Source organism: Lolium rigidum, chromosome 5 (genome assembly GCF_022539505.1).
Source record: "Lolium rigidum isolate FL_2022 chromosome 5, APGP_CSIRO_Lrig_0.1, whole genome shotgun sequence".
In the NCBI taxonomy this organism is placed as follows: domain Eukaryota; kingdom Viridiplantae; phylum Streptophyta; class Magnoliopsida; order Poales; family Poaceae; genus Lolium; species Lolium rigidum.
This window is the reverse complement of record NC_061512.1, coordinates 259326946-259471124: the sequence shown is the minus strand read 5'-3', so window position 1 is coordinate 259471124 and position 144179 is coordinate 259326946. Positions and strand designations below refer to the sequence as shown.

General features: G+C 45.2%; 1 protein-coding gene across 1 annotated transcript; it reads left to right on the top strand.

Moving 5' to 3' along the window:
* The first annotated feature begins 131768 nt into the window (after nucleotides 1-131768).
* Nucleotides 131769-136156, top strand: LOC124657733 (nitrate regulatory gene2 protein-like). The gene is made up of 4 exons (XM_047196250.1): nucleotides 131769-133767; nucleotides 133869-134014; nucleotides 134610-134833; nucleotides 135318-136156. The coding sequence occupies exons 1-4, from the start codon at nucleotides 131985-131987 to the stop codon at nucleotides 136072-136074; spliced, it is 2910 nt and encodes a 969-aa protein (XP_047052206.1). The 5' UTR covers nucleotides 131769-131984; the 3' UTR covers nucleotides 136075-136156.
* The last annotated feature ends 8023 nt before the right edge of the window (nucleotides 136157-144179 follow it).

The following is a 144179-nucleotide window of genomic DNA, read 5'->3' as shown; positions in this document are numbered from 1 at the left end:
GGAGGGCTAGAGGTGGAGATGCCAAAGTGGCCGGCATGGTGTGGTGTTGCATAGTTTAGGGTTTTTCCTTGGCTTTAATCGACCATGCAAGTACTGGGCTAGAGGCAGGGGGTGTAGAACTAGCTCATGATCACATTTGCAAAGGGGTTTAGGGAAGAAACTGCTGGACAAATGCATGTAACACATTTCTGAAATTGTGCCTGCCAGGTGTTCGACACAATGGCCGCATGAAGAAAATTTTCAAATTTTGGAAATCTTTTTGGTGAATCTCTTTTATATAATTATAGTGATGTATTGGTGGTGGTGGCACTCAATTTGGAAAAGAATTGCAAAGTTTCAAATTTGAGATGATCTTCTTTTTCTTCTCAGATCCTGTTTTGGCAATTAAATTCTGGTCAACCTAGTCAACTCTGGACATGGTGGTCAACATGAAAAGTGTTCACCTTGACATGATCTTGGATGACATGGCTTTGGTTGACAAAGTTTAGTTTAGGTTTTAAGAAATACAGGGGTGCAAAGTGGTGAAGAAAATATTTTTCACCCAAGTGACCATTATCATATGTATGATGAGTTCTTGATTTCTCTTGCTTTGATTCATGATCCAATGATGCAATTGTGTTAGTTTATTATATTGAAACATTTTAGAAGCAAGGAAGCAAGCAATTATGGCCTTGGTGGTGATTTTGCATTTTTGCATATGGTGTATGTGGGTGATTAAGGGATTTTTCTTATTTTCTTTATTTCTCCTCCATTTAGGGTTTTATGATCTTGGTTAGTGTTCACATAGCAATAGATGAATAATGCTAACACTCATCATGGTAATAGCACAAAAGAAAATCACTTAGATGCACAACACTATATGTGGCACTATATGCATAGAAAAGTTTTTGTTAGTTGTGAATTTTGAGTAATTGAAATCTCACTTGCTTTATTATTTGTTGAAAACTTGGGATGTTACAGTTAATTTGCATTGTCAATTTTTCTTGATGAAATTATATGAAAATAAGTCATCATCATTAATAGTTAAGCCAAATTAAACGGTTAAAATTGTTACCTTGGTCCGTATTTCTTCCTAACCGTTACTTATGCAGAATCAAAATATCAAACTATTTAGACTTCTACTGTCTTCATTGTAAAACTTTGACCATTAGTTTTTATACCAATATGATTGAATAAATTAATATAAATAAAATTAACACTATTTTAGTACTATTAATTTAATTTTTGACGGATCCACTAACTTGTTTGTATGCCGGTACTGTAAGTTAGAGATGTATGAACCTGCGAGTATTTTATAATACCATCTATTTTTATATATTTTTATTTTTATTTATCTTTTAATATATTTCCATGTTATCTCAATTTCAATTGATGGTTTGTACAGAATTTTATTTATTGAGTGAGTGAAATGATTTGTGCTCTTCTGTTGACTCAGTAAATCATAGAAAATTAAGACTGAAAAATATTATGAGGATTTATAATCATTTTAGCATGTTCGTAATATTTTAGATATAAGTGTGCTGACATATTATACATTGGAATATATATTAAGCTTGCATACACCTTTTTTCTTAAATAATCTAAGTTGTTCCTATGGACCGAGCTAGTTATCTGCAAGTTATTTTCCCTGAACGGACTCCAACGTATTTCTTTTTTGTTCTGATTGGGGCTAGCTACCTAGTTATCGGACCTTTATTTTGTTTATTGTTTTCTAGCATACGTTAATTTTGTAAATGGACCCGATTAGCTGCTGCCGTATTTTCTTTCTCAATGAACCAAGTTAGCTAGCATACGTTTTTAATGGATCTAGCATGGAAGTACTTTTTTAAACGGAGTCCACAATCTGCACGGGACATGCTCACGAAAAAGTTAGGAGAGTCCACTCGGAAATTCAATTCGGCTCCCGGGTGCATATGCTCCCTCTATCAAAAAGTTATATTTCGAAATGTCAAAAAATTTGACAAAAAATTCTACATGTACGTTTCCACAATATACGTACGTTCGTCAAGTTTCACAAAGAATCAATATGTTTTAAGGTCTGTATAAAAAAGAGAAAATTTATCTCCTAAAAAGCCTTATTTTTAGCATTGAATTTTGTCTTTTTCACGCACGTCACACGACAAGTCGGATTTTTATGAAACGACTTTGTGAGCGTGTAGCACGTGAAGATGTACGTGCGAATTTTTCGTTTCAATTTTTTTAAATTTTAAAATGTATGTAACATGTATTTCAAAATAAAGGGAGCATATGCTCCCATGTGCCAAAACACCATTCCCGAGTCCACTCCTTTAAAAAAAACATAGTCACGTCTCTCTTTTGCTATATATAAACGTGTCAAGCGGAACTACACTGTTACGTAATTAATAAGATTTTATTAAATCATAGCCACTAATTTTATATCTAACCGTTAAAATAATTTAGGTGATGTGGATTAACGTGGTGTCTTTAGTTTAGACCTCTATATTCTGATTTTAATATATAATAGATTAAAATGTTACTTTTTAATTGTGGAAGTTTCAACATCAGAGTTTAAATCCAAGGTTTGGTACTTCGGCGTTTCATAAATACAGAAATTTTGTTCAGTGAAAGGCGACGTTTCCATCGATAACGATGTGTTGCATCTGTAGTGTATTTTGCTCTCGTCCAATCTCGCATGCTCGAAAATTTAACCGCGCGCTCCAGCAATCCTGAGACCGATTGGGTCCAATCAGCCGGTCTCCAATTTTCTTCGGTTGCAGCCTTAGTTTGCATTGGCTAAATTCTCCTCTTTTCTTTCTTTTCTTTTTCTCTTAAAAAGGAATGGACCCTGTGGGCTTTTTCTATTCTAGTGGATCGGCGGAAATGATTCGTGGTCACGTGATGGATGTAAGGGAAGGGAATGTTCCCTTGCTTAGGTTCGTTGGGTCGGAAATGATTTGACCTAATCTGATGTATCCATGCAATTGCCTGTAGTATACTCGTGCTGAACTGAATGGAACGCAGAGCGAACGGCGTTCATGTTATCTACTCCACCGACGTTCGTCCTCGACGACCAGTTCTACATACGGCAGGTAAAACTAGCCCGAAATTAATCGGACACCGGTATCACTACGATCATAAACAGCATTCAGTGCGCGCGTGTGCGCTGGTCGCGGGTGTCCTGAAAAGACTGAGATCTCATCTCATCTCCCGGCTACCGATCCATGGTAAATAAACCGGGGTCCACCTGCAGATCTGCTCATTGTCATGGTCATGGTCATGGTCATGGTCATGGTCATGGTCATGGTCATGGTCAGTGAGTGCAGCTTGCTGCTTCCCGTTTACCGCGCTTGCCTCAGCGTTCACTGACTGAACTGAACTGAAACCCACCAGGGTGTGTAATATGTCATCTGAGTTGGGCTTTTTTTTTGAACACAGGGAGGGGTCTAGAAGACCCGAGAGATTCATCCATTAAAGTGGCAGGTACAAGATTTTACAAAATGCCCCTTATACAACACTAGCACTATGAACATAATATTTAAAGCACTACTAGAAAAACAGGCTTCCGGTGAGCCCCATAAGTCGCGAAGGTAAAGGAACCGCGACTAATGGTACCTTTAGTCGCGGTTCGGGAGGCGAACCGCGACCAAAGGCCTGGGCCCGGGCGCTCGGTGGCCAGCCGTTGCACGTGGGGGCTTTAGCCGCGGTTGGCCGGACCAACCGCGACTAAAGGTGCCCGAAGGCCTTTAGTCGCGGTTGGCCTGGCCAACCGCGGCTAAAGCCGCCCCCCCTATATATACCCACCCAGCAGCCAACACTTAGCCATTTGGTGCCATTTTCTTCACAAGCTTCACAAGTGGGTGTTAGGTTTGCTTTTGGTTCCTCTTATGCACATAAGGTGTTTGATGAAATGCCCCAAGAGCATGAAACAAACATGATATGAAGTGTTGGAGCCACACTTGAGCTTTCTCATTTATTTTTTCCTCCTCGATCGCGGTTAGCAACTTGAACCTTTGATGTGTCGTTGATAAAATGTGCATGTGTGTGTAGTTCATTGTTTAATTTATATTGTTTGTAGCTAGTTAGTTTAACAAATGCATGATGGTTAATTATATATTTTATATTATAATAATGCGGATGAATCGACAATGGATGTACGGTAACCGACTCTCCGGCGAGTTCGGTACGGGTTTGAATGATTTCCTCGTAGTGGCTAATGCGAACAAGCAGGGGGTTTTGTTATCTGTCCATGTGTTAAATGTAAGAATCGGAAGGGTTACTCTTCCTCAAGAGATGTTCAGCTGCACCTGCTTCGGCACGGTTTCATGCCAAGCTATAATTGTTGGACCAAGCATGGAGAAAGAGGGGTTATAATGGAAGAAGATGAAGAAGGGGATGATTTCATCGATGAAAGCTATCTTGCTCATTTCGGTGATACTTTCATGGAGGATGCTTGAAGGTGAAGGGGAAGGTGAAGGGGAAGGTGAAGAAGAGGCACGTGATGATCCCGTTGATGATCTTGGTCGGACCATTGCTTGATGCACGGAGTCGCTGCGAAACTGAAAAAGAGAGGGAGAATTTGGATCGCATGTTAGAGGATCACGGGAAGGCGCTGTACCCCGGATGCGATGATGGTCCGAAAAAGCTGGGCTGCTACTCTGGATTTGCTGAAATGGAAGGCACGGGCAGGTGTAGCTGACTCGGCATTTGAAGACTTGCTGAAAATGTTGAAGAATATGTTTCCAAAGAATAACGAGTTGCCCGCCGGTACGTACGAAGCAAAGAAGGTTGTCCGCCCTCTAGGTTTAGAGGTTACGAAGATACATGCATGCATCAACGACTGCATCCTCTACCGCGGTGAATACGAGAATTTGAATGAATGCCCGGTATGCATCGCATTGCGTTATAAGATCGAGGCGATGACCCTGGTGACGATGTTGAGGGCCGAAACCCAGGAAGAAGGTTCCCGCCAAGGTAATGTGGTATGCTCCTATAATACCACGGTTGAAACGTACTGTTCGAGGAACAAAGAGCATGCCAAGTTGTTGCGATGGCACAAAGAGGACCGTAAGTCGGACGGGGAGTTGAGACACCCCGCAGATGGAACGCAATGGAGAAAGATCGACAGAGAGTTCAAAGATTTTGCAGCTGACGCAAGGAACATAAGATTTGGTCTAAGTACGGATGGCATGAATCCTTTTGGCGAGCGAGCTCCAGCCATAGCACCTGGCCCGTGACTCTATGCATCTACAACCTTCCTCCTTGGTTGTGCATGAAGCGGAAGTTCATTATGATGCCGGTGCTCATCCAAGGTCCGAAGCAACCCGGCAACGACATCGATGTGTACCTAAGGCCATTAGTTGATGAGCTTTTACAGGCTGTGGGGCAGACCTGGTGTCCGTGTGTGGGATGAGCACAAAGAAGAGGAATTTGACCTACGAGCGTTGCTTTTCGTAACCATCAACGACTGGCCTGCTCTTAGTAACCTTTCGGGACTCGTCAAATAAGGGATACAATGCATGCACGCACTTGCTTACATGAGACTCAAAGTGTACATTTGCCAAATTGTAAGAAGAACGTGTACCTTGGGCATCGTCGATTTCTTCCGAAAGGTCATCCGATAAGAAAGAAAGGCAAGCATTACAACGGCAAGGCTGATCACCGGCCGAAGCACTGCGGAACACACTCGAGTGCTTGAGGTATTTGATATGGTCAAGGATTTGAAAGTCATCTTTGGAAAGGGTCTCGGCGGACAATCGGTTCCGAAGGGAGGCGACGGGCACGTAGCCATGTGGAAGAAGAAATCTATATTCGGGAGCTAGAATATTGGAAAGTCCTAGAAGTCCGCTCCGCAATCGACGTGATGCACGTTACGAAGAATATTTGCGTGAACATCCTAAGCTTCTTGGGTGTGTATGGGAAGTCAAATGATACAAAGGAAGCACGACAGGGACTAGCAAAGTTTGAAAGACCACGATGACCTGTATCCGGAACGGTTTCAAGGTCGTGCCGGCTACGCTCGACCAAAGAAGAGAAGGTCATCTTTTTTGAATGCCGAGCGAGTATGAAGGTCCCGTCGGGATTCTCGTCCAATATAAAGGGAATAATAAACATGGCGGAGAAAAAGTTCCAAAACCCGAAGTCTCACGACGCGCCACGTGATTATGACGCAATTGCTTCCGATTGCTTTGAGGGGCTCTACTGGGAAAATGTTCGAGTAGCCATTGTGAAGCTATGTGCATTCCTCAATGCAATCTCTCGGAAGGTAATCAATCCAGAAGTTCTACCACGGTTACGGAACAATGTGGTCCAATGTCTTGTCGGTTTCGAGTTGGTGTTCCCGCCATCCTTCTTCAATATTATGACGCACCTCCTGGTTCACCTAGTCGATGAGATTTCCATTCTCGGTCCTGTATTTCTACACAATATGTTCCCCTTCGAGAGGTTCATGGGAGTATTAAAGAAATATGTTCGTAACCGTGTTAGGCCGAAGGAAGCATCGCCAAGGGCTATGGAAATGAGGAGGTAATTGAGTTTTGTGTTGACTTTGTTCTCGACCTTAAGCCGATTGGTCTTCCTCAATCGCGGCACGAGGGGAGACTAAGTGGAAAAGGCACGATCGGAAGGAAATCAACGATATGTATGGACGGCCATTCTCGATCGAAGCACACCACACGGTTCGACCAATTCCAGCTTGGTGGCTCCGTACTTTGAGAAACACAAGAATATTTTACGCTCGGACAACCACAGGAAGCCTGAATCCTGGATTAGGAAGGCCCACATGGAGACTTTCGGCGGTTGGTTGAGAAAACATTTAATGAGTGACAATAAGGTTGTAGATCAGTTGTACATGTTGGCCAAGACACCATCTTCGACTATAACGACTTTCCAAGGGTACGAGATAAATGGGAATACATTTTACACGATCGCCCAAGATAAAAAGAGCACCAACCAAAACGGTGGTGTCCGCTTTGATGCGAGCAACCGAGAATGGGCAAAAGGTCACATATTATGGTTACATAGAGGAGATATGGGAACTTGACTATGGACCCTCCTTTAGGGTCCCTTTGTTCCGGTGCAAATGGTTCAAGCTAACAGGAGGTGGGGTAACGGTGGACCAGCAATATGGAATGACAATGGTGGATTTCAACAATCTTGGTTACCTTGACGAACCATTCGTCCTAGCGAAAGATGTCGCTCAGGTTTTCTATGTGAAGGACATGAGTAGCAAACCGAGGAAACGGAAAGATAAGAAAACGATCGAGTACATCATGCGATGATCCAAAGCGCCACATTGTTCTTTCGGGGAAAAGAAACATCGTGGGAGTGGAGGACAAGACAGACATGTCGAGAAGATTATAATATGTTTGCTTGAAATTCCGCCCTTCAAAGTGAACACCGACCCAAGCATTAAGTTAAATGATGAGGATGCTCCATGGATACGGCACAATCGTAAGCAAGCAGGGACACAAGGGAAGAAATGATGTGTAATAATTTATTATTGTACCAAACTTTGTTGAATGAATCATGTGAATTATATTACCCGTGATGTGTTTGGTGTCCATTTTCGAATGATTCAATTGACTCGAGATAGCACTGATGATACATGAAATTTGGAGTGACTAAGTCATACTCCTGCATACATGAAAATTGGAGTGACTAAGTCATACTCCTGCATACATGAAATTTGGAGTGATTTAGTCATACTCCTGCCTAGGCGTATAATATGCATACTCGTAGTCTTCATAGCCGCCGCCGTTGTACTGGTAGTCGTCGCCTTCTAAGTTGCCGGCGTCGTCGTCGGCTCTTCTTGTCGTCGGCTGTCGTCGGGCGGCGCTCGTGGCTCGAAGCGAGGGTAGCGCAGGGCGGGGGATATCGCCGGCCATGATGTAGTCCATGACGCTCTGCGGAGTCCGGCCGTACCACCATAGGCCGACGGCCGGCCTCGTGGAAGTTTCCGGGAGGCGAGACCGTCCTCCTCATACACGGCGAGCGCCCTCTCATGCCGATTGATGAAGAAGGCGTCCCAAGTATGCTTGGTTATCGGGATGCCGGCGGGGATTCATCCGCTGCTCCGGCGTGAGGTCGAGGTAGTAGTGGTTCGTGATGGCCGCCGGCGCGCGGTACCACGAGGGACGGGAGGGACCGGCACGCCGCCGGCGCTTAGGCTCCGGCCGGCAGGGACGCGGTAGCCCGGTGGGCAAGGGTAGTTCGAGGCGCAAAGCTCCTCCACCTGCCGGTAGGTTAGAGTGGGTGCGGTGGAAGCCATGAGAGAGTGATGAGAGATTGTAGAGATGTGATAATGCTGGCCAAGCCGGGCTACATATATGTAGTGAGAAATGGCGGGGAAAATGGGAGCGGGAAGACAGGAGGCGGGAAGAAAGTGGCGGGAAGAAAGAGGCGGGAAGACAGGGAAGAAATGGCGGGAAGACGAGGCGGGAAGAGGGGGTCGGCGGAAAGAAAGAGGCGGGAAGAGGGGGCCAACGAGAAGACAGAGGCGGCCGGGAAGAACTGGTGGGAAGAGGGAAGATTTTTAAATGAATTAGTTTTATTTTTCTGAATTTTTTGATATATTATTTGAATTTTTAAAAAATTTAAATGAATTAGTTTTATTTTACTGAATTTTTTGATATATTACTTGTATTTTTAAGATTTTTAAATGAATTAGTTTTATTTTTCTGAATTTTTTGATATATTATTTGTATTTTTAAGATTTTTAAATGAATTAGTTTTATTTTTCTGAATTTTTTGATATATTATTTGTATTTTTAGCATTTAGAAATGAATTAGTTTTATTTTCTTGAATTGTTTGATATATTATTTGTATTTTTAACATTTAGAAATAAATTAGTTTTATTTTTCTGAATTTTTTGATATATTATTTGTATTATTAATATTTTGGAATAAATTAGTTTTATTTTCCTGAATTTTTTGATATATTTTTTGTATTTTTAAGAATTTTGAAAATGATAAGTATTATGAAAAAGACCTTTAGTCGCGGTTGGCCTCGCCAACCGCGACTAAAGGGTATTCCGCGGGAAATCTCGAAACCGCCGAAAAATGAGCTTTAGTCGCGGTTGGGCTCACCAACCGCGACTAAAGGCTACCCTTTAGTCGCGGTTGGTGACCCCAACCGCGACTAAAGCCCTGACGCTATAAATTGCGCGCGCCGCGGACGGCGGTTCAGTCTTCGTCTTCCGCGATCTTCTTCACGCGTCGCCGCCCTCGCTCGCCTGCTCGCCGACGCCGTCAGGCTGCCCCCGCGCCCTCCGTCGCCGCCCTCGCACGACCTCGCCGCCATCAACGACCGCAGCCGCCGCCGCCCTCGAGCGACCTCGCTGCCCGGCGCCCCCCGTACGTGTCGTCGTCTCTCGACTCGCCGCCGCCGCCGCCGCGCAGTACACGCCGCCGCCGCCGCGCAGTACACGCCGTCGCCGCGCGAGCACACGCGGCCACCGTGCGCGCGCGCCGCGGCCGCCTCGAACCGCCGCCGCCCACCGCCCGGCGCGCGGGAGATCGAGGGCGCGCCGCGCGCCAGTACGTACGGCGGCCCCGTTCTCATTTTTTTTGTTTTTTTGTTTTTGCTAATTAAAATTGTAAACTAATAAAATTTGACTTAAAAAGATTTTGTAAAAAAAACTAAAAATTGACTTAAACGAGTTAACTTGTTGTTAATTAAAATTGTAATAAAATAATATGTGACTAAAATAACTTAACCAAAATAACTTAAGAAAAAAATAACTTAACCAAAATAACTTAAGAAAAAAATAACTTAAAAAATAACTTAAGAAAAAAAATAACTTAACCAAAATAACTTAAGAAAAAAATAACTTAAGAAAAAAATAACTTAACCGAGTATAACTTAAGAAAAAAATAACTCTTGTGCCACAAAAAATAACTATTTAAAATATGTGTGTACTAAAATTTCACTTAAAAAGGAACTAATTAAAATTTGACTTAAAAAACTAAATAATTGATACTTAAAATTTACTAAATAATTGTGAGACTTAAAATTTTTGAGACTTAAAATTTTGAGACTTAAAATTTGAGACTTAAGAGGCGCCACACACGCACACATGCAATAGCTAGGGCGGCGCTCTTCCGCGACACCCTCTCGCACCCCTTCCAGCTCGCCGGCCCCTCCTTTGGCACCGCCCTTTCGCCACCGCCACCGCCCCCCTTCAATTCGCACTTAATTAATTAATTTGTTTTGACTACATGTTTTCGGGATCGACATATGGCGGACGATAGAGCTGACCCGATTCTGGACAACTATGATACGGACGTTGAAGACCATATATTCGGCATCATAAAAGGCGATATTCCATATGTGCCGAGCCGGACAAGAAGAAGATGATATCTCTTCTTATCCGAACCTTGACGGTGAAGATGAAGGGCGCCGTCAGCAAGATGATGCCGAAGAAACGTCGGTAAACGACGATCTTCAATTGGAAGTAGCAACCACCTCCGGCGCCGAGGTATATATATACATTGAGCCTCTGGTGATATACAAACTAACTAATTTGAATAAATATGTGTGTACTAACGCGCGCGACTCTCTTTCTTATTTTAGCCCTCGGCCGGATCGTCGAAAAAATCGAGTACGTCGTCGTCAAAGCGTGGCGCAACCAAGACGATGAAACCAAACGAAACATGCACCATCGAGGTTGTCGACGAAGCAACCGGCGGGCCGCTGGAGCCCAGCAAGAACGCCACCAAGTTTATCGGCCAATGCGGAGCCGTTGTTAGAGAGAACGTCTCGATCACCGTCCAGGAGTGGAATGAGCCAAAGAAGGCACGTCTTGGTTTCACTTTCGTCGATAAGAGAACAAAAAAGATTGCTTCAAGAAGCTTATAGAACATTTCGTTCTACCTCCGGAATACCGCAGATACGATGAGGCGGGTAACAAGATTGAGGAAAACAAGGAGAGGTGCAAGCTAGTCAAACGAGTTCGCTCTTTCTAAGATGGCCGACGCATTCGGAAATACAAGCAAAATCTAGCCCATGACTTTGTCAAGCAGGACAAGACTCCGGATTTCAAAGGACAATATGAGAAACTGCAACATGATTGGCCGGAATTTGTGAAGCAAAAGAAATCGGAGCGAGTTCCTTGAAATGTCGAAAAAAAATAAGAAGAATGCGGCCAAGAAGGAGTACAATCATATTATGGGGCCAGGAGGGTATCGCTTTTGGCAGCCTAGGTGGGAGAAGATGGAGAACGAGCCGAGGGCGCGAGGAATCCGTCCGGTACGGAGGGATGGGACCCAAGGGCCAAAAGGCTGGTGAGTACGGGCATGGGGGATCGCTGAACCCGGAGACAGGGGAGTGTGTTTATCGGGGCAAAATAATTAAACCCACCCAAAAGCTTATTGAGGCAATGAGGGATGCTCAAGAGGGGAGGATCAAGTTCAACGGAGAGAACGACGCCTACGACAAAAGCCCTCGGGAATCCCGAACACGGAGGACGTGTACGAGGCATGCCCGGGGACATTCCGTGGAAAGTAGGGTTCCCCAGAACGATGACCCGTACGGTTACGAAGCCGTAAGAGAAAGATGGATCGGGATGCGGATGTTGTGGCGAAGCTAGTAACGGAAATGGATGTGATGAAGAAAACCGTGAGTGTACTAGTAGCCGAAAGAGATGCAGCTCGGGCGCGAGCATGAAGATCATCCAATGGATCTCGGAAGCCGGCGAGAGAAGAAGCAGCGTGGCTTCCACGGAGGCCTCACCGGCTGGTGCACCGACGATCGAAATTACTGCACCGGAGCATCCGGTGGTCGAGGTTACTGCACCGGAGCCTCCTCGCTACCCCGTGGACGATATAAAGGAGATGAAAGCATGTCATCTGTATTATCCTATCGGGAACATGTCCATGAAGGTAGCCACCGGCGGTGCTTTACCACCTGGAGCACTCCACCACAACAACCCCATTCCGGATGGCTATGCTCGTGTCACGGTGGAGGAGATAGTCCAAGGGTTTGAGGACACTGGACATTGACATTGCTACACCTGAAGGGGCGACAAGACTTGGAGATGTCAAGCGCCGGTTCATTACGTGGCGGAAGAAGTTTATCAAGTTTCCGGGCGAGGCGCCAAGGCAAACAAGTCCACCCCCTCCGGTGGTGGTGGTGGTGGTGGCTCACCTACACCTCCGGCGGGTAAGCCGACGCCGCCCCCAATTCACCTCCGGCGGGTAAGCAGACGCCGCCCCCCAGTCCTCGTCCGGCGGGTGATCAGACGCCGCCCCCCAATCCACCTCCGGCGAAGAAGCAGAAGCAGTCCTGGGTTATTAACCCGGACCCTTACGTACCTGCAACCACAAAGATACCGGAGCCATCACTTAAGCCTCTCCCCAAGAGGTCTTGGGAATGTAGTGCCGAGGAAGTCGAGGCGGGCGCGGCTGCTGATTTAGAGAAATGGAAGGCGAGCTGCAAGAAGAAAATAGAGGGCGAGCCCAAGCCGGTATTTTCCGATGAGCAAAAGAAGTGGGCTAAGACATTTTTGAACACACCGTCCCAAGCCGCGAAGAATCTCCACGACGACTATGAACGTGAACTTCGTGTGCAAGCACTCACGTTCGGAGGAAGCAGGAGGAGGCGGAGAAGCAGGAGAAGAAAGCCTTGGAGGAGGCCCGGAAAAAATTAGAAAGGGGAAACAACAAGTTGCCCAGCTCGGGGAACAAAGTAAACGGTCGATCCCCCGCTCATAGTGAAAGCCGCGAGTCCGGAGGACGAAGCCCCGATGTCATAGCAGCTGCGGCAGCACGAGGGATTGAGCGTAGCGAAAGCCAAAGAACAAGCGGCAGCCTTAGGTATGACTCTTCGTGTAGCATTAGGCCTTGATGACGTGGCAATGAAGGACGTAGTATTTGGATATGTGAAGGATGGTCCTCTCGTCGAGCTCGCGCGAGAAGAGGATCTACCTCGACAAATTAAAGGTCTCGCTAAATTGGTACAAGGGTTACATAAAACTTAAAAACGCCCAGAGAATATATTTATGCGGAAGTTAGACATGAGCATCACTTCAAACATTACTATATAACAATTCATCGGAGTGAATTGTTCCAGCTGTTCAATCTGCGCGAGCTCGACAAATCTATCATCAGCTGCTATGTTCTGTAAGTGATTTATTAATTTCTACCCCACCATCTCGTTCATTGCCTGCACTATAAATATATATATTGTCCTAACTATCTTGTTGTGTACGCTATTATGCAGATTGAAGAAGCGGGAAATGCGAATAAGGCACACCCATGATGTTGGGTTCATTGACCCACAAATCGTTAATTCATATGTGTTACAACACCACCCCAGAGACGTGGAGGATGACCTGTGGATGTTTCTTACAAAACAAGAACTCAAAAGTGATATTCTATTTCCTTACCATTTTGGGTGAGTGTTTCTGTCTTGAGCACATTCTCTTTTGTTTACTCCATGCATGGTATGTGGCTAATCGATGAGTTATGCATGACTGTGCATGTATCGTGTCCGCGAGGTTCCACTGGATTCTCGCTAGTAATTCAAATTCAGAACTCCACAGTTATCGTCCACGACTCTCTGAATATGGATACGAAGCTTTGGGGCAACATGAGAAAAATGATGCAAAAGTAACTACTTTCATTCGTTTGCGCTCTATATCGATCGGCCTATTACATTCATCATTTCCTAATATCAAGTAACTAATTAATAACTCTCTTGTTCATTTAATTTTCCTTGCCTCGTAGGGTTTGGAGACGGTTCGTAGATCAAAAGGTCGGTGAATTCAAAAAAGAGCTACATTTTAAAATGGCAAAGGCTGCGACCGGGGACATTCAGCCACCGGGGACCAATCTATGTGGATATTATGTTTGTGAGAGGATCCGGAGATACACCACCGAGCGGCGGCCGTCTGAGAACAACACCAGGAGGAATAACCTCCGGGCGACGCTTACTCCAGAAGCTCGCTTCCGACCACTTCAAGAGGAACTAGCTGGATGGTTGGCGAACCAAGTCATCGATCCTAGAGGAGAACACTATGTAGAGGACGTAGAACTTTATATGCACTAAATATATGTATGGAAACTTGTTCAAAATTGTATATGGTCATCCGATATTGAATATATATTTTATATTCCTCTTGAATTCTTTTTGGTTCTAATTTCAAATTTGTTTGAAATTGTACATTCACATGCATGTATACCGTAGAATATGTGAAACTCCTTCAAAATTAAAATAAAACACAAAAGAAATAAAACAATACAACTTAAAAAGTAACCGGGGGTTAGGGGAACCAGGTTAGGGGGGGCTAAAACCCTAAACCTGCGGCGGCCTTTAGTCGCGGTTGGCGAGCAGAACCGCGACTAAAGGTCCTCCTCCCTGGCGCTCGCCTGCCGCCCACGTGGACGGGCCTTTAGTCGCGGTTCGTAAGGAACCGCGACTAAAGGGGGGGGCCTTTAGTCGCGAATAATAGGTCGCGGTTGCGCAACCGCGACTAATGGCAGTTGCGCACCGCGACCGAAGGCCATTTTTCCACCAGTGAAGAAAGGGGCTTGCACTTTAAAAAAACACCCTAAAAAGATCTTGAAAAACGGAATCAGCGACCAGGATGTCTCTGCTACCGTCCGCCGGCGTCCTCTAGGCGTCGCCGCCGAGAAACAAGAGCAAGGAGCTCGTAGGCTCTCTTCCGGCGCATATCTTCTACCAACGGCCGCCGTCAAGCCACCGGGGACGAGACCACTTGGTAGCCTAGCGTCGTAGAGCTTCCGTAGCAGAAGAGAGAGAGAGGCATCCACGATGGAGGTTGAGGCCGGGCCGCCATTTCAACCAAAGATCACAGCGCTAATCAAGGACGCCATCTATTCCATACAAAGGATCAACGTCGATCCATAGCACCCAGCAGGCAGGCAGAGCCTCAAGAGTCACCACGAGATTGTCTAATCCCTCCTCGCCACCATGGCAGGGGAAGACAGCAGGAGGCGGGTGCTCAAGCAGGCGCATCAACAGCAGGAGAGGCAAGATCTCCCTTCTAGATCCAAAAACAGCCCATCCTCCCTCACCACCTCCTCGCCACCACTGCCGGCCAGGGGAGAAGAAGCACAAAGCCATGCTGAAGGAGGATTCGGCTCTCCCATGCCACCACGGCCGGTCGAGAGCTCATCCATCTTGCAGCAGATTCCGAGGAGAGAAGACCTTGAGGTCACATTTTTATTCATGGAGACGGTGTTGCCGCTTCCCACGCCAGGCTTCAACCAGAGAAGCACCAGCATGATCCGCAACAACCCTAGAAGCGCCATGGATTCGGCAACCTAGATCCAGAGCTCCGCCTCCACTACGGGCAACACGCCCAAAACATCGGCAGAGGCCGGAACAACAAGGAAAACTACAGATCTAGGCCCTAAACTACTCCGGCGCCCAACCTAAACCAACTTCGGCCAGCTAATCCGGCAGAGTGGCTGTCGGCGGCCCGATCAAGGTGGAGAGACCCTCAAGGCTACTGTAGCGAGGTTAGAGCAGGGGAGGGAGAAAGTGTGTTTGTGTGCTGAGTTGGGCTAGGAAGAGGCTATGTTTGCACTACGGCCAAGGCTTGACCGTCACTCTCCCCCCGAGGTGTAATACTAAGGGCATCTCCAGCGGCATGAGCATGACGCAAACAGACGGTCCGCGTCCGTCTACAACCGCGTGGTCGAAATATACGTCTGCACCCAGACACAACGGCGCGACGCATAGTGACCGAGTCGTCCGCGGAGACTTAAACATGACCCAATATGCACCAAGTTTGCGTCTGACCGGACGCTTCGAGTCGCGCCGCGCAACTTCTTAGCCGGCGCGACTTTAAGCACAACAACTGTCGGGAAAGGTAACCGCCGGAGTGGCGACCGCGTCGATCGACGGGCGAACCGCCGGAATGAAGCGCGAAATCATAAGCCTCCGCGGAAGAGTAACCGCGGCCCTCTTCGATTTCTACACCACCATTCATCCCCTCTCGAGGAAGAGGAGGAGGAGGATGCCGTCGCCGGCGACCGCCAGGATGAGGAGGAGGAAGAGTCCATGTGGACACGGCTGGAGGCGTAGGCGGCGGCCGAGGAGGCAGCGGAGGAGGCGGCGGTGGGAAATAAGGAGGCAAGGTCCAGGCGAAGGTGGACGCGCCGCCGGCATGCACCAACAACAAGGAAGATACCAAGGACGACATGTCGGAGGGGGGACACAAGCTCGTCAGACGCGACGAGCTCTTCCGAAGAGGTGACGAGAAGGAAGCACCTTGCTAGCGTGTAGAAGCTTCCTTGTGACGGTACAACACACGTCCGTTGGGAACCCCAAGAGGAAGGTATGATGAGCACAGCAGTAAGTTTTCCCTCAGTAAGAAACCAAGGTTTATCGAACCAGTAGGAGATGAAGGCCACGTAAAGGTTATTGGTGGAGGAGTGTAGTGCGGCGCAACACCAGTGATTCCGGCGCCAACGTGGAACCTGCACAACACAATCAAAATACTTTGCCCCAACTTAACAGTGAGGTTGTCAATCTCACCGGCTTGCTGAAAACAAAGGATTAAACGTATGGTGTGGAGAATGATGTTTGTTTGCGAAGAACAACAAAGAACAGAGATTGCAGTAAATTGTATTTCAGATGTAAAAGAATGGACCGGGGTCCACAGTTCACTAGTGGTGTCCCTCCAATAAGATAAATAGCATGCTTGGGTGAACAAATTACAAGTGGGCAATTGACAAATAAAGATTCATATACATATCATGATGATCACTATGAGATTTAATCGGGGCATTACGACAAAGAACATAGACCGCCATCCGAGCATGCATCTATGCCTAAAAAGTCCACCTTCGAGTTAGCATCCGCACCCCCTCCGGTATTAAGTTGCAAACAACGAGACAATTGCATTAAGTATGGTGCGTAATGTAATCAACACAAATATCCTTAGACAAAGCATCAATGTTTTATCCCTAGTGGCAACAGCACATCCACAACCTTAGAACTTTCTGTCACTGTCCCAGATTCAATGGAGGCATGAAACCACTATCGAGCATAAATACTCCCTCTTGGAGTTACAAGTATCAACTTGGCCAGAGCCTCTACTAGCAACGGAGAGCATGCAAGAACATAAACAACACATATATGATATATCAATAATCAACTTGACATAGTATTCCATAATCATCGGATCCCACCAAACACGACATGTAGCATTACAAATAGATGATCCTGATCATGATAGGCAGCTCACAAGATCTAAACATGATAGCACAAGAGGAGAAGACAACCATCTAGCTACTACTATGGACCCATAGTCCAAGGATGAACTACTCACACATCAGTCCGGAGGCGGGTATGGTGATGTAGAGCCCTCCGGTGATGATTCCCCTCTCCGGCAGGGTGCCGGAGGCGATCTCCTGAATCCCACGAGATGGGATTGGCGGTGGCGGTGGCGGCGTTGATACGTCTCCAACGTATCGATAATTTCTTATGTTCCATGCTACATTATTGATGATATCTACATGTTTTATGCATACTTTATGTCATATTTATGCGTTTTCCGGAACTAACCTATTGACGAGATGCCGAAGTGCCAGTTCCTGTTTTCTGCTGTTTTTGGTTTCAGAAATCCTAGTAAGGAAATATTCTCGGAATCAGACGAAATCAACGCCCAGCATCTTAGAATCCCCAGGAGCTTCTAGAACACCCGAGAGCCGCCAGAGAGGGGCCACATGGGGCCCACACATGGTGGCGGCGCGGCCCAGGAGGGGGGCGCGCCGCCCTAGTGTCTGGTGGCCCCAGACCCCCTCTGACCTTGCCCTTTCGCCTATATAAGGTCCCTGACCTAAAACCCCGAGACGAATAAGCCACGGTACGCGAAACCTTCCAGAGCCGCCGCCATCGCGAAGCCAAGATCTGGGGGACAGGAGTCTCTGTTCCGGCACGCCGCCGGGACGGGGAAGTGCCCCCGGAAGGCTTCTCCATCGACACCGCTGCCATCTTTATCGCCATCTTCATCAACGCTGCTGCTCCCATGAAGAGGGAGTAGTTCTCCATCGAGGCTCGTGTCTGTACCGGTAGCTATGTGGTTCATCTCTCTCCTATGTACTTCAATACAATAATCTCATGAGCTGCCTTACATGATTGAGATTCATATGATGATGCTTGTAATCTAGATGTCATTATGCTAGTCAAGTGGGTTTTACTTATGTGATCTCCGGAGACTCCTTGTCCCACGTGTGTAAAGGTGACAGTGTGTGCACCGTGTGGGTCTCTTAGGCTATATTTCACAGAATACTTATTCACTGTTATGAATGGCATAGTGAAGTGCTTATTTATATCCCTTTATGATTGCAATGTGTTTTGTATCACTATTTATCTATGTGCTACTCATGTGATGTTATTAAAGTAGTCTATTCCTCCTGCATGGTGTAATGGTGACAGTGTGTGCATCGTGTAGTTCTTGTCGTAGGCTATGATCATGATCTCTTGTAGATTGTGGAGTTAATTGTCATTATGATAGTATTGATGCGATTTATGCCTCCTTCGTAGTGTGATGGTGACAGTGTGCATGCTATGTTAGTACTTGGTTTATTTTGCAAAGATCTATTATACTCTAAGGTTACTTAAACATGAATATCGAATGTTGTGGAGCTTGTTAACTCCGGCATTGAGGGTTCGTGTAATCCTACACAATTAGTGGTGTTCATTATCAAACAAGAGTATATGTAGCACAAAGGAAAGAGAACTTATTTATTATGTGATCAATGTTGAGAGTGTCCACTAGTGAAAGTATGATCCCTAGGCCTTGTTCCTAAATACCGTTATCGTTGCTTGTTTCTTGTTCTACTCGCATGTTTACTTCCCGCAATATTACTACCATCAACCGCACGCCAGCCAAGCTATTTTACGGCGCCGTACTACTCGCTCATACTTATTCATACCACCTGTATTTCACTATCTCTTCGCCGAACTAGTGCACCTATTAGGTGTGTTGGGGACACAAGAGACTTCTTGCTTTGTGGTTGCGGGGTTGCTTGAGAGGGATATCTTTGACCTCTTCCTCCCTGAGTTCGATAAACCTTGGGTGATCCACTTAAGGGAAACTTGCTGCTGTTCTACAAACCTCTGCTCTTGGAGGCCCAACACTGTCTACAAGAATAGAAGCACCCGTAGACATTAAACTATTTTCTGGCGCCGTTGCCGGGGAGGAAAGGTAAAAGGTATTCACGCTCCGGATCTCGGCTACTAAGCTATTTTCCGGCGCCGTTGTAAGTACTCGAAGCTATTTCCTTTAGATCCTGCAATTGCATCTTTTTGTTTCTTGTTCACTAGTAAGGCTTAATGGAAGACAACAACAAAATGAGAGAACTTTATGAACTTTATCTTGAATTAGGACATGATGTGTTTGAAGAGAAAATTAAAAAACCCATGGAACTTATGAATGCTAATGGGAATGCTATTAGTATGAATGCTTTGAACACCATGGTTGCTAATGCTATGGAAGAATTTAAGCTTGGGGAGGTCGGTTTTGATGAAAATGATCTCTTTAGTCCTCCGGGTATTGAGGAGAAAGTTTATGTTGATTATGATATGCCTCCTATTTATGATGATTACAATGATAGTGGTCTTTTGGTGCCGCCTACTATGGAGAGTAAATTTTATTATGATTATACTATGCCTCCTACACTTGATGAGAATAATAATGATAGCTACTTTGTTGAATTTGCTCCCACTACAACTAATAAAATTGATTATGCTTATGTGGAGAGTAATAATTTTATGCATGAGACTCATGATAAGAATGCTTTATGTGATAGTTATATTGTTGAGTTTGCTCATGATGCTACTGAAAGTTATTATGAGAGAGGAAAATATGGTTGTAGAAATTTTCATGTTACTAAAACACCTCTCGATATGCTGAAATTTTTGAAGCTACACTTGTTTTGTCTTCCTATGCTTGCCACTATACTCTTCATGAACTTGTTTATTTACAAGATTCCTATGCATAGAAAGCATGTTAGACTTAAATGTGTTTTGAATTTGCCTCTTGATGCTCTCTTTTGCTTCAAATACTATTTCATGCGAGTGCATCATTAAAACTGCGGAGCCCATCTTAATGGCTATAAAGAAAGAACTTCTTGGGAGATAACCCATGTGTTTATTTTACTACAGCAATTTTTGTTTTGTTGAGTCTTGGAAGTTGTTTACTACTGTAGCAACCTCTCCTTATCATGTTTTTGTGCCAAGTAAAGTTTCTATGTTAAAGTTGATGTTATATTTGGGATCGCTGTGCAGAAACAACATTGCTGTCTGTCACGAATTCTGGCATAAGTCTCTGTAAAAAAATCTAAAAAATCTGCAAAATTACGAGCGTGATCCTCAGATATGTACGCAACTTTTATTAGTTTTGAGTTTTTCCGTTTGAGAAAGTTAAGTGCCCCTTTCAGGTTCGTCTTTACGGACTGTTCTGTTTTTGACAGATTCTGCCTTTTATTTCGCATTACCGCTTTTGTTAAGTTGAATGGGTTTCTTTGTTCCATTAACTTTCAGAAGTTTTGTGCAATGTCCAGAAGTGTTAAGAATGATTGTGTCACCTCTGAACATGTGAATTTTGATTATGCACTAACCCTCTAATGAGTTTGCTTGAAGTTTGGTGTGGCAGAAGTTTTCAAGGGTCAATAGAAGAGGGTGATATAATGTGACCGAGAAGAGTGGAAGGTCTAAGCTTGGAGATGCCCCGGTGGTTCATCCCTGCATGTTTTAAGAAGACTCAAGCATCTAAGCTTGGGGATGCCCAAGGCATCCCCTTCTTCATCGACAACTTATCAGGTTTCTTCTAGTGAAACTATATTTTTATTCAGTCACATCTTATGTACTTTACTTGGAGCGTCTGTGTGCTTTTATTTTTGTTTTTGTTTTGTTATCTTAGTTCTCTGAATAAGTTCATCCTTGTGTGGGAGAGAGACACGCTCCGCTGGTTCATATGAACACATTTGTTCTTAGCTTTTAATGTTCATGGCGAAGGTTGAAACTGCTTCGTTAATTGTTATATGGTTTGAAACAGAAAATGCTACATGTAGTAATTGGTAAAATGTCTTGGATAATGTGATACTTGGCAATTGTTGTGCTCATATTTAAGCTCTTGCATCATATACTTTGCACCTATTAATGAAGAAATACATAGAGCTTGCTAAAATTTGGTTTGCATAATTGGTCTCTCTAAGGTCTAGATAATTTCTAGTAAAGAGTTTAAACAACAAGGAAGACGGTGTAGAGTCTTATAATGTTTACAATATGTCTTTTATGTGAGTTTTGCTGCACCGTTTCATCCTTGTGTTTGTTTCAAATAACCTTGCTAGCCTAAGCCTTGTATCGAGAGGGAATACTTCTCATGCATCCAAATCCTTGAGCCAACCAATATGCCATTTGTGTCCACCATACCTACCTACTACATGGTATTTCTCCGCCATTCCAAAGTAAATTGCTTGAGTGCTACCTTTAAATTTCCATCATTCGCCTTTGCAATATATAGCTCATGGGACAAAATAGCCTTAAAAACTATCGTGGTATTGAATATGTACTTATGCACTTTATCTCTTATTAAGTTGCTTTTTGTGCGATAACCATGCTTCTGGGGACGCCATCAACTATTCTTTGTTGAATATCATGTGAGTTGCTATGCATGTCCGTTTTGTCTGAAGTAAGAGAGATCTACCACCTTAATGGTTGGAGCATGCATATTGTTAGAGAAGAACATTGGGCCGCTAACTAAAGCCATGAATCATGGTGGAAGTTTCAGTTTTGGACAAATATCCTCAATCTCATATGAGAATATTAACTGTTGCCACATGCTTATGCATTAAAGAGGAGTCCATTATCTGTTGTCCATGTTGTCCCGGTATGGATGTCTAAGTTGAGAATAATCAAAAGCGAGAAATCCAAAATGCGAGCTTTCTCCTTAGACCTTTGTACAGGCGGCATGGAGGTACCCCATTGTGACACTTGGTTAAAACATGTGTATTGCGATGATCCGGTAGTCCAAGCTGATTAGGACAAGGTGCGGGCACTATTAGTATACTATGCATGAGGCTTGCAACTTATAAGATATAATTTACATAACTCATATGCTTTATTACTACCGTTGACAAAATTGTTTCATGTTTTCAAAATAAAAGCTCTAGCACAAATATAGCAATCGATGCTTTCCTCTGCGAAGGGCCTATCTTTTACTTTTATGTTGAGTCAGTTTACCTATCTCTCTCCACCTCAAGAAGCGAACACTTGTGTGAACTGTGCATTGATTCCTACATACTTGCATATTGCACCTGTTATATTACTTTACATTGACACTATCCATGAGATATACATGTTATAAGTTGAAAGCAACCGCTGAAACTTAATCTTCCTTTGTGTTGCTTCAATACCTCTACTTTGAATTATTTCTTTACGAGCTAACTCTTATGCAAGACTTATTGATGCTTGTCTTGAAAGTACTATTCATGAAAAGTCTTTGCTTTATGATTCATTTGTTTACTCATGTCATTACCATTGTTTTGATCGCTGCATTCATTACATATGTTTACAATAGTATGATCAAGGTTATGATGGCATGTCACTCCAAAAATTATCCTTGTTATCGTTTACCTGCTCGGGACGAGCAGAACTAAGCTTGGGGATGCTGATACGTCTCCAACGTATCGATAATTTCTTATGTTCCATGCTACATTATTGATGATATCTACATGTTTTATGCATACTTTATGTCATATTTATGCGTTTTCCGGAACTAACCTATTGACGAGATGCCGAAGTGCCAGTTCCTGTTTTCTGCTGTTTTTGGTTTCAGAAATCCTAGTAAGGAAATATTCTCAGAATCGGACGAAATCAACGCCCAGCATCTTAGAATCCCCGGGAGCTTCCAGAACATCCGAGGGCCGCCAGAGAGGGGCCACAGGGGGCCCACACATGGTGGCGGCGCGGCCTAGGAGGGGGGCGCGCCGCCCTAGTGTCTGGTGGCCCCAGACCCCCTCTGACCTTGCCCTTTCGCCTATATAAGGTCCCTGACCTAAAACCCCGAGACGAATAAGCCACGGTACGCGAAACCTTCCAGAGCCGCCGCCATCGCGAAGCCAAGATCTGGGGGACAGGAGTCTCTGTTCCGGCACGCCGCCGGCACGGGGAAGTGCCCCCGGAAGGCTTCTCTATCGACACCGCTGCCATCTTCACCGCCATCTTCATCAACGCTGCTGCTCCCATGAAGAGGGAGTAGTTCTCCATCGAGGCTCGGGGCTGTACCGGTAGCTATGTGGTTCATCTCTCTCCTATGTACTTCAATACAATAATCTCATGAGCTGCCTTACATGATTGAGATTCATATGATGATGCTTGTAATCTAGATGTCATTATGCTAGTCAAGTGGGTTTTACTTATGTGATCTCCGGAGACTCCTTGTCCCACGTGTGTAAAGGTGACGGTGTGTGCACCGTGTGGGTCTCTTAGGCTATATTTCACGAGAATACTTATTCACCGTTATGAATGGCATAGTGAAGTGCTTATTTATATCCCTTTATGATTGCAATGTGTTTTGTATCACTATTTATCTATGTGCTACTCATGTGATGTTATTAAAGTAGTCTATTCCTCCTGCATGGTGTAATGGTGACAGTGTGTGCATCATGTAGTTCTTGTCGTAGGCTATGATCATGATCTCTTGTAGATTGTGGAGTTAGTTGTCATTATGATAGTATTGATGCGATTTATGCCTCCTTCGTAGTGTGATGGTGACAGTGTGCATGCTATGTTAGTACTGGGTTTATTTTGCAAAGATCTATTATACTCTAAGGTTACTTAAACATGAATATCGAATGTTGTGGAGCTTGTTAACTCCGGTATTGAGGGTTCGTGTAATCCTACACAATTAGTGGTGTTCATTATCAAACAAGAGTATATGTAGCACAAAGGAAAGAGAACTTATTTATTATGTGATCAATGTTGAGAGTGTCCACTAGTGAAAGTATGATCCCTAGGCCTTGTTCCTAAATACCGTTATCGCTGCTTGTTTACTTGTTCTACTGCATGTTTACTTCCCGCAATATTACTACCATCAACCGCACGCCAGACAAGCTATTTTCCGGCGCCGTACTACTTGCTCATACTTATTCATACCACCTGTATTTCACTATCTCTTCGCCGAACTAGTGCACCTATTAGGTGTGTTGGGGACACAAGAGACTTCTTGCTTTGTGGTTGCGGGGTTGCTTGAGAGGGATATCTTTGACCTCTTCCTCCCTGAGTTCGATAAACCTTGGGTGATCCACTTAAGGGAAACTTGCTGCTGTTCTACAAACCTCTGCTCTTGGAGGCCCAACACTGTCTACAAGAATAGAAGCACCCGTAGACATCAGGCGTCTGTGGAACTTTTTCCGTATCGTGGCTCTCGGTATTAGGGTTTTCGCGACGGAGGGATTATATAGGCGAAAGGGCAGAGTCGGAGGGCGCTCGAGGGGCCCACCCCATAGGGGGGCGCGCCCTGCCCCTTGGTCGCGCCGCCTTGTGGGGTGGGGCCCCCTTGGCCCCTCTCCGTCTCTCCTTTGGTGCTCTAGAACCTTCCGCGGAAAATAAGACCGTGGGCTTTTGTTTCGTCCAATTCCGAGAATATTTCCTGTGTAGGATTTCTGAAACCAAAAACAGCAGAAAACAGCAACTGGCGCTTCGGCATCTTGTTAATAGGTTAGTGCCGGAAAATGAATCAAAATATCATAATGTGTGAACAAAACATGTAGGTATTGTCATAAAAATAGCATGGAACATAAGAAATTATAGATACGTTGGAGACGTATCAAGCATCCCCAAGCTTAGTTCCTACTCGCCCTCGAGTAGGTAAACGATAGAAACAATAATTTCTGAAGTGACATGCTACCATCATAATCTTGATCAACATTATTGTAAAGCATATGAGATGAATGAAGTGATTCGAAGCAATAGATTGCTAACAAAAAGATAATGACTAAACAACTGAATCATATAGCAAAAACTTTTCATGAATAGTACTTTCAAGACAAGTATCAAAAAGACTTGCATAAGAGCTAACTCATAAAGCAATAGATTCAAAGTAAGAGGTTTCGAAGCAACACATAGGATGATTAAGTTTCAGCAATTGCTTTCAACTTGTAATATGTATATCTCATGGATAATTGTCAACATAAAGTAATATAACAAGTGCAATAAGTAAACATGTAAGAATCAGTGCACACAGTTGACACAAGTGTTTGCTTCTAGGATAGAAAGAAGTAGGTAAACTGACTCAACATAAAGTAAAAGAAAGGCCCTTCGCAGAGGGAAGCATGGATTACTCATGTGCTAGAGCTTTTTTATTTTGAAAACATAGAAACAATTTTGTCAACGGTAGTAATAATTCATATGTGTTATGCATAAAACTTCCTACAAGTTGCAAGCCTCATGCATCGAATACCAATAGTGTTCGCACCTTGTCCTAATTAGCTCGGATTTCCATGGATTATCATTGCATTACATATGTTTCAACCAAGTGTCACAAAGGGGTACCTTTATGCCTCCTGTACAAAGGTTCAAGGAGATAGATCGCATTTGATTTCTCAGTTTTGATAAATCTCAACTTGTGGACATCCATACCGGGACAACATAGAAAATAGATAATGGACTCCTCTTTAATGTTTAATGCTTAAGCATTCAACAACAGATAATATTCTCATAAGAGATTGAGGATTAATGTCCAAACTGAAAACTTCCACCATGATACATGGCTTTGGTTGGCGGGCCAATGTTCTTCTCTAACAATATGCATACTCAAACCATTTAATCATGATAAATCACCCTTACTTCAGACAAGACAAACATGCATAGCAACTCACATGATATTCAACAAAGGTGTAAAAAGTAGATGGCGTCCCCAGAAACATGGTTACCGCTCAACAAGCAACTTATAAGAACTAAGATACATAGCGACATATTCATCACCACAATAGCTTTTAAACTATTTTCCTATGAGCTATGTATTGTAAAGACAAAGGAATGAAATTTTAAAGGTAGCACGCAAGCAATTTACTTTGGAATGGCAGAAAAATACCACATATAGGTAGTTATGGTGGACACAAATGGCATGGGTTTTGGCTCAAGGTGTTTGGATGCACGAGAAGCATTTCCTCTCAGTACAAGGCTTTGGCTAGCAAGGTTGTTTGAAGCAAACACAAGTATGAACAGGTACAGCAAAAAATTACACAAGAACATATTGCAAGCATTATAAGACTCTACACTGTCTTCCTTGTTGCTCAAACACTTTTACCAGAAAATATCTAGACCTTAGAGAGATCAATCATGCAAACCAAATTTCAACAAGCTCTACGGTAGTTCTCCACTAATAGATTTAAACTACATGATGCAAGAGCTTAAACATGATCTATGAGAGCTCAAAACAATTGCCAAGTATCAAATTATTCAAGACCATATGAAGCATTTTCTCGATTCCAACCAAATAGCAATCAACGAAGCAGTTTTCAGCCTTCGCCATGAACATTAAAGCAAAACTAAGAACACAAGTGTTCAAATGAAAAAGCGGAGCGTGTCTATCTCCAATACAAGGATTGCTGGGATCCGAATTTATTCAAACATAAACAAAAATAAAAACAAACAGACGCTCCAAGTAAAGAACATAGGATGTGGCGGAATAAAAATATAGTTTCACTAGAAGTGACCTGATAAGTTGTCGATGAAGAAGGGGATGCCTTGGGCATCCCCAAGCTTAGATGCTTGAGTCTTCTTGAAATATGCAGGGATGAACCACGGGGGCATCCCCAAGCTTAGACTTTTCACTCTTCTTGATCATATTATATCATCCTCTTCTCTTGACCCTTGAAAACTTCCTCCACACCAAACTTAAAGCAAACTCATTAGAGGGTTAGTGCATAATCAAAATTCACATATTCAGAGAGGATACAATCATTTTTAACACTTCTAGATATTACCCAAGGCTACTGAAAGTTAATGGAACAAAGAAATCCATTCAACACAGTAAAAGAGGCAATGCAAAATAAAAAGGCAGAATCTGTCAAAACAGAACAGTCCGTAAAGACGAATTTTTCTGAGGCACTTAACTTGCTCATATGGAAAAACTCAAAACTAATGAAAGTTGCGTACATATCTGAGGATCATGCATGATTTTTCGCTGATTTTTTTGATTCTTCTACAGAGAGAAAAACGCGAATTCATGACAGACAGCAAATCTGTTTCTGCGCAGAAATCCAAATCTAGTATCAACCTTCTATCATAGACTTTACTTGGCACAATAACATGATAAGGAGAGGTTGCTACAGTAGTAACAACTTCAAAGACTCAACATAACAGTAGTAAAAACAAATACAACATGGGTTATCTCTCAAGAAGTGCTTTTCTTTAACGCCTTTCAGCTAGGCGCAGAAAATGAAGCAAAAGAAGTATCAAGAAGCAAATCCGAAACACATTTAAGTCTAACCCGCTTCCTATGCATAAGAATCTTGTAACCAAATAAATTCAAAAAGAACAAAGTGACAAGCATAGTAACATAAAACAGAGTAACTTCCTGTCACTGTCCCAGATTCAATGGAGGCATGAACCCACTATCGAGCATAAATACTCCCTCTTGGAGTTACAAGTATCAACGTGGCCAGAGCCTCTACTAGCAACGGAGATCATGCAAGAACATAAACAACACATATATGATAGATCAATAATCAACTTGACATAGTATTCCATATTCATCGGATCCCATCACACAACATGTAGCATTACAAATAGATGATCCTGATCATGATAGGCAGCTCACAAGATCTAAACATGATAGCACAAGAGGAGAAGACAACCATCTAGCTACTGCTATGGACCCATAGTCCAAGGATGAACTACTCACGCATCAGTCCGAAGGCGGGCATGGTGATGTAGAGCCCTCCGGTGATGATTCCCCTCTCCGGCAGGGTGTCGGAGGCGATCTCCTGAATCCCCCGAGATGGGATTGGCGGTGGCGGCGTCTCTGGAACTTTTTCCGTATCGTGGCTCTCGGTACTAGGGTTTTCGCGACGAAGGGATTATATAGGCGAAAGGGCAGAGTCGGAGGGCGCTCGAGGGGCCCACCCCATAGGGGGCGCGCCCTGCCCCTTGGCCGCGCCGCCTTGTGGGTTGGGGCCCCTTGGCCCCTCTCCGTCTCTCCTTCGGTGCTCTGGAACCTTCCGCGGAAAATAAGACCGTGGGCTTTTGTTTCGTCCAATTCCGAGAATTTTTCCTGTGTAGGATTTCTGAAACCAAAAACAGCAGAAAACAGAAACTGGCGCTTCGTCATCTTGTTAATAGGTTAGTGCCGGAAAATGCATCAAAACATCATAAAGTGTGAACAAAACATGTAGGTATTGTCATAAACTAGCATGGAACATAAGAAATTATAGATACGTTGGAGACGTATCACACCTCGGTGAGGATGACGAGGCGGGGCCTTGTTAAAAGAAGTAGCTTGTTTATGTAATTAATTTAAAAATTAGTTTGAGCATCTTTTTTCACGGTTTCTATGTTAAAGTTTAAAAATATTGCACTACTTTATTTTTTAGATGAGTTTGAATATAGCACATGGCCAGCCTCGCCGGACAAACTACGTCGGGTTGCTGGGGCTACCCAGACGCAAACAAACAAGTTGGCCTGGCGACCATTTCAGTATCCGCGGGCCGAGGCAAACGGGCAGCCGGTCAATTTTGACGCCCGATTTGCGTCGTTCTATTGGAGATGCCGTAAAGTCATCTTTAGCGGCGCGATCCAAATCTGCTTTTGTCCGTTTGGATCTAGTCCGTCTTTCCATGACACTGCCTTTTGGTGGTGCGGCCTATGCGGTCTGCGATGACTATTTTGGCCTGTTGAGCCAAGACAACAAATAAAAAAATTCACATAAAAAAGGAGGGAAATGTTGAATTTTTTTCACTCATTCAAACATAATTTACATAGGTCATGAAAAGGAAGCCCTCGCCACGGCTTCTGCCCTATGCGAGCGTCGACGGCGTCGCCGCCTACTCTTCTTCCTCATCCTCGGTGAGGTCGATGAGCATGGGCATTGCCCACGGCCCCTTTTGCTGCAACACTTGCTGCGGCAGAGGTGAGCCGAACAATGTCGTCCAGCCTAACCCACACCCACTTCGCCTTCTCCTCCGCCTTGGACTTTTCTATGAATCAGAGATGGCCGGGGCCTCGACGTAATCCCCCAGCACCAGCGCCTCCTCCTTCACCGCAGTTTGAGGTGAGGTCATCGTAGTCCTCGCCGAGCTGGAACTCTCCGATCTCCCTAGTCGCCCGTCGCGTGCTTCCAGGCGAGGAAGGCCCCCTAGAAGTCCAACATATATGCGCGATTGTACCGCATCGCATGCGGCAGTGACGCATCTCCGCTTCGAGTGCCGACCCGTTAGCCATCGCAGCAGCACCGGCACCCTACTACCCTAGGTAGGTTAAGGTGCCAGTCGTGGGGCAGCGACACATCCCGGTGCAGGCACGGGTCCGCATGCGCCCACCGCCGCTAGCAATCCACGGAACTGGGACGTAATGGCGGTTGCGCTCACATGGTTTGGACGGTTCATGGCTCGCCGCCGCTGTAGTGGCTTGCGGCTTGAGAAAATCTGGGACACACGTGGAGGTGAGCATCGTGGCGGTGACGACCAGCGATGGCGGTGCGTCGAGGAGCCGGTCTCATGGTCGTCAACTGTCTTCTTCAGCCAGGACAACCTCTTCATCGACAGGCGGTGTGCCGTGGTGGTTTGCTGACCGCGAGTGGGGAGAAGAGACGGGCGCAGGGCCATCAATGTCTACGCAGCTTCTAGAGCCATTGGTATCAGTGCCGGCGGAGAAGTTGAAACGGTGGTAGCAGCGAGACGGCGATTTTGATGGCCATGATAATCCGACTTGCGCGGATTGGTTTGGACACATGACACGACTACCCGTTTGTACCGTCTGGACATCTCTACCATCACGATCCAAACGCTGGAAACAAACGGGTATCCACTCCGGGGCCCAAATCCCCAATGTGCAGATGGGTTTGCGTTTTTCCAGGAAGGTACGTGCAACTTGTGAAAACACCATAGTGAATTTACATACACGCACGCACGTACCATGTCTCTCCAATTATTCGTTTGTTTATTGTACTTACGGAGTATTATTCCTTTCAAATTTCAAAGCCGCTTGCCTGCTGGATCCGTCGCGAGCTATATGAGCTCCAGCACTTCACCCCGAAGGATTGCTTCCCCGTAGCGAGATTTGAGCGGATTCGGCAAACTCCCAAGTTCTTCAGTTTTGCACGCGACGGGTGGGGCGGAGGAGGCCAACGCCCTACGTTTGTGGAGATCCTCCGCCACAAATCAATGGCTGATGGCGGCCGACAGGGAGAGGGACGCTATCGTCAACAGGCTCGGAGGCCTCCTCAGCAACCTCCTGCTCGAGCCGCGGGTGCGGGTGCGCAGAGGCCCCCTCCGCCTCGGCCTGCGCCTCGCCCTCGCCAAAACTCCAACACCTCTGCTCCGACAGCGGCGACATCTTCTTCGGCAGCTGCAGTTGCTGCACTTCCTCATATGCCACCAGAACAAGTCCTTGACCCCAGGTATAAGGATCTCGTGTGCTTCAACTGCGGTGATCCCGGACACTTCGTTGGCAACTGTATCAAGCCGAAACTATGCTTCATCTGTCATCAGGATCATAATGTAAACAATTGTCCTGCTTGGGTTGCCCCACATCCGATGGCCACATACTTTGGTAGCGCTGCTCAGGGCCTTGGTTTCTTTCATATTGCTGTTCCTGATGCTTCTGAGACAGCCTGGTTGAATTTTAGCAACTGTGGGATTATTAATATCAGGTCTGGGAGTATTTCGTTGGCTGTTCTGGAAGCCAAGTTATCTGAATTTTTCTGCAAGGTTAAGAAATGGCCTTGGCAAATTAGAGAGATTGTTGAGAAAAACTTTCTAGTCAGATTTCCTCCTTGGAAACAAGCTTCTGAACTTACAGAGTTACCTCCTCTTGCACTGGAAGATGAAGGAGTTACGCTGAAGTTTCTGAAATGGGATGGTGCTCTGGACGCTTTTGGAGAACTAATTAAAGCCTGGGTGCAGGTAGAGGGGATCCCACCCAAGATGTGTGGTTGGTCTGTTTTTGCTCAGGTGGCCTCATGTTTTGGGATTCTGGCAGATGTTGATTGGGCTGGTCTCTTGAAAAGCTTTTATGCAAAAGTTCGCATCAAGATTGCATGCAGGGATCCTTCCAAGATCCCCATGGAGAGAATGTTAGAAATGAAAAGGAAGCTATATCTTCTGCAGTTCCTGGTTGAAGGGTATGTTCAAACTATCCGTGGCTATGATGACGATGATGATGATGATGATGACATGCTGGATGACGACGAGGATTATGATGGTCTGGGTGATGATATGAATGTTGCTGGCCCTGAGGCTTCTCCTACATCTCACCACGCTGTTGGTGGCTCTACAACTACTGAGAAAGATGGATCTGGTGGTGGTCGATCAACTAATTCAAAGCAGGCAAAAGATACCAGTATGAATGATCAGATGGAACTCCTCGTGATAGGCTCTGTTGGTGTGCCCATTGATGTGCCAGTTATTTCTGAATCTGAGTTTGACAAAATTTTGAATATTTCAACCACTGTTGACAATGGTTCTCTTCTCGTGGTCTGCCCATCTGCTGAAGATAATGAGGCTGAAGATGCTCAGATGGTTTCAGTTCAGGAGAAAAAAGATGTGGAGGTACAGGAGAAGGATGTTTTTATGTCAGAAATGGATTTCACCAAATACCTGAGTACTCCTACTGTTGGTAGTAGCTCTGCTCAAAAAGAATATTGTTCTCAGTTGCTTAGGAATATTGAGCAGGATTCGGATGAAGATGTTGCTGATGAGACCCTGGATACAACTCATTCTATTGGTACTCGTCTAGCTTCCCAGTTGGAGACTGATTCAATTAGAAGGAATTTGTTCTCTAACACTGTCTCGGTGACATCACGTGGCTTGGTGGATGCTTCTCCAACGCTGGTCCCTGGTTCTCCCCCTCCTCCAACTCCTCCTGCGCCATATCAACCAAGAAATGCTAAGAGGAAAAATTGGGGGCCTGTTCAGGCTGCCAGGCAGAGTAAGCGGAATATTGGTAAAGGGGATATTATGGAGAGGGCTAGACAATACAAGATGAAACAAAATCTGGAGATTCCTAAAGCCTTTAAAGGTAATTCTTTCGCTGTCCTTGATACTTGCACTTTATCTGATACTAGCAATATGGTTGATGTGATTATTGGTAATAACGTAGATGAGGAAAAAATGATCATTGCTGATCTGGTTAATAAGGAACATGAACGATCTTTTATATTTGCTAAACAAAATCCTGAGGTAGTCCTTCCTGACAATATTGACATTAATGCTAGTGAGTTTCATTGTCCTAAAAATGATAAGAGTAATTGTGATGTAAGTGTTCCTACTGACCAGTTGGGTTGGACCACTGTCGGTAGAAGTAATAAAAATTCTAACCATCCTTTATGATTGGTTGTTTTTGGAATCCAAGGGGCTTTGGTAAGCCTGGTAGATCTAAAAGTATTGGCGACGTCTTGCAAAACAACAAAATTGATTTTGTTGGTTTTCAAGAAACAAAAAAAGAAAAAATCTCCAACAGTTTTCTTAAGGCCATTTCTGGTCCGTACAATTTTGAATGGAATTATCTTCCTGCCAAAGGTACCGCTGGTGGTATCTTGGTAGGTTTTAAAACAGACTTATTTGAAGTGCTTAGTTATACTTTACATAGTTATTGTGTTACTACAGTAGTGAAAAATATTTGTGATGGTTTTATATGGCAGCTAGTTGTTGTGTATGGGTCTGCCTATGCAGAACACAAACTTGATTTCCTTGCTGAACTTCATCTTGTTATGGAACAATGTAGATATCCATCTTTAATAGGAGGAGACTTTAACTTAGTTCTTAATGAAGCTGAGAAAAGCTCTGGGAATATTAATCACCAACTAACTTTCTTGTTCAATGATTGGAAGAATAAGTGGGCTTTGCTTGATCTTCCCATTTCTAATCGAAGTTTTACGTGGGCTAATAATCAAGAGAATCTCATTCATGCTACTCTTGATCATATTTTTGCCTCGACTGATTGGGATAGTAAATTTCCTCTCTCCTTAGTGAGAGCAATCGCAAAATCTGGTAGTGATCATACACCATTGCTTATTGAATTTGGGAGTAGTTCTCCCCCAGTTCAAAAGTTGTTTAGGTTTGAAAAATGGTGGTTGGGGGAGTCGGAGTTTGTTCCTTTTGTTACCAAAAGTTGGACAACTCCCATCCCTCCTTCAATCACTTCCTCTATTGATGTTTGGCAGTTTAAGAATAAGAGATTGAGGAAACACCTTAGAGGTTGGAATTCTAATGTGGAAGCGGCTCTAAAGAAACGTAAAAAAGATTTGTTACAAGAGTATGATATTCTTGATGTTTTCTCCGAACAAAATAGATTGGATCAGGCAGATAGAGATAGAATGTCGCAAATTAGGGCTGATTTAGATCTTATTTGGAAAACGGAGGAGACTAAGGCGTTTCAGCGGTCGAGAGAAAAGGATATCCTTGAGGGGGATCGCAATACAGCTTATTTCCACGCGGTGGCTAACCAACGTCGGCGGAAAAAACAGCTAGCTGTATTGGAAGGTCCCTCTGGTCCTGTGACTACTACATCTGAAATGCTTTTAGTTGCATCTGATTTTTATAAAAATCTTTTTGGTTTTGAAGCCAAACCAAATGTTCATCTTGGCATGAATTTCTGGGAGCCTGATGATCTGGTGACTGATGAAGAGAATGATCTCTTAGAAAAACCTTTTTCGGAGGAGGAGATAAAAGCTGCAATTTTTGGGTCTTATGCCAATGGGGCGCCTGGTCCTGATGGCCTATCGTTTCTCTTTTATCAAACCTTCTGGGAGGTGATTAAAAACGATTTTATGGCTTTGGCGGCGGATTTCTGGGCTGGTTCCTTAGATGTGTTTAGACTAAATTTTTCCATAATCACTCTTATTCCAAAAGAACCTGATGCCAAGGAGATGAAAAAATTCCGACCTATTAGTCTTGGTAATTGCTCTTTAAAAGTTTTTACTAAACTCATGACTAATAGGTTGGGTCCAATTGCTGATAGACTGATTTCACTAAGTCAATCGGCTTTTATTAAAGGTAGATTCATTTTGGAGAGTGTCGTGTCTGCACACGAAATCATCCATGAACTTCACAGAGTGCACTCCCCTGGCCTAGTTTTGAAGCTAGACTATGAGAAAGCCTACGACCGTGTGAACTGGGAGTTCTTGGATGAAATGTTACTCTCAAGAGGTTTTGGCTCGAAGTTCCGAGGATGGGTTTCTAAGGTTTTGATAAATGGTTCCTTCTGTGTTAGAATTAATGATCAAAACAGTCAATACTTTGTTGCTGGAAAAGGCTTAAAACAGGGTGACCCACTTTCACCCATTCTTTTCAATTGTATAGCAGAGGTTTTCACAAAGATGCTTCACAAAGCAGCTCAGCGAAATTTGATCAGGGGATTACTCCCAAATGTGGTTCCTGGAGGTGTCATTAGTCTCCAATACGCTGATGACACTATCTTATTCCTTGAACCTGATTCTCACATGGCTCGTTTGCTTAAATGGATTTTGACATGTTTTGAATGCCTTTCTGGGCTAAAAATCAACTATCACAAAAGCGATCTGATGACGCTTAATTTGCCTGAAGGTGTTGCAAATGAATTTGCTCAAATTTTTTGTTGTAACTTGGGATCTTTTCCCTTCAGATATCTAGGGGTTCCCTTGCATTTTGCAAAACTAAGAAGAGAGGACTTACAACCCATTGTTGATCTTGTTATCAAGAAAATTTCGGGTTGGAGAGGAAAATTAATTTCTTATGAGGGCAAACTCATTTTAATCAGAGCTTGCCTTGCTAGTATCCCCACATATTTGTTGTCTGTTATCAAGTTTCCGAAATGGGCTATTAATGCTATTTATTCTCAGATGGCGAATTTTTTTTGGGGGGATATGGATGACCAACATAAGTATCACCTAGCTGATTGGGGGCTTATCACCAGAAAGAAAGAATTTGGTGGTTTGGGTGTTCCTAACCTTAGGGATATGAATTTATGCCTACTAGGATCTTGGTTTAAACGGTTCTTCTCTACAGAAGATAAAATTTTCAGGAAAATCATTGAGTATAAATACAATACCTCTCCCAATATTTTGTGGATTAATCCCATTGCTTCTTCTTCCCCTTTTTGGAAAGGGTTAACTTGGGCTGCCCCTTCCATTCGTTCTTGTTACACTTGGAAAGTTGGTAATGGTAAGACAGTCCTTTTTTGGCTTGATACTTGGCTGGCTGGAGGTGCACTGAAAACAATTTTTTGGGACTTGTTTTCTATCTGTGATGAACCTGCAGCTAGAGTTTCGGATGTTTTAGTCGGGGATGAGATTCACTTGTCTTTCCGCCGGTGTTTTGATTCAATCATGATGGGTAGATGGCAAGATTTGTGCTCTTTGCTACATTCTGTGTCTCTTTCCCAGGATAGAGATACTCCGGTTTGGAGCTTGGTGGCTTCAGGCGAATACTCTGTTAACTCTTTCTACAAAAGGATTAATGATGGTGGTGTTAGAATACCACATTTGACCTCTATTTGGAATATTCAAATTCCTGGGCGGGTGCATGTGTTTCTGTGGCTTTTCGCTCAGAATCGCTTACTGACCCGTGATAATTTAGCGAAACGTCGCACAGTTCATGATGTTTCTTGTCTCTTTTGTGCCGAAAATGAATCTATTGATCATTTATTCTTTGAATGTGTGGTTGCTAAGCAAATATGGCTAATGATCAGTGAGATTTTTGATGGAAGATGTGTATCTAGCATTGATGCTATGTTTCATATTTGGCTTGGAAACAACCCCATCTACAGTATAACTTCTGCTGCCTTCCTTTGGTCCTTATGGAAAATCCGGAATGGTATGTGTTTTCAGGAAAAACAATGGTCAAGTTTACTGGTGGTTTGGGATCATGCAACAGCAATGCTGAGAAGATGGCGACCATTGCTCAAAGAACGGCATTCGCGGTTGATGGACAGGAACCTGCAGTTGTTGAACTTCAAAAGGGGAGAATTACTGCGGATTGCTTGGCTGGATTGAAGACTGATGCAGAGCGCCGGCAGTTTTTCATCGACAACACTGACTGGTTCTTGAGTTAGCTTCTGTTTATGCTGGCGTGGTTGTAATGAGGTAGAACTTTAATTCTGGAAGTGTAATAAGTAGTGCACAAAACATAGCTGGGAGTTTGACACTCTTTCTCCTTGCATGCTACAATGTGGATCCCTGGCTTCGTTTTAATAAAAAATGGGGCCTGGGGGGGTTTCGGCCCCCCTGTTTTTCTAAAAAAAAGCCGCTTGCCTGCTGCTACTGGTGGTGCTCGTACCAATCAGTCCATGCGGTGCATATTTTCGCCAACCGGCCAGCGGATTCGTTGGGTGTAGTAGGAAGCGGAGCGGTTGGACCAACGGTCGGTACGTACAGTCAACCACTTCTTTTATTCTTTCGCCATGCCGACACGTACAGTCAACTTCGGGAGAGTGATAGATGTCAACGGAAACAAATACTACTAGTTGCTTCGACAGTGTGAGAGGGCTTATTAAAAGCTGCACCAAGCACAACTTTGGAGGGGGAAGCTGATGTCCGATGCAGCTAAACTGTGGTTAGTCGGGAGTGTTCTTACTAGCATTCTCATTCATTTGCTTAGTGTAATTAGGTTCTTAAATATGGGTAATAGCCAACATAAACTGAATCTATTTTAGGAGATGTTTTTCTCAAGAACTAATTAGTAATGACTGAATGGTATGAAGATCTTCAAATTGCTCAATCCTTACACTTTAGTGATGAGGGTGATTCTATTTAGTGGAAATCTGAATCTAAGGGTGTGGATAGTGTAAGCTACATGTATGCTGTGATAACTGTAGACGTCATGTGGATGTTGTTTGGAAAATTCATGAACATCCGCGTGTTCTTTATTTTTTTTCCTTTGGTTGGTCTCTCACAATAAAATTATCACTAGAGATAATTTGAGTAAGAGACAAACTATAGATGATCAATCATGCTTATTGTGCTCTGAACAAGAAAGTTGTAGCCACCTTCTCTTTGAATGTGTGGTTGCACGACAACTATGATCAGAGATTAGTTTTAAAACTGATGTTCATCTAAATCATGTCTCATATGTTAAGATGGCTCGCCACTTCTACCTGGATGATGCAGACCTCGCTGCCCTCTACACGACGGAGGCGTTCGATGAGGAGCAGCTCGTCGCGGACGCCCGTCAGGCCGAGCAGCTGGACGTGGAGGCGGTGGCGGAGGCGGAGGCGGCATGGCGCGAGTTCACATTGACGCTGAAGCATCAGGGACAGCGTCAGCGGCTGGCGGCGGCCATGGCAGGACTGCAGGCAGAGCTCACGGCGGCGCGGCCGGAGGATGAGGAGAAGAAGGAGAAGGCCGGAGGTGGAGGTGGAGGCCCGACGTGGAGGAGGTCACCGGAGGAGGAGGAGGAGGAGGAGGAGGAGAAGGCCCTCGGTGAGGATTACAAGGAGAAGAGGAGGAGGGAAAGAGAAGAAGGGGGAGAAGTGAGGAAGGAGAAGAGGGAGGTGGGCCGGCTTGAATATATAGTCTAGGTTACTGTCGGTGCACCTAATACGGCGGTGCGCTGGGGGTAATTTTTTACCTAAATTTAAAAGCTCAAAAAACTCATGTTTGTGTTTTGAATTTGATGAATCCATTTTTTGTCCAAACGACCGTAGGTGGTTGAATTTGGATAGAAAATTTCGCCTAGATAGATTTTGATATAAAAAAGTTTTTCATCGAAGGTCGTATGCAACCAGAAATCCCGTTTTACCGAAACATGACGCTATTTTGCATAATATATCGAAATTCATATTTTTAAATTTTCATTAAAACTAGATGGCATAATACATGGGCATCTCGAAGGATTAATTTTTTTGAAATTTCTATCATTTTCTTTTATTTTTTTCAAAAATAGAAAAGGCGTTCGGGGGTGGTGTGGAGAGAAAATATGTGCTCCCCTTACCGCCGGCGCACCTCTATGGTGGTGCGCCTGTGGTAAACAATGTAACACCGGGGGTAAGGGAGTTCCATTGTTTAATCTGGCCCCGACCTCTTCTACTTTTATCCCCAACGCACTAAACTTTTGCTGCACCGACGGCATTGGGCCATGACCGGCACAGTCGAAACATGGTGCGCCGGGAGTAGCGCTGGCAGCTATAGGTTTTCCTAGTAGTGTTCGGCATCGGTCTTGACCGAATAGTATGGTCGATGTTGTCAACACAAAACTTTGACAATAGTTTGTCAAAAAATGGCAGCATTTTAGCTTAAACTTAGACTTTTTTTGCAATGCATATATTGTTATTAATTGGCAAAAATAAATGTTCACGAGTATTAAAGAAAATTCATGACATAGATGTTTGATTGACATAAAACAATACCACAATTCACGTACATCACACAATTCTGGAGTTTGGGGTGGTCACTATTCGGTTATTAGGAACTAATGATCAAATTGATTGATCTAAATTCGGTCTTAAAAAATTTCTACCCAATTTGTTGTTCGGTCTTTTCGATCTCGGTCTATCCAGGTTTTGTCTCGGTTTTCTTGGTTTTCATTTCGGTTTCGATTTTATGTCCGATAACTAAAAACCAAAACCAAGAAGCTCGCCTCGTACACCTTATTTGGCGAGGGGTAGTCCTCCACCGGTCGTCGTCGCTGCCGCTCTTCCTCACTGTCGGAGGACGAGGCAACCTCGGAGGAGGAGGAGGCACCGCCCGCGAAGCACTTTGAGGATGGTGACTACGTCCACAACAACGGCGAGGAGGCAGCCTTGATCGATGCGGCGCGCATAATCACTGAGGTGGAGGCGGCCGCACGGTGGAGGCGCGAGGAGGGCGTCGATGCTGTCCGCCAAGTACGCGCCTTCGAGGCCGCCCAGAAGGAGGCCTAGGTCCGCCTCGTCAAAATCGAGCTTTTCATCCTCGACGACTACTAGATTGTCAACACCCGGATTTTTAAGTCCAGATGCCTATTATGCCATTCCTCGCAATCCCAGGAATATTGTTTTTGCGAGACATAATAGCTTGATATCACAACACATCATTTATTACAACACATAATCGTCTTACAACAAAGGATCACATGATCCGGTCTTAATACAACATAGTGGATCTAGAGATCCTATTACAAAACACATAGCGGAAGCGAAGTAACGGTCGTGGTCCATCTGTTTCACAGGCAACTGTTGACGTCAGGAGTGGTCCTAGTTGTCGTAGACGTTCTGCTGTCCATCTTCCTCGTACAACTGTTCACCTTCATAGTCTGGCCATTTGAATAGCCAGGGACAAAGCCATGAGTACTTGTAAAGTACTCGCAAACTAATACTAGTGTAAGCACTATTATTTGCGGTAAGGGGATACTAAGCTCTAGGTTTATTTGCATAAAGCCAAGTTTAGTTCATAAACATTTAGTAAAGATGCTTGAATCGCTAGACTAACTCAAGTGGGAACATTAGTGTCATTCCCACAACTCAGTTGTGATCCAATCACCATTCAACTTGCAACAGCAAGTCACCCTTCATATGTCACTTTTTTTGAAAATGGTCTGATGACGGAACAGTATGGCCTTTCCAATCGTACGTAACCGTGGACACGGCTATTCGAATAGTTCTACACTCTGCAGAGGTCGTACACTTGTGCCACAATATTTGCAATAATCCGTCAGGGTTAACTGGCCCTGATTTATCATACTCCGTATGCGGACTACCAACCATAACCTTTCACTTATATACTCTAGTACAAGCACCTCTCCCCATGAGCTTGGCCTCCCGGTGAGAACCAACTGTTAACCCGGGAACTGCACAGGGCTTGGGCCGGACAATTCACCTCATTCAAGTCATATCACATCACTTCTGTAGAGGCAGCCTTCAGCCTAACCCCGATGACGCTTGTTTAGAGGGAACCCATACTAAAGCACATAAATTTCTAGTTACGCCCTTACCCATTTTGGGTATTGTGGGGGTACTTTCAAAATTGGAATGGTGTCGCATCCGAACCCAACCATCAGTGTTATATCAAAAATCACTATCTTCTCTTGGTAATATTTACCTTCAAAGTCATTCAATGGAATGAACCATTATTCCAAGGTTTCAACTTCATTCTTAAAGTCACATGTTCCCATCTAGAGTAGTCTCAATTTTAATTGATTAGCGATAGCCACTATATGAGGGGTGCTATCTAGCTTTGAGTGGTGTCAATCTAAGTCAAGTATTGTTCTACTCTAGACCAATTGAATCATGAATCAAAAAGTAAACCTTGATAAACCAAAAGCATTAAAGGCTGATAAAGTAAAATCTTGGGATAGGATCATAAAGTAAAATGTAATGATGCCTTGCTCTGGTAGAGCTTTGCACTTAGTTTCAGCAAGGGTTAGCTTGCAAGAGCATTATCTTGCTTGTAGGGGTAATGTTAATATCAACTTGCCTTGATTGGTGAAGTGATCAAAGTATTCTTCTTCTTCCTCTTGGTAGAATACCTCCTCCTCTTGACAGTCTCCGGTACTAGCGTCTATAAACGAATACGAGGATACAATCACCAAACAATACTTAAGTACTCTTAATTAGCCTTAGTGGCTCACACAATGATCTAGCATCACTACTTAACATTTATTATAATATTCTGTTAGGGTTTCCTTATTTAATAATAGGAAAATAATTTCCTCTCATTGAAAATGAAGTTAGGGTTTCTCTTAAGTATGTGAGAATTTAATTTCCTCGCATTGAATCTTCTTAGGATTTAATTTCTCTTATGAATAAGATATGACCTAGGTTGACTAAAGTCAACCTCTTCATACTTATCATTTGGGAAAAGGATTTAAATGAGGTTCCATACCTCATGCAATTTAATATTAACATGTTAGTGGTTTAATGCCACCAAATAATTTAATATGAGGTTACTTAGACCAGGATCACTACCTCATATTGAATTACTTGAGAACAAGATTTAAATGAGAGGAATATCTCTCAGATGATTTAACATATAGTTGTAACTAATTTAAAGGGCTATTATTGAGATGTTTTAATATTCTCAAATAACCAGGGATGATCCCATGTTAACCAAGGTCAACACTTCACACTTAGTATTTGAGCAAAGTGAGTTAAATGAGATTCATTATCTCAGGTGATTTAATTAATCTTTGGAATATATAAATATTATTTAGATTTAAGATTATAAGTGCAAGTATGAGCCTAGAAAATTAATGGTCACTACCTTACTTCATTTTATTTGGGAAAGATGATTTAAATGAGGTGGGTACCTCATATTATTTTAATAACACCTTGCAATGGTTTAATATTATTAATTAATTTAATGTGGGTTTTAATTGACCATGGTATCTACCTCATATTACTATGGTGGAGGCAAAATTTAAATGAGACCAAGTCTATTATATGATTTAATAAATAGTTTTGAAGTATCTAAATACTAATTAGGAGTATGATTAAATATTTTCAAATATAAACCTATGGGTCATTAATTATGTGTTATTAATTCTTATTGAACTATTTGGACTAATGGTTTATGTGAGAGGCTATCCTCATATAAGTTAAACTATCATCTAAATGATTTAAAATCTCTTAGTAACTAAGCATGAGACTTATTTGATCAAGGTCAGTACCTTTATTTGAATTACTTAAGATCACAATTTAAATGAGAGAGAAGCCCTCATACTATTTAATAATTAATTCAAAATAGTTTAAATGAACTAGAAATGGCCACCTAGCCATTATTTAATTCTAGTCCATGATCATGCAAAACAAATACACTATATTTTTGCATAAACAATTAGAGGGTATCAAATGTGATTTATAGGAGGTGGAATTAACTTAAAATCGTTTATAGATAATTTTTAATATTTATTTGAAGTTGGAAAAGGCTCTGCCTTGTTATTTTTATCATTTAAATTCTGCACATAATTTGGAAGTGAGGCTAGTGGCATTGTTTAGATAATTTCCTAAGCTTTCCAAAGATATAAAATTTACTAAATTTGGTTCAGTGGATTTTGTTGTATTTAAATTTGAAAAAGCATCTGCAAGCATAATCGAATTAAACAGAAAACTAGAATTTGAAAATAAATGGGCTTGGCGGGAAGGCTAGATGGGCTACACGGTGAAAAAGGACTTGGGCCGGCCCAGCAGCGTGTCGCCCACGCGCGGGCCGCCTGACATGGTGGGCTCCACCAGTCAGTCTCTCATAAAACCCGAAACGGTATGGATGAATGGGGTGCGTTGGATCAGAACGCGATCGTGCGGTGCACGATCGTCGTCTTCTCCGGCGAGAGGCCGAGTGTCTGGCGGCGAGCCTAGGGGGTCGGAGGGCGTACCAGTGCTCCCGCGAGGTTCTGGAGGGTGCGAGGCGGTGTTGTTGACGGTGAGGAAGCGCCTGGTAGCAGTGGCGAGGCTCGGGGCGGCGTGAATCGACGACGGCGATCTGCGGGCTCCGGCGGCTTCAAGTTCCAAATTCCGGCGGCTCCGGCGACGATTGGATGTATGGTTTGGTCGAGGCGAAGCAGTGAGGTGAGGCGATCATGGTGGTGTGAAGGAGAAGGCCGCGGGAGGTCTCTATTTATAGAGAGGAGGGGGTGCTGTGGGTGTCGTGGGTGGTCGTCGACGACGTGGCCTCTCCGGCGCTCCAAAGGGCAAGCAGAGGACAGCACTCGATTGGTGACAGCATGGCGAGGCTCTGGGTGCAGCGGACGCGTCCAGGGGACGATGGGACGGCTCAGGCGCTTGATGATCGTGCCGCAGTACCCGCGGCATGGTTCCGACGATGGCGACGGCGACAGGGCGGCCGGTGGTGCTCGAGTGTGTCTAGCAGCTAGGGGTGATGGTGGCGATGCTCGACGTAGGGGGTAGGCTTGCAGGCGAGGACGACGGCGACAGTGCGACGCCATGCTCTGGCGCGGCCAGTGCGCGCTCACCGCGTGCCTGGCATGCCACGGCATGGTACTGGGCGCGCATGGGCGCGGCTGGTTCAGCCAATGCTGGACCTTGGCGAGCTCGGGCCATGCTGGGTGATGATCACCGAGTGCACAGTGCGTGCTCCTAGACATGGTGAGGGGGAATGGATCGAGCCAGAGAGAGAGAGGGCATGGTGGCCGGCATGAGCTTGCCATTGGTGGGTTTTGGGTTTCTCCATGCCTCCACTTGCTTGGGCCAGTACTAGGAATGATGTAGGGGTACAAGGGAAGCAATGATCAACAATATTCACCAAAGGTTCGAGTGGAAAAACTGTTGGATATTGCAATGTTTGCTCAAATCTATTTTGTGCACCGCCAAGTGTTCGACAGAATGGCCGCAAGAGAAAAATATTGGAATTTTTGAAATATTTTTGGTGGAGCTCATTGATATAATAAATGTGATCTAATGATGGGGTGGTGGTCATTTTAGTGATGGTTTGCAAAGTTTCAAAAAGTGGATCATCTTCCCTTTAATTCAAAGTCTCCACTTGGCAATTCTCTACTGGTCAACCTGGTCAACTTTAGCAGGGATGGTCAACATGGAAGTTGTTGACCTTGACATGGTCTTGGATGACATGGTCATAGTTGACCAAGTTTAGTTTAAGAATAGAGAAAAACAGAGGGGCAAAGTAGGGAAGATTTTATAAATGGGTCAAATGACCATTATCATATGTAAGATGAATTTGAGATTTCCTTGTGTTTGATTTTTGATCCAAGGACGCAAAAGTGTTAGTTTATCATCTCTAAGTATTTTACAAGCAAGGGGGCAAGCAATTATGGCCTAGGGTGAAGATTTGGATTTTGGCATAATGTGTATGTGAGTGAAATTTGGGAATTTTCTCCCTATTTGATTTCTCTTTATTTGATTTGACTTTGGTTGACTCTAATATGGTTCTTATGAGTTTAGAAACATTTTAAGAGCATTGAAACCAATTCAAATGGTCTTGTTCAAAGATTTGCCAATTTGGCCTTATTACATAAGAGATGAGGTGTTAAATTTTAATAAACTTGCAAAGGGTTGATCTTGCTTCACTTGGACATGTGTTAGGGTTCATTTAGTGTTATATTGGGTTTATAGATGGTTTCACACCATTTGGTCAAGGTTTAGGGACATAGGTCAAGGTTTAGTGAAATGGCTATGTGTCACATAGGCTTTTATGCATAGGTGGTATTTTATTTTTAATTTGACTTGGTTTGATTCACAATGGTGTTGTGAATTGTTGAAATGATATATGGAGGTGATCCAACCATTCACACAAGTCCTAGGGTTAGTTTTCTTAAATTCCCTTGTTTATTATTTTACTCTCATATGCCTCTATGGCATTTTTAGTTTTCTTTTTATTCTTTTTGGTTTCAACCTAGAAATGATTTAAGAAGTACTATATAAGGTTTATAAAGCTTTTCCAATCCTTTAAGTAAAGTGAAAAGGTCTAGGGTAAATATTTATAATTGTAGCCATAGGCACATATGCCTTTTTCCTGTTCAATTTCCTTTTATTTTATTTTCACTAGAATGATGAGAAGAGGGGTGAGTCTTTAGGGTTTATGATTATTTCAAAAACTCATAACAAGCAATCATGGCAATAGCACAAGAATTAAGCAATATTACTATGTACCAAACTTAATTTAATAAAAGTTTTTGTTGGTTCCAAAAATTTGGAACTAGGGAACTTTGTTTGTTTTGTGTTGTATTTTCTGGGATGTTACAAACCCTTCCCCCTTAAACAAATCTCGTCCCGAGATTTTAAGAGGAGTTAGGTTCCTAAGAGAGATTGGGCATTTTGATTTAACAGGAAGGCATACTTGTCAGGGTCGGGGGTGCTTCCTGAGCTTCAGTGGCGGTCAGGTGATAGAAACGGCCGTTGTTGTTGTTCTGGTTCCTTCTTCCTACAAAGCGGCGCTGTTGCTGGGCAGGTGTAGCGGTGTTGGCGGCAATCTTGGCAAGCTTCTTGGGGCATTCTTTGGAAAAGTGGCCTACAACTCCACATTCGTAGCAGTTTACTGTTGATTTGTCCTTCGGGGTGACGGGGATAGCATTGCTTCCAGTTCTCGGGCCAGTGTTGGTGTTGTTCCCATTGTTGCTGTGGTTGTTGGGGTTGCGGTTGTTATGGCTGTTGCCTCGGGCTTCAGGGGTCCTCCGTTGTTGTTGCTGTAGTTAGGGCGATAAGTCTGAGCAGGTGGCCTGTTGTTTCTGGGGGTGAATCCTCCAGAGGAGTTATTGCGGTGCTTCTGGGTATGGTGGGGTCCATTCTGGTTCATCATTCTGCGCTTGCGGTTCTCATTGGCCTGATGCAGCTTTCCTTCCATCTGTATGGCTGAGTCTACTAGGGATTCGAGGTCAGCGAACGGAATATTCACTAACACAGTCTGCATCTCGTCGTGCAGTCCGTTCAAAAAGCTTTCCTTCCTCTTCTCATTTGTGTCGGTCTCGTCCGGGGCGTACCTTGACAGAGTGAGAAACCTGTCGCGGTATTCCACCACCGACATTCTTCCTTGCTTGAGTTCACGGAACTCGTCTCTCATTTTCTTGATTAATCCTTGGGGCACATGATACTTACTGAACTTCAGCTTGAAGTCTTCCCATGTCATCATTTGTCCCGCATTCATTGCACGGGCACTAGTCCACCAGGCTCTTGCAGGTCCTGACAGGTAGTGGGTGGCAAACAGTACTTTTTCTGCGGCTTCAACTCCCGCAACTTCAAGGTTGTTCTCTATTGTCTGGAGCCAGTCATCAGCATCGAGGGGCTCTTCGGTTTTGCTGAACATTGGAGGGTTGGTGTTCTGGAAATTCTTCAGCTTTGACCCAGGGTGATCGTGGTTTCCATGGCCTTGATTGTTCTGAGCTATCTGTTGCAGTGCAGCAAGGTTTGCTTGGCGTTCAGCTCTTTCCGCTTCCCGGTCTGCCATCATTGTTTGCAGTAGTTGCATCATGGCATCCTGGGTGGCGTTGCGGTTTGGTGGGGCCATCTGATTATGTAGATATATCACGAGGTAAGAGGGAATTTTTCTATGGCTTATTTTGAGTTAAGTTTAAACTTAAACTTAAGATATTTTCAGGATGAATATAACACCCATTTTATTTATTCACAACAAACATCACACATTACAAGCTAAAGCTCTAAGGGTTTTAAGAACCCTTCTTCCACAATCTACGATAAATGGTGCGGGATACAACTCACACCTACGTAAGTGAAGCTAGTGAAACTATTCCTCAAGGTCTTCATCCACATCGATGGGAATGATCCCATCCTCTGCAGCCTCCAGAAACTCGTAGTCCTCCTCATCAGTGAACTCGTCATCCTCAAAGTCGTTGTCATCACTCAGGAAGTCATCGCCTCCTTGGATGTCTTCTCCATCTTCTTCCATCTCCTGGATCTGGTCTCGCTCGTGTCCGGACGAGTCACCTCTAAGGTGCGAATCTTCTCGCGAAGACGGTTGATAGTAGCGACATTCTTGGCGCGCTGCGAGCGAAGTGACCAGGCGGTCCTTGGCGAGTAGCCTGATGGCGTCAGCATGATGAGCCAAAGCCATCTGGGCACGGTGGGAGTGGACACGTGTCAGCTCCAGATCCTTCCGGGTCTCATGAAGCATAAAGTCCAAATGCTGCACATGAATCTTGAGCACTGGGTGCGAAGAGAGGGCCATGGGTTCCCCCATGGTGGCGTGCCTCGCGAAGTGGGCGAAGCGGCTTCCCCGGAGTGCGGCGATGTTCTGTCCACACACCCGAGCAAGTCCCTCCTGAAGGGCGTGAGCAAGACCGTCCACCCAGCTGTAAGCTTTGAAGGAGAAAAGGATCCTCTCCGAGATGGGAGGTTCCGAGCTTCCCTTCAAGTCAGCGGTGATCATCCACTCGTTGCTCCCCGGCGGGGGTGTTGTGGATCCGGACTCCGTGGAAGCTGGGGAGGTGGGCGTTCGAGCTTCTCGGATACTAGGTACAAGTCGCGCTCAAACACCAGACTTCCTCCGTTTTCCAGATCGTAGGTCTCCGTCTGGACGTAGGGCTCCATCTGAAAGTGAAATGGATGAGTAAGTTAGAGATGTGAACAAGTGTGGCAAAATTTTAAATGGATTTATAAGGAGATGTATGGCTTATTATTTTTAAGAAGATCTGGTAGAGAAGGAAATGAATAAGTTTTTTCACAAATACTTCCTTCATTTGTTTTAGAAACTAATATTTTCCGAACGTCCATTCTAACTAGGGTCTCCTAAGGTCAAACAATGGCTCTGATACCAACTTGTCAACACCCGGATTTTTAAGTCCAGATGCCTATTATGCCATTCCTCGCAATCCCGGGAATATTGTTTTTGCGAGACATAATAGCTTGATATCACAACACATCATTTATTACAACACATAATCGTCTTACAACAAAGGATCACATGATCCAGTCTTAATACAACATAGTGGATCTAGAGATCCTATTACAAAACACATAGCGGAAGCGAAGTAACGGTCGTGGTCCATCTGTTTCACAGGCAACTGTTGACGTCAGGAGTGGTCCTAGTTGTCGTAGACGTTCTGCTGTCCATCTTCCTCGTACAACTGTTCACCTTCATAGTCTGGCCATTTGAATAGCCAGGGACAAAGCCATGAGTACTTGTAAAGTACTCGCAAACTAATACTAGTGTAAGCACTATTATTTGCGGTAAGGGGATACTAAGCTCTAGGTTTATTTGCAGAAAGCCAAGTTTAGTTCATAAACATTTAGTAAAGATGCTTGAATCGCTAGACTAACTCAAGTGGGACCATTAGTGTCATTCCCACAACTCAGTTGTGATCCAATCACCATTCAACTTGCAACAGCAAGTCACCCTTCATATGTCACTTTTTTTGAAAATGGTCTGATGACGGAACAGTATGGCCTTTCCAATCGTCCGTAACCGTGGACACGGCTATTCGAATAGTTCTACACTCTGCAGAGGTCGTACACTTGTGCCACAATATTTGCAATAATCCGTCGTGAGTTAACCGGCCTCGATTTATCATACTCCGTATGCGGACTACCAACCATAACCTTTCACTTATATACTCTAGTACGAGCACCTCTCCCCATGAGCTTGGCCTCCCGGTGAGAACCAACCGTTAACCCGGGAACTGCACAGGGCTTGGGCCGGACAATTCACCTCATTCAAGTCATATCACATCACTTCTGTAGAGGCAGCCTTCAGCCTAACCCCGATGACGCTTGTTTAGAGGGAACCCATACTAAAGCACATAAATTTCTAGTTACGCCCTTACCCATTTTGGGTATTGTGGGGGTACTTTCAAAATTGGAATGGTGTCGCATCCGAACCCAACCATCAGTGTTATATCAAAAATCACTATCTTCTCTTGGTAATATTTACCTTCAAAGTCATTCAATGGAATGAACCATTATTCCAAGGTTTCAACTTCATTCTTAAAGTCACATGTTCCCATCTAGAGTAGTCTCAATTTTAATTGATTAGCGATAGTCACTATATGAGGGGTGCTATCTAGCTTTGAGTGGTGTCAATCTAAGTCAAGTATTGTTCTACTCTAGACCAATTGAATCATGAATCAAAAAGTAAACCTTGATAAACCAAAAGCATTAAAGCTGATAAAGTAAAATCTTGGGATAGGATCATAAAGTAAAATGTAATGATGCCTTGCTCTGGTAGAGCTTTGCACTTAGTTTCAGCAAGGGTTAGCTTGCAAGAGCATTATCTTGCTTGTAGGGGTAATGTTAATATCAACTTGCGTTGATTGGTGAAGTGATCAAAGTATTCTTCTTCTTCCTCTTGGTAGAATACCTCCTCCTCTTGACAGTCTCCGTACTAGCGTCTATAAACGAATACGAGGATACAATCACCAAACAATACTTAAGTACTCTTAATTAGCCTTAGTGGCTCACACAATGATCTAGCATCACTACTTAACATTTATTATAATATTCTGTTAGGGTTTCCTTATTTAATAATAGGAAAATAATTTCCTCTCATTGAAAATGGAGTTAGGGTTTCTCTTAAGTATGTGAGAATTTAATTTCCTCGCATTGAATCTTCTTAGGATTTAATTTCTCTTATGAATAAGATATGACCTAGGTTGACTAAAGTCAACCTCTTCATACTTATCATTTGGGAAAAGGATTTAAATGAGGTTCCATACCTCATGCAATTTAATATTAACATGTTAGTGGTTTAATGCCACCAAATAATTTAATATGAGGTTACTTAGACCAGGATCACTACCTCATATTGAATTACTTGAGAACAAGATTTAAATGAGAGGAATATCTCTCAGATGATTTAACATATAGTTGTAACTAATTTAAAGGGCTATTATTGAGATGTTTTAATATTCTCAAATAACCAGGGATGATCCCATGTTAACCAAGGTCAACACTTCACACTTAGTATTTGAGCAAAGTGAGTTAAATGAGATTCATTATCTCAGTGTGATTTAATTAATCTTTGGAATATATAAATATTATTTAGATTTAAGATTATAAGTGCAAGTATGAGCCTAGAAAATTAATGGTCACTACCTTACTTCATTTTATTTGGGAAAGATGATTTAAATGAGGTGGGTACCTCATATTATTTTAATAACACCTTGCAATGGTTTAATATTATTAATTAATTTAATGTGGGTTTTAATTGACCATGGTATCTACCTCATATTACTATGGTGGAGGCAAAATTTAAATGAGACCAAGTCTATTATATGATTTAATAAATAGTTTTGAAGTATCTAAATACTAATTAGGAGTATGATTAAATATTTTCAAATATAAACCTATGGGTCATTAATTATGTGTTATTAATTCTTATTGAACTATTTGGACTAATGGTTTATGTGAGAGGCTATCCTCATATAAGTTAAACTATCATCTAAATGATTTAAAATCTCTTAGTAACTAAGCATGAGACTTATTTGATCAAGGTCAGTACCTTTATTTGAATTACTTAAGATCACAATTTAAATGAGAGAGAAGCCCTCATACTATTTAATAATTAATTCAAAATAGTTTAAATGAACTAGAAATGGCCACCTAGCCATTATTTAATTCTAGTCCATGATCATGCAAAACAAATACACTATATTTTTGCATAAACAATTAGAGGGTATCAAATGTGATTTATAGGAGGTGGAATTAACTTAAAATCGTTTATAGATAATTTTTAATATTTATTTGAAGTTGGAAAAGGCTCTGCCTTGTTATTTTTATCATTTAAATTCTGCACATAATTTGGAAGTGAGGCTAGTGGCATTGTTTAGATAATTTCCTAAGCTTTCCAAAGATATAAAATTTACTAAATTTGGTTCAGTGGATTTTGTTGTATTTAAATTTGAAAAAGCATCTCGCAAGCATAATCGAATTAAACAGAAAACTAGAATTTGAAAATAAATGGGCTTGGCGGGAAGGCTAGATGGGCTACACGGTGAAAAAGGACTTGGGCCGGCCCAGCAGCGTGTCGCCCACGCGCGGGCCGCCTGACGTGGTGGGCTCCACCAGTCAGTCTCTCATAAAACCCGAAACGGTATGGATGAATGGGGTGCGTTGGATCAGAACGCGATCGTGCGGTGCACGATCGTCGTCTTCTCCGGCGAGAGGCCGAGTGTCTGGCGGCGAGCCTAGGGGGTCGGAGGGTGTACCAGTGCTCCCGCGAGGTTCTGGAGGGTGCGAGGCGGTGTTGTTGACGGTGAGGAAGCGCCTGGTAGCAGTGGCGAGGCTCGGGGCGGCGTGAATCGACGACGGTGATCTGCGGGCTCCGGCGGCTTCAAGTTCCAAATTCCGGCGGCTCCGGCGACGATTGGATGTATGGTTTGGTCGAGGCGAAGCAGTGAGGTGAGGCGATCGTGATGGTGTGAAGGAGAAGGCCGCGGGAGGTCTCTATTTATAGAGAGGAGGGGGTGCTGTGGGTGTCGTGGGTGGTCGTCGACGACGTGGCCTCTTCGGCGCTCCAAAGGGCAAGCAGAGGACAGCACTCGATTGCTGACGGCATGGCGAGGCTCTGGGTGCAGCGGACGCGTCCAGGGGACGATGGGACGGCTCGGGCGCTTGATGATCGTGCCGCAGTACCCGCGGCATGGTTCCGACGATGGCGACGGCGACAGGGCGGCCGGCGGTGCTCGAGTGTGTCTAGCAGCTAGGGGTGATGGTGGCGATGCTCGACGTAGGGGTAGGCTTGCGAGGCGAGGACGACGGCGACAGGTGCGACGCCATGCTGCGGCGCGGCCGGTGCGCGCTCACCGCGTGCCTGGCATGCCACGGCATGGTACTGGGCGCGCATGGGCGCGGCTGGTTCAGCCAATGCTGGACCTTGGTGAGCTCGGGCCATGCTGGGTGATGATCACCAGGTACAGTGCGTGCTCCTAGACATGGTGAGGGGGAATGGATCGAGCCAGAGAGAGAGAGGGCATGGTGGCCGGCATGAGCTTGCCATTGGTGGGTTTTGGGTTTCTCCATGCCTCCACTTGCTTGGGCCAGTACTAGGAATGATGTAGGGGTACAAGGGAAGCAATGATCAACAATATTCACCAAAGGTTCAGTGGAAAAACTGTTGGATATTGCAATGTTTGCTCAAATCTATTTTGTGCCTCCCAAGTGTTCGACAGAATGGCCGCAAGAGAAAAATATTGGAATTTTTGAAATATTTTTGGTGGAGCTCATTGATATAATAAATGTGATCTAATGATGGGGTGGTGGTCATTTTAGTGATGGTTTGCAAAGTTTCAAAAAGTGGATCATCTTCCCTTTAATTTAAAGTCTCCACTTGGCAATTCTCTACTGGTCAACCTGGTCAACTTTAGCAGGGATGGTTGATACGTCCAATTTGCATCACTATTTTGTATCATAATTTGCTGTTATTCATTGATATATTTCATATTGGGACACAATACTTATGTTATTCCATCTATTTTGCATGTTTCATCATCATTGGAGGATCAAGCACCGGAGCCAGGATTCTGCTGGAAAAAGCACCGTCAGAACGCAATATTTCGGAAGATCAACCGTGGAAGGGAATTTCACGTAAATTCCTATTTTTCCAGATGACGGAGGGAGCCGGAAGGGGAAGAAGAGAGGAGCCATCGTGGGCCCGAGACCATAGGGCGGCGCGGCCCATGGCCCGGCCGCGCCACCCTATGCTGCGGGGGCCCCACAGCCTCTTTCGCCTCCTTTTCTTCGCGTACTCCTTCGTCCCGAAAACCTAAGCCACGGAGAGGACCTCACGGAGGGTTACGGCCGCCTCGCGGGGCGGAGAACACCGGAGAGAAAAGAGCTCTCCGGCGGGCGAGGAATCCGCCGGGGAAATTCCCTCCCGGAGGGGGAAATCGACGCCATCGCCATCGTCATCGAGCGGGACATCATCTCCATCATCATCATCATCATCTCCACCATCTACACCGCCATCACCACCGCTGCACCTCGTCACCGCTGTAACAATTCGGGTTAAATCTTGATTGTTTGATAGGGGAAACTCTCCCGGTGTTATTCTATACTTGTTGTAGATGCTATTGAGTGAAACCATTGAACCAAGGTTTATGTTCAGATTGTTATTCATCATCATATCACCTCTGATTGTATTCCATATGATGTCTCGTGAGTAGTTCGTTTAGTTCTTGAGGACATGGGTGAAGTCTAAATGCTAGTAGTGAATTATGGTTGAGTAATATTCAATGTTATGATATTTAAGTTGTGGTGTCATTCTTCTAGTGGTGTCGTGTGAACGTCGACTACACGACACTTCACCATTTATGGGCCTAGGGGAGTGCATCTTGTATTCGGTTGCTAATTGCGGGGTTGCCGGAGTGACGAAACACTGAGCCCCGTTAGTATATCGATGCGGGAGGGATCGCGAGGATCTCGAGTTTAAGGCTGTGGTTAGATTTATCTTAATTACTTTCTTGTAGTTGCGGATGCTTGCAAGGGGTATAATCACAAGTATGTATTAGTCCTAGGAAGGGCGGTGCATTAGCATAGGTTCACCCACACAACACTTATCAAAACAATGAAGATTATTTAGCTACATGAAGCGAAAGCACTAGACTAAAATCCCCGTGTGTCCTCAGGAACGTTTGGTCATTATAAGTAAACAAACCGGCTTGTCCTTTGTGCTAAAAAGGATTGGGCCACTCGCTGCAATTATTTCTCTAGCATTTTATTTACTTGTACTTTATTTATCTGCAATATCAAAACCCCCGAATACTTGTACGTGAGCATTTACGGTGAATCCTTCATCGAAACTGCTGCCAACACCTTCGCTCCTCGTTGGGATCGACATTCTTACTTATCGAAGATACTACGATACACCCCCTATACTTGTGGGTCATCAAGACTATTTTCTGGCGCCGTTGCCGGGGAGTGAAGCGCTATTGGTAAGTGGAATTGGTAAGGAAAACCTTTACTGTTTGTGCTGATTTTATTTCTGCCTGCTGCTATAAGTCATTATGGAGAGATCTTCTCTTCAATTTCTATTTGGGAAATCTACTACTACTGCAACGGTAGTGGATGAAGCGCCAGGTGAGGAAGTAGTACCATATAAAATACCTATGAAAATTATTGAACGTGTTATGGATAACCGCTATGAAGGGGATGGAACTGTCCATCCTGGTGATCATTTATTATTTTTGCATGAATTATGCGGGTTATTCAAATGTGCAGTATTTCTATGAATGAAGTTAGGAAGAAACTATTCACTATATCGTCTGTCCGGTAAAGCGGCGCATTCGGTATAAATTGCTCGAAGAATGGTGATTCTATTGACTCGGGAGGACATTGTGCCTTTATTTTATTCCAAATTTTATCCTCCAAGTGAAATTCACAAAGATCGGAACCGCATATATAATTTCTGGCCTCATGATGGAGAGAGTATTGCCCAAGCTTGGGGGAGATTGAAGTCTTTAATGCTCAAATGCCCCATTCATGAGCTTCCTGGTAATGTTACTATTGATAATTTCTATGCAAGACTTTCTTTTCAAGACAAGACCTTGCTGGATACTTCTTGTTCTGGATCATTTACACGCAAGAATGAAGAGTTTAAAAGGGACCTTCTTGATCGGATCCAAGAAAATACTGAAGGATGGGAGAACGACAAAGATAGAGAATCAGGTATAATTTATGATTATAAATGCATTGAAGCTTTTATGGATACTGATAAATTTCGTAATATGAGTGCTACATATGGTCTTGATTCCCAAGTTGTTGCAAATCTTTATAAAGCTTTTGCCTCTCATTATGAACTGCCTAAGAAGAATTTTGATAAGTATCATGAACCGTATAAGGATAAAGTTGATTCATCTGTAAACAAATGTGTAGTGATTGAGACTGCTGATAATGTTATTCCTGAAGCTTATATTGAAAAAACTCCTTTCCCTGCTAAAATGAAGGAGTACTCTGTCATATCTAGCGCAGTTAATAAAAGTGAAAAGAAACCTAAAGAACCTGAAGAACAAATTAAAATTGAACTCTGCTTGTTGCAATAGTTAAAGATCTTGTGATCGAAAATGTGGAGGATGGTCATATTATTTTCTCGTGAAGATGCTTCTAATATTGTTTCACATCCTAATAAATCCAAACAAGTTAGTGTTCCTATGCTATCTGTTAGAATTGGTGATCATTGCTATTATGGTTTATGTGATATTGGTGCAAGTGTTAGTGCTATTCCTTATGAGCTTTACACGGAGATTATGCACGAAATTGGTTCTTGTGAACTTGAAGATATTGATGTGGTTATTCATCCGGCTAATAGAGAAACTATTTCTCCAATTGGTATTGTTCGAGATGTGGAAGTTCTATGTGGTAAGATTAAATATCCTGCTGACTTTTTGGTACTTGGTTCTGCTGCTAGTGATCATTGTCCTATCATTTTTGGTAGACCTTTTCTAAATACTTGTGGAGCTATTATAGATTGTAAGAAAGAGAAAATTTTGACTAGATTTGCTGGTGAACCTTATGAATTTAACTTTTCTAAATTTACATAAACTCCTTATAAAGTTGACTTGCCTAGTAATGATTTTAAAATGGAGCAGTGTGCATCTATTGTTCTTGTTCCTAATAATCCTTTGCAGCAACATTTGGAGAATAGTGAAAGTGAAGCTTTTAGGAAAGAAAGAGATGAGCTTGAGGAAATTTTTCTTCGCCAACCTATTCTCAAGCATGATTTACCAGTAGAAGATTTGGGTACAACACCGCCACCAAAGGAAGATCCTGTTTTCGATTTAAAGCCTTTACCTGATAATCTTAAATATGCTCATATTGATGATAAGAAAATATATCCTGTTATTATTAGTTCTAAGCTTTCAGAGATTGAGGAAGAAAGGTTATTGGAAATATTGAAGAAACACCGAGGAGCTATTGGCTATACTCTTGATGATTTGAAAGGGATTTCTCCTTCTATTTGCCAACATGCTATTAATATGGAAGAAGATGCAAAGCTTGTTGTTGAACATCAACGTCGTCTAATTCCGAAGATGAAAGAAGTGGTAAGAAACGAGGTATTAAAACTTCTTGAAGCTGGTATTATATATCCTATTGCTGGATAGTAGATGGGTTAGTCCCGTGCATTGTGTTCCTAAGAAAGGAGGAATGACTCATTGTGCCTAATGATAATGATGAGCTTATTCCTCAAAGAATAGTTGTAGGGTATAGAATGTGCATTGATTTTCGAAAAGTTAATAAAGTTACTAAGAAAGATCATTACCCTTTACCCTTTATTGATCAAATGCTAGAAAGGTTATCTAAAAATACTCATTTTTGCTTTCTTGATGGTTATTCTGGGTTTTCACAAATTGATGTTAAAGCTAAAGATCAAGAGAAAACCACATTTACTTGTCCTTATGGAACTTATGCTTATAGGCGTATGCCTTTTGGTTTATGTAATGCTCCTGCTACTTTTCAAAGATGCATGTCCGCTATTTTTCATGGTTTTTGCGAAAGTATTGTAGAGGTGTTCATGGATGATTTTTCTGTCTATGGGAATTCTTTTGATAATTGCCTGCGAAACCTCGATAAAGTTTTGCAGAGATGTGAAGAAACTAACCTTGTTCTTAATTGGGAGAAATGCCACTTTATGGTTAATGAAGGAATTGTATTGGGACATAAAATTTCCGAGAGAGGTATTGAAGTTGATAGAGCTAAAGTTGAAGCAATTGAGAAGATGCCCTATCCGAGGGATGTTAAAGGTATTCGTAGTGTTCTTGGTCATGCTAGGTTTTATAGGAGATTTATTAAAGATTTCTCTAAAATTTCAAAGCCTCTTACTAATCTTCTTCAAAAAGATGTACCTTTTGTTTTTGATGATGATTGTAAGGAAGCTTTTGAAACTCTAAAGAAAGCCTTAACAAGCTGCTCCTATAGTCGAACCTCCTGATTGGAATTTGCCTTTTGAAATTATGTGTGATGCTAGTGATTTTGCTTGTAGGCGCTGTTCTTGGACAGCGGGTAGATAAAAAATTAAATCTTATTCATTATGCTAGTAAGACTCTTGATGCTCGCTCAAAGAAATTATGCTACAACCGAAAAGGAATTGTTAGTCTGTAGTCTTTGCTTGTGATAAGTTTAGACCCTATATTGTTGATTCGAAAGTTACAATTCATACTGATCATGCTTGCAATTAGATACCTTATGACAAAGAAAGATGCTAAGCCAAGGCTTATTAGATGGGTACTTCAGTTGCAAGAATTTGATTTACATATTATAGATAGGAAAGGTGCTTGATAATCCCGTTCTTCGATAATTTGTCTAGATTGGAAAATATTGCTTATGATCCTGTTCCTGTTTATGATAGTTTTCCAAATGAACAATTGGCTGTAATAAAGGTGAGCTCGCGAGAGAGCCCTTGGTATGCGGATTATGCTAACTTTATTGTTTCGAAGTATTTGCCTCCAACCTTTTCAGCTCAGCAAAGGAGGAAATTCTTTTATGACTTGAGGCATTATTTTTGGGATGACCCACACTTATATAAAGAAGGAGTGGATGGTATTATGCGAAGATGTGTTCCCGAATATGAACAACAGGAGATATTGAATAAATGTCATGGAAGTGTTTATGGAGGACATCACGCTGGAGATAGAACCGCGCAAAAGGTTCTACAATCAGGTTTTTATTGGCCAACACTCTTCAAAGATGCAAGGAAGTTTATCTTATCCTGTGATGAATGCCAAAGAGTTGGTAATATCTCTAGACGCAATGAAATGCCTATGAATTATACTCTTGTTATTGAACCATTCGATTGTTGGGGATTCGACTTCATGGGTCCTTTCCCTTCTTCAGATGGTAACACTCACATACTTGTCGCTGTTGATTATGTTACTAAATGGGTAGAAGCTATACCTACAAAAAGTGCTGATGGTGAGACCTCTATAAAAATGCTTGTAGATATTATATTTCCTAGATTTGGAGTACCTAGATATATTATGACTGATGGAGGTTCTCATTTTATTCATGGAGGTTTTAGAAAAACTCTTGCTAAGTATGGTATTAATCATAGAATTGCTTACGCTTATCACCCTCAAACTAGTGGTCAGGTAGAATTATCAAATAGAGAGATTAAAGCTATCTTGGGTAAGACTGTTAATAAATCTAGAAAGAATTGGGCTAGCAAATTGAAAGAAGCACTATGGGCTTATAGAACTGCTTATAAAAATCCTATGGGAATGTCACCTTATAAAATGGTTTATGGAAAAGCTTGTCATTTACCTTTAGAACTAGAGCACAAAGCTTATTGGGCCGTTAGAGAACTAAATAAAGATCCTAAATTAGCCGGTAATAAGAGGTTGTTGCAATTAAGTTCTCTAGATGAATGGAGAAGTGAAGCTTATGAAAATGCTAAACTCTTTAAAGAAAAAGTTAAGAAATGGCATGATAGAATGATCATCAAAAGAGAATTTAATGTTGGAGACAAAGTCCTATTGTATCGGTCTCGTCTCAGATTCTTTGCAGGGAAATTACTCTCGAAGTGGGAAGGACCATATGTTGTTGAGGAGGTGTATCGTTCAGGAGCAATTAAAATTAGCTCTCTCCAAGGCAATGCCACACAAGTGGTGAATGGACAAAGACTCAAGCATTATATCTCGGATGATTCTTATAATGTTGATGTTGATATTATTCAAGTGGAAACACCGGAGGCTTTCATCAAAGAACAAATTGACAGTCCGCCAGAACTGGACTTTGAATAGGTAACAGTACAGGTAATAAAAAGTCCGCGTTTACCTTTCCGAACATTATTTCTGCTGTTTTTAGAAAATATGAAAAATTATGAGTTCGAAACGGAGTGGAAAGGACGCACGAGGGCGTGCCACCATAGGCCAGCGCGGCCTGACCTGGGCCCGCGCCGACCTATGGTCTGGCCGCCTCGTTGCCCCTTTCCGACTCGTTTTCGACCTGGAACCTTCCTTTTGTCGTAAAAATATTTTCTATATAATCCCCCGGACCCCTGGAGGTCAGTAATATTGTTTTCTCGTCGTGTTTTGTTTCGAGCTGTTTTCACGCGCATTTGTTTTGATCTAGAAGCACCATGGTCTCCAACAACAAAGACAAGGGGCCTTGGAGGGAAGAGATGGATGAAAGGATCAATAAGGAGAAGGAGAAGATAGCATCGAGCAAAAGGAGAGTGGGAAACTACGAAGAGTAAGCCAATCTTGGTGGGATCGGTTAACACCGGGCGTTCTTTTTCTCATAACTTGCGGGAGCTCTTCCGCCCGCTTCTGGACCTCGACTCTTTCCCTTGTGTGGAGGAAGCAATACGGGTTGCTGATGAGTTTTGTGATCAATATCGTGCTCTCAAAAGGGAAGTGGAGATACTTCAGGAGGAGAACCAGCGACTTCGCAGAATGCTGGAATATTACTCAAATCCCAGCACAAGGTCGTCACCGCCACACTCGGGTAATAATGAGTCTCTTCAAGTCTTGATGCAGAATTACAAAATTGAGAAGCTGAAGCTGAAGGAGATCCTTATGAAGCGCGAGAGGAATCCATCACTATCATCACCGAAGGAGTAATTCATCATCGGTATTGGCATCCCCTTGGTTTGTTCCAAGCTTGGGGGAGTGCCGCGGTATCACATCATCATCACCTTTATCTTTTACTATCAAGTAGTGTCATATCATGAGTAGGGAAGTTATCATATGGAATAGTATGCAATGTGGAAGTATCTCTCTTAGTTAGTTATCTATGTATCCGTTGGTGTGAGTTATCGTTATGGAATATTAATGAGAAGTCTTATCATTTACTTTTTGCACATCTTATTTTAGTTTGCAATCTCCATTATATGATTACTCTTGACATGAGTATGGATATCACTTTGGGAGCATCAAGTAAATTTATTTGGTTTTGGCAAACTTAGCATTGGTCAATAGCAACAACATCTTGATGTTTAATAAAGAGAGAAATACACTTAGATACATTACTCTATTATCTCTATGCTTAGTATTCTAAAGTTAAAATTGCTTGTGCTTATGAGAAAGATGCATGATTGTTTCTATCATATGTATATTTGTTTGTTTCCCTCAACCTTTATGCTTGCTATCAAACCTTGCTAGCCAAAGACCTGTATCGAGAGGAGATGCTTCTCATACATCCATAACCTTAGACCAAACCTATGCCATTTGTGTCCACCATACCTACCTACTACATGGTATTTTCTGCCATTCCAAGTAAAAACTTCATGTGCTACCTTTAAATAATTCAAACTACTACTCCTAATTTGTGTTAATGTTTCATAGCTCATGAGGAAGTATGTGGTGTTTATCTTTCAATCTTGTCATTTACTCCGGACGGACTTTCACCAATGGACTAGTGGCTTCATCCGCTTATCCAATAACTTTGCATAAAGAGCCGGCAAAGGGGTTCCCAGCCCCAATTAATTAACTTCATTAATAATTCTCTTCACATGTGTTGCTCTGATTTATCGAGTAAGCAACTTAATTTTGCAAATAGACACTCCTCCATGGTATGTGAAAAGTTGGTAGGCACCCGATGGAATCGGTTAGCCATGGCTTGAGAAAGCAAAGGTGGGGAGGAGTGTCATCATAATAAAAATAAAATAAAAAGGCACTCCTTCATGGTATGAGATTGTTGGCGAGGCACCCGATGGAATCGGTTAGCCATGGTTTGTGAAAGAAAGGTTGGAAGGAGTGCCACCCCACTAAAATACATGTGTAAACAAAAGAGAAGAGGGATGATCTACCACGGTGGTAGAAATAACGTCCTTCATGGGAGCCGCTCTTGAAAGTCTGGTTGATAAGGTAGTTAGAGTACCCATTACCAGTCGTTGACAACAACAAACACCCCTCAAAACTTTACTTTTATGCTCTATATATGATTTCAAAACCTGAAAAGCTCTAGCACATGATTTAATCCCTGCTTCCCTCTGCGAAGGGCCTGTCTTTTACTTTTATGTTGAGTCGGTAAACCTATTTCTCTCTATCTCAAGCAAGCAATTGAGTTGTTGTGAACCAATCATTTATGCTATGATTCGAGTTAATCATGTCTTTTATACTTTCTTGTTTAGTACCAATTTTATCTGAATGAATATGACTTTGAAGTTATCAATGATTATGAGGAGATTGTTATGCTTGAATATGAAGGCTCAGCTATAAAATCTAATATGAAAGCTTTGCTTAGAAGTACAATCCGTTAGTAGTTCTCTGACCAAGAACAAAGTTTGCCATCACCAATTATGATTTCTTATGCACCTTTACTTGTGATTTCTCTTTACCTATTTCAAGATGAGTTATATGAGGAAGTTGTTTACTAGAATGTCTTGTGTGAATGAATATGATGCTTCTTGTCCGTATTTTATTTATCGACTCTTCACTCCATAAACATGTGGTCTTGTTTATCGAGCTCAGGTTCGCTTGGGGACAAGCGAGGTCTAAGCTTGGGGGGAGTTGATACGTCCAATTTGCATCACTATTTTGTATCATAATTTGCTGTTATTCATTGATATATTTCATATTGGGACACAATACTTATGTTATTCCATCTATTTTGCATGTTTCATCATCATTGGAGGATCAAGCACCGGAGCCGAGATTCTGCTGGAAAAAGCACCGTCGAACGCAATATTTCGGAAGATCAACCGTGGAAGGGAATTTCACGTAAATTCCTATTTTTCCGGATGACGGAGGGAGCCGGAAGGGGAAGAAGAGAGGAGCCATCGTGGGCCCGGACCATAGGGCGGCGCGGCCCATGGCTCGGCTGCGCCACCCTATGCTCGGGGGCCCCACGGCCTCTTTCGCCTCCTTTTCTTCGCGTACTCCTTCGTCCCGAAAACCTAAGCCACAGAGAGGACCTCACGGAGGGTTACAGCCCGCCTCGCGGGGCGGAGAACACCGAGAGAGAAAAGAGCTCTCCGGCGGGCAGGAATCCGCCGGGGAAATTCCCTCCCGGAGGGGGAAATCGACGCCATCGCCATCGTCATCGAGCGGGACATCATCTCCATCATCATCATCATCATCTCCACCATCTACACCGCCATCACCACCGCTGCACCTCGTCACCGCTGTAACAATTCGGGTTAAATCTTGATTGTTTGATAGGGGAAACTCTCCGGTGTTATTCTATACTTGTTGTAGATGCTATTGAGTGAAACCATTGAACCAAGGTTTATGTTCAGATTGTTATTCATCATCATATCACCTCTGATTGTATTCCATATGATGTCTCGTGAGTAGTTCGTTTAGTTCTTGAGGACATGGGTGAAGTCTAAATGCTAGTAGTGAATTATGGTTGAGTAATATTCAATGTTATGATATTTAAGTTGTGGTGTCATTCTTCTAGTGGTGTCGTGTGAACGTCGACTACACGACACTTCACCATTTATGGGCCTAGGGGAGTGCATCTTGTATTCGGTTGCTAATTGCGGGGTTGCCGGAGTGACGAAACCCGAGCCCCCGTTAGTATATCGATGCAGGAGGGATCGCAGGATCTCGCAGTTTAAGGTCGTGGTTAGATTTATCTTAATTACTTTCTTGTAGTTGCGGATGCTTGCAAGGGGTATAATCACAAGTATGTATTAGTCCTAGGAAGGGCGGTGCATTAGCATAGGTTCACCCACACAACACTTATCAAAACAATGAAGATTATTTAGCTACATGAAGCGAAAGCACTAGACTAAAATCCCCGTGTGTCCTCAGGAACGTTTGGTCATTATAAGTAAACAAACCGGCTTGTCCTTTGTGCTAAAAAGGATTGGGCCACTCGCTGCAATTATTTCTCTAGCATTTTATTTACTTGTACTTTATTTATCTGCAATATCAAAACCCCCGAATACTTGTCCGTGAGCATTTACGGTGAATCCTTCATCGAAACTGCTGCCAACACCTTCTGCTCCTCGTTGGGATCGACATTCTTACTTATCGAAGATACTACGATACACCCCCTATACTTGTGGGTCATCAATGGTCAACATGGAAGTTGTTGACCTTGACATGGTCTTGGATGACATGGTCATAGTTGACCAAGTTTAGTTTAAGAATAGAGAAAAACAGAGGGACAAAGTAGTGAAGATTTTATAAATGGGTCAAATGACCATTATCATATGTAAGATGAATTTGAGATTTCCTTGTGTTTGATTTTTGATCCAAGGACGCAAAAGTGTTAGTTTATCATCTCTAAGTATTTTACAAGCAAGGGGCAAGCAATTATGGCCTAGGGTGAAGATTTGGATTTTGGCATAATGTGTATGTGAGTGAAATTTGGGAATTTTCTCCCTATTTGATTTCTCTTTATTTGATTTGACTTTGGTTGACTCTAATATGGTTCTTATGAGTTTAGAAACATTTTAAGAGCATTGAAACCAATTCAAATGGTCTTGTTCAAAGATTTGCCAATTTGGCCTTATTACATAAGAGATGAGGTGTTAAATTTTAATAAACTTGCAAAGGGTTGATCTTGCTTCACTTGGACATGTGTTAGGGTTCATTTAGTGTTATATTGGGTTTATAGATGGTTTCACACCATTTGGTCAAGGTTTAGGGACATAGGTCAAGGTTTAGTGAAATGGCTATGTGTCACATAGGCTTTTATGCATAGGTGGTATTTTATTTTTAATTTGACTTGGTTTGATTCACAATGGTGTTGTGAATTGTTGAAATGATATATGGAGGTGATCCAACCATTCACACAAGTCCTAGGGTTAGTTTTCTTAAATTCCCTTGTTTATTATTTTACTCTCATATGCCTCTATGGCATTTTTAGTTTTCTTTTTATTCTTTTTGGTTTCAACCTAGAAATGATTTAAGAAGTACTATATAAGGTTTATAAAGCTTTTCCAATCCTTTAAGTAAAGTGAAAAGGTCTAGGGTACATATTTATAATTGTAGCCATAGGCACATATGCCTTTTTCCTATTTAAATTCCTTTTATTTTATTTTCACTAGAATGATGAGAAGAGGGGTGAGTTTTTAGGGTTTATGATTATTTCAAATACTCATAACAAGCAATCATGGCAATAGCACAAGAATTAAGCAAGATTACTATGTACCAAACTTAATTTAATAAAAGTTTTTGTTGGTTCCAAATTTTGGAACTAGGGAACTTTGTTTGTTTTGTGTTGTATTTTCTGGGATGTTACATAGATCTTGCCTTCCACCGCGCCTACAAGCCCCGGTGAGTATCCTAGGGCCCATTTTTGGTACAACAATTAGGTTAGCGGCTGATACGTCTCCAATGTATCAATAATTTCTTATGTTCCATGCTACTTTTATGACAATATTCACGTGTTTTATACATACTTTACATCATTATTATGCATTTTCCGGAACTAACCTATTAACAAGATGCCGAAGCGTCAATTCCTGTTTTCTGCTGTTTTTGGTTCTAGAGATCCTACAAAGGAAATATTCTCGGAATTGGACGAAATCAACGCCCAGTATCTTATTTTTTCCGGAAGCTTCCAGAGCACCGAAGAGGGACCAGAGGGGAGCCAGGGGCCCCACCCCACAAGGCGGCGCGGCCAAGGGGGGGGGCGCCCCCCTATGGTGTGGCTCCACGAGGACTCCCCCGAGGCTGCCCTTCCGCCTATATAAAGTCTCCGCCTCGAAAACCCTAAAAAGATAAGCCACGATACGAGAAAAGTTCCAGTGCCGCCGCCATCGCGAAGCCAAGATTCGGGGGACGAAGTCTCCGTTCCGGCACGCCGCCGGGACGGGGAATTGCCCCGGAAGGCATCTCCATCGACACCACCGCCATCTCCATCAACGCTGCTGTCTCCCATGATGAGGAGGGAGTAGTTCTCCCTCGAGGCTAAGGGCTGTACCGGTAGCTATGTGGTTAATCTCTCTCTCATGTACCTCAATACAATGATCTCATGAACTGCTTTGCATGATTGAGATCCATATGATGAGCTTTGTATCGCTATTAGTCTATGTGTTACTCTAGTGATGTTATTAAAGTAGTCTATTCCTTCTTCATGATGTAACGGTGACAGTGTATGCATCATGTAGTACTTGGCATAGGTTATGATTATGATCTCTTGTAGATTATGGAGTTAACTATTACTACGATAGTATTGATGTGATCTTTTCCCCCTTTCATAGTGTAATGGTGACAAGTGTGTATGCTATGTTAGTACTCGGTCTAAATTGCAAAGATCTATTATGCTCTAAAGGTTACTTAAATATGAATGCCGAATGTTGTGGCGCTTGTTAACTCCGGCTTGAGGGAGCTCTTGTAGCCCTACACAATGAATGGTGTTTGTTATCCAACAAGAGAGTGTATGTAGCACAAATGAGGAGAAGTTGTTTATTTATTATGTGATCAATGTTGAGAGTGTCCACTAGTGAAAGTATGATCCCTAGGCCTTGTTTCCAAATACTGCAAACATCGCTTGTTTACTGTTTTACTGCATCTTTACTTCCTGCAATATTTCCACTATCTATACCACCTGCGTTTTACTATCTCTTCGCCGAACTAGTGCGCCTATACATCTGACAAGTGTATTAGGTGTGTTGGGGACAGAAGGGACTTCTTGTATCTTAATTGCAAGGTTGCTTTAGAGGACTATCTTTGACCTCTACCTTCCTGAGTTCGATAAACCTTGGGTGATTCACTTAAGGGATACTTGCTGCTGTTCTACAAACCTCTGCTCTTGGAGCCCAACACTGTCTACAAGAATAGAAGCACACGTAGAATTAGGCTTCACCGTGCTGCTTTTGTAAAACTGTTGATTTGTATAGTTGAATTTCCCCGATAAACTCGTACGTGTATAAATTCTCCTGAGAAATTTGATTTCAAATTTACGGCTCGTATATAAGGGATCTGATCTGCGTGAGCTGGCAACACGAACGAAACTGACTTTACCGTTCCCTGTACTCGTGACTACGGGCCAAATTTTAAAAGATCTGGTAGAGTTGCTCTTAGAAAACAAAAATTCCTTAAAATTCTAGCCAAGTGTACTTTCCTGAAGCCTCAGTCCTTAGCAAATGCATGTGTCTTATTCACGTGCTCATCGATGGAATTTGAATGCTCTAGGTAGCGACAACGTACGTACGTACGACGTCGAACTCTCGTTTCTACTTTCTCATGTCACGCCTGCTACTTTTCTGCCACTTGACGCCTGGTCGTGTGTCCCTGTCCCTGCCATGTCATCGCCGTCGTCGTCGTCTGGAAGACTTGAAACACTCCCAAGAAATGTAAGGTCGAAAACTGAAGATAGGAAAATAGCGAGTAATCACCAAACCGCTTGTCCCGTTGACAAAAGGTATGATCAAAAGTATGCGATAAGTCGCTCTCATTCCATCCAAAAGCGGATAAATAGGCTTTAAAAGGTGAATAATAAACCATCATTTTCGAGTTTTCTAGGCAAAGCAGGTGGAGTAGATGAACCACTGCAAAGGGGAAAATAGAAAGAAAAGAAAACACGACGTCGTTCCTGTGTTGAAGCTAAGTGTAGAAAAGAAGTAGTTTCAAACAAAAGTGTAGAAGAGAAGCCATGCAGAGATTCAAATAGGTGTTGCCCTGTCTTTCTCGCCCGTCAACTTAGCTACTCCCGGACATAAACGTAAGATCACAGCGCCCTAACCTGTCGCTTCCATTAGTGAAAAGATCGACAAGATGTCAAGATGTGTAGCTGCCCACCAATTTTCAGCAATCTAGCTAGCTTGACCAGTTCGCAGAATATGTTCGGTAGTACTATGCTTTCCTTTTGTTGAAAAGTTGTTCTTAAGTATGTCCCTGAGTAGTGATGTAACGAAACGAAGTGTCTTTCCTCACCTACTAGGGCCTTGCACTGATGCATGCCCCGGCCAACGGGAAGATATCTGAAGCGCTGCTGTTAACACACAATATAGTGTGTGGCATTTTCCTGTTTGTTTAGTGTTCTCTTTTAACTTGCAAATTGAGGCAGTCCCACCGGATCCACCCGAAAACTTTTTGGGTGTGTCATCGTGAAAAACAAAAACGTAAGATCATAGTGCCCTAACCTGACACTTCCATTACCGCAAGATCTCACCATTACCCACTCCACGTGTGGACAAGACATACAAGACCTCATCTTCTAATGATGTGTTTGCTGATCGACCACCAATTCTTAGCGATCTAGCTGACTAGCTCGAGATCAGTTTGTAGCAGAGCAATGTGATGTTGAAGTTATGTTTCTTTTTTCCTGGAAAGTTGTTCCCAAGTGTGTTTCTTAGTGTTGGGGATTCTGGAAATGCATGCTTTCCCTCACCTACTGGGAGTTGCTTTGATGCCCCGGCCAACGGGAAAATGTCTCAAACGCTACTGTTAACAAACTCTATATAAAATGCGGTTCCACACTTGTTTAGCGCCCTTTTTAAGGTGCTAATTGAGGTAGTCCTACCAGATCCACCCGAAAACTTTTGCGTGTGTGATTGCGAAGTTAAAATTTTCTATACCTAATTTAATTATTTGTTCAGAGTGGAGATCATTAGATACTTAAGTAGTCGTGTGCATGGGTATTGCATCATCCATGGGTACGACGTCAATTGTGATTTCATTCAGAGTACCTCCTCTGCGCTCGATCTAATCAAGAGACCTTTAGCAGTGATTTAAAAGCTTGCATGCGCTTAAAAGCAACTCTAGTACACTTATTTCTGGACATCACACATGTTTTATGAAAATTAGAAAAACAAATCTAGATATAGCCAATGATATATGCTGCACGCATGCCAAATCGCAGCGCTAAATTCTTTAAACTGTGGATTTTTCAAAATGATGGGATAACTACTTTATACGGAAAGCACAACCCATCTCGCCAAATTATTACATTCAGGTACTGCATATGTCCCACAGTTCTTTCGTCATTGATAAAGCAAACGGAAAAGGAAGATCCTTAGCATGAAGAGCCACAATTAAGGGTGAAAGTGCCGAGACACCAAGTACCTTTGGGAGATTTGTACGGTGCTGTAGGAGTATAGTAGGTACAGTATAAGAAAGTGAACGTAGTTCAACGTACGTGTACATTATGGAAGCTACAAAACACGACGGTATGGCAGAGTCAAGAAAGCGAGGGGATCACGCGTCTCTAGACAAACAAAGCGGCCTCGTAACCGGATACGTGCACCGGCAAAGCAAAAGACCTGACGAAAAGTACATCTCATTACGGCCATCCGTGCATGATAATCCAACGGCTAGGATTGCTTCTTCTTCTTCAACGAGCAGCGTGTACAAGAGAGAAGAGGAAATGGACCATGTTCAAGGAGGGAGAGCGGCCCCCTGGTTCTTCAATCATCCGTCACAAATGCATTCTGCTGCAGGTGAGTGCAGTTAGGGCATCTCCAACCGGGCGACCCATCCCGCGCCCGCGCGTCCGGATGGGTCGAAACGGACAAAAACGCGGCCCAACGCGGGGACGCACCGCAAAAACGGACGGCCGCGGCGTCGGGAACGACGCAAACCCGGCCCAAATGCTGGGCCGGGTTTGCGTGGCCGCGGATGGCACGCGGCGTCCTCGCGTGTCCGCCCTGTCCGCGTAGCCGGCCCACTGTCGGTGCCCCGGTCCTATTAAATGTGGGCCGGGGAAGGGAGCTGTCCCTATCCGGTCCCCACTTTCCACTCCGGCCGCACGCGCGAGCTCGAAGCTTCCGCGCCGCCATGGCCCCGAAGCGCGAGTTCGAGCCGTCCGCCAACGACCACGAGGCCGGCGGCGGCCGGCAAGTCGCGCCGCCGGCGTTCGCAATGGGGCCGCCGGCGCCTCCCGAACGCGAGCGGATCTACGTCACCGTTGCGGTGGCCCGGATGTTCCGGGACGCCGGCGTCCCAATGCCGTGGGGGACGTGCACCTCCCCACGGGCGGCACTCGAGCCCGGATCGGGTTCCGGTGCCGCCCATCCCGAGCTCCGGCCGCGCCCGCTTCGCCGAGATCCGGAGGCGCCGCGCTCGGCGCCGGCGGACCTCCAGCGAGGACCCCGCGTGCGGCGACGCAAGTCCCAGCCGGGACTTGTGGTTCGAGGTGGAGCACGATGCGCGCCGGCGCACGTGCTTCACATCCGCGACGGCGCGGCCTCGCGCGCGGCCGCGCACACACCGCCGGGCGGGCTGGCCGCCGCCCGGCGGGCTCTACATCAACGAGCCCGCGCCCCGGCCACGGCGCAGCCGCGGCCGCGGCCCCGGGAGGAGGACGACCCGGAGGCTGCGGGCGGCGCTCGCGGCGTCCGCGAGCAGCGAGGATCTCGACGAGCTGGCCAAATGGCCGGACCTCGCCGAGGCGGCTGCGCACCTCGCGGCCGGAGGAGGCGGCCGGGAAGGCCCGGGGAGGACGCGGAGGCGTGGGCCTTCCTCGAGCGGCGCGCCGCCGGGAGGAGGCTACGCGTCGGGCGGCGCTCCGGGAGGAGGAGCGCCGGGCCGCGCGCCGGCGGAGAGGAGCGCCGGCGGAGGAGGAGCGCTGGCGGAGGAGGAGCAGCTCCGGCGGGAGTCGGCGCGCGAGGCACGGGCTGCGCGGAGCCGGCGAGCCCGCCGAACCCGCGCTCCGCTCGGGAAAGGGCGCAGTGGGAGCCCCGGCCGGAGTCCCCGAGTGCCCTCCGGCGTGTCGAGCCGGAACGGCGCGTCGCCGCCGGGGGCGTCGTCGTCATCGACGCCGACGGACGACGAGTACTGCTCGGGGTAGTACTCGCCGGCGGCCACCGTGCTCGCAAACCCTGTCTAGGGTTTTCTTTTTTTTTAGTTTAAAGCCCATATAGGGCTTTCTTTTGTGTAAAAATTGCCCAAAATAGGGCTAAGTTTAATTAACCGAGTAGTTTATATTTATTTGTTGTTGTTTTTATTTTTCATTTTCATTTATGTTTTTTATTACATTTGCGTTGCGTCCGCGCGTTGGGCGCAGCGTGCGACCCAAACGGACACGCGGACGCGGGGCGCTGTCCGGGTGTCCGTTCGGCCACGCAAACGGCCCAAAACGGACGCGCTGGGCCGTCCGTTTGGGTCGCCCGGTTGGAGATGCCCTTAATCCGGTGGAATGGTTGCACGTTCCACTGCTCTAAAAGAACAATGTGTCGGTCACTGCGGTTATTGCTGGTTTGTTCTACATTTGCAAACGAGACAAGCAAGTCGCACAACATTTGCACACTGGCATTTGGGTGAGACTGTAAGAGCTAGGTATGATATGTACCGCTTTTTTTTCAGACAAGGAAAATTTGGAGCACTTTATTGTGTTGTACACAATTATTGTCCGTAGATCAGAGTCACAAACCGATGATGAGGTATTGATGTTGATCAATGGGTTGGTGCAACCGGACTGGAGTTCTTTACTCTTAGCGAGTGACTGCTAGTTTAATAGTACTATACTCGATGTATCAAAAAGATTTTTGTCAGTGCATGGACCAGGACTCACAACATGTTCGGCAGCAGTAGTTGTGTACTGCGGTTTGTTTCCGTATGTACGATATACGGGTGTGAGGTCGATCGTTATAAGTCAGTCTATAGCTCGTGCTTTCTAGCTTCCTTTCCTTATTTCTTCCCTTTCTAGGAATGAATCATGAATAAGGCCATCTTCAATGCGCCATCCCAAACAGATAGCTCGTGTTCGTCGCTGTCCAAGGGACGTAATATGGCGAACCGCAAACAGGTGCCATAGTCTATCTGTCCTACTAGTTCATATTTTCAGCCCAAATTTAAGATTGGTTTGCGGTGGCCCGAGGGAGCCAAGGAGACGCGGTCCCACACGATCTAATCAATGGAGACATGTCGTTCTCCCATGCCTCATCAGTTCTCGAGCCACTAGACCAGTGCACTTCTCCCTCGAAGCTTTCAACAAACCATAGTAACCACCAGCCTCGTCACCATGGCGAAGGGCGGCACTTGGTTCCGCCATGTCCGCAATGATCGTGAGGTGGGTGGCTCTGGCTCCAGAGGTCACTGTTTCTTCAACACAATCACCTCTTGTGCCACGCTACAAGCGGCGCATCTACATCGAGGTGCAAGTGTCATTGCCCTAGCCTAAGGTCCACCTACCTCACGTGTGGCATTTGAACTAGGCTAGGGCTCTCATCTCGACCATCCCCACTGCACGTGCGGCCTAGCTTGCCACCGTGAGATCTTGCGGCGCAGGGTCTTCCTGCCATCAGATCTACGGCAGGACCTGTGTATGCGGTGGGCTTGCCTCGGTGGGCGAGATGGTTTGAGGCCGAGCACGAAGCTAAGAGTCAATCCATCGAGGCCAACCTAGTGGGCCCTAAGGACGACGACCTCAGTTACGAGGCGCTGGAGGAGCATGTGTCGACGCCTCTGATGTCGCTGGTGAAGAAGGATTCGATGGAGCCGAGAGAGGAGGCATGGGTTAGGTGTACATTCCCCACCCCATGCATCGAGCAACTAGACTGGTCTCAGTACCGCAGAGCCGACACATAGTACGTGGAGCCGCTGCCCTAGTTGTCGGTGTACCCACATGAGCCAGCGGTGTATGAGGCTGAGGACCCGTTGGAGGTGTTACCACCCGATTTTGGCCAAATCAGGAGATGGGCCGTAAGTGAAGATGGGCTTTGAAGATTACCCGTGGAGCATCTTTGAAGCGGTCTTGCGCTAAGAGTTTGGGCTAAATTTCCCGTGTATCTGTAATTTTATTAGATCGTATCGTGTTTAGAATTAACAGATAGAGTCTGGCCCGTGCACGGTTAGGTGCACGCCTCAATTAGAAAGTCCCTTGGACTATAAATATGTATCTAGGGTTATCGGAAAACAAGGACAATCATCGTTCACAACAAACACAAATCGGGCGCATCGCCACCCTTTCTTCGAGGGTTTCCTCCGGGTAAGCATCATGCTGCCTAGATCGCATCTTGCGATCTAGGCGATGACACGTTTATTCGTCTACCTTGTGCTGCTCGTCGTTGAAGCGTTGTTGATGGCGAGCAGCACTACTTATCATTAGGTGTTTAGGGGCTTGCATTGATGCTTTCTCGTGTATATCTGCGTGGCAATGCCGTCCCTCGACACCTAGCTGCCCTTACACCTATCCAGGTGTAAGGGCAGCATCTTGCTTGTTCGTTACTTAGTAGATCCGATCCGTTATAGTTGCTCCTTGCTCCGCAAGGATTAGTTTAATATCTGCATAGTTAGGCCTTATGCTGGGGTCGGACGATCCGGTAGTGCGTTAGGTGTTGTTTACCGTCCCTGCAAGGGATGTTCCGGGAATCAACGTTATGTTGGTTTTTAGGCCTCTTGTAGGGGTAGTTTGCATTACCTCCCGTAGCTGCTAGGCCCGATCACACGTAGGACATTCCGGTTATGCGGTGAAAACCCTAAACTGTCGTAGATCGGTTTAGCTTTGTTTTGATCAAGCAGGATCCCCATGTCATTGTAAATCCAACGTGAACCATGGGGCGATCGGCTCCTTGAGCCGATCCACGGGGAAACCCGAGAGCCGATAGGGCTCGTATTTAATGTTTACGTGTCTACCATGCAGGAACAATCGAAGCACTCTAACACCTTCCCGATCGGGTCTAGGTCGGGTGGCACGCCCTAGCAACCGCCGGGACGTGGGCTGGAAGATTTGCGGAACGACGCGAGGTGCCAGGGTCCACTAAGCGGCCTTGGGAGCCTCCCGGCTCTTCGTGTTGCTTAACCATTGCCCGTCGGTGGGTTTTGGAGGGTAACACATTCTGGCACGCCCGGTGGGACCTCTTCTGCAACATCCACGTCAACACCGACACCCGAGATGGCAGAGGAACATATCACATACGAGGATCTTCCTGCTGAACACAAGAGGAGGTACGATGAGCTGAAGGCCATCGTTGAAGCCGAACTCATCGGCTCCTTTGAGAAGACCCGTTCGCACGACATCAGGTTCAAAGGATTCACGCCACAAGGTGTCCTCGATGGGTTGGATCTATCTCTCCCTTCAGATGAACGTACCAGAGCCCTGCGACAGGAAATCAACTATGTGGTGGCTCACTCGCTACATCGGCATTCTGAGAGCCTGGTGAATTCTTTGGAGCGCGTTGCGCTCCGTGTGGTGCAAGAGATCATGGAGCGTCGGTACTCCCCTTCAGGACCTGTTCTAGGGACTCACCAAGGAGAGGTGCAACTCCACACTAGGCCACCATTGCCGTACTCGATGGCAGCTCCACAGCAACAAGGTTCACCGGCATACGTTGTCTACAAGGTTGGAGGTGATCCGGGCGACTATCAGTTCTTGTATGAACCGCCCAAGGAGATCCCACACGGATACGTGTGCACGTTTGTGCCGGACTGCAACAAGCCGGACGCGAGCGATCCGAGGCTCCAACGGGAGGGATTGCCGGAGCAGGAGCAATTGTTCGGCGGGAGGAACGGCTGCAGCGGCGGGGGATTTGGGAGCGAGAGGCGAGAAACAGGCGTGGCTAGCCAAGTATGCCCATTGCACCAGTCCAGGAAAGCTCAGCTGCTACTACCTCCACCGCGGATCAGATCAGTGCAGTCCTGAGAGATCAGTTCGGCATCTTGCCGAAGAAGAAGATAATCGGCTATTCCAAGCCGTACCCCAATGAGTTTGACCTGATCCCACTACCACCTAAGTACCGGCTTCCGGACTTCAACAAATTCGGTGGGTCGAAGGATCTAGCTCCATCGAGCACGTGAGCCGATACTTGGCCCGATTGGGCATGGTTTCGGCATCGGATCAGCTACGGGTGAGGTTCTTTTCGCAATCCCTCACCGGTCCGGCTTTTGGATGGTACACCTCGTTGCGGCCAAATTCGGTGCGATCATGGAAGCAGACTGGAGGAACAGTTTCACACCCAATATCATTCGAAGCTACGAAGGCTGGTATTGCCGAACTAGCACGGAGTTCGGCAAAGGCGAGGAGAGACAGATGTCGATTACATTCGGTGTTTCGAAGCTGTCAAGAACCGATGTTATTCGGTTCATTTAACCGAGAAAGAAGCGATCGAGCTGGCCGTGGCAAGCCTTGCAGCGTCATTCAAGGATCCGACGTTCCAAGTGGAGTACAACTCGTTGACGCACTCTGGTCAATATATCGACCTTATATGAACAAGCGCCATCCAGAACTATACCGAGGACAAGTTCAAGCGCGCGATAACCCCGGTCAACGCCGATGAGGATGAAGATTCGCGGAAGATCGGGAAGTCGCAGATAGCCGAATGGACTCGGACGCCGGTACTCGTGTCCTGCAAATGGGTGAACCCACCGGGGCCTCCAAGAGGGTTGGACTTTGATGTGAGCAAAGCGAACGGATCTTCGATGCGCTGCGAAAGAGAATCAGTTGAAGCTCCCTGAAGGCCACAAGATCCCTACGGCACAAGAGATGAACAAAAGGCCATACTGCAAATGGCATCATACGTTCACGCACGCCACCAACGACTGCAAAGTATTACGTGCACAAATTCAGATGGCGATAAAATCAGGCCGATTAACTTTCGGACAGTTTGCCATGAAGGTAGACATGCGTCCGTTTCCGGACGTCAACATGGTGGACCTAAGCCACTCCATAAGGGAGCCAGGGTTCTCTTTTGATGTCAATATGGCAGGGTTTGTGATCCGCCATGGCAAAGATAAAGAAGAGAGCAGCCACTCTCGTGGCAAAGATAATGAGGAGGCCGTTCCACGCGACCGGCCCCAAGATGATGATAGACGGTACCTAACCGAGGAGGAGGTGAGAAGCATACGGTATCAGCGCCCACTCTCCGTGCATATCCTCAACAAATATGAGCAGCAGTACGACCGACGTCGGCGCTACGACGAAGACGATGGAAGATATCGTCGGTCTGATGCAGAGAACAGGAGGTATCGTCAGCACGACAGGAACAACGACGGGTACGAACGTCGCGCTAGAGGGAGGTCAAGGGAGCAAGACGACGTGAATAAGCACTGGGACTGTCCTTTCTTCAAACATTGCTGGGACTCAGGAATGAGCCGATTGCCAACAATCGAGAATTGCCCAGAATGCAAACAGCAAAGGAGAAGGACAAATGAAGTTTCAGTGTTCGAGCGTCTAGGGCCTCTCCCACCTCATAACAAACGACCTGAGTCATCTCAAGAAGAAGACTTTGAGGAGTCAGATGGAGAAGAAGATAGGTATCACCGACCAAGGTGGTGCCCTGATGGACTCAGCCACTCTCAGAAGCGTAGAGTGCAGCGGCTGCGAAACCTGGAGGAAGCCGAGGCACGTGCACTGTACACGTTGAGGAAGGCACGGCCCGATCTGGCCGTGAAAGTTCAGCAAACATTGGAGGCAAAGGCGCGCCCGCCAAAGAAAGTATGGCGCCCAAAACAGACGAAAGCCGATGCACAGGCATCGGCTGATGCCGATACAGAGACGTCGGCTGATACAAACATGGTATCCGTGATCCGGACAGAGTAGCAGGTCCAAGACATTGGACATACGTGGCAAGGCCGATCCCTGCGATCGGCCCTCAAAAAAATGAAAAGCAAAGGATCTTATCTCCAACATGTCACGTAGCTACAGTGGAAATCCAAGAAGTTGCAAACCATCTTCAAAGCATTGTAACGGAAAAGGAGGCCGATTCTGGCAATCGGCCAAAATTATCCTCAACATACCTTTGTCTGTGTTCAGCATTGATCCAACAGATGCCTGAAGAGCCGATACCATCAATTACTTGACAGAATCGGCTCGGGGGGCACATAGAGGGATGAGACACGAGGATACGAAGCTGAGAATGGATATCAAATGCCCAGCAGAGCAGCTCAAATATTGGGGCCGATACCTAAAAATGGAAAATCCAAAAATTTTGGGCACAGCCGATGCGTAGACATCGACTTAAGGATTAAAAGCCGATGCACGGCCATCGACTCAAGGGGTACGAACTGTTATAAGAAGAAGCCTGATGAGGTAGTCTCCGAGTTACATGGCGAGGCTCTACTCTCCAACCGTTTGGTGACTCAGGTCTTCTCTGCGAAGACCTCCAACTTCGTTTGCGAGTCTTCAAGTGTAGCGGTGCTAGCAGAAGCGTCAGTTTGGGCGCCCGAAACTGCCCATAGGCTTGACCAAGGTGACGATCTCAATATTCTCACCAGAAGCCGCATCGTTGAATTGAAGGAGCTCGGGGGGCATATACAGAGAAGGTACAAGGCGTACAAGGCCGCGAAAATGTACCCAGGTGAGCCGATTCAGAAATTAATCGGCTGGTAAAAATCGAGGAAGTACGAAGGATTTCAGCGTATCCGATGCTTGGACATCGACTCTAGTACAATTACACAAGATTTACCAGCTGCATGTTCAAGATGCGAATTCGACAGTACTGTCAGAAGCATCAGTTAAGTTGTTGGTGATTCATCTACAACATCGGCTTTCGGCGGAGGGAAGGTAATTAATGGGGGCAAGTTTGGCTGGTTCTGCATAGCGACTGCCTCAAACTGCCTGCAAAACCCTTTGTTCGACCTGCGCATCCTCACCGCTAGTCTCGCCTTGACTGAGGCTCGGGGGCAGCTGGTCTGGTGGATGTTATGTTTTTAGAAGCCGATTGGAATATCATCGGCTGATCCTTCGCCGCAACTTTCTTCAACAAATGATGAATTCTTGAAGATTACCAGGTCTCAAAGTCGTCAGTTGAGGAATGGAAGGATGGATTACGTAGGACCGATGCGTTGACATCGGCTTATTAAGCATTGGTTAAGTAGAATCGGCAAAATCAGTTGAGGGAGAATCGGCTAAATCAATTTGTGGAAAATCGACAAAGTCAAATTGGAGGAAATTCTTCATTGATTAAAAAGGGGATTTCTTACAAGGAAGAGCTGATTACTCAAACAAAAGGGGAACAGATTGCTACTGCTAGTCTTACGCTAGTGAATCCCTACTCTAAGGGATGTTGCCGTCTTCGTCGTCGCTGGGGTAGCCACCCTCATCGCTACTGTTGACGAATTCCTCGTCGCTGCTACTGTGACCTTTAGCGGAGGCCTCTTCCTCGTCATCATCATCCTCCTCATCGGACCAGGCCCAGCCACGGATGCGTTTTGGCGGCGGTTCCTCGGAGGAGGTGTCATCCTCTGGTTCCTTCTTCGTGTCGGAGGAGACGTCTTCGTCTTCGTCGTCCTCTTCTTCTTCTTCTTCCTCTTTGGTGGAGGAATTGAATTTACCCGGAAGAGAGGGTCGTTCTTTGTCGCTCTCCGCCTCTAGTTCTCCATCGATCAAGAACTGAAGATCATCTTCCCCGTCAGTCAGGGGCATGTCACCATCCGACCAGACGAGGTCTTCGGGTCGGCCTTCGGGCACGAAGTCGAAGTCAAATTCTTGCTCATCCCAATGTTTGGGAGCGCGCCGGTCGTATGCTTCCGTCTGATTGACCTCCGGCTCTCCCTCGCTTGCGGAGGAGGATTGGGAAGAGGAAGGAGAAGACATGGCTATGAAGGAGGAGGGTTTTTTGGCTGACGGCTGGTTTGGAGCAAGAGGATGAGGAAGAGAACTGTTCGATGCGGTTAAATAAAAGGGGGATATATTGGAGATCAATGCTCGAACAGTTTCCGAGGATATAGGGCCAAAATTGTCAAATCGTGTAGAGAAGTTGAGAAGACAAGACGTCATCATGAAGAATACTGCGACGGTTCTGCTCTGCCACGACATGACCCCTCAAAGGAAAAACAGATGGTTTTGATATTATCATTACCAAAACCAGGGGAGCATGTGTTACCACCCGATTTTGGCCAAATCAGGAGATGGGCCGTAAGTGAAGATGGGCTTTGATGATTACCCGTGGAGCATCTTTGAAGCGGCCTTGCACTAAGAGTTTGGGCTAAATTGCCCATGTATCTGTAATTTTATTATATCGTATCGTGTTTAGAATTAACAGATAGAGTCTGGCTCGTGCACGGTTAGGTGCACGCCTCAATTAGAAAGTCCCTTGGACTATAAATATGTATCTAGGGTTATCGGAAAACAAGGACAATCATCGTTCACAACAAACACAAATCAGGCGCATCGCCACCCCTTTCTTCGAGGGTTTCTTCCGGGTAAGCATCATGCTGCCTAGATCGCATCTTGCGATCTAGGCGATACACGTTATTCGTCTACCTTGTGCTGCTCGTCTTTGAAGCGTTGTTGATGGCGAGCAGCACTACTTATCATTAGGTGTTTAGGGGCTTGCATTGATGCTTTCTCGTGTATATACGTGTGGCAATGCCGTCCCTCGACACCTAGCTGCCCTTACACCTATCCAGGTGTAAGGGCAGCATCTTGCTTGTTCGTTACTTAGTAGATCCGATCCGTTATAGTTGCTCCTTGCTCCGCAAGGATTAGTTTAATATCCGCATAGTTAGGCCTTATCGTTGGGGTCGGACGATCCGGTAGTGCGTTAGGTGTTGTTTACCGTCCACTGCAAGGGATGTTCCGGGAATCAACGTTATGTTGGTTTTTAGGCCTCTTGTAGGGGTAGTTTGCATTACCTCCCGTAGGCTGCTAGGCCCGATCACACGTAGGACGTTCCGGTTATGCGGTGAAAACCCTAAAGCTGTCGTAGATCGGTTTAGCTTTGTTTTGATCAAGCGGGATCCCCATGTCATTGTAAATCCAACGTGAACCATGGGGCGATCGGCTCCTTGAGCCGATCCACGAGAAACTCGAGAGCCGATAGGGCTCGTATTTAATGTTTACGTGTCTACCATGCGGGAACAATCGAAGCACTCTAACACCTTCACGATCGGGTCTAGGTCGGGTGGCACGCCCTAGCAACCGCCAGGACGTGGCTGGAAGATTTGCGGGACGACGCGAGGTGCCAGGGTCCACTAAGCGGCCTTGGGAGCCTCCCGGCTCTTCGTGTTGCTTAACCATTGCCCGTGGGTAATAGGAGGACAGCCTAAACTGCGAGCCCATTGAGAACGACGCGTCGCCGCTGCCCTGGTTGCTGGCATGCCCAAACGAGTCAACAGCGGAGGAGGCCGAGGACCCGTCGGAGGACGACCTCAACTACGAGCACATGGAGGACGACGTGTCTCTGTTGATGGAGGCGGCCTTCGAGCTCACCGTCGAACTATCCAAGCAGGATGAGCTCGCGAAGTGGGTTGGCCACCACAAAGTTACCACCAGTCGCAGCAAGTCGCGGCAACACAGCCCGAACCGGCTGCTCCCTAGCAGCCGCCTCCCCCTACTCTGGCGGCGACTGTGTGGCCACTGCCGCAGATCTTCATCAACCTCGGCGAGAAGGACTAGGACATGCCGGCTGCACCGCCACCGCATCGAGTTATCTTTATTTACTTTTTTGTACGAAATCTTGACTTTTGGGCCCACTTGTTTCACTTATATTCATGGAAATTATGTGTTCTACTTCTTTTTTATGGTGATCGCCCGTTGGATGCACTACCACCCGCAAACGAACAAAGGCCGCGGACCTAGCTAGTTTGGACATTTGTTCAGGCCAGCTACTCCCTCTCTCACAGTTTATTAGGCGTGCGCGTACCATTAGGTCGCAAATTTGATCAAGGTAGCATTAGTTATATGTTATAAAAATTATATCATTAGAAAGTTTAGATGTTCCATTTTCTAATAATATAATTTTTGCATTATATAATTTAAATTACATATATTAAATTGACGATCTAGGGATACGGGGAAGACTAGTAAACTGAGACGGAGAGAGTACGATCATGTCGAGATGCAGCAGATTAACTTCGAGAAAATAAGGGGGAAAACGTGGGGATATAAAACGTGTAGGTGATGCTAGTCCCTTCCTTCTCCTGAATAATAATAATCCAGTCATATAGGAATTGCCGCAGTCTATGTTTCAAGTTGCAGTTGCCATTTCATCGGCCGGAAGGTGTGCAAAATCTGCAGAAAAACGGACGGAGTACCGCTAATTTAAGGTGTCTCTGTGGGAGTTGAAGTAAGCACGTGTATTTAATCTGTGATCACGTGCAGCAAGTTGTGCTGACTCGGGAGCAAAGGAGTGGTAACAAAATGCAGAAAATACCAGATGCAGCAAAGCTACAGCTGAATCTGGGTGCCGTAACAAGGGAACCTGATGCCCTCATCATTGCCTGCGCGGTGTCCGTCTTTAAACTAGCTCTGATCCGATCCTGAAATCCTGGGGTGCGATTCCTCCTTGAATTTGCGTTCAAAATTGTCGGAACACGTTGTAGTGGCAATATTTTTCAGTTTTCATGCGCACGTGGACAGACAGATATAGGCGATTCTAATTTCTAAACGATGGTGGTGAAACTATACCAAGTAGTATTGCGCTCAGAATGGAAGGTGAAAATATTGGCAAAACAAATAAGAACGCAATAACTTGCAGTCGGCTCGTCGTGCGTGTACAAGGTAGTCTTTGGTTTGACTTGAAGTAAGGAGGAGAAACTGCAAAGGCCAGTATTAGCCTGAAACCCCTAGGTAGGCAGAATATAGCTGGTTCATCAGGACATCAGTGATTCTTCCCGGGCGGCACTACGCAGAATCTACCACGCGTGCAGTCCCCGTCGGGATCCCATTCTTCCTCCACTCGTCAGCCTTTTTTTTTTCTTTCACCAACTAACTAATCCAGGCTCGTTTTAGGACCAGACACAAAGTCATAGCTTTTGAAAGAGAGGGAATTACTCTCAGTCTGTCACGCTCAAAATTTAACCGCTCGATCGAAAGACCAGGCCTGACTTACCAGCGGGTGAAAGTGAAAGCCAAGGACGATTACTGCAGTTCTGCAGCAGGAGCGATTGGGTCCAACCGACCGGCCTCCAACTTTCTTCGGCTGCAAATTGCAATGCGTTGGTTAATTTATCACTTTCTTTCTTTCTTTTTTCTGTAAAAAGGAATGGACCCTGGCGGCTTTGTTATTCTAATCGATCAGAGGGAATGATTGATTGGTGGCCACGTGATTGATGTAGCTAGAGGGGAGGGAATGTTCCTCTTCCATTCCATGGGTTGGTTAGCTCGGAAATGATTTCATGATTTGATCAGATCTGACGGATCCATGCGAACGAAGGAGATTCGGCTGCTGGACTCGTCCGTGATTGCCAATTTTCTTCTCTTGGTCAACAAGTAACAAGACACGCGTGTCAGTATTTCCACTGTTCCTTGTTGTTGGTCCGAGTAGGATCCGGAGCCAAAGGAGATCCACCCACCGACGTTCGTCCTCGTCCACTTGTGTACACGCGCGACGAAATTAATCCGGGCAACGGTACCCGTACGATCATAAACTGCACTGGTGTGTAGATAGTGTTCCGTGCTTGTACTGTCGTGGTCGCGGAATGACTGCTGCCATGCTCGCGTACGTGGTACTCGTACCTGGTCATGATCATGCTCAGTGAGTGAACCTTGCATTGCTGCTTCTTGTTTACAGCCACGCATCGTGGACCGGCAGCCATAGATAGGCAGTGAGAAAACCCACTGTTCAGCCTAAAAAAAGAGCATGCTCTGGGCTAAGTCGAACACCTCTTGTGCATGTGAACTGAGCTAGAATGGAGAGTAGGACGAAATTGTTGTAGGGTTTAGGGCTAAGTCGGCACCAGGCCAGTCCTATCGCCAAAATTACGTGTCGCAGAGCTTTGGCGTGTCCGTTGCGCACCGAAGCCTGTTAAGGACATTACTGAGGCCGTGAAGGATGGTCTAACTCTGCAACATGCGCACCTCGCGAGCTTACCGCGTTGCGGTCTTGCGGAGTGGCCGTCGCTGCAACGAGTAGTACTAGTATGATTAGCATGTGGATGGGTAAAGGGTAGTTCGAAAATGGGCATGATTCGTAGCCCGATCGAACAAACGCGATGGCGAGTGGCCGGTCGACCGACGGCGACGCCGACGGGTATCCGCTCCCCCGACTGTGCAAGCTGAACTGCAGCCTTTTGGAGGAAAAGGTACTACGTACTGCCACTGCGTTCAACTTGTGAAAACACCGACAGACCACAGTGCAGAAATTTACATGCACGCACGTAGTAGTAGTACTACCATGACTGTCTCTGCAATTATTGGTTTGTTTATTATTGTACTACAGTATTCGTCTCAAAGTTCAAAGCCACTTCTATGGCTCGCACTCCGACTGGCCAACCGGCCAGCGGATTCGTTGGGCGTAGCAGGAAGTAGAGCACTTGCTGCAGCAACGGTCGGCATGCACACTCAACTGCTTTCTTTCTTTTCTAGTAATAAAAATAAAAACGTCCAGTCAACTTCGTGGGAGTAGGATTGGGAGATGTCAACGCAAAAATATTATGCTGATGACGGAGAGTCAAAGAGCAATAGCAACTCGGGGGGCAAATATACACACGAGTCCATGCAGTTTTGATCTGGCCAAGACCGCGTCATTGTGAAAAATGATAGTTCCTAAAGGTGCTTGCATAAAGGCATTTTCAGTAGGGAGACCCAAATGGTTTTGGGCATCTTCACTAACACTAGTGGAGAAGAGCCCTTTCGTCCCAAGCCTCTGAGAGCAACAATTTTGGTTTTGAACCAAATCGAAATCAATGAGGGGCACTAGTCCCGGTTCGTTTCGTGCGGGCCGACCCCACCCATTGGTCCCGGTCCGTTTGGGGCCTCTGGTCCCGGTTTGGGGCAAACTGGGACCAAAGGGTAGGCCTATGCTGATTTTCTCTTTTTTATTTCTCAGTGTCCATGTCGATTTTGGATATGAAATTTTGGGATGTTGTCATAAGTACTCACATTTTTTCGTATAATTTTTTGACACATATAAAATATGTTTTTTTGTACGGTAGCACGGTAGCATGCAAAGAGGTGGTAGCACTAGATATCTTCTCGTAGCAAGAAGTAGAGCACTTGCTGCAGCAACGGTCGGCATGCACACTCAACTGCTTTCTTTCTTTTCTAATAAAAATAAAAACGTCCAGTCAACTTCGTGGGAGTAGGATTGGGAGATGTCAACGCAAAAATATTATGCTGATAAGGGAGAGTCAAAGGGCAATAGCAACCCGGGGGAGAAGGGCCCTTTCGTCCCAAGCCTCTAGGAGCAACAATTTCGGTTTTGAACCAAACCGGAACCAATGAGGGGCACTAGTCCCGGTTCGTTTCGTGCGGGCCGACCCCACCCATTGGTCCCGGTCCGTTTGGGGCCTCTGGTCCCGGTTTGGGGCAAACTGGGACCAAAGGGTAGGCCTATGGTTCCGGTTTGCCTCACCAACCGGGACAAAAGTCCCCATCTGCCTATATAACGTTGTCCCTGCCCAAGTGTGAGCCACACTTAGCCATTTTCCTACTTTTTATCACAAGAGGTGTGTATGTTGCTTTGCTCTCTTCATATGCACAAGAGGTGTTCGATGAAATGCCTAAGAGGTTTTGCCACTTAAGTTCACACAAAACAAGTCACACTTAACTGTCTTTTTTCTTCTCCATCGAGGTTAACAACTTTATCATTTTATCTGTCATTGATAAAATGCATGTGTATATATATATACATCGTTTCACTAATCGTGATTTTTGTAGCCATTTTTTATAAGCTTAATTATATCATGCAGATGAATCGGCAATGGATGTAAATTGACCGACGCTTTGACGTGTTCACTTCGGGCCTGAGTAACTTTATCGCCGTGGCTGAGGCAAACAAACATGGTGGCTTTATGTATTGTCCATGTGTTGAGTGTAAGAATATCGTAAATTACGCTCACTCGAGTACCATTCACGGCCACCTGCTGCGATCCGGTTTCATGTCCAGTTACTATTGTTGGACCAAGCACGGAGATAGAGGGGTTATGGTGGAAGACAATGAAGAAGAGGAAGAGGACGATGACAGCTATCCCATGTTCCCTGCTGATGATGATCTTGGTCGGGCCATTGTTGATGCAAGGATAGCATGTGAAACTGAAAAGAAAAGGTTGGCCTTCGACCAGATGATACAGGATCACAACAAATTGTTATACCCAACTTGCAAAGATGGCCATAAAAAGCTAGGTAGCACACTGGAATTGTTGCAATGGAAGGCAGAGAACGGTGTCACTAACTCATGATTTGCAAAGTTGCTGACAATAATTAAGAGGAAGCTTCCAAGGGGTAACGAATTGCCCGCAAGTACGTACGAAGCGAAGAAGGTTGTCTGCCCTCTAGGATTAGATGTGCAAAAGATACATGCATGCATTAATGACTGCATCCTCTACCGCGATGAGTACGAGAATTTGGATGCATGCCCGGTGTGCACTTCATTGCGGCATAAGATCAGACGAGATGCCCCAGGTGATGTTGAGGGAGAGCGCCCCAGGAAGAGGATTCCTGCCAAGGTGCCGGGAAGAGCTTCAGAACCCTCCCAAGCTAGGGTCTACGATGGCGGTCGCGACATAACTTTTCATGGATGGAGGCTCGGGTGTTTAGGTTTTTCCCGAGATCGTGAATAAATAGGCGGAAGGGCGCGGTCGGTGGAGGCTAGGGGGGCCAAACCACCCCTTGGCGCGGGCCTATGCCAGGCCGCGTCAACGCATGGTCTGGCCGCCCCGCGCCTGCTCTTCGTACCCCCTCTGGACTCTATCTTCGTTACGGAAAAATATTGACTTCGGCTTTTGTTTCGTCCAATTCCGAGAATATTTCCTGTACAACTTTTCTGAAATACAAAATAGCAGAAAACAGGGAACTGGCACTGTGGCATCTTGTTAATAGGTTAGTGCCGAAAAATGTATAGAAGTGCAAGAAAGTGTGAGCAAAACATATATAATTTGGTGTAAAACAAGCATGGAGCATCAAAAATTATAGATACGTTTGCAACATATCAGAGAGCTGCTCTTGAAGTCACTATATGCAAGGATGATAAACCATTTGATACCAGTTGTTGACATAGACATACATACCTCTCAAAATACATTTTCAAAACCTTTGTTTTATTCAACATAAAAATCTCTAGCACATGAGTAACTCTGCTTCCCTCTGCGAAGGGTCAATCTTTTAATTTTTTATGTTGAGTCACCATCCTTTCTTTGAGCACCTTCTCGAAAGAATAGTTGTCATTCTTAGTGTAATATGCTTGTCCCGGAATACGATTAATTGTGGTATAACTGTGATGCTTGTATCTTTCAATATTTCTACTTCTAGCCTTCTCTTAAACTTTAGAGGTGCCTTGGCATTTATGTTTTGCTCCACAAATAACGACAAGCGAGATACCACTTTATCATATATCATATTATGAGAATTGCAATCCTGCAGATACTTATGTTTCATGTTGCTTATTTTTGTGTTGATATATTTTCATAGCTTGCATGACTATTGAGTAGCCTTAGTTGCATACTTCTTATTACGAATTGCCTAAGTACTTGATCATATAGTGAGGATATATACATCATATGAAGAAAATAGGTTGGTGAAAATTTCTTTTATCGCACTCAGTTGTCACTGAATTGCTTAAGGACAAGCAATAAGCTAAGCTTGGGCGAATTGATACGTCCAAAATGTATCTACTTTCCCGAACACTTTTGCTGTTGTTTTTCCTCTAATTTGTATATTTTGAATACAATTAACACGGACCAACGTTGTTTTCAGCAGAATTGCTCCGGTGTCTCGTTTTTGTGCCAAAATCCAACTTTCAGAAAAATCCCCGGAAATTATCGCAAAGTCCCTATTTCACCCGAAGACTCACGGAGCGAGAAGACGAGACAGAGAAGAGCCACGGGGGCCCATGATGCGCGTAGATGTACACGTCCGTTGGGAACCCCAAGAGGAAGGTATGATGCGCACAGCGGCAAGTTTTCCCTCAGAAAGAAACCAAGGTTATCGAACCAGTAGGAGCCAAGAAGCTGTTGCCTGCCAAAACCCACCGGCGAGCAGTGGTTAAGCAACACGAAGAGCCGGGAGGCTTCCAAGTCTGCAGGGGGCCCTGGTCCCTCGACGTCGTCCCGCAAATGTTCCGGCACACGTCCTAGCGGTTGCAAGGGCGTGCCACCCGACCTATACCTGGTCGGGAAGGTGTTGAATTGCTTCGATTAGTTTCCTGCATGGCGGACACGTAAACATTAAATACGAGCCCGATCGGCTCTCGGGTTGCCTCAGTGGATCGGCTCAAAGAGCCGATCGCCCCATGGTTTGCGTCGGGTTAACGATGACATGGGGCTCCTGCTTGATCAATATAGAGTTAAACCAATCTACGACAGTTTAGGGTTTTCACCGTATGATCGGAACATCCTACGCGTAGTTGAGCCTAATAGACACGAAAGATAATGGAAAACTAACCCTAAAAGCGGCCTAAAAACCAACATTAAGTTAATTCCGGAACATCCCTCTTAGGACTAACAAACCATACCTAACGCACTACCGGATCGTTCAACCCGTTTGCAAGGCCTAACCATACAGATATTAAACCAATCCTCGAAGAATCAAGGAGCAACTATAACAGATCGGATCTACTAAACAACGAACAAGCAAGGCGCAGCCCTTACACCTAGATAGGTGTAAGGGCAGCTAGATATCGAGGGACGGCATAGCTAAGCAGATATGCATAAGAAAAGCATCCATGCCAGCCCCAAAACATCTACGATAAATAGTGCTACTCGCCATCAACAACGCTTCAGCACGAGCAGCACAAGGTAAACGAATAAACGTGTGCTGCCTAGGTCGCAAGATGCGATCTAGGCGACATGATGCTTACCGGGAGAAACCCTCGAAAGAAGGGGTGGCGATGCGCCTGATTTGTGTTTGTTGTGAACGTGGTTGTCCTCCTTTTCCGATAACCCTAGATACATATTTATAGTCCAAGGGACTTTCTAATTTGGACGTGCACCTAACCGTGCACGGGTTAAACTCTATCTTTAACTCTAAACTAAAATACGATCTACCATATTTACAGATACACGGGCAATCTAGCCCAAACTCTTCGTGCAAGGCCGCTCCAAAGATGCTCCACGTGTATATCCTTTAAGCCCATCTTCACTTACGGCCCATCTCCTGATTTGGCCAAAATCCGGTGATAACACATGCCCCCCTGGTTTTGGTAATGATAATTTCAAAACCACTCTTTTTTTTTCTTCGAAGGGTCATGTCGTGGCAGAAGCGAGACCGTCGCAGTATTCTTCATCATGATGCCTTGCCTTCTCAACTTCTCTGCACGATTTGACAGTTGTGGCACCACATCCTCGAAAACTGCTTGAACATTAAATCTCCGCTATATCCCCTTTTATTTAGCCACATCTCGCAGTTCCCTTCTTCATCCCCTTCGTATTAGCACTCCAAAAACCCTCCTCTGCCACCATGTCTTCTTCTTCTTCCTCCTCCGCTTCATCGGGCTTTCCGTCCAGTCCTCCCCTCTCCGCGAGCCGACGCCGGAGTGGGTCCCAATGGCGGACCACATTCGCTGGGCCCTAGAAGACGGGGACGAGGCCAGCCATGACTTCTCCGTCTGGTCTGAGGACGACAAGTCCTCGACCGACGGGGAGAGCGACCTCCGCTTCCTCGCCAACGGGGAAACGGAGGAGGAGAGCGATGACGATCGCTTCTCCTGGGACGACTTCACCTCCTTCGAGGAGAAGGAGGAGGAAGAGGAGGAGGAGGACGACACCTCCTCCGACGAGCCACCGGCCAAGCGCTTCTGCCCCTGGCCGGGCAACCTCAGTGACTTCGATAGCGACGACGACGACGCTGACGAGGAGGACGAGGACAACGAGGGCCCTGCCGGCGGCCGCGGCAGCAGCGACGACGAGCCCGCAGGGAGTAGCGCCGACAGCGGCGACGACGGCGATGACGAGGGCAGTGACGGCCCGTAGATAGGATCCTTAGTATAGGATCAGTAGTAGTAGATGGGGCAATGTATCCCCTAGTTCTTCCTTTTGAGAGCAATCAGCTCTTTTATGTAAGAAATCTTATTATCAATGAAGAACTTCCTCCAATTTGACTTTGCCGATTTCCTTCATACTGATTTAGCCGATTTCGCCTCATTCTAACTTTGCCGATTATTAACTTGGTCAATGCTCAACGAGCCAATGGCCACGCATCAGTCCTTTGATGGCGTGTAACTCACACGTTCGTTGGGAACCCCAAGAGGAAGGTATGATGCGCACAGCAGCAAGTTTTCCCTCAGAAAGAAACCAAGGTTTATCGAACCAGGAGGAGCCAAGAAGCACGTTGAAGGTTGATGGTGGCGAAATGTGATGCGGCGCAACACCAAGGATTCCGGCGCCAACGTGGAACCTGCACAACACAACCAAAGTACTTTGCCCCAACGAAACGAGTGAGGTTGTCAATCTCACCGACTTGCCTGTAACAAAGGATTAACCGTATTGTGTGGAAGATGATTGTTTGCGAAGAAAACAGTAAAGAACAATTGCAGTAGATTGTATGCGATGTAAAGAATAGGACAGGGGTCCACATTTCACTAGAGGTGTCTCTCCCATAAGATAAAAGCATGTTGGGTGAACAAATTACAGTCGGGCAATTGACAAATAGAAAAGGGCATAACAATGCATATACATGATATGGTAAATATAGTGAGATTTAATTGGGCATTACGACAAAGTACATAGACCGCTATCCAGCATGCATCTATGCCTAAAAAGTCCACCTTCGAGGTTATCATCCGAACCCCTTCCAGTATTAAGTTGCAAGCAACGGACAATTGCATTAAGTATGGTGCGTAATGTAATCAACAACTACATCCTTAGACATAGCATCAATGTTTTATCCCTAGTGGCAACGAGCACATCCACAACCTTAGAACTTTCTGTCACATCGTCCCGCATTTAATGGAGGCATGAACCCACTATCGAGCATAAATACTCCCTCTTGGAGTTAAGAGCAAAAACTTGGCCGAGCCTCTACTAATAACGGAGAGCATGCAAGATCATAAACAACACATAGGTAATAGATTGATAATCACCATAACATAGTATTCTCTATCCATCGGATCCCGACAAACACAACATATAGTATTACGAGATAGATGATCTTGATCATGTTAGGCAGCTCACAAGATCCAACAATGAAGCACATAAGGAGAAGACGACCATCTAGCTACTGCTATGGACCCATAGTCCGGGGGTGAACTACTCACTCATCACTCCGGAGGCGATCATGGCGATGAAGAGTCCTCCGGGAGATGATTCCCCTCTCCGGCAGGGTGCCGGAGAGCGATCTCCCGAATCCCCGAGATGGGATTCGCGGCGGCGGCGTCTCTGGAAGGTTTTCCGTATCGTGGCTCTCGGTACAGAGGGTTTCGCGACGAAGACTTTAAGTAGGCGGAAGGGCAACGCGGGGGGCCACACGAGGGCCCCACACACCAGGGCCGCGCGGGCCAAGCCCAGGCCGTGCCGCCCTGTTGTGGCGGCGCCTCGTGGCCCCACTTCCTTTCCCCCTCGGTCTTCTGGAAGCTTCGTGCAAAAATAGGACCCTGGGCGTTGATTTCATCCAATTCCGAGATTATTTCCTTACTAGGATTTACGAAACCAAAAACGGCGAGAAAACAGACAATCGGCTCTTCGGCATCTTGTTAATAGGTTAGTGCCGGAAAATGCGTAAATACGACATATAATGTGTATAAAACATGTAGATATCATCAATAATGTAGCATGGAACATAAGAAATTATCGATACGTCGGAGACGTATCATCCTTCACGATAAATTGCAAGGCAGGTCCATTCAGATATCCCCTCAAACGGTAACCTGCAACCCTTGCTCAAATTGAGATCCCAAACGAACAGGTCCAATCCGCAGCCGCACGAACCCTAGATTTTGGACTCCAAATCACCTGAGCGTAATGTTAGCTTTAACGGCAAAACTCCTGAATTAATGCTCTCAGGAAAGCTCTAGGACCGTTGCTGAAACAACTTGAAGCTAAAGCTGATAATTCTGCAGAACAGGTACCACTTGCCCACAAATTTCCTTGTGATAGATAACCCTGCTCTGTTTCTCTGCAGCAACAAGATGGCCCAGAGCCTATCAATGATGATGGCTCCCTCTTCAAATTCCTCCCATCAACTCTGGTGGTTTTCTTCTGCAAGAACTCATCACCTTACAACAAGGTTGTGATGCAGAGACAACCGATTTCAACACAATCGGCTCCCAAGAGCAAAGAATCTTCAGGGCCAGCTGCCCCCCGAGCCTCAGTCAAGGAGAGAACAGCGGTGAGAAAGGTGGCTGCCAGGAAAACTTTGAAGGGCACATCCTTCTAGGCTTTAGTAGCATGTTAGTTTGGTAATCCTGCTCTTGTGCTTTGCTGCTCAGATTGGTTCACCATCTTTTTCCCGCAGACTGATGAAGCTTCCAGTGGGGATGTTGATGAAGTTCTGATGCCCTCCACCACTCTGGACGTAACATCTTCTAAAGGTGACGTCGACCAAGTCGCCACCCTGGCCAATCCCCAGGCAGAAACGCCACAGCCGATTGCATCGTCATCGGCTGTTCCCATGGTCCTAGGAGAGGTATGCTCCCCTTGTTGGGCTCGCCCTTACCCTGATCTGCATGCTTATGTTGCTCTTGTTGTTTGTCAGGGTTGTGATGAACTCCAATGCTTCAAAGCTCTGCTTTCTTCACCCATTGAGACATTGGTCGAAAACTCTGAGGAGGTGAAGAACATCCTTGAAGAAATCCAGCTCCATATCCCAATGACGCTGCAGTTGAAGCTCTGGCCAGTCGTGACATTGTCTTGCCTTCAGGTCAAGGGTGCAGTTGGCTCATCAGAGAGGCCCGCCCAAGTGGCAGTTGAAACTCTGTAATTCTAAAGTCGATGGCTGTGCATCGGCTGTTTATTCTTAAGTCGATGTCTGAACATCGGCTGTGCTTAAAATTTTTCTATTTTCGATTTTTTATTAGCCGATCGATTTCATGAATCGGCTCCCCCTGGGTACATACTTCGTGGCCTCGTACCTTCTCTGTGTGTATGCCCCCCGAGCCGAATCCTTCAAGTGATTGAAGATATCGGCTTTCGAGCCAACTACAAGCCTGTCTCACAACTCACCATGCTAAATAGCACAGCAGTGAACACGTGTGGTGAGAATAATTTTAGCCGATTGCTGGAATCGGCTTCCCTTGCAGTTGTCGATCCAACTATTTGCTGATAAATGTTGGTCGTGGCTTATCCCCAGGACCAATGTCAATCTCTTCTAGTTCATCAGCTGCTGTAAACCCATACCCCAGCTTTCCATCGCCTGCTAAATCAATGCTGAACACAGGCAGAAGGCATGTTGAGGCTGATTTTGGCCGATTGCTAGAATCGGCCTCCTTTTCCATTGCAATGTTTAATGAGGGTTCACAACTTCTTGGTTCTCTGCTATAGCTACGTGGCATGCTTGAGGTGAGATCCTTGCTTTTTATTTTTTGGGGCCGATCGCAGGGATCGGCCTTGCCACGTACGTCCATAGACTTGGGTCTTGCTACTCCGTCAGGCCAGTGGATAAGACCAGCCTCACCCCATTTTTTGAAGCTTCGATGCGCAAACAGCCGTCCAGATTGATTCCAGAGAGCGGCTCTTGATCGTCAGCATCCCAAATTGTCATGCCAGCCAAAGAGATCTCGATCGAGTCATCTGCATGAACAACCTCCACTTCATCTCCATCCCATTATATGATGCACTGATGCATTGTGGATGGAATGCAACAGTTAGCGTGGATCCAATCCCTTCCTAACAGGACAGCATAAGTGCTCTTGCTGTCGACGATGAAGAACGACGTAGGGATGGTTTTTCGGCCGACAGTTAAGTCTACGTTCAGAACACCCTTGGCTTCTGACGCTTGGCCGTTGAAATCGCTTAACGTGACGTTGGTCTTGATCAGATCGTCATTGGATCGTCCCAAACGTCGCAACATGGAGTACGACATTATGTTGACCGCTGCTCCCGTGTCAACCAGCATCTTGCTAATAGGCTGCCCATTGATATAACCTTTCAAGTATAGGGCTTTCAAATGCCTGTAGCTCCTCTCTCGTGGCTTCTCAAAGATAACTGGTCGTGGACCGCAGTCAAACTGTGCCACTGACACTTCCTCGTCTCTTGGAGCACAAAACTCTGACGGGAGAATGAACACCATGTTTGTAGGCATCGACTTTTGTCTGTTTGGGTCGCCATACTTTCTTTGGTGGGCGAGCCTCCATCTCCAGTGTTTGCTGAATTTTCACGGCCAGATCGGGCCGTGCTTTCCTCAACGTGTACAGGTACTGCGCCTCGGCTTCCTCCAAGTTTCGTAGCCGTTGCACTCTGCGCTTTTGGGAGTGGCTGAGTCCATCAGGGCACCACCTTGGCCGGTGGTACCTATCTTCTTCCTCTGACTCCTCGAAGTCTTCATCTTGAGATGACTCAGCTCGTTTTTTCTGAGGTGGGAGAGGTCCTAGACGCTCGAACACTGAAACTTCATTTGTTCCTTTCCTCTTCTGTCTACATTCTGGGCAGTTCTCGATTGTAGGCAATCGGCTCATTCCTGAGTCCCAGCAGTGTTTGAAGAAAGGACAGTTCCAATGCCTATCCATGTCCTCTTGCTCTCTTGATCTCCCTCTAGCGTGACGCTCATACCCTTCGTATCGACGGTATTTCCTGTTGACTGCATCAGACCGACGATGTCTCTCATCATCTACGTCGTAGCACCGACGTCGGTCGTACTGCTGCTCATATTTGTTAAGGAGGTGCGCGGAAAGTGGTCGTTGATACCGCACGCTTCTCACCTCTTCCTCAGTCAAGTACCGTCTGTCATCATGCTGGGGCCGGTCGCGTGGATCGGCTTCCTCTTTATCCTTGCCACGGGAGTGACTGCTCTCTGGCTTATCCTTGCCATGGCGATCTGCAAGCCCTGCCATGTTGATATCAAAAGAGAAACCTGGCTCGCGTCTTATGCATGGATCGAGATCCACCATGTTGACGTCCGGAAACGGCTGCGTGTCAACTCTCATGGCAAACTGACCGAAGAGTAATCGGCCTTGTTCTATCGCCATTTGAATCTGTCCGCGCAAGACCTTGCAGTCATTGGTGGCATGAGTGAACGTGTGATGCCATTTGCAGTATGGCCTGCCGTTCATCTCTTGTAACGTGGGGATTTTGTGGCCTTCGGGTAATGATGTCTACGGGTGCTTCTATTCTTGTAGACAGTGTTGGGCCTCCAAGAGCAGAGGTTTGTAGAACAGCAGCAAGTTTCCCTTAAGTGGATTACCCAAGGTTTATCGAACTCGGGGAGGAAGAGGTCAAAGATATCCCTCTCAAGCAACCCCGTAATCACAAAGCAAGAAGTCTCTTGTGTCCCCAACACACCAAATACACTTGTCGGTGTATAGGTGCACTAGTTCGACGAAGAGATAGTGAAATACAAGTAATATGGATGTATATGAGTGGTAATAGCAATCTGAATAAAATATGGCAGCGAGTAAACATGCAACAAAACGAGTAAACAAACGGAGATTCGATGCTTGGAAGCAAGGCCTAGGGATCCTGCTTTCACTAGTGGACACTCTCAACAATGATCACATAATAGGACTACTCTACACTCTTTTGTTGGATGATGAACGCATTGCGTAGGATTACACGAACCCTCAATGCCGGAGTTAACAAGCTCCACAATGCAATGTTCATATTTAAATAACCTTAGAGTGCAAGATAGATCAACATAATTACACCAAGAACTAACATAGCATGCACACTATCACCATCATGCATATGTAGGAGGAATAATACACATCAATACCATCATAGCAATAATTAACTTCATAATCTACAAGAGATCATAATCATAGCCTATGCCAAGTACTCACACGGTGCACACACTCGTCACCATTACACACGTGGAGGAGGAATAAAACTACTTTAATAACATCACTAGAGTAGCACATAGATAATATTCAACTAGATCACATAAAGAGAGAGATGAACCACATAGCTACGGCGGAGCCCTCAGCCCCGGGGTGAATTACTCCCTCCTCATCATGGAGACAGCGATGGCGGTGAAGATGGCGGTGGAGACGGCGGTGGAGATGACTCCGGGGGCAATTCCCCGTCCGGCAGGGTGCCGGAACAGAGACTTCTGTCCCCCGAATCTTGATTTCGTGATGGCGGCGGCTCTGGAAGGTTTCCTCGGGTCCCGTCTTCTCCGTCGGTGTTTTTAGGTCAGAGAGGCTTAAATAGGCGAAGAGAGGGAGTCGGAGGGGCCACGGGCTGCCCACACCCTAGGGGGGCGCCCCCCCTGGGCCGCGCCGGGGTGTGGTGTGGGGCCCCCCTGGCTCCCCTCTCATCCTCCTCCGGTGCTCTGGAAGCTTCCGGGAAAAATAGGAACCTGGGCGGTGATTTCGTCCGATTCCGAGAATATTTCGTTACTAGGATTTATGAAACCAAAAACAGCAGAAAACAGGAACTGGCACTTCGGCATCTTGTTAATAGGTTAGTTCCAGAAAATGCGTAAATACGACATATAATGTGTATAAAACATGTAGATATCATCAATAAAGTGGCATGGAACATAAGAAATTATCGATACGACGGAGACGTATCAGCATCCCCAAGCTTAGTTCTGCTCGTCCCGAGCGAGGTAAAACGATAACAAAGATAATTTCTGAAGTGACATGCCATCATAACCTTGATCATACTATTGTAAAGCACATGAGATAAATGCAGAGATTCGAAGCAATGATGAAGACAATGAGTAAACAAATGAATCATATAACAAAGACTTTTCATGAATAATACTTTCAAGACAAGCATCAATGAGTCTTGCATAAGAGTTAACTCATAAGCAATAAATTCTTAGTAGAAAGCTTTGAAACAACACAAGGGAAGATATAAGTTTCAGCGGTTGCTTTCAACTTTAACATGTATATCTCATGGATAATTGTCAACACAAAGTAATATAACAAGTGCAATAGGTAAACATGTAAGAATCAATGCACACAATTTACACAAGTGTTTGCTTCTAAGATAGAAAGAATAGGTAAACTGACTCAACAATAAAGTAAAAGAATGACCCTTCAAAGAGGAAAGCATCGATTGCTATATTTGTGCTAGAGCTTTGATTTTGAAAACATATAGAGAGCATAAAAGTAAAGTTTTGAGAGGTGTTTGTTGTTGTCAACGAATGGTAGCGGGTACTCTAACCCCCTTGCCAGACAAACCTTCAAAGAGCGGCTCCCATTTTATTTTATTTTTGGGTGGCACTCCTTCCAACCTTTTCTTTCACAAACCATGGCTAACCGAATCCTCGGGTGCCTGCCAACAATCTCATACCATGAAGGAGTGCCTTTTTATTTTAGTTTTATTTAGATGACACTCCTCCCCACCTTTGATTTCTCAAGCCATGGCTAACCGAATCCTTCGGGTGCCGTCCAACAATCACATACCATGGAGGAGTGTCTATTTTTGTTAATTAATTCGGGACTGGGAATCCCATTGCCAGCTCTTTTTGCAAAATTATTGGATAAGCGGATGAAGCCACTAGTCCATTAGTGAAAGTTGCCCAACAAGATTGAAAGATAAACACCACATACTTCCTCATGAGCTATAAAACATTGACACAAATAAGAGGTAATAACTTTTGAATTGTTTAAAGATAGCACTCAAGCAATTTACTTTGGAATGGCGGAGAAATACCATGTAGTAGGTAGGTATGGTGGACACAAATGGCATGAATATTGGCTCAAGTATTTGGATGCATGAGAAGTATTCCCTCTCTATACAAGGTTTAGGCTAGCAAGGTTATTTGAAGCAAACTCAAGTATAAAATGGTGCAGCAAGACTCACATATAAACATATTGTAAGCATTATAAGACTTTACATTGTCTCCTTGTTGTTCAAACACCCCAACCAGAAAATATCTAGACTTAGAGAGACCAATCATGCAAACCAAATTTTAACAAGCTCTATGTAATTATTCATTAATGGGTACTAGGTACATGATGCAAGAGCTTAAACAAGATCTATATGAGCACAACAATTGCCAAGTATCACATTATTCAAGACATTATACCAATTACTACATGTAGCATTTCCCGTTTCCAACCATATAACAATTAACGAAGCAGTTTCAACCTTCGCCATGAAAATTAAAAGCTAAGAACACATGTGTTCATACGAACCAGCGGAGCGTGTCTCTCTCCCAAACAATCATTTATTTAAACAAAAACAAAAACAAAAACATACAGACGCTCCAAGTAAAGTACATAGGATGTGACCGAATAAAAATATAGTTTCAAGAGAAGAAACCTGATACTTTGTCGATGAAGAAGGGGATGCCTTGGGCATCCCCAAGCTTAGATGCTTGGGTCTTCTTAAAATATGCAGGGATGAACCACCGGGCATCCCCAAGCTTAGACTTTTCATTCTTCTTGATCGTAGTATATCATCCTCCTCTCTTGACCCTTGAAAACTTTCTTCACACCAAACTTCAAGCAAACTCATTAGAGGGTTAGTGCATAATCAAAAATTCACATGTTCAGAGGTGACACAAACATTCTTTTCACTTCTGGACATTGCATAAAGCTACTGGACATTAATGGATCAAAGAAATGAATCCAACATAGCAAAAGAGGCAATGCGAAATAAAAGGCAGAATCTGTCAAAAACAGAACAGTCCGTAAAGACGAATTTAAAGCTGGCACCAGACTTGCTCAAATGGAAAAACTCAAAACTAATGAAAGTTGCGTACATATCTGAGGATCACGCTCGTAAATTGGCAGATTTTTTCGAATTTTCTACAGAGAACTGTTCCCAGATTCGTGACAGACAGCAATGCTGTTTCTGCGCAGCGATCCCAAACATAACATCAACTTTGACATAGAAACTTTACTTGGCACAAAAACATGATAAGGAGAGGTTGCTACAGTAGTAAACAACTTCCAAGACACAAATATAAAACAAAGTACTGTAGCAAAATAACACATGGGTTATCTCCCAAGAAGTTCTTTCTTTATAGCCATTAAGATGGGCTCGGCAATTTTGGTGATGCATCCGCAAGAAATAGTATTTGAAGCAAAAGAGAGCTTCAAGAGGCAATTCAAAACACATTTAAGCCTAACATGCTTCCTATGCAGAAGAATCTTATACACAAATGAATTCATGAGGAGCAAAGTGACAAGCATAAGAGGATAAAACACGAGTAACTTAAAGATTCTCAACATAAAGAGGGGAAACTTAATATTATTAAGATGCATATAACCATATTTCCCTCTCTCATAATAACTTTCAGTAGCATCATTGATAAAATCCACAATATACCCGTCACTTAAAACATTCTTATCATGGTTCATATGCATAGAAGTATCATTAATTTTGGCATAAGAAGAGTTATTCTCATTAATAGTAATTGGAGCAAGATTATTATCAAGAATTTGAACATGGTAAACAAGTTGCATACTAAGGGAATGGTTTTTGGCAAGCCCATCATAATTATGACAAGTTTCATAAGGATAATTGTAACATGTGTCATATACATCTCTATAGCAATTATCTAAACCGGAATATGTAATATCATCATTTTCACTAAAAGTAGAGGTCTCAAATACAGGATCTTCAAGCACAACATCCCCAAGCTTAGAGCTTTCAATATCATCGTTTAAGGGGACATGAATAATGCTATCATCATTACTTTCATAATCAGTACCAAAGAGATTTTCAATATCAAAGGCAGTGTGTTCATCCAAATCATGATCACTAATATGGGTAAAGGGTATAGGAAGATCATCGTACTCAGATTCATTATCATAATAATCATTAGGCGCAACATACTTACAGTTACCTATTGTTACCTCATACATACGGGGATATGCCATTGCCTCTTTCTCTTTATTCTCCTTCTTCTTCTTCTTCTTCTTCTTCGTTCCCTTCTTCTTGCTTCCTTCTTTAGGAGGAAGAGGCTTGAAGGGTGGCTTGTCCGCATAGCCTGATTTACTTTTAGAAACAATAGAAGAAACTTGGGAGGATCCCTCCTTTTCATTAATTAATTGAAAACACACAGCGGTCCTATCATATTTTGGCAAGGTGTCATCTTCTAAAATATTCTGTATGGCAATTATTAATGCAGTAAGAAAGACAACCATGCAGGGCATCATCAATATCAAGATCGTTAATATTTAACAAAGAAATTTTTCTTGATAACTCTTCACACTTCAAAAATAAGGTAAGTTCATCATGCTGATTAGGAATAATTTCATCATCACAATACAAATTTGCAGCACTCATGGGGTTTGAATTATCATTGGAGGAACATTGAAAATTAAAATGACCAACTCTATGGCAAAGTTCACAAATAAAAGGATAGAGGGCACACACTTTTTCTCCAAGATCATCTAGAGCTCTAGACCACTTTCTAGTTTTTCATTCCTGTGATGGATACAATATTCATCTTCTATTTGATTAATTCCACAAGGTCTATGTATTCCACAAAAATTAACATGCTTATAGGAAATAGCATTCTTAGGAGTTTGAGCACGCTTATCGCAATCATTAACAACAATTTCATTCTTCATGCAAGCGTCTTTAAAAGGTTCATGATACTTATCAAAATTCTTCCTAGGCAATTCAATGTGAGAAGCAAAAGCTTTATAAAGATTTGCAGCAACTTGAGAGTCAAGACCATAAGTAGCACTCATATTTCGAAATTTACCACTATCCATGAAAGTTTCAATGCATTCATAATAATAATTTATACCGACTCTTTACCTTTGTCGTTCTCCCAATCTTCAGCGTTCTCCTTAATCCGATCAAGAAGGTCCCTTTTAAACTCTTCTTTATTGCTCGTGAATGATCCAGAACAAGTAGTATCCAGCAAGGTCTTATCTTGAAAAGAAAGTCTTGCATAGAAATTATCAATGATGATATTACCTGGAAGCTCATGATTGGGGCATTTGAGCATTAAAGTCTTCAATCTCTCCCATGCTTGGGCAATACTCTCTCCATCATGAGGCCAAAAATTATATATATGGTTTCGATCTTTGTGAATTTCACTTGGAGGATAGAACTTGGAATAAAATAGAGGCACAATATCCTTCCAATCAAGAGAGCGCCCGTCCTTCAGCAGTTTATACCAATGCGCCGCTTTACCAGACAGCGACATAGAGAATAGTTTCTTCTTCACTTCATCCATAGAGATACCTGCACACTTGAATAACCCGCATAATTCATGCAAAAACAGTAAATGATTTCCAGGATGGACATTTCCATCCCCTTCATAGCGGTTATCCGTAACACGTTCAATAATTTTCATAGGTATTTTATACGGAATACTTTCAGCAGGTGGATTTAAAATATCAGAAGCATCATTAGAGTTATCGCATATGGGAGATAAAGCATTATCAGAGCAAAATATTTCTTCCAAAGCGGAGGAGCTAAAAAGATTGTTTTTATGTAAACTAGCTTCCCCAAGCTTAGACTTATCCATAGCATTAGCAGTGATTGCATTCATACTAATAACATTGCTACTATCATGTAAATAAGGTTCCATAGGTTTTTTAATTTTCGCATCAAACCATCCATGTCTTAAATCAGGAAATAGAATAAGAAGCTCCTTGTTGTCCATTATGCCTAACTAGTGAAAATAAAAACAAGAAACAAAAAGATGCAATTGCAGAGTCTAAAGGAAATAGCTTCGAGCACACACACAATGGCGTCAGAAAAGTACTGTTACCTGGAACCGAAGTATGAGTGCCTTTTACCTTTCCTCCCCGGCAACGGCGCCAGAAAAGTGCTTGGCGCGTAGTTGACGAGGGAGGAAAAGTGCTTAGTTGCCGAGCTTGCCAATGTGTGAGTGCCGTTTACCTTCCCTCCCCGGCAACGACGCCAGAAAAGTGCTTGATGTCTACATGTGCTTCTATTCTTGTAGACAGTGTTGGGCCTCCAAGAGCAGAGGTTTGTAGAACAGCAGCAAGTTTTCCCTTAAGTGGATTACCCAAGGTTTATCGAACTCGGGGAGGAAGAGGTCAAAGATATCCCTCTCAAGCAACCCCGTAATCACAAAGCAAGAAGTCTCTTGTGTCCCCAACACACCAAATACACTTGTCGGTGTATAGGTGCACTAGTTCGACGAAGAGATAGTGAAATACAAGTAATATGGATGTATATGAGTGGCAATAGCAATCTAAATAAAATATGGCAGCGAGTAAACATGCAACAAAACAGTAAACAAATGGAGATTCGATGCTTGGAAGCAAGGCCTAGGGATCCTGCTTTCACTAGTGGACACTCTCAACAATGATCACATAATAGGACTACTCTACACTCTTTTGTTGGATGATGAACGCATTGCGTAGGATTACACGAACCCTCAATGCCGGAGTTAACAAGCTCCACAATGCAATGTTCATATTTAAATAACCTTAGAGTGCAAGATAGATCAACATAATTACACCAAGAACTAACATAGCATGCACACTATCACCATCATGCATATGTAGGAGGAATAATACACATCAATACCATCATAGCAATAATTAACTTCATAATCTACAAGAGATCATAATCATAGCCTATGCCAAGTACTCACACGGTGCACACACTGTCACCATTACACACGTGGAGGAGGAATAAAACTACTTTAATAACATCACTAGAGTAGCACATAGATAATATTCAACTAGATCACATAAAGAGAGAGATGAACCACATAGCTACAGCGGAGCCCTCAGCCCCGGGGGTGAATTACTCCCTCCTCATCATGGAGACAGCGATGGCGGTGAAGATGGCGGTGGAGACAGCGGTGGAGATGACTCCGGGGGCAATTCCCCGTCCGGCAGGGTGCCGGAACAGAGACTTCTGTCCCCCGAATCTTGATTTCGCGATGGCGGCGGCTCTGGAAGGTTTCCTCGGGTCCCGTCTTCTCCGTCGGTGTTTTTAGGTCAGAGAGCCTTAAATAGGCGAAGAGAGGGAGTCGGAGGGGCCACGGGCTGCCCACACCCTAGGGGGGCGCCCCCCCCCCTGGGCCGCGCCGGGGTGTGGTGTGGGCCCCCCTGGCTCCCCTCTCATCCTCCTCCGGTGCTCTGGAAGCTTCCGGGAAAAATAGGAACCTGGGCGGTGATTTCGTCCGATTCCGAGAATATTTCGTTACTAGGATTTCGAAACCAAAAACAGCGAGAAAACGAGAACCGGCACTTCGGCATCTTGTTAATAGGTTAGTTCCAGAAAATGCGTAAATACGACATATAATGTGTATAAAACATGTAGATATCATCAATAAAGTGGCATGGAACATAAGAAATTATCGATACGACGGAGACGTATCAGGTAACTTCAGCTGTTTCTCCTTCAGCAGCAAATCAAAAATTTGCTCCGTTTTGTTTAAATCGAAGTCAAACCCTTTTGCAGGCCCTGGTTGTTTCACCCACTTGCAGGACATGGGCTTTGCCCCCCGAGTCCATTCAGCTACAGCGACTTCCTGATCTCCTGCAGAATCCTCATCTTCGTCCGTCTCGATCAGGGCGACGCGCTTGAACTTGTCTTGATACAATTCTGGGTGGCGCTGTTCATACGATGTCAATTTCTGAACCATATGCGCCAGTGAATTGTAGTCAGCTTGGAAGGTCACATCTCTGAGCGGCGCTGACAGGCCTGCTATCGCCAGCTCGGATCGCTTCCTTCTCGGATAAACGGACCGAATAACATCGGTTCTTGATGACCCGAAACGCTGAATGTATTCAGACACTGTCTCTCCTCGCCTTTGCCGAACCTCGGACAGATCGGAAATGCCAGCTTCAGTAGCTTCTGAATGATATTGTATGTGAAATTGTTCATCCAGCTGCTTCCACGTTCGAACCGAATCCGGTGGCAACGAGGTGTACCACCCAAAGGCCGGACCCGTGAGAGATTGTGAAAAGAACCTCACACGTAGCTCGTCTGAAGCTGAGACCATACCCAACTGCGCTAAATATCGGCTCACGTGCTCAATTGAGCTAGATCCTTCTGATCCACTGAATTTTGTGAAGTCAGGGAGCCGATACTTAGGCGGTAGTGGAATTAGGTCATACTCGTTGGGATACGGCTTGGAGTAGCCGATCATTCTCTTCTTCGGCAGGATGCCGAACTGATCTCTCAAGATTGCGGTGATCTCATCCACCGTAGGAGCTGCAGAGGTTGAGCGTTCATGACTTGTTCCGGTGGCATATTTAGCTAGCCACGCCTGTTTCTCAGCATCTGCTCCAGAGTTCCCTCCTGCTCCAGCAACTACTCCTGTCGTGCGAGTCCCAACTGCTGTAACCTGGCTCATCCAGTTGTTGCAGTCTGGCACGTACGTGCACACATATCCATGAGGAATCTCCTTGGGCGGCTCATACAGGAATTGGTAATCGCCAGGATCACCTCCAACCTTGTAGACGACGTACGCCGGTGTACCCTGTTGCTGTGGAGCTGCCATCGTGTATTGCAGTGGTGGCCTAGTATAGAGCGGTATCTCCCCCTGGTGAGTTCCTAGAGCAGGACCTGACGGAGAATACTTATGCTTCATGATTTCTTGCACCACATTAAGCGCAACACGCTCTAAAGTGTTCACCAGGCTCTCAGAATGCCGATGAAGAGAGTGAGCCACGACATAGTTAACTTCCTGTCGCAGGGCTCTGGTACGTTCGTCCGAAGGGAGAGATAGATCTAGTCCCTCTAACGCGCCTTCGGGTTGGAACCCTTTGAACTTGATGCCGTGCGAACGGGTCCTCTCAAAAGAGCCGATGAGATCGGCTTCCAAGATGACCTTGAGATCATCATATTTCTTCTTATGCTCAGCAGGCAGATCTTCGTACTTGATCGGTTCTTCCGCCATCTCGGATGTAGATGTTGACGTGGTTGTTGCGGAAGATTGTCCCGATTGTCCCACCGGGCGTGCCAGAATGTGTTGCTCGCCAAAACCCACCGGCGAGCAGGTGGTTAAGCAACACGAAGAGCCGGAGGCTTCCAAGACTCGCAGGGGGCCACCGGTCCCTCGACGTTGTCCCGCAAATGTTCCGGCACACGTCCTAGCGGTTGCAAGGGCGTGCCACCTGACCTATACCTGGTTAGGAAGGTGTTGAATTGCTTCGATTAGTTTCCTGCATGGCAGACACGTAAACATTAAATACGAGCCCGATCGGCTCTCAGGTTGCCCTGTGGATCGGCTCAAAGAGCCGATCGCCCCATGGTTTGCGTCGGGTTAACGATGACATGGGGCTCCTCGCTTGATCAATATAGAGTTAAACCAATCTACGACAGCTTTAGGGTTTTCACCGTATGATCGGAACATCCTACGCGTAGTTGAGCCTAATAGACACGAAAGATAATGGAAAACTAACCCTAAAAGAGGCCTAAAAACCAACATTAAGTTAATTCCCGGAACATCCCTCTTAGGACTAACAAACCATACCTAACGCACTACCGGATCGTTCAACCCGTTTGCAAGGCCTAACCATACAGATATTAAACCAATCCTCGAAGAATCAAGGAGCAACTATAACAGATCGGATCTACTAAACAACGAACAAGCAAGGCGCTGCCCTTACACCTAGATAGGGCATAGCTAAGCAGATATGCATAAGAAAAGCATCCATGCCAGCCCCAAAACATCTACGATAAATAGTGCTACTCGCCATCAACAACGCTTCAGCACGAGCAGCACAAGGTAAACGAATAAACGTGTGCTGCCTAGATCGCAAGATGCGATCTAGGCAGCATGATGCTTACCCGGGAGAAACCCTCGAAAGAAGGGGTGGCGATGCGCCTGATTTGTGTTTGTTGTGAACGTGATTGTCCTCCTTTTCCGATAACCCTAGATACATATTTATAGTCCAAGGGACTTTCTAATTTGGACGTGCACCTAACCGGTGCACGGGTTAAACTCTATCTTTAACTCTAAACTAAAATACGATCTACCATATTTACAGATACACGGGCAATCTAGCCCAAACTCTTCGTGCAAGGCCGCTCCAAAGATGCTCCACGTGTATATCCTTCAAGCCCATCTTCACTTACGTCCCATCTCCTGATTTGGCCAAAATCCGGTGATAACAGAAGCACGTGAAGGTTGTTGGTGGAGGAATGTAGTGCGGTGCAACACTAGTGAAACCGGCGCCAACGTGGAACCTGCACAACACAATCAAGATACTTTGCCCCAACGTAACAGTGAGGCTGTCAATCTCACCGGCTTGCTGAAAACAAAGGATTAAATGTATCGAGTGGAAGATGGTGTTTGTTTGCAAAGAACAGTAAAGAACAATGATTGCAATAGATTGTATTCAGATGTAAAAGAATGGACCGGGGTCCACAGTTCACTAGTGGTGTCTCTCCAATAAGATAACTAACATGTTGGGTGAACAAATTACAGGTGGGCAATTGACAAATCAAGATTCAATACATATCAATGATGATTACTATGTGATTTAATCGGGGCATTACGACAAAGTACATAGACCGCTATCCGACATGCATCTATGCCTAAATAATCCACCTTCAGGTTAGCATCTGCACCCCCTCCAGTATTAAGTTGTAAACAACAGATAATTGCATTAAGTATGGTGCGTAATGTAATCAACACAAATATCCTTACACAAAGCATCAATATTTTATCCCTAGTAGCAACAGCACATCCACAACCTTAGAACTTTCTGTCACTGTCCCAGATTCAATGGAGGCATGAACCCACTATCGAGCATAATTACCCCCTCTTGGAGTTACAAGTATCAACTTGGCCGGAGCCTCTACTAGCAACGGAGAGCATGCAAGAACATAAACAACACATATATGATAGATTGATAATCAACTTAACATAGTATTCTAGATTCATCGGATCCCACCAAACACAACATGTAGCATTACAAATAGATGATCTTGATCATGTTAGGCAGCTCACAAGATCTAAACAATGATAGCACATGCGGAGAAGACAACCATCTAGCTACTGCTATGGACCCATAGTCCAAGGATGAACTACTCACGCATCAATCCGGAGGCGGGCATGATGATGTAGAGCCCCTTCGGTGATGATTCCCCTCTCCGGCAGGGTGCCGGAGGCGATCTCCTGAATCCCCCGAGATGGGATTGGCGGCAGCGGCGTCTCTGGAAGGTTTTCCGTATCGTGGCTCTCGGTACAGGGGTATTCGCGACGAAGACTATATGTAGGCGGAAGGGTAGGTCAGGGGGCATCACGAGGGGCCCACACCACAGGCCGGCGCGGCCAGGGCTTGGGCCGCGCCGCCCTATGGTCTGGCCACCTCGTGGCCCCACTTCGTTATCTCTTCGGTCTTCTGGAAGCTTCGTGAAAAATAGGACCCTGGGCGTTGATTTCGTCCAATTCCGAGAATATTTCCTTACTAGGATTTACGAAACCAAAAACGAGTAAAACGACAATCGACGCTTCGGCATCTTGTTAATAGGTTAGTGCCGGAAAATGTATAATAATGCTGTAAAGTATGTATAAAACATTTAAGTATTGTCATAAAAGTAGCATGGAACATAAGAAATTTTAGATACGTTTGAGACGTATCAAGCATCCCCAAGCTTAGTTCCTGCTCGTCCTCGAGTAGGTAAACGATAACACAAATAATTTCTGAAGTGACATGCTACCAACATAATCTTGATCAACATTATTGTAAAGCATATGAGATGAATGGAGTGATCTGAACAAAAGATTGCTAACAAAGATAATGACTAAACAAATGAATCATATCGCAAAACTTTTCATGAATAGTACTTTCAAGACAAGTATCAACAAGACTTGCAACAGAGCTAACTCATAAGCAATAAATTCAAAGTAGAATGCATTGAAGCAACACAATGGATGATTAAGTTTTAGCAATTGCTTTAAACTTGTAACATGTATATCTCATGGATATTTGTCAACATAGAGTAATATAACAAGTGCAATAAGTAAACATGTAAGAATCAATGCACACAGTTAACACAAGTGTTTGCTTCTAAGATAGAAAGAAGTGGGTAAACTGACTCAACGTAAAGTAAAAGAATGGCCCTTCGCGAGAGGAAGCATGGATTACTATTTTTGTGCTAGAGCTTTTGTTTTGAAAACATAGAAACAATTTTGTCAACGGTAGTAATAATTCACATGTGCTATGCATAATACTTCCTACAAGTTGCATGCCTCATGCATAGAGTACTAATAGTGCTCGCACCTTGTCCTAATCAGCTCGGATAACACGGATTATCATCACATGACATATGTTTCAACCAAGTGTCACAAAGGGGTACCTCTATGCCGCTTTGTACAAAGGTCTAAGGAGAAAGCACGCATTGGATTTCTCGCTTTTGATTATTCTCAACTTAGACATCCATACCGGGACAACATAGACAACAGATAATGGACTCCTCTTTTAATGCTTACGCATTCAACAACAAATAATATTCTCATAAGAGATTGAGGTTGTATGTCCAAACTGAAACTTCCACCATGATACATGGCTTTAGTTGGCTGCCCAATGTTCTTCTCTAACATATGCATACTCAAACCATTTGATCATGAAATCGCACTTACTTCGGACAAGACGAACATGCATAGCATCTCACATGATATCCAACAAAGGTAAAAAGTTGATGGCGTCCCCGAAACATGGTTACCGCTCAACAAGCAACTTATAAGAATTAAGACACATAACTACATATTCATCACCACAATAGTTTTTAAGCTATTTGTCCCATGAGCTATATATCGCAAAGATAAAGGAATGAAATTTTAAAGGTAGCACTCAAGTAATTTACTTTGGAATGGCAGAAAAATACCACATAGTAGGTAGATATGGTGGACACAAATGTCATGGGTTTTGGCTCAAGGTGTTTGGATGCACGAGAAGCATTTCCTCTCAGTACAAGATTTGGGCTAGCAAGGTTGTTTGAAGCAAACACAGGTATGAACAGGTACAACAAAACTTACACAAGAACATATTGCAAGCATTATAAGACTCTACACTGTCTTCCTTGTTGTTCAAACACTTTACCAGAAAATATCTAGACTTAGAGAGACCAATCATGCAAACCAAATTAAACAAGCTCTACGGTAGTTCTTCATTAATAGATTAAACTACATGATGCAAGAGCTTAAACATGATATATGAGAGCTCAAACAATTGCCAAGTTATTCCAAACCATATGCAACATTTTCTGATTCCAACCAAATAGCAATTTAAGGAAGCAATTTCAGCCTTCGCCATGAACATTAAAGCACAATTAAGAACACAAGTGTTCCATATGAAAAAGCGGAGCGTAATATCTCCAATATAAGGATGATGGGATCCAACTTTATTCAAACCAAAACAAAAATAAAAGCAAACCGACGCTCCAAGTAAAGAACATAAGATGTGATGGAATAAAAATATAGTTTCACTAGAAGTGACTCGATAATGTTGTCGATGAAGAAGGGGATGCCTTGCGCATCCCCAAGCTTAGATGCTTGAGTCTTCTTAAAATATGCAGGGATGAACCACGGGGCATCCCCAAGCTTAGACCTTTCACTCTTCTTGATCATAGTATATCATCCTCTTCTCTTGACCCTTGAAAACTTCCTCCACACCAAACTTCAAGCAAACTTATTAGAGGGTTAGTGCATAATTAAAAATTCACATATTCAGAGGTGACACAATCATTCTTAACACTTCTCGACATTGCACAAAGCTTCTGAAAGTTAATGGAACAAAGAAACTCATTCAACATCGCAAAGGCGGCAATGCGAAATAGAAGGCAGAATCTGTCAAAAACAGAATAGTCCGTAAAGACGAATTTGGCAGGGGCACTTAACTTGCTCAAATGGAAAAACTCAAAACTAATGAAAGTTGCGTACATATATGAGGATCACGCTCGTAAATTTGCAGATTTTTTGATTTTTTTACAGAGAGATCTGTACGAATTCGTGACAGACAGCAATGTTGTTTCTGCGCAGCGATCCAAATCTAGCATCAACTTTAGCATAAAAACTTTACTTGGCACAAAAACATGATAAGGAGAGGTTGCTACAGTAGTAAACAACTTCCAAGACTCAACAATACAGTAAATAAAATGAAACATGGGTTATCTCCCAAGAAGTGCTTTTCTTTAACGCCTTTCGGCTAGGCGCAGAAAGTGCAAATCAAGTAACATCAAGAGAAGAAGCATCAACATCATAACTTGTTCTAATAATAGAATAAAAAGGCAACTTCATTCTCTTTCTAGGGAAGTGTTCCATACCTTTCTTGAGAGGAAATTGATATTTAATATTACCTTCCTTCATATCAATAACAACACCAACGGTTCGAAGAAAAGGTCTTCCCAACACAATAGGACAAGATGCATTGCATTCGATATCCAAGACAACAAAATCAACGGGGACAAGGTTATTGTTAACCGTAATGCGAACATTATCAATCCTCCCCAAAGGTTTCTTTTTAACATTATCGGCAAGATTAACATCCAAATAACAATTCTTCAATGGTGGCAAGTCAAGCATATCATAAATTTTCTTAGGCATAACGAAATACTTGCACCAAGATCACATAAAGCATTACATTCAAAGTCATTGAATTTCATTTTAATGAAGGGCTCCCAACCATCTTCTAACTTCCTAGGAATAGAAGCTTCAAGTTTTAATTTCTCTTCCCTAGCTTTAATGAGAGCATTTGTAATATGTTTTGTAAAGGCTAAATTTATAGCACTAGCATTGGGACTTCTAGCAAGTTTTTGTAAGAACTTTATAACTTCAGTAATATGACAATCATCAAAATCTAAACCATTATGTTCTACAACAATGGAATCATTGTCACCAATATTTTGAAAAATTTCAGCAGTTTTATCACAAGCAGTTTCAGCAGTTTCAGGCAATTTTGCGCGCTTTGCACTAGGAGTAGAAACATTGCCAACACCAATTATTTTACCATTGATAGTAGGAGGTGTAGCAACATGTGTAGAATCAACAATACTAGTGGTGGTAATAGTCCATACTTTAGCTACATTATTCTCTTTAGCAAGTTTTTCTTTTTCTTCTCTATCCCACCTAGCATGCAATTCATCCAACATTCTAATATTATCATTAATTCGAACTTGGATGGCATTTGTTTTAGCAAACCTAGCATCTTTAACTTCCTCGGGCATAACTTTCAATTTTAAAAGATCAACATCAAGAGCAAGACTATCAACCTTAGAAGCAAGAACATCAATTTTACCAAGCTTTTCTTCAACGGTTTTATTAAAAGCAGTTTGTGTACTAATAAATTCTTTAAGCATCACTTCAAGACCAGAGGGTACACTCTTATTATTGTTGTAAGAATTACCATAAGAATTACCATAACCATTACCATTATTAGAAGGATATGGCCTATAGTTGTTGTTACCATAATTATTCCTATAAGCATTGTTGTTGAAATTATTACTCTTAATGAAATTCACATCAACATTTTCTTCTTGAGCAACCAATGAAGCTAAAGGAACATTATTAGGATCAATATGCGATCTACCATTTGCAAGCATAGACATAATAGCATCAATCTTATCACCCAAAGAAGAGGTTTCTTCAACAGAATTTACCTTCTTACCTTGAGGAGTTCTTTCTGTGTGCCATTCAGAGTAATTGATCATCATATCATCAAGAAGTTTAGTCGCGGCGCCCAGGGTGATGGACATAAAAGTACCTCCAGCAGCTGAATCCAATAGGTTCCTCGAGGAAAAATACAATCATGCATAAAAGGTTTGGATGATCATCCAAGTAGTCAGTCCATGGGTTGGGCAATTCTTTACCAAAGATTTCATTCTCTCCCATGCTTGAGCAACATGTTCATTATCAAATTGTTTAAAGTTCATAATGCTACTTCTCAAAGATATAATCTTAGCAGGGAGGATAATATTTACTAATAAAAGCATCTTTACATTTAGTCCATGAATCAATACTATTCTTAGGCAAAGAAAGCAACCAATCTTTAGCTCTTCCTCTTAATGAGAAAGGAAACAATTTCAGTTTTATAATATCACCATCTATATCCTTATACTTTTGCATTTCACAAAGTTCAACAAAATTATTAAGATGGGCAGCGACATCATCGGTACTAACACCGAGAAAATTGCTCTCTCATAACAAGATTCGATAAAGCCAGGTTTAATTTCATAGAATTCTGCTGTAGTAGCAGGTGGAGCAATAGGAGTGCATATAAAATCATTATTATTTGTGCTAGTGAAATCACACAACTTAGTATTTTCAGGAGTACCCATTATAACAGTAATAAAAGTAAACTAGGCAAATAGAATAAAGACAAGTAACTAATTTTTTTTTTGTGTTTTTGATATAGAGCTAGTAAATAAGACAGAAAGTAAAGTAACTAATTTTTTTGTGTTTTTAATATGAAGAAAACAAGATAGTAAATAAAAATAAAGTAAAGCAAGACAAAAACAAAGTAAAGAGATTGGATGTGGAGACTCCCCTTGCAGCGTGTCTCGATCTCCCCGGCAACGGCACCAGAAAAAGCTTGCTTGATGCGCGTAGATGTACACGTCCGTTGGGAACCCCAAGAGGAAGGTATGATGCGCACAGCGGCAAGTTTTCCCTCGGAAAGAAACCAAGGTTATCGAACCAGTAGGAGCCAAGAAGCACGTGAAGGTTGTTGGTGGACGAATGTAGTGCGGCGCAACACCAGTGATGTTGGAGATATGCCCAAGAGGCAATAATAAAAGTGGTTATTATATATCTTTATGTTTATGATAGATGTTTATATACCATGCTATAATTGTATTAACCGAAACATTGATACATGTGTGATATGTAAACAACAAAGAGTCCCTAGTAAGCCTCTTAACTAGCTTGTTGATTAATAGATGATTAGTTTCATAATCATGAACATTGGATGTTATTAATAACAAGATTATATCATTATATGAATGATGTAATTGACACACCCATTTAAGCGTAGCATAAGATCACGTCATTAAGTTATTTGCTATTAGCTTTCGTTACATAGTTACCTAGTCCTTATGACCATGAGATCATGTAAATCACTTATACCGGAAAGGTACTTTGATTACATCAAACGCCCTCTGCGTAAATGGGTGGTTATAAAGGTGGGATTAAGTATCCGGAAAGTATGAGTTGAGGCATATGGATCAACGGTGGGATTTGTCCATCCCGATGACGGATAGATATACTCCGGGCCCTCTCGGTGGAATGTCGTCTAATGTCTTGCAAGCATATGAATAAGTTCATAAGAGACTACATACCACGGTACGAGTAAAGAGTACTTGTCGGGAGACGAGGTTGAACAAGGTATAGTGTGATACCGATGATCAAACCTCGGACAAGTAAAATATCGCGTGACAAAGGGAATTGGTATTATATGTGAAAGGTTCATTCGATCACTAAGTCATCGTTGAATATGTGGGAGCCATTATGGATCTCCAGATCCCGCTATTGGTTATTGGTCGGAGTGTGTACTCAACCATGTCCGCATAGTTCGCGAACCGTAGGGTGACACACTTAAAGTTGGATGTTGAAATGGTAGAACTTGAATATGGAATGGAGTTCGAATATTTGTTCGGAGTCCGGATGAGATCCCGGACATCACAAGGAGTTCCGGAATGGTCCGGAGAATAAGATTCATATATAGGATGTCATTTTATGTGAATTAAAATGATGCGGAAGGTTCTATGGAAGGTTCTAGAAGGTTCTAGAAAAGTCCGGAAGAAACCACCTAGGAAGGTGGAGTCCACATGGGACTCCACCTCCATGGCCGGCCAACCCTAGTGGGGGTGGAGTCCCAAGTGGACTCCCCCTAGGGGGCCGGCCACCCCCATATGGAAGGTGGAACTCCCACCTCTAGTGGGAGTCCTAGCTTGGGAAGGTTTCCCACCATATGGAAGGTTTTGGGTTCGGGTCTTATTCGGAGACTTGTAGTCCAACACTTGGGGCTTCCACCTATATAATGAGGGGCCAAGGGGAGGGGGCCGGACACACCAAGACCACAACCTGGCCGCCCCCCTTGAGTGGCCGGCCACCCCCTCCCAAACCCTAGTCGCCCCCTTCTCCTCCATAGCTCCCGCGTGCTTTAGCGAAGCTCCGCCGGAGTTCTCCACCACCACCGACACCACGCCGTCGTCGCTGTCGGATTCAAGAGGAGCTACTACTTCCGCTGCCCGCTGGAACGGGGAGGTGGACGTCGTCTTCATCAACAACCGAACGTGTGACCGAGTACGGAGGTGCTTGCCCGTTCGTGGCGCCGTGATCAAGATCTTCTACGCGCTTTTGCAAGCGGCAAGTGATCGTCTACCGCAGCAACAAGAGCCTCATCTTGTAGGCTTTGGAATCTCTTCAAGGGTGAGACTCGATAATCCCCTCGTTGCTACCGTCTTCTAGATTGCATCTTGGCTTGGATTGCGTGTTCGCGGTAGGAATTTTTTTGTTTTCTATGCTACGTTATCCTACAGTGGTATCAGAGCCGTGTCTATGCATAGATGGTTGCACGAGTAGAACACAATGGTTTTGTGGGCGTTGATGCTTATGTTATCTTTAGCTTGAGTACTTTGCATCTTTGTGGCATAGTGGGATGAAGCGGCTCGGGCTAACTTTACATGACCGCGTTCATGAGATTTGCTCCACGCTTGACATGCAACTTGTATTGCATAAGTGGCTTTGCGGATGTCTGTCTCTCCTACTATAGTGAAGATTCAATTTACTCTTCTATTGACAACACTAGTATCACCGTTGTGGTTCATGTTCGTAGGTAGATTAGATCTCACCCGAAAACCCTAAACCACGTAAAATATGCAAACCAAATTAGAGAACGTCTAACTTGTTTTTGCGGGGTTTGGTGATGTGATATGGCCATAATGTGATGATGACTATGTATGAGATGATCATTATTGTATTGTGGCAACCGGCAGGAGCCTTATGGTTGTCTTTAAATTTCATGTTGAGTAGTTTTTCAAAGTAGTTGTAATAGTTGCTACATGGAGAACAATCATGAAGACGGCGCCATTGACCTTGAGGCTACGCCGACGATGATGGAGATCATGCCCGTTGATGATGGAGATCATGTCCATGCTTTGAAGATGAAGATCAAAGGCGCAAAGACAAAAGGGCCATATCATATCACATATGAACTACATGTGATGTTAATCCTTTTATGCATCTTATTTTGCTTAGATCGCGACGGTAGCATTATAAGATGATCCCTCTCACTAAAATTTCAAGATAATAAAGTGTTCATCCTTAGTAGCACCATTGCCAAGACTTGTCGTTTCGAAGCATCTCGTGATGATCGGGTGTGATAGAATCAACAAGTGCATACAACGGGTGCAAGTCGATTTTGCACATGCGGATACTAAGGTGGCCTTGACGAGCCTAGCATGTACGGACATGGTCTCGGAACACGTGATACCGAAAGGTAGAGCATGAATCATATGATTGATATGATGAACACTTTGAGTGTTCGCCATTGAAATTACATCTTGTCTCGTGATGATCGGGCATAGGTGTGATGGATTTGGTTCGTGTGATCACTAAGACAATGCGAGGGATATTGTTTTGAGTGGGAGTTCACCTAGTTTTTTAATTTTGTTAAATTAAAAATTTGAACTCAATTTGTCATAAACATTAGTCTAAACTATTGTAAATATGTTGTAGATATGGCGTCCCCAATCAATTTTAACCAGTTCCTAGAGAAAGAAAAGCTTAAGAGCAACGGTAGCAACTTCACCGACTGGTTCCGTCATGTGAGGATCTTCCTCAATGGCGGAAACCTGCAATATGTGCTTGATGCACCGCTAGGTGACCCTCCTGCGAAGCTGAAACCGATGAAGTAAAGAATGTTTACGCGACTCGGAAAACTCGGTACTCTCAAGTTCAGTGTGCCATCCTGTGCAGTCTGGAAGCCGATCTTCAAAAACGTTTTGAGCACCACGATCCACATGAGTTAATCAATGAGTTGAAAACTATCTTTGAGACTCATGCGGCCGTGGAATGCTATGAAGCATCGAAACACTTCTTCAGCTGCATGATGGAAGAAGGCAGCTCCGTTAGTGAGCACATGCTCGCCATGCATGACCGGGCATGCGAAGAAACTCAGTGACTTGGGAATAGTGATTCCTAACAGACTGGGGATTAATCGTGTCCTTCAATCACTGCCACCTAGTTATAAGAACTTTGTGATGAATTACAATATGCAGAACATGAACAAAGAGTTACCTGAACTCTTCGCCATGCTAAAATCTGCTGAGATTGAAATTAAGAAAGAGCACCAAGTATTGATGGTCAACAAGACCACCAGCTTCAAGAAACAGGGCAAGTCTAAAGGCAAGAACAAGAAGAGTGGCAAGAAAGGCTGCCACGCCTCTGTGAAACCTAAGGCTGGCCCTAAGCCTGATGCTTGAGTGCTATTCTCGCAAGGAGAAGGGACAACTGGAAGCGTAATTGCTCCAAGTATTTGGCGGATCTGAAGAGCGGCCTTGTCAAGAAGAAGAAAGAAGGTATATCTGATATACATGTTATAGATGTTTATCTCACTGGTTCTCGTACTAGTACCTAGGTATTTGATACTGGTTCGGTTGCTCATATTTGTAACTCGAAACAGGAACTAAAGAATAAACGAAGACTACTGAAAGATGAAGTGACGATGTGCGTTGGAAATGGATCCAAAGTCGATGTGATCGCTGTCGGCACACTTCCTCTACATCTACCTTCGGGATTAGTTTTAAGCCTAAATAATTGCTATTTTGTACCCGCGTTGAGCATGAACATTATATCTGGATCTTGTTTAATGCAAGACGGTTTTTTATTCAAGTCTGAGAATAATGGTTGTTCTATTTTTATGAATAATATCTTTTATGGTCGAGCACACGAAAAGAATGGCTTATTTCTGTTAGATCTCGATAGTAGTGATACACATATACATAACATTGATGCTAAGCGAATTAAATTAAATGATAATTCTACTTATATGTGGCACTGTCGTCTTGGTCATATTGGAGTGAAACGCATGAAGAAACTCCATACCGATGGATTACTTGAATCACTTGACTTTGAGTCACTTGATAGATGCGAAGCATGTCTGATGGGAAAAATGACTTAGACTCCATTCTCGGGAATGATGGAGCGAGCTACTGACTTATTGGAAATCATACATACAGATGTGTGCGGACCAATGAGTGTAGCATCGCGCGGTGGTTATCGTTATGTTCTAACCTTCACAGATGATTTGAGTAGATATGGGTATATCTATTTAATGAAACATAAATCCGAAACTTTCGAGAAGTTTAAGGAATTCCAAAGTGAAGTAGAAAATCAACGTAACAAGAAGATTAAATTTCTACGATCCGATCGCGAAGGTGAATATCCGAGTTATGAGTTTGGCATGCATTTAAAGAAATGCGGAATACTTTCACAATTGACACCGCCGGGAACACCACAACGAAACGGTGTGTCCGAACGTCGTAATCGAACTCTCTTAGATATGGTTCGTTCTATGATGTCTCTTACTGATTTACCGTTATCATTTTGGAGTTATGCATTAGAGACAGCCGCATTCACTTTAAATAGAGCACCATCAAAATCCGTTGAAACGACACCGTATGAATTATGGTTTAATAAGAAACCTAAGTCTGTCGTTCCTTAAAGTTTGGGGTTGCGAAGCCTATGTAAAAAGTTACAACCGGACAAGCTAGAACCCAAAGCGGAGAAATGCGTCTTCATAGGATACCCTAAGGAAACTATAGGGTACACTTTCTATCACAGATCCGAAGGCAAGATCTTTGTTGCTAAGAACGGAACCTTTCTTGAGAAAGAATTTCTCACTAAAGAAGTGACTTGGAAGAAAAGTAGAACTCGATGAGATTGAAGAATCTCTACTCGTTGATCGGAGTAGCGCAGGTCTGGGAAGATGTTCCTGTGCCGCCTACACCGGCAACCGAGGAAGCTAATGATAATGATCATGAAACTTCAAATGAGATAGCTATCGAACCTCGCGGATCGACAAGGGAACGTGCCACTCCCGATTGGTATGATCCTTGTCTAAATGTCATGATTGTGGATAACAATGATGAAGACCCTGCGACGTATGAAGAAGCGATGATGAGCCCAGATTCCAACAAATGGCAAGAAGCCATGAAATCCGAAATGGGATCCATGTATGATAACAAAGTATGGACTTTGGTAGACTTACACGATAGCCGAAAGGTCGTCGAGAATAAATGGATCTTCAAGAGAAAAACGGATGCCGATGGTAATATTACTGTCTATAAAGCTCGACTTGTCGCAAAGGGTTTCCGACAAATTCAAGGTGTTGACTACGATGAGACTTTCTCACTGTAGCGAAGCTAAAATGCTGTGAGGATTTTGTTAGCAATAGCTGCATTTTTCGATTATGAGATTTGGCGGATGGATGTCAAAACGGCGTTCCTTAATGGAGACATTGAGGAAGAGTTGTATATGGTACAACCCAAAGGTTTTGTCGATCCTAAAAATGCTGACAAAGTATGCAAACTTCAGCGTTCAATCTATGGACTGAAGCAAGCATCAAGAAGTTGGAACCGGCGCTTTGATAAGGTGATCAAAGACTTCGGGTTTATACAGTGTCATGGAGAGGCCTGTATTTACAAGAAAGTGAGTGGGAGCTCTGTAGCATTCCTGATATTATATGTAGATGACATATTATTGATTGGGAATGATATAGAACTATTAAGCGAGTGTAAAAGGTTATTTGAATAATAGTTTTTCAATGAAAGACCTTGGTGAAGCATCGTATATATTAGGCATCAAGATTTATAGAGATAGATCAAGACGTCTAATAGGGCTATCACAGAGTACATATCCGGACAAGATTCTAAAGAAGCTTAGAATGGACGAAAGTAAGAAAGGATTCTTACCTATGTTACCGAGGCAAGGTCTTGAGTAAGACTCAAGGACCGGCTACGGCAGAAGAAAGAGAAAGGATGAGTCGGATCCCCTATGCCTCGGCGATGGGCTCTATCATGTATGCCATGCTATGTACTAGACCGGATATAGCACATGCTCGTTAGTTTAACTAGCGAGATATCAAAGTGATCCGGGAATGGAACATCTGGACAGCGGTCAAAAATATCCTGAAGTACTTGAAAAGAACTAAGGATATGTTTCTTTGTTATGGAGGTGACCAAGAGCTCGTTGTAACAAGTTACACCGATGCAAGTTGGAACACTGATCCTGATAACTCTAAGTCTCAGTCTGGGTACATGTTTATATTGAATGGTGCTGCGATAAGGCTGGGCAAGCTCGAAGCAGTGCACGGTGGCGAAATCCTCAACGGAATCGGAATACATAGCGGCTTCAGAGGCTTCATCAGAAGCGGTATGGATGAAGAGGTTCATTGTAGAGCTCGGTGTGGTTCCTAGTGCATTGGACCCACTAGTCATCTATTGTGACAACATGGGTGCCATCGCCAATGCACATGAACCAAGGTCACACAAGAGGCTGAAGCATATCAAGCTGCGTTATCATTCGATTCGCGAGTACATCGAAGATGGAGAAGTAAAGATTTGCAAAGTACACACCGATCCGAATGTAGCGGATTCGTTGACTAAAGCTCTCCCTAGGGCAAAGCATGACCAACACCGAGCATGCCATGGGTGTTAGGTACCTTACAATGTAATCTAGATTATTGACTCTAGTGCAAGTGGGAGACTTGTTGGAGATATGCCCAAGAGGCAATAATAAAAGTGGTTATTATATATCTTTATGTTTATGATAGATGTTTATATACCATGCTATAATTGTATTAACCGAAACATTGATACATGTGTGATATGTAAACAACAAAGAGTCCCTAGTAAGCCTCTTAACTAGCTTGTTGATTAATAGATGATTAGTTTCATAATCATGAACATTGGATGTTATTAATAACAAGATTATATCATTATATGAATGATGTAATGGACACACCCATTTAAGCGTAGCATAAGATCACGTCATTAAGTTATTTGCTATTAGCTTTCATTACATAGTTACCTAGTCCTTATGACCATGAGATCATGTAAATCACTTATACCGGAAAGGTACTTTGATTACATCAAACGCCACTTGCGTAAATGGGTGGTTATAAAGGTGGGATTAAGTATCCGGAAAGTATGAGTTGAGGCATATGGATCAACAGTGGGATTTGTCCATCCCGATGACGGATAGATATACTCTGGGCCCTCTCGGTGGAATGTCGTCTAATGTCTTGCAAGCATATGAATAAGTTCATAAGAGACTACATACCACGGTACGAGTAAAGAGTACTTGTCAGGAGACGAGGTTGAACAAGGTATAGTGTGATACCGATGATCAAACCTCGGACAAGTAAAATATCGCGTGACAAAGGGAATTGGTATTATATGTGAAAGGTTCATTCGATCACTAAGTCATCGTTGAATATGTGGGAGCCATTATGGATCTCCCAGATCCCGCTATTGGTTATTGGTCGGAGTGTGTACTCAACCATGTCCGCATAGTTCGCGAACCGTAGGGTGACACACTTAAAGTTGGATGTTGAAATGGTAGAACTTGAATATGGAATGGAGTTCGAATATTTGTTCGGAGTCCCGGATGAGATCCCGGACATCACAAGGAGTTCCGGAATGGTCCGGAGAATAAGATTCATATATAGGATGTCATTTTATGTGAATTAAAATGATGCGGAAGGTTCTATGGAAGGTTAAGGTTCTAGAAAAGTCCGGAAGAAACCACCTAGGAAGGTGGAGTCCACATGGGACTCCACCTCCATGGCCGGCCAACCCTAGTGGGGGTGGAGTCCCAAGTGGACTCCCCCTAGGGGCCGGCCACCCCCATATGGAAGGTGGAACTCCCACCTCTAGTGGGAGTCCTAGCTTGGGAAGGTTTCCCACCATATGGAAGGTTTTGGGTTCGGGTCTTATTCGGAGACTTGTAGTCCAACACTTGGGGCTTCCACCTATATAATGAGGGGCCAAGGGGAGGGGGCCGGACACACCAAGACCACAACCTGGCCGCCCCCTTTAGTGGCCGGCCACCCCCTCCCAAACCCTAGCCGCCCCCTTCTCCTCCATAGCTCCCGCGTGCTTTAGCGAAGCTCCGCCGGAGTTCTCCACCACCACCGACACCACGCCGTCGTGCTGTCGGATTCAAGAGGAGCTACTACTTCCGCTGCCCGCTGGAACGGGGAGGTGGACATCGTCTTCATCAACAACCGAACGTGTGACCGAGTACGGAGGTGCTGCCCGTTCGTGGCGCCGTGATCAAGATCTTCTACGCGCTTTTGCAAGCGGCAAGTGATCGTCTACCGCAGCAACAAGAGCCTCATCTTGTAGGCTTTGGAATCTCTTCAAGGGTGAGACTCGATAATCCCATCGTTGCTACCGTCTTCTAGATTGCATCTTGGCTTGGATTGCGTGTTCGCGGTAGGAATTTTTTTGTTTTCTATGCTACGTTATCCTACAAGTGAAACCGGCGCCAACGTGGAACCTGCACAACACAATCAAGATACTTTGCCCCAACGTAACAGTGAAGTTGTCAATCTCACCGGCTTGCTGAAAACAAAGGATTAAACGTATCGAGTGGAAGATGGTGTTTGTTTGCAAAGAACAGTAAAGAACAATGATTGCGGTAGATTGTGTTCAGATGTAAAAGAATGGACCGGGGTCCACAGTTCACTAGTGGTGTCTCTCCAATAAGATAACTAACATGCTGGGTGAACAAATTACAGGTGGGCAATTGACAAATCAAGATTCAATACATATCAATGATGATTACTATGTGATTTAATCGGGGCATTACGACAAAGTACATAGACCGCTATCCAGCATGCATCTATGCCTAAATAATCCACCTTCGAGTTAGCATCCGCACCCCCTCCAGTATTAAGTTGTAAACAACAGATAATTGCATTAAGTATGGTGCGTAATGTAATCAACACAAATATCCTTAGACAAAGCATCGATGTTTTATCCCTAGTAGCAACAAGACATCCACAACCTTAGAACTTTCTCATCATCGTCCTGCATTCAATGGAGGCATGAACCCACTATCGAGCATAATTACCCCCTCTTGGAGTTACAAGTATCAACTTGGCCGAGCCTCTACTAGCAACGGAGAGCATGCAAGAACATAAACAACACATATATGATAGATTGATAATCAACTTAACATAGTATTCTAGATTCATCGGATCCCACCAAACACAACATGTAGCATTACAAATAGATGATATTGATCATGTTAGGAAGCTCACAAGATCTAAACAATGATAGCACATGCGGAGAAGACAACCATCTAGCTACTGCTATGGACCGATAGTCCAAGGATGAACTACTCACGCATCAATCCGGAGGCGGGCATGATGATGTAGAGCCCCTCCGGTGATGATTCCCCTCTCCGGCAGGGTGCCGGAGGCGATCTCCTGAATCCCCCGAGATGGGATTGGCGGCGTGTTACCACCCGATTTTGGCCAAATCAGGAGATGGGCCGTAAGTGAAGATGGGCTTGAAGGACGTACACGTGGAGCATCTTCGAAGCGGCCTTGTGCTAAGAGTTTGGGCCAAGTTGCCCGTGTATCTGTAATATAGGAGATCGCATTGTAATTTAGATTAAAAAGATAGAGTCTGGCCCGTGCACCGGTTAGGTGCACGCCTCAATTAGAAAGTCCCTTGGACTATAAATATGTATCTAGGGTTATCGGAAAAGGAGGACAATCATCGTTCAACCAACACAAATCAGGTGCATCGCCACCCCTTTCTTCGAGGGTTTCTCCCGGTAAGCACCATGCTCGCCTAGATCGCATCTAGCGATCTAGGCAAGATACGTTTATTCGTTACCTTGTACCGCTCGTGCCGAAGCCTTGTTGATGGCGAGCAGTACTATTTATCCTTAGGTGTCTAGGGGCTTGCATTGATGCTTTCGCGTGCATATCTGCGTGGCAATGCCGTCCCTTGGCACCTAGCTGCCCTTACACCTATCTGGGTGTAAGGGCAGCATCTTGCTTGCTCTTTACTTAGTAGATCCGATCCGTTATAGTTGCTCCTTGCTCCGCAGGGATTAGTTTAATATCTGCATAGTTAGGCCTTATGCTGGGGTCGGATGATCCGGTAGTGCGTTAGATGTTGTTTACCGTCCTCGCGAGGGATGTTCCGGAATCGCCGTTATGTTGGTTTTTAGGCCTCACGTAGGGGTAGTTTGCATCATCTTCCGTAGCTGCTAGGCCCGATCACACGTAGGACGTTCCGGTTATGCGGTGAAAACCCTAAACTGTCGTGGATCGCTTTAGCTTTGTCTTGATCAAGCAGGATCCCCATGCCATTGTAAATCCAACGTGAAACATGGGGCGATCGGCTCCTTGAGCCGATCCACAGGGAAACCTGATGAGCCGATAGGGCTCGTATTTAATGTTTACGTGTCTACCATGCAGGAACAATCGAAGCACTCTAACACCTTCCCTGATCGGGTCTAGGTCAGGTGGCACGCCCTAGCAACCGCCAGGACGTGGCCGGAAGATTTGCGGGACGACGCGAGGTGCCGTGGTCCACTAAGCGGCCCTGGGAGCTTCCCGGCTCTTCGTGTTGCTTAGCCATTGCCCGTCGGTGGGTTTTGGAGGGTAACACATTTCGGCACGCCCCGGTGGGACAACCTTCCGCAACATCCACGTCAACATCGGCATCCGAGATGGCGGAGGAACAGATCACATACGAGGATCTTCCTCCCGATCATAAGAAGAAGTACGATGAGTCGAAGGCCATCGTTGAAGCCGAACTCATCTGGCTCCTTTGAGAAGACCCGTTCGCACGGTATCGAGTTCAAAGGATTCACGCCACAAGGCGTCCTTGACGGGGTAGATCCGTCGCTCCCTTCGGATGAACGTACTCGCAGCCCCGCGACAGAAATCAACTACGTGGTGGCCCATTCACCGCATCGGCATTCCGAGAGCCTCGGTGAATTCTCCGGAGCGCGTTGCGTTCCGGGTGGTCCAAGAGATCATGGAGCGCTCGGCACTCCCCTTCGAGACCTGCTCTAGGGACTCACCAAGGAGAGGTGCAACTCCACACCAGGCCACCATTGCCGTACGCTATGGCAGCTCCACAAGAACAAGGTTCACCCGGCATACGTTGTCTACAAGGTTGGAGGTGATCCGGGCGACTACCGGTTCTTATATGAGCCGCCCAAGGAGATCCCACACGGATACGTGTGCACGTTTGTGCCGGATCGCAACAACCGGACACAGAGCGATCCGAGCTCCAACAGGAGGGATTGCCGGAGCAGGAGCCATTGTTCCGACAGGACCAACGACCGCAGCGAGCGGGGAATTTGGGAGCGGAAGCCGAGAAACGAGCGTGGCTAGCCAAGTATACCACCGCACCCGGTCCAGAAAGCTCAGCCGCCACTACCTCCACCGCGAGATCGGATCGGCGCAGCTCCCGAGAGATCGGTTCGGCATCTTGCCGAAGAAGAAGATAATCGGCTATTCCAAGCCGTACCCCAATGAATTCGACCTGATCCCACTACCACCTAAGTACCGGCTTCCGGACTTCAACAAATTCGGTGGGTCGAAGGATCTAGCTCCATTGAGCACGTGAGCCGATACTTGGCCCAGCTCGGGCATGGCTTCGGCATCGGATCAGCTACGGGTGAGGTGCTTCTCGCAATCCCTCACCGGTCCAGCCTTTTGGATGGTACACCTCGCCGCAGCTCGAACTCGGCACGATCATGGAAGCAGCTCGGAGGAACAATTTCACACCCAATATCATTCGAAGCTATCGAAGCCGGTATTGCCGAACTAGCACAGGTTCGGCGGAGGCGAGGTGAGACAAGTGGCCGAGTACATTCAGCGTTTCAGAACCGTCAAGAACCGATGCTATTCGGTTCATTTAACCGAGAAAGAAGCAGTCGAGCTGGCCGTGGCAGTGCCTTGCAGCCGTCATTCAAAGATCCGACGTTCCAAGTGGAGTACAACTCGTTGACGCACCTGGTCGATAGGCTGACCTTATATGAACAGCGCCATCCGGAATCGTACCGAGACAAGTTCAAGCGCGCGATAACCCTGGTCAACGCTGATGAGGATGAAGATCCTGCGGAAGATCAAGAAGTCGCAGTAGCCGAGTGGACTCGGACGCCAGTACCTGTGTCCTGCAAATGGGTGAACCCGCCCGGGCCTCCAAGAGGATTGGACTTTGATGTGAGCAAAACTGAACAAATCTTCGATCTGCTACTGAAAGAGAAACAGTTGAAACTCCCTGAAGGCCACAAGATCCCTACGGCACAAGAGATGAACAAAAGGCCATACTGCAAATGGCATCATACGTTCACGCACGCCACCAACGACTGCAAAGTATTGCGCGCACAGATTCAGATGGCGATAGAATCAGGCCGATTAACTTTCGGACAGTTTGCCATGAAGGTAGACATGCGTCCGTTTCCGGACGTCAACATGGTGGACCTAAGCCACTCCATAAAGGAGCCAGGGTTCTCTTTTGATGTCAATATGGCAGGATTTGTCATCCGCCATGGCAAAGATAAAGCAGAAAGCAGCCACTCTCGTGGAAAAGATAAAGAGGAGGCCGTTCCACGCGACCGGCCCCAAGATGATGACAGACGGTACCTAACCGAGGAGGAGGTGAGAAGCATACGGTATCAGCGCCCACTCTCCGTGCATCTCCTCAACAAATATGAGCAGCAGTACGACCGACGTCGGCACCACGGCGAAGACGATGAAAGATTTCGTCGGTCTGATGCAGCCAGAAGGTATCGTCAGTATGATGGAAGCAACGATGGGTACGAACGTCGCGCTAGAGGGAGGTCAAGAGAGCAAGACAACGTAGATAAGCATTGGGACTGTCCCTTCTTCAAACATTGCTGGGACTCAGGAATGAGCCGATTGCCAACAATCGAGAATTGCCCAGAATGCAAACAGCAAAGGAGAAGGACAAACGAAGTTTCAGTGTTCCTCTAGGACCTCTCCCACCACATAACAAACGAGCTGAGTCCTCTCAAGAAGAAGACTTCGAGGAGTCAGATGGAGAAGAAGATAGGTATCACCGGCCAAGGTGGTGCCCTGATGGACTCAGCCATTCTCAGAAGCGCAGAGTGCAGCGGCTGCGAAACCTTGAAGAAGCCGAGGCACAGTACCTGTACACGTTGAGAAGAGCACGGCCCGATCTGGCCGTAAAAATTCAGCAAACATTGGAGACGAAGGCGCGCCCGCCAAAGAAAGTATGGCGCCCAAAACAGGCGAAAGCCGATGCAGAGGCATCGGTTGATGCCGATGCAGAGGCATCGGCTAATACGAACATGGTATCCGTGGTCCTAACAGAGTAGCAGGTCCAAGACATTGGACGTACGTGGCAAGGCCGATCCCTGAGATCGGCCCTCAAAAAATAAAAAGCAAAGGATCTTATCTCCAGCATGCCACGTAGCTACAATGGAAGTCCAAGAAGTTGCAAACCGTCGTCAAGCAGTGCAACGGAAAAGGAGACCGATTCCCGCAATCGGCCACAATTATCCTCAACATCCTTTTGTCTGTGTTCAGCATTGATCCAACAGATGCCTGAAGAGCCGATACCATCAATTACTTGACAGAATCGGCTCGGGGGGCACACAGATGGATAAGACACGAGGATACAAAGTTAAGAATGCATGTCAAATGCCAGCAGAACAGCTCAAATATGGGGGCCGATACGTAAACAAATCGGCCATAAAAAATCAAAAATACAGAAATTTTTGGGCACAGCCGATGCGTAGACATCGACTTAAGAATTCAAAGCCGATGCGCGGCCATCGATTCGAGGCATGCAGATCGAGTTAGGATCATGAGAACAGCCAATGAACATTCAATCGGCTATGACATTTCCTCCTGGGGTTGGACCAAGGTGACAACTTCACCAGAAGCTGCATCAGTCTGCCCGAGGTGATGGACCAATCCGAGCAGCAAGGCGCAAGAAGAAAGCTTCTTAGTTCAAGGGAGCTGCTGATCCTTCCAAAACCGTCCTAGTGCACTGTCTCCTTGGGCGCAAACTTTCTCGCCCAGTTTTGATGAAAAGATGGAGCGGCTCGGGGGGCAGCTCGCCTTGGAGGTTTTCTGCTTTTGGGAGCCGATTTATTTGGAATCGGCTGACGCTGCACTGCAGTTGGGAGGCCGATGGTGACCCCTTTGACTGATGCACTTTCATTCTCGCCTTGACAGAGACTCGGGGGGCGGCTAGCCCTGAAGATTCTTCGCTCTGAAAAGCCGATGGTGTTGAAATCGGCTGTCTCTGCATTATAACCATGTTGAAGGGTGGAGGACTCTTGCAGAGGATAATTACCAGGTTGGCAGGAGGAGTCTGAAGCGAGCCATCGTGATTGATAGGCTTTGGGCCAGTTTGTTGCTGCAAAGAGACAAAGCATCGCGGCGAAAGTTGTAGGCGATCAAGATGTTCAGCAATGGTCCTAGAGTTCTCCTGAAGGCATCAATTCTGGAGTCTGGCCGAGTAAAGCTGACATTAAGCTCAGGGGACTCAGATTTCCAAGATTTAAGGTGTGCGCGATTCCGGTTTGGTCCTGTTCGACTGAAGTTTGAGGATCTGAAATGATCTATCTCGAAATTTATCATAAGAGACCGATGCGTTGCCATCGGTTCATCGAGCGTTGATCAGGCCAACCATCGGCAAAATCCATATAAGGGAGAATCGGCTAAATCACTCGGCAAGAAATCGGCAAAATCAAGTTGGGAAATTCTTCATTGATAAATAAGATTTCTTACATAAAGAGCTGATTGCTCTCAAAAGGAAGAGTTGGGGGTGCATGGCCCTATCTACTACTGCTGGTCCTAAGCTAAGCTCCTATCTAGGGGCCATGGCTGCCCTCATCGTCGTCGTCGTCACCATCACCGTCGTCGGCGCTGTTCCCTACCGGCTCGTCGCCGCTGCTGTAGCGGCCGCCGGCAGGACCTTCGTTGTCCTCATCCTCCTCGTCAGCATCGTCGTCCTCGCTGTCGAAATCGCCGAGGTGCCCGGGCCAGGGGCAATGGCGTTTGGCCGGCGGCTCGTCGGAGGAGCCGTCGTCCTCCTCCTCCTCCTTCACCTCCTCGGAAGAGGGGACCCCGTCCCAGGAAAAGCGGTCGTCGTCGCTTGCCTCCACCGCTTCCTCATTGGCGAGGAAGCGGAGGTCACTCTCCCCGCCGCCTGAGGACCTCGTCATCCCCGGACCAGCACGGAGGAGTCGTGGTCCTCCTTGTCCCACGCTGTTGGGGCAAGGATATCGTACGCCGCCTGCGTACCCCACTCTGGTGTTGACTCCCGGATGGGGGAGGACACGTAGGAAAGGCCCGATGAAGTGGAGGTGGAAGAAGAGGAAGAAGACATGGCGGCGGAGGAGGGTTTTTGGAAGTGCTGATGCAGAAGGATGAAGAGGAGAACTGTTCGATGCGGCCAAATAAAAAGGGGATATAACGATTTAATGCCTAAGCAGTTCCCAAGGACGTGGTGCCAGAGCCGTCAAATCGTGCAGGGAAGTTGAGAAGGCAAGACGTCATCATGGAGAAAACTGCGACGGTTCTGCCACGACATGACCCTTCGAAGGAGACAGATGGTTTTGCAATTTTCATTATCAAAACCAGGGGGGCATGTGTTACCACCCGATTTTGGCCAAATCAGGAGATGGGCCGTAAGTGAAGATGGGCTTGAAGGACGTACACGTGGAGCATCTTCGAAGCGGCCTTGTGCTAAGAGTTTGGGCCAAGTTGCCCGTGTATCTGTAATATAGGAGATCGCATTGTAATTTAGATTAAAAAGATAGAGTCTAGCCCGTGCACGGTTAGGTGCACGCCTCAATTAGAAAGTCCCTTGGACTATAAATATGTATCTAGGGTTATCGGAAAAGGAGGACAATCATCGTTCAACCAACACAAATCAGTGCGCATCGCCACCCCTTTCTTCGAGGGTTTCTCCCGGTAAGCACCATGCTCGCCTAGATCGCATCTAGCGATCTAGGCAGTATACGTTTATTCGTTACCTTGTACCGCTCGTGTCGAAGCCTTGTTGATGGCGAGCAAGTACTATTTATCCTTAGGTGTCTAGGGGCTTGCATTGATGCTTTCGCGTGCATATCTGCGTGGCAATGCCGTCCCTTGGCACCTAGCTGCCCTTACACCTATCTGGGTGTAAGGGCAGCATCTTGCTTGCTCTTTACTTAGTAGATCTGATCCGTTATAGTTGCTCCTTGCTCCGCAGACATTAGTTTAATATCTGCATAGTTAGGCCTTATGCTGGGGTCGGATGATCCGGTAGTGCGTTAGATGTTGTTTACCGTCCCTGCGAGGGATGTTCCGGGAATCAGCGTTATGTTGGTTTTTAGGCCTCACGTAGGGGTAGTTTGCATCATCTTCCGTAGCTGCTAGGCCCGATCACACGTAGGACGTTCCGGTTATGCGGTGAAAACCCTAAACTGTCGTGGATCGCTTTAGCTTTGTCTTGATCAAGCAGGATCCCCATGCCATTGTAAATCCAACGTGAAACATGGGGCGATCGGCTCCTTGAGCCGATCCACGTGGAAACCCGATGAGCCGATAGGGCTCGTATTTAATGTTTACGTGTCTACCATGCAGGAACAATCGAAGCACTCTAACACCTTCCCGATCGGGTCTAGGTCGGGTGGCACGCCCTAGCAACCGCCGGGACGTGGTCGGAAGATTTGCGGGACGACGCGAGGTGCCAGGGTCCACTAAGCGGCCCTGGGAGCTTCCCGGCTCTTCGTGTTGCTTAGCCATTGCCCGTCGGTGGGTTTTGGAGGGTAACACGGCGGCGGCGTCTCTGGAAGGTTTTCCGTATCGTGGCTCTCGGTACAGGGGTATTCGCGACGAAGACTATATGTAGGCGGAAGGGTAGGTCAGGGGGCGTCACGAGGGGCCCACACCACAGGCCGGCGCGGCCAGGGCTTGGGCCGCGCCGCCCTGTGGTCTGGCCACCTCGTGGCCCCACTTCGTTATCTCTTCGGTCTTCTGGAAGCTTCGTGGAAAAATAGAACCCTGGGCGTTGATTTTGTCCAATTCCGAGAATATTTCCTTACTAGGATTTCCGAAACCAAAAACAGCAGAAAACAGTAACTGACGCTTCGGCATCTTGTTAATAGGTTAGTGCCGGAAAATGTATAATAATGTTGTAAAGTATGTATAAAACATTCAAGTATTGTCATAAAAGTAGCATGGAACATAAGAAATTATAGATACGTTTGAGACGTATCAGCCCACACCATGCTAGGCGCAAGCCACCCCTGGCTACGCCTAGGGGTGGTGTGGCCGCCTCGGGCACCTCCTCGACCCCTCCTCCTAGCTATATAAGCATCTGACCTAAAAAATAGAGAGAGATTCAACGTTTTTCTAGAAAGAGTTTCGTTGCTCTGTCGCCACCGAAAACCCTAATTCGGAAACCAGAAACTTCATTCTGGCACCCTGCCAGGACAGGGAATTGGAGGAGACCATCGCCATCATCATCACCAACGCCTCTCCATCAACCATCCATGATTCCTCCATCCATATGCGAGTAATTCCCCCGTTGTAGGCTGAAGGGGATGGTAGGAATTGGATGAGATCATTCATGTAATAGCTATAAGATTGTTAGGGGCATGGTGCCCAGTATCCGTTATTAGTACTTTTAACATTGTTGCAACTTGTTGTGCTTAATGCTTCTCACTTTGGGCCTGAGTGCCATGATCTCAGATCTGAACATGTTATTGATTCATGAGGATAATTATTGTTTTTTATCTTACTGCAAGTCGTGTACACATATCGTTCTCCGGAACCCGAGGCCCCAAAGTGACAGCAATTGAGATAACCAGAGGGGGTGATTGTGATGTGAGGATCACGTGTGTTCATGGAGTGTTAATGCTTTGCTCCGGTGCTCTATTAAAATGAGTACCTTAATTACCATTAGATTTCCTTGAGGCCCCGCTCCAAACGGGCTGGTAGGACAAAAGATGTCGTCCAAGTTTCTCCTTGCGAGCACGTACAACTAAATAGGAACACACGCCTATGGTTACTTAGTAATTGGATGCTTTTATCATTGTTACCTGCAAATGCCGATGTCTTGCTTATTATATGAATTATCTTATTTATGCAGCGCCCGTTCATCCATCTTTATGCCTACAGTATTTTAATCCTACTGTCTACTGCAATCAGTGCTGCTGCAGTTTTTATTTTATTATTGTTGTTACTTCACTACTGTTACTGCTATAAAACTATTACTATTGGTAAACTGTTGCGAATAAGTCTATTTCCAGGTGCAGCTGAACTGACAACTCATATGTTAAGGTTTATAAATATTATTTGGCTCCCCTTGTGTCGAATCAATACATTTGGGTTTTACTTCCCTCGAAGACTGTTGCGATCTCCTATACTTGTGGGTCATCAATTGTTCAGGAAGATCAGGATGACTGCATCTATGATGGAGACTAGGAATTCCAGTATGAGTTGGTTGAGCCACATGCTCGGGAGCATCTTGGGAATACTTCTTGCATATGCATAACTCGTTGCGGGATCGGATCACCCATGACCGCCTTCAAGCCGATTTGATTGAGCACATGTGGACTCATGTGGGAAACCAACCTGGCTAGTCTGTTTCGATATTCAATTTTAGTTGCCTTAGTTATAAAACTATGTGGTGGTGGCTGATTGTGAACTATTATTGTTTAAACAATATTTACTTTTCTACAATTTTAAATTGTCTTGTTTGTAAAATTACTATTTGAATGTCAATGGCCAACTGGCCAAGCCTGGCCAAAACCAACGCAGACTGAATGGACCGTGACGCATGCTGTCCTGGCAGGCCAGACATGCACCACCAAACTGTCCGTTGGTCGACCCAAATGGATAGAAACATACAATTTGGGCCAACCCGCTGGAGATGCCCTAAGACACGGTACAAATAACAAAAACCTATACATTGGTTAAGAGTTTGACCGAATAACCAAAATCATTACTTATAGGCTACTTATTCGACGACACAATTTTCTCCATGTTTCCACCTATTAGTTTCCTTGTTATCTTCTAATCCACCTATCGAATTAAGGGGCGATGCAATTCCCTTTTCCTTCCATTTGATCCCCTTCCGCCTTATCTATGTTCATTTCTTTCACATGTCGCCTTCTCCCAGGTGTCATGTTGTTCTTTTCCCCTACACCTCTAATCTTCCCCCTCGCTCTATATCCTATAGTATCACAAAAAGGTATAATTTATCGAACGGTTCTTAGCGATGGTTGCATGAGAAATTTCACAAAACAAACGAAACCTCAACATTGGTTCTCGGTTCGACCAAACAACCACAAGTCGTTTTGTATTGGATATGTATCCGGCGATCGAACTTTGCCCCTCCCCCGTTTCCCACCTATTAATTATCATGTCATCTCACTCTATACCATCCCACCTCCTTAACCAGATGCAACTTAATTTTCGTGCCTTTCTAGCTTCCACCTCCTGAAACCAGATGCAACTTAATTTTCATCATTTCTAGATTCCACTTTCTGAATCAAATGTAGCTTAATTTTCTTGCCTTTCTAGCTTAATTCCACCTCTCATTGTTCGTTTATTTCCCATTTGGCCCTCTCCCAATCACCGCACACACCTTTGTTCATCTACATTTGTGATCGATGTCTCTCTCACCCTCTAACCTCCAATATCATAAATAAAATTTGAATTTTAATTGGACGGTTCTTGGTAAGTGACCTTATGAGAACTAACATAAATCAAAAAAAACCTAAACATTTGTTTCTGTTCGACCGGTCACGTATAGGCCACGTATCTGACGGTCGAACCATATCCCATGCCCACTCCGCTCCTCTATTTATTCCCTCTCGCCATCTCCCCATCCACTTCTCTAACCAACGACGCCATAGTCCCTTTTCCTGCCTTTCTAGCCTCTTCCACCTTCGTCCATTCATTTCTTTCCCATCTCACCCTCTCGTGGGTGCCACACTCTGTATTCGACCCCTCTTGCCCTCTACCATCCTCGCCGACCACCACCATAAGTCAATTGTGGTCGCCTCTTCCCTTCCTTCTGTAGTCGACAATCACATATCTTCCATGTATTTCCTGCGAGATCTGGAACCGAGGAGACATGCAGATCCGCGAGATCGGATCTGAGAAGACATGTAGATCTGCAAAGTCCGACCTAAGGAGATAATATTTCTGCATTTTTATATAATTTTTTTCCCAATCCCACCCCCTTGAAGGTACACCGCCACCGTCGCCTCTCGCCCTCACTGTCTTCGTCGAGCACCAACTCGAGGAGATCCTGCGGCCTGAGAGCGAGATCAGACCTAAGGAGACAAGTTGTACTACATATATTTTTTTATCTACATTTATTTCCAATCCCATCCCCTTTTAGGGCACGCCACTATGATTTTGCCTACATCTCTAATCATCCCCTCTCGCCCTCACTGTCCCCGTCGAGCGCCAAGTCGAGGCGAACCTGCGCCGGCTCGCCACTCTATCTCGTGGTCGACAACATCTTGCCACCGTTTTTTTTGTGCGCGGGGTCTTGAATAGTGAAGATATATGGACCTACCGAAAGTGGATCCACGATGTTCCCCTTCGTGCTCGGTGCCGCTCATCAGTGATGCACCACCAAGGTTGCTATAGCTCCGAGATAAGGTATGTACCCCCTTCCTCCTCCTCCCCGTGCTCGTCTTCTTTCTAGTTTTTGTATGTAACGAGGCGTGAATATTTCTCACAACAACTCGTCATGGTAAAATATAAGAAACTACCTTTTTTTTTCAACATACACTGGTAATGCTTGATTTGAACAAGAATTGCTTGTTATTTGGCATGTATTTTAAACTCTTTCTTCCATCACTAGTGGCAATTTGTAGAAGCACAAGCCACAGGTGTGTGTGCTCTCCTGACCATCCATCCATCCATCCATCCCCACAAGTTTGTTCACAAAGGCAAGCATGCCAACACGCCTAGGCGCACGCACCGCTGGTCCTAGCCCACGCACTGTAAACGGCTCTGGGTCCAGCACGCACCGGCACGGCACTCCACCGCGCCAGTACAAGATCCCAGGTCACTCACGGCCGCGCGCGCCGGAAAAAACTGAAAGCGGAGGAAGAAAACACCAGATTTCGGCACTAGGGAACAACTCGAAAAAGAGCACCAGATATATTCCACGTCACGGCACGGCACCTCTGTAGAAGAAAGACTGGCACGAATTAATTAATTTAATAAATTAATTGACGCGAAAAAAAGGAAGAAAATTAAAAGGGAAATGGAGGAGGATCGGGGCGGGGCGGGGCACCCCCACCGAAATAAATCCACGCCGGCCGGCGACAGGCGTCAATGTACGGATGTCTCCTCCCCCTCCATCTCCATAGCCAGCGCTACTCTCAGTCTCAGTCTCCGTCGTCAAAATCGCGATTTTTCTCTTGTCTTCTTGGGTGTGGTGTGGTGTGGGTAAAAAGAGGAGAGAACCGCCCGCCGCACCGAAAGAGAAGAGCCAGACGAGCCGCCTCGTGCTCCTCCCCTCTAGCACCACCACCATCCTCCACTTCCCCCCACAACACCCCGCCGCCGCCGGTCGGGCTTGCTGCGCTGCGCCGGCGCATGCGGTTGGGTTTTTCACCGCCACCGCCAGGAGCAGGACGCTCATCAGGTACTGCCTCCATCAGGCCGCGTCGCGACGAGCCGCCCACCGCTGGCACACGCGCCAGCAAAAAGGCCAAGATTCCCCGCCGAGGCCCCCGTCCCCTCCATTCCCTCCTCCACCACCTCGCCCCTCTAACCCCAGATCTGCCGCTCTGCTTCACCCCCCTGCCCGCTAGATTCGCCGCCGCCGCCGCCGCCATCGCCATGCCGCCGCTCTGACCCAAGGGGAATAACAAAAAAGACTCCTCTTTTCGGGGCCCGCGAGATTCTTCCGGCCGGCAGGCACCCATGGGGTGCGGCCACTCCAAGCTGGAGGAGGAGCTGGCGGTCAGGCACTGCCGCGACCGCTCCGACCTGCTGGCGCTCGCCATCCGCCACCGCTACGCGCTCGCCGACGCGCACCGCGCCTACGCCGACTCGCTCGCCAAGGTCGGCGCCGTGCTGCACGAGTTCGTCAGGGGCGTCCAGACGCTGCCCGCGCCGCCGCCCGACACCGAGCTGCGCCTCCCCGCCGCGCGCAAGGGGGACGGCCTACCGGCAGCATCGCCACTCCACCCTGGCGGCGGCCAGGGCCCCGCGATCGCCTCCTCGTCCTCCGCGGCCCAGCAGCCGCAGGTCGCCAAGCAGGTCCGCATCAACCCCGACGACCAGCACATCCACTTCCACTCCGACGGGGACTCCGATTCCGACGACGGACACATCAAGTTCCACTCGGATGACGAGGCCGACCCCGCCCAGCGCCGGCCGGAGATCGTCCGGTCCACCGGCCAGCCCCCCGGTCCTCGGCCGCCGCCACCTTCCCACCAGATGGGTCCGCCACCACAACCGTATGGCTCCTCTGCATATGGCCCCCCTCCCTCATACGCTGCTGCTCCCGCGTACGGGTATGGTGCTGGCTACGGCCCTCCGCCCGACTACGGCAGCACCGCTGGCTACGACCCACCTGCCTACGGTGGTGGCATGGGCGGACCGGGCTACAGCAGCATGGGCCCGCCCGCCGTCGATGGCTACGACCCGCCGCCGCCACCGGGATACGGCGGCTACGGCCAGAGCTTCTTCAACATGAGCTATGCGCGCAGCCAGCCGCCGCCGCCATCCGTCTCATTCCAGCACCGCCCGGAGGCCGTCGATGCCAAGGTCCAGACCTTCTTCAACATCAGCTATGCGCGTGGCCAGGCCCCGCCGAATTCCGTCTCATCGCACCAGCATCGTCCGGAGGCCGCCGATGCCACGGTCCAGACCTTCTTCAACACCAGTTATGCCCGGGGCCAGCCGCCGCCGCCGTCCATGGCATACGAGCAACGCCCGCAGCCCACCGATGCCAGGGTTCAATATTATGGCGACGGCGGCGCGCAGCCACCCCCGCCCGGCTACGGCGGGTATGCTTCCCCGCCGCAGGGCTCAACCTCCTATAACCAGTATGCGTACGGTGGTTACTATGGCGGTGCGGCTCCACCTCCGGCAGGCATGCCGTCCTCCTCCCGCGAGGAGGTGGCGCCGCCGCCGCCTCCATCTCCGCCGAGGGTTTCTACTTGGGACTTCCTGAACCCATTTGAGACATATGGGAGCTACTATGAGCAGCCAGCTCCTGCGCAAGCGCCGTACACTCCCAGCAGGAGTTCCAAGGATGTGCGCGAGGAGGAGGGCATCCCCGATTTGGAGGATGAGGACATGGAGGTGGTCAAGGAAGCTTATGGTGATGAGAAGCACCCTACCAAGGGGTACGCTGGGAAAGGGAAGGCAGCGAAGGAGGAGGGTAGGAGCAGCAATGGGGATGAAATGCCTCGTGAATCCAAGTCATCGGAGGCAAGCAGTAGCGGGAGCAGCTTGGAGCATGATGTCCATGTTGTGGAGAAGAGTGTTGTGGGAGAACAGGTGCAGCGGTCTGAAGCACGCCAACATGTCGCTGGCCTGCCCCCAGCAGGATCGGAGAAGACGTACGTTGATGACAATGAGGTGGTCCTCGAGATCAAGACCCAGTTCGAGCGTGCCTCTAATTCAGCCGGTGAGGTATCCAAGATGCTTGAGGTCGGCAAGATGCCGTACTACCAGAAGAGTTCTGGTTTTAAAGGTGGGTGAAGTTTGTCTCCGCATCTGCTATCCAACGGTTCAGTCTTGTTCTTTTGTAGTTTCTAAACGTGAGTGCTAAAACTTACCCAATTCTCAATCCAGTATCTGCCATGATGATTTGTGGGATACCGACAATGGAGGAGGAGTTCCTGCGGTTCGAGGAGGACAAGGCGATGGGATGCGGCAACCTTTCCTCGACACTGCAGAAACTCTACATGTGGGAAAGGAAGCTTCTTCAGGAAGTTAAGGTATGCAATTCTCTTTTGTGCATTTAAATTTATTGGGAACATTGTGACTCTTCACTCGTTTGATTAATTGGCAATTTGATGTCTCCTGTTTGCACTCGCATGCTTGCGTGCCTTAATTTAGAGTACAGAGTCCAAGTATGGTATGTGGAAGTTTTGGATTTGTCCATTATCTATGATGCAGGATGACAATTATGAGGTTCCATCTTATTTTAAGTGGTAGCACTTGTTTAGTTATCATCATCGTGGCTATATTTGGAAATTATGTAGTTTAGTAGCAAGTTAATACAATAATGACTACTCTGATACTTACCTTTTATATCCTCCATTTGTTAAGGACATGGTTGGTTCCTTGATGGTCATTTAAGTAGGCTGTGCTACATTTTCTTTATACATGTATATATTTTTCGTCTTGACGCACTGTCCTCTAATTTCTTACCATATTTTGTTACTGGTTTACAGGATTTTAGTTTCAAAATTTTGGCTGCATTGTTTTGTACAGCTTTACTCTGGACTTATAACACAATGCTTTATCACTCTGCACCCTTTTATTGAAGGTTAGATTTTGTGGACTCATTTTTTTGTGGGTGCATTACAGGCTGAGGAGGACGAGAGGCTTAAATATGATAGGAAACGTGAGGAGCTGAAAATGTTAGATGAGAAAGGTGCAGAAGCTGAAAAGATTATGGCCACCGAAAAGGAAATAAGGAAGTTATCTACAAGGATTAGCATTGCTATTCAGGTTGTGAACACTATTTCGGGCAAGATCAGTAAGTTGAGAGATGAAGAGCTATGGCCACAAACATGTGAGCTCATTCAAGGGTACGTACCTCTCCCATAGAACAGTTGTAACTTCCATATAGCAAAGCGATACGCCTGTCTGTTCCCTTCTTTTTTACATGTCAGAATGCCATGTCTGTTACTTGTCTAGCTACATGTATTATCATTAATTTGGGTATCTTGCTTCTGCGAATTAGTGTCCTTTTGTAAAAGAAAAATGTATAGCTCCTTTTGATGTTGTTAAAATGTTAGGGATGTGTTAGTGAGGCACACAAAGGTTGGTAGTATGCAGTATTGCATTGGAAAAAGTTAATTGCGTAAGGTTTCCTTGTGTAACAACATTTTTATTGTTGTGCAAGTCCTGGAAATAGTAAAATCTTTTGTGGAAACCAATTTTTTGGCAAATAGGAAACAACTTATTGTATTGTGTTGCATGCTCTTATTCGGTTTGTTTGCACTACATGTTGACTGTGAAATTGCAATTGATTTTACTTGAACTAAAAAGGATACACGCACTTCTATTCAGGTTGATGCGGATGTGGGATATTATGTTGGAATGCCATCAGATCCAACTGCACGCTATATCCCAAGCAAAAAACATAGACTCCATGATCAACGCTGCGAGATTTGGGGAAGCTCATATGGACTTGATCAAGAGTCTAGAGCTTCAGCTATTGGATTGGACTACCTGTTTTGCTGCATGGGTTACCGCTCAAAAGAGCTATGTTCGTACTTTAAATGAGTGGCTGTTGAAAGGAGTTATCTATACACCAGAGGAAACGGATGATGGCGTGCCTCCTTTTTCACCTGGACGGTTAGGCGGACCACCGATTTTCATCATATGTAACAATTGGGCAGCAGGTGTGGGGAGGATATCCGAGAAGGAAGTGGTCAAGGCAATGCAAGCCTTTGCGTCCAACGTTTTCCAAATCTGGGAGAGGCACAGGTCAGAACAAAGGCAGGGTATGATGGCCAATAAAGGTATGGACAGGGACCTTAGGGTGATGGAACGGGATGAACAGGCGATGCGCAAGGCCCTGGAAGCGCAGAACAAGAAGCTCGTCCTTGTCTCTGATCAGACTGGTGTATCCTTGTCTGCACAGGCGTTACATGACGGAGGCCCCCCGGCCGAAAATAGTAGTTTGCAGTTGGGTCTGAGGAATATTTTTGAAGCTATGGAGACTTTCACTACCGCTTCTGCAAACACCTATAAGGAGCTCCATCTTCGTGCTGAGGAAGAGAAAGTTCGAGTTACCCAAGATAGTGGCAGAGTTCCTCCTTAACTCCCATCGGTGTGTTTTCTGTTACAAGAGGACACAGGTCTTTGTCAGTGCAAAGAAAACTGACCCCGGTGATTCAGATTGGAACTTTATTGTGCATGGCAGTGGCGCAACTCTAGTGGAAGGCTTTCCCACTGGTACATCCATGCAGACACTACCCTTAAGCCCTAACATTTGGGCTCCAGCAACGCCGGAAATGTCCTCCGCAGGCTCAGCTCAGTTCAAGCTTAAGGTGGAAACTTGATATATTGTGCTCTTGAATCGACAACCGCCCTGCATTTCCAGGATTGGATTACCAGCCATCAGCTCAAGCCATGCCAGATATATGCATGCTTGGAAACAGGTGAATTGAGCAAAGCGTGATGGGGTACTCGTGCATCTCAGCAGCGTAGCAGCACTTCTAGCCCATCCTAAATCAACAGCAAATGATCGGAGGCAAGCCATTTCCGTCCGTGTAAAGGTAGACAAAGATCATCGTTCTGTCAGATGTCATGTCGGAAGTGTAGGTAGATGAGTTAGATCTTGCCGGAGTTGCAGTGTACAGACCGCGACAAGGCGGTGCCATAGATTGTAGCTGGGGGATCCCTGATGCCGGGGAGGAAGTACCTGAGATATGTGGAGCTTGTGACCCCTGACGCCGAAGGACATTACCTGACATGTGGAGCTAGACAGCAGTAGCTGACTGTTTTCACCATAGGCCAATGAGCTCGAGCGTAGGATATAGATCGCTCTGGCCGTCAGCGACATTTTTGGTCGTTGTTTTGTTTATTTTCCATATAGATATATCAATTCATTCGTGCCGTTGGTTGGTTGTTGTACAGCTGCTGGCTAACTTAACTGAAACCGTTTTTTAGTGTGTTATATTTGTTCTATTCTTCCTCTTGCTGAGCTCGGCACGGTCTGCCATGTTACCCGTGCCTATGGACTCGATTGGATTGCTGGGAAGCTGGCTGTATCACACTATGATTTGTGCAACTGATCCAGCAACTCTTGTAAAGAGGAGTGGCATTTTATTGTGGTTACCGGTGATAAGAGAAAGACAGAAGGTTGCCCTCTGATAGTTCTCACGTCCATCCTGTTCAGAACGCGAGAATTCTGGCCAGACCAACATTTTTTGTTCACCCTGTTGCTATATTTGCATGCCCTCTCATAGTTCCAAGGTCCCAATGTACTACATATGTTTCTGTTGCCCTCTCACACTCTATGGACGTTGACTGTACTTGTCTACAAAAATAATAAACTAGTAGTTGACAGTTCATACCGACCGTTGGTACCACGCCCAACAAATCCGCTGGCCGGTTGGGCAAAAGATGCATGTATAGTTTAGTACTCCCATTTGATAACCAAGGTAGTACTAACAAGGCAAGTGGGTTTGAATCGGGTTTAATAAACTGCCAATATAATCTGAGAGACATGGTACGTGTGCGCAATTGTAAATTGACAGTGGTTTCTCGCAGGTGGCATGTACCTTCGTCCTATTTCCTCGAGAAATTAAGGGCATCTCCAGCGGCGCGACGCAAACGGATGCTGAACGACCGTTTTCGTCCGTCGTGACCGGAAATGCGTCTGGGGCCTGTTCCAGCGGGGCGACGTAAAGTGACCGGGCCGTCCGCGGAGACGCAAACCTGGTCAAAATATGTGCCTCGGATGCGTCTCTGCGGACGTCCGGAAACGTCCGCTCGTGTCTGGCGGACGTTTCGGCTGGCCCGCCTGGCAGCGACCATGCGTCGATGCGTCTTCTCAAACGCGCTAGCGACTGCAAAGCTGCGTCGCTTCGGCACTCTGCGCCACGTTAATGGCGACGGCACGCGTCCCGCGGCCACCGCATGCCGCCGGCCTATATAAAGGGGGCGCGCGTTCTTCTTCCTCATCCACTCCTCCAAAGAAACCCTAGCCGCCACAAAGCTCGACCGTACCGCCGCCTAGGTGTTCCTGCGACGCAGTCAAGCCCGCGAGGAAGTCCATGGCCGGGCCTGGTGGCCGGCGAGGCGGTCGAGGCCGCGGCCCTGGGCGCCCCCGTGGTCGAGGCAGGGGCCGCCGTGGTGGAGCAGCTACGGCCCCACGCTCGCCGTCTCCTGCGCCCTCCTCGTCCTCGCAGGAGGAGCGCCGCTCGAGTTCCTCCTCCGCATCGACGACGACCCACTCGCCATCAAGCGGCTACGGGACAAGTTCGCCGAGTTCGTCGACGGCGTCGAGCCGGCGCACTTGCAGCCTACGGGAGGCCGAGCTGCAGCTACGCCGCCGGACCGTGGAGGTCCTGTTCGACGGGCGGGGCAAGATGTACCCGCACACGGGGTGGGACAAGTTCGCCCGCGACCTCGCGCTCGAGCCCGGCTGCCGGCTCACCTTCCTCTACGAGGGGGACGGCGAGATGATCGTCAAGGTGTTCGACGACACGGCCCGCCGCAGGCACTACCACACCGACGACTCCGGCTCCGACACCGATAGTTAGAACGTCGAGTGTTCTTTCTTTGCGGCGAATCGGCTACGGGCCGGACGAAGCCAGTATTCGAGGTTTCTGTCTGTTCGCCTCATCGGTAGAACCAACAAGGGCACCATCTCCTCCCGCTGGATTTTCCAGTTTGGTGATTGGGTGTGCCCTCGAATGTTCTTTGTTGGCAGCGAACATACGGAAATCAACACAACTGGCTTCTATTTTTAATTTTTTTATATTTGTGTCGACCATGGTTCAAACTATGTGTTAGTTTGTGTAAACCATGTTCCTAACTATGTGTTAGTTTGTGTAAAATCATGTTTCAAAATGATGTAATATTTTGAAACTATGTTTAATTGAGAAAAGGGAAAAAAAGAAAAAAAAAATGCGTCGCCCCGCTGGAGCAGACCCCAGACGCAAACGGACGCACGGACAAAAATAATCATTTTAGCGTCCGCAGCGCGACGCAAACGGACGCTCGCGGACATTAAAATGCGTCGCGTCGCCGGAGATGCCCTAATGCAAAAACCCATTTGCACAGTCGATCTGGAGAGGAGCGGATATCCATCGGTGTCGATCGATCCACATGGTACTGGAGCGGATACCTGTCGGCGTCGACTTCTCCCCATCACGTTTGTTCGATCGGGCCAAGAACCGTACTCATTAATTTTTCAATCGGATGGCAACCGATATACAGAGTACTAGTATTACTAAACATATACTACCACTGGTCCTAATCGTCATTGTTCTACCACCTGAAGGAGAATGCATCCACGTAAGGCCTTGTTTGGTACTAGAGTTTTATTGGGGATTAGCGGGGATAATCCGCTCCAAATTTTAAATCCCCACTTATCCCCAATGAATGTTTGGTGCTAGAGTATGAGAGAGTTTAATCCCCACTTATCCCCAGTTTTCCCCAAATTTTTAGTGTAATTTTTTCAATCCCCAATACTCTACCCCTACCTAGTGGATTGGGGATGGGGTTTTGTGGGGATCGGGTGACAGCAGTGATTCACCCAATACTCTAGAGTATTATCCCCACTAATCCTCACTGAAACACTAGTACCAAACAAGGCCTAAGGAATCTTCAGCGGGATGATCCAAAACAACAAATCAAACGGTTCAATTTTATCCGTTTCAATCGTGGCCCGGCTAGAAATTGGATTGCTGTCCGGCCAGCCGGGCTAGTGCGCCCAGCGGTAGTTATTTGACAAGGCCTAACATCAGTTGCAGGGGCGGAGCTTAGTTGAAACAAAACCGAGCTATGGCCCGCCCAACTTTGGAGATTTTCTGCCTACAAATTGGTAAAACGTAGCCAAATAATAGCTTATTTTAGTCTACTTAACCCTGCTGGCCTACCCAATTTTTCCTAGCAAGCTCTGCTACTGGTCAGTAGACCCGCGTTCAGTTCCACAAGCAATGCATTGCTTGTTGACCAAGCTGAATAAAATGTCAAGGACATGCATGCCGTTCAACCCAACACAGCTTTCCGGTTCCAGGCGGCGTGCGGTCAACATCGATCGGTGCTACGGGCTGCGGCAGATTCAGTTCAGCTCAAATCTTGCATTTCCGACCTAACCGAACCAACCGATGGAACATTCCATGCCTCACGTGACCACCAATCATTCGTCCCGAATAATAAAGCTGCCTACGTCCATTCCTTTTCCATGACTAGTACAAATGCCTATGCGTTACCACGGGTACTCAAATTTTATTTCGCAATGCACACACGTAATTCACAGATCAATAACAAGACAACATTGTTGTACATCTGCATGTTCCAAGTTCTAGGTCTTCTTGTTACTCTTCTGCACTAAGTCCCACACCTGGTTTGGATTATTATTGTCTCACAAAACATGGGCGTTGCAAACATAGTTATAACTGAAGGAATACTTCTTTTTCTGATTAGTCCAAACAATACTTTGATATTCATAAATATTCGGAGACAACCCTAAATCGTAGCCTTCTACGTCAAACATACAAAAGGGGCTTAGTAAATCTTCAATAATGGCTAGGGTACAACACTCCGTCGGCAGGCCTTTGGTGTGGATGCTAATTTTTTTTAGGCATCGATGTATCCTCATAAGAGCTGAAGAGTATTTCATATGAGGACGACACTAAGAATTAAATTTACCTTTCATGAATCTGAGATGTTACCCTTTCTAATATTATAAGAAAGGCATGTAAACTTGTGAAGGGTACCTTAGAATACTCAAATACATGATGATGATCTTGGTTACGACAATGATAGTACAAGTGTTGTATAGTATATTATTATAAGAGGAGAGTGATACCAAGCGATAAATGAATAGCCATCGGTCATCCACTCCCTTCGCCCTACCAACCACACCCCTTCTATCAGCACCTCGTCTCCGCGCCACCAACAGAGGACCCCACCCCAATCTTGCTCGCCAACCCTAGCTCCGCCCCATTTATAATTTTTTGGCGCCTCCCCTTCCCCTTCCTCGAATTCTACCACGTGCCGCCCAGCCCAAAGACTCGTCAACAAATGAAACAGAGGCAAGTTTAAGTTATACCAAAGAAAAGGGGGAGAGCAATTTATTCCCTTTATTGGTACGTAAAGATAGAACACACGAGAGAAATAAATTAACTTCTCGACAGTAACATATAAACGACCTAAGATTTTGCCCTCAAATAATTGGATGTATCAGCTTAACCATCTCAGTTCGCCTTTTTGAACCTCCGCCCTCTGAGTTCGTCTATTCCACTATTGCAAGGCCTACCCATTCCCCACCATAAGAGATTAACAAACGATATGTATGTTTTACAAAAGTAAAATAGAATTTATCAGTTCATTCGCTCTCCTTGGTTGGTACTCCAAAGCATATTGTTCACTGCCCTGACACCAAAATTTGATAATTTTGGGCATCACTTGAAGCTTCCATAGAGCTTTCCAAATATCTGTCAAGCCGTCCAAAGATCCAACTGAACCAGCATGCAAAACGATGTCTCCTCGCTAGTGCTCGGTAAGTTGAACACTGAAACAGTCCAGATTTGTCCCCCGACCATGCTGTACCAACTCCCTCTTTCACTGATTGTCTACAGGATTGATCAAATCATCCACCAACGGAACCAGAGCAACACCTATTCTTTCGAGAGGTCTACTAAGAACTGCGCCATCAATTTTCCATGCCAAAATTTTGTCATCTTTTCATCACCCACACAGGAACAGAGATTGTTTTAAAACATATATTCTCTTGCAAATTCATTCTCTTGACAGTTTGCACTGAGCACATCAAATGGCTTCAAACCTGCTTACAGTTACCAAATAAAGTGTTCCCTGCAGTGTGCTTACTGCTTGCTAAAATATCATCCTCTAGATAACAACATGCACAGGAGACAAACTCTCAAGTCGTGTCAAATTTAAGATCTTACTTTATCACGACAAATAAACATTATTTGTCTTTAAAATCATCATGGAGTAGAGGGAGAACACAATGAATCATCAATGCCCAAAACTGAATCTCCGGAGAAAATATTGGTAAAGACAGTTTACAAATAGACTAATCAAACAACATGGATACATTCTAACTATATCCTTAGGAAAAGGAAAAATTAAATAAACCAAACTATATCCTTAGGAAAAGGAAAAGTTAAATAAACCAAACTATATCCTTAGGAAAAGGAAAAGGAAAAATTAAATACATCGATACATTCTAACTATACTACCTCTGACCATAAATAGATGTTGGAAGTTTGTCTAAATTTGGATGTATCTAGACACTCTTTAGTGTATAGGTACATCCAAATTTAGATAAATCATTGACATTTTTTATAGACTAAGGGAGTAGTTAGTTATGCATGCGCTAAAAAAATAAGTAAAAGATGTTTTATTGATTGCTTGAAAGTAAAAAGCAGAAAACAATAGCATTCTTATGGCTAGATGTAATGAGAATATTTAATGATTTCCATAATCATCAAATCAACCTGGAGAGAATCAATTATGAGATTATTACTCTTATCTCAAAAAGTGATAATGCTGAAATTATTCAGAAATATAGGTCCATCTCCTTACTGCAGGTTTATTCAAAATCTTCACAAAAGCTATGACTGTCAGAGTGGAACATGTCATGAGGAAGCTGATACATCCATGCAAGAATGACTTTATAAAAGGGAGATTTATTACTGATGGTGTAATGCTGTTGCAAGAAATACTGAGGGAATCCATGTAACATCCCAAGTTTTCAACAATAAATGAATAAAGAGAAGAGAAATTCAAATACTCAAAATTTGCAACAAACAAAAACTTTTATTATGCATATAGTGCCACATATAGTTTTATGCATGGTGTGTATATTTTTGTGTGCAATTGCCATGATGAGTGTTTATGCATTGATCACTTGCTCTTAAACCCTAAACCATGATCATAGCATTTCAATTGGGGAGAAATACAAGAAATGCAAAATAGCCAAAAACCCTCACATACACATTAGGCCAATATTTCAAATCATCAACAAAGGCCACCATAGCTTGATCCCTTGCTTATAAAACCTTTATATATCAATAACACACACTTGTGAAGCAAAGAAACCAGATTCAAATCAAAGGAAATTTCAAATTCAACATACATATGATAATGGTCATATGACCACTTTATAATATCTTCACCACTTTGCACCCCCGATTTTGATTTCTCTTAAACCAAACTTGGTCAACACTTGCCACCTCATCAAAGACCATGTCAAAGTGAACAACTTTTCTGTTGACCACCAATGCTGACTTTGACTAGGTTGACCAGGGTAAATAAAACAAAATGCTATATGAGAGTAAAGTGAAGATGAGCACATTTTGGAAACTTTGAAAATCAGCACTAAAATGAATACCACCACCATCATTAGATCACATTATTTATATGAATGAGCTCCACCAAAAAGATTTCCAAATTTCAAACATTTTTCTCTTGCGGCCATTGTGTCGAACACATGGCAGGCAGCATCTTAGTTTTGTGTTACACCTCTTTACCCAGCAGTTCTAAGCCTAAACCAACTTTAACTTGTGATGATCACCATCTCCTGCAACCCCTGCATCAAGCCCCATCCTTGCTCTCGTCGTTTAAAGTAGAGAAATGGCAGAAAAGCTCCATGCCGTGCACCATGCCGGCCTCAAAGCACTTGATCATTCTGAGCCTCCCCTCTCTCTCTCACTTTGTCCTCGAGCATCTCTAGATCACCAGGACCCTGACCATGCACGGCCCTGGCTTGCGCGCGCAAGGCATTGGCCAGGCGAGACGCGCCCAGCACGATGCCAGTGCACGCCAGTACGCGCGCTCACCGCGTACTGGACGCGCCAGAGCGCCGCGCGATCGAGCACCCTCGTCCTCCCCTGCACAGGCTACCACTGCGTCGAGTATCTCCTCGACACCCTCTAGCCCGTAGACATCATCAAATGCACGCGCCTGCACCGTCGCCGTCGTCCTCATCAACTTTCGGCCGCGCGCACCGTGACAGACATTGCATGCGCTTGAGCCATCCTTTCACGCTTTGGCCACGCCAGCTACTCCTTGAGCATCGCCATGATGCAGCCTACAAGATGCCATCCTTACCTTGCCCTTTCGCACGCCGGAGACGCCGCGCCATGCTCGACCCCCTTCGGCACCCGCAACACCTTCTCTCCGCTATAAATAGAGCAGCCCCGCACCCTCATTCTTCACACC

What these genes read in the sequence shown, in the direction of transcription:
- LOC124657733 (XM_047196250.1), top strand. Translation starts at nt 131,985, where the DNA reads ATGGGGTGCGGCCACTCCAAGCTGGAGGAGGAGCTGGCGGTCAGGCAC. An exon ending in GAAGAGTTCTGGTTTTAAAG is followed by an intron (nt 133,768 to 133,868) that starts GTGGGTGAAGTT and finishes TTCTCAATCCAG; the next exon opens with TATCTGCCATGATGATTTGT. An exon ending in AGCTTCTTCAGGAAGTTAAG is followed by an intron (nt 134,015 to 134,609) that starts GTATGCAATTCT and finishes GGTGCATTACAG; the next exon opens with GCTGAGGAGGACGAGAGGCT.